Raw genomic sequence first — 136,563 nt, 5'->3', positions numbered from 1 at the left:
CATTGTTGACTCACTTGGGGCTGGCTCGGAAGGAAGGAGCCGGGCCCCAGGGCCCCTCGGGAGCGAGACCCTCGGAAAGGGCGGGCGGGGCGGAACATTTGGCGGGGGGGGAGGCGAGGGGAGGGCGCCTTGTGCCACCCTCTGCTCCACCCCACTCCCACCCCCTGCAGCTCCCTTCCTAGAAATCCCGCTCTGTCCCTCCGGCCAAAAGACACAGATGCCCCTTGTTTCCGCCTCATCCGCCCCTGAGGCTGCTCGGATGAAGCCCCCCCCCCCCCCGTGACCCCGGGCCTCCCCCCTGGGCTCAGCTCTGCCTCTCTCCCGCCAGGCCTCGCCAAGAGAGTCCCGCTCGCGACCCTCCTCCCCGGCTCCCCCGCTTTTCCGAGATGCGAGCCCCGGCCGGAGAACCTCAGACCCCTTTGGCTCAGCCCGCTTCAGCCTGGCACGGTCCATGTTTGGCATGGGGGTGGCCCACGACGGTGACGACGACAGGTAGGACACCCAGCCTCTTGGTGTGTGTGGGGGGGAGTAGCTGCGGAGGAGGGGGGTTGGGGGCACCGAGGGACCCGGGCCCGGGGCAAAAAGGAGGCCGGGCCTGGGTAGGCGGGGGCCGCCCTGCCCTCTGCAGTCACCACGGCTCTGGCCCCACTGCTTGAGGGGCAGCCCCCCACGGGTGGAGTCCCAGCAGCTGCAGCCCAGCGGGTGGGCATGGGGGGCTGGCAGGGCGGTTCAGAGGGCCGGGGGACGCGCCCCGGCTGACCTGCCTCCCCTTTGGACTGAGCGGCCTTTCACTAACGGAGCGCAATCCTCGCGCCTCGAGTTCTAAAATGATAGGTGCTGGGGCCTAAGCCAAGCACGAGGACCTGGAAGCCTTTCCTCTCCGCAGACCATGTGTGCGTGTGCTGCTGTGGTTGCTCCCTGGGCAGGGGGAACTGCACTCCGTACATGCTCGAAGGGTTATGTGACAGGGCTGAGCCTTGTGGCTCGACGTGGCTCCTTGCGAAGCGTTGGTTCAGGGCGAAGGCCCTAGTAAGCGCCTTCTGCTGTGTGTGTGTGGGGGGGGGGGGGAGTTTTCAGACTTGGGTAAGAGGAAGGAAACGGGGGACGGACGGCGGTGTCATTGGGAGGAACGGATGTGTCCAAATGCGGTTTCAAGCGTTGGGGGGAGGCGGAGGGGGAGGGAGCGTTTCCCCAGCCGCCATAGGGCAGAATCGCCCGCCCATCCCGAGGCAGCAGGGGTTAGAATCTGACACTTCCTCGTCTCCCTCCCCACTCCCCTCGCCCCTCCCTCCCTGGAACAATCTGTCCGGAGCAGGCACATCTGTGCGGCCTCACGAGCGCTTGCGCCAGGGCCAGGCCTCCACGGCTCCTTCCTGGCCCAAATGATCTCTGTGTTGGGGGAGGGGACTTATGGGGCACCGCTAGAGGGGCAGCGGCTGGGGCGGGGCGGGGGAGAGGAGCCAAGTTGCTGGGCAGAGCTCCAAAGTCCTGCCCCCCCCCTTCCTTCCCCATCTGTGCTCAAAGGGAGTTTTGCAGCCATGAGGACTGGGAACATACTTGAAAAGCAGAGATTTTGGGGGGCTTCCAAGAAAGCCAGCCCCAGTTTCCACTGAGAAGCCTGGAGAGAGCCCTCACTGATCTGATCCCGCCTCCCTTCCCTCCCCCCCCACCCCTCAAGAGTGCCGCTGCCTCCCAGGTAGGTGAGGCACGCGCTGCTTCTGTGCCACTTGGCTATTTCCGTCTGGGCTCTGGGAATTTGCCAGTCCCCGCCGTGGGGCTGGAGGGATCTATTTCCAGCGTGACCCTCTGTGCCCGCTCTGCCCAAACGCCCTTTGCTGCCAGACCTGCCTCTCGTGTCACCTCTCCGAGCCCAGAGATCATAGAATCATAGAATAGCAGAGTTGGAAGGGGCCTTTAAGGCCATCGAGTCCAACCCCCTGCTCAATGCAGGAATCCACCCTAAAGCATCCCTGACAGAGGGTTGTCCAGCTGCCTCTTGAAGGCCTCTATGGTGGGAGAGCCCACCACCTCCCTAGGTCAGAGGTTCCATTGCTGTACTGCTCTAACAGTCAGGAAGTTTTTCCTGACGGCCAGCCGGAATCTGGCTTCCTGTGACTTGAGCCCATTATTCCATGTCCTGCACTCTGGGAGGATCGAGAAGAGAAGAGATCCTGGCCCTCCTCTGGGTGACAACCTTTTAAGTCCTTGAAGAGTGCTCTCATGTCTCCCCTCCATCTTCTCTTCTCCAGGCTAAACAGGCCCAGTCTTTTCAGTCTCTCTTCATAGGGCTTTGTTTCCAGACCCCTGATCATCTGGCTGAAGGCCTCAGACACAGCCTTTCTCCCCCCCCCCCCATTGCTCAGGCACCGGGCCCTGTGGCCACCAGCACCCCCCAGCACCCCCCGGGCCCAGGTGCCGCAGCTCCCTCAGATAACTGTGCCTGTGCACGCGGATCGGCCGCCCCGGGAAACAGCCCCCTGGCACTGCAGCCCTGGCAGGCGGTCCTCCCCCCCAAACCACTGGGAAGGGCTGTCCCGCCCCCCGGGCCCTCCCCTCCCCTCGGGCATAACCCCAAGCTCCGTTCCTTGCCCGTTCCTGCTCCCCCTCCCAGCCCCGCCACACGCCCGGAGCCAGTCAGCTGCGCACGTGCACAGACGGTGCCTGCACACCCACCCGGCCACACCTCTTCCTTCAGCCCCTTCCTTTGCACGCTTGTCTTCGCACTCCCGCCGCCTTGGGCCTTCCCCAATTTGCGGGAAATAATTAATTACATTTTTAAGCCCGCCCTTCCCGCAAGGTGCGCCGGGCCCGGGCCGAGCCCCCGACAGCCGTGGGGGAGAGAGACTGGCCAGCGGTCAGCCTGGGAGCCCCATGGCCGAGTGGGGATTTGCACCCAGGTCTCTGGCACTCTAGCTGCTGTGCCGCCCCAAACCCTGCTGCTTCCCCCTCTGCACATGCAGGCCCCTGGCCCGGCTGAGCGGCAGCCGTCTTCGCACGTCAGCCCGCCAAAGCTGGCGAGTGTGAAGAGAGGCGCTGAGCACAGGCTCATTGGCACGTTGTCCTCCTCCTCCTCCGCCCCCCGCAAGCCCCCCCCCAGCGCCTGCAGCGGGAGCGCCAGCGAGGCGAAAGGCGCGCGTTGTCCCTCTCTCCCGGGCGGCCAAGCCTGCGGGCGCCTCCGCCTGCGGGCCCCGTGCTATCCCCCACCCACATCCCTCTGAGAGAGGGCCGGGGTGGGGGGGAGCATCACCAAGACCCCCACCCGGTGGGGGGGGGGGACCCAGGCGAGTGTGGGCCAAGCCGCAGTGAGGAGGGGAGGCTGGCTCAAGCCGGCAGCCGCCACATTCCTCCCGGGATTTGACTCCGCTATTCTTAGCCGTGTTTACGCAAGGGCCGCAGCGAGGCCAGGACGGAGTAGCCAGTGGAGACGGGGACGGGGGCGTGGGCAGAGCCCCCCTGGGGTGGCAGGGCGCGTGGCCTCAGCCACGGAGCTCTTTCCCTGGCCAGCCCTGGGTGGGAAACTTGGCAGAGACTGCAGGCCTGGAGAGCCCCAGAAGACGTCCTCTGGTGAGGGGTGGAGGGGTGGAGCAGGAACAAAAGTGTGTGCTGCAGGGGGGGGGGGCTGAGTGGCAGGCGCCTGCGAGCATGTGCCCCTGCGTGGGGGGGGGGGCTTTGCAGCAGCCTCGCTCCTTCCTGCCAGCTGCTCCCACTGAGGTATGCCTTGGGGCAAAGGAGGCACCCGCTCCCTGCCACATCCAACCAGCAGGGCTGGTTCTTATGCTCACACTGTTCATGCCCCACTGACCACCCCCACCCCACCCCACCCCACCCCACACAGTGCCCAGGCTTGGGATTAACCCCTGGGGTGCCGGGCGCCCTGGGACACCTCCGCACGCCAGCCACCTTCAGCCAGGCCGAGAAGCACTGCTGCTGCCAGAAAAGGAGTCCCCGGGGGGGGAGGGGGCATCTAATCCCATCAGATGAGCAAGCTTTGGATTTAAACAGAGTTCTTTGCCAGGAAGGACTGAGGCGGAGAGGCTCGGCTTCCTCAGAGGAGAGGCGTGCGGGGGCCATTTTACCTCTGTCCCTACTGCCTAGCCACAGATTTATGCCTGTGCTTACTCAGTAAGGAGGGATACACACTCTGTGCCTACTCAGAGGCACTTTTCTTCTTTGCATGGCTTAGGGTGGGGGACAGTAGGTGCAGCACGCGTGCGCAGGGCCTCGAGGCGCTGAGCCCTTGCACCAGCCAGGGTGGGAAAGGACCTGGGACCTGCATTTTGTCCCGGGGGATGGGGGAGGAGGCATGCCGGATTGCCGGAAGTCAAGGCCGCTTGGATCGTGTCCCACCAGGAGGGGGAGGGCGCTTCCTCTTTTCACGGGCTTTCGGAAATAATCTGAAAGCGATCCAGGCGCCCAAACCTGTCCTCCTGGCGATTGGGTGGGCTTTGAGCACCGCACCACCACCAGGCCCTGGCTGCCCCACAGACAGTTCCCCCCAACAGGCCTCGTTGCCCTCGCTCTGGGGACCCCAGAGTCCTGGCCCAGGCACACCCACCCACACACCCACACCCACACACCCATCCACACCTTTCCTCCAGGTTGGACCGGATCCCGGGGTTCTCCTCCTCCCCTTCGCGCGCCTGGTCCTGGGTTATGTAACGCCTTTGGGCTCTGTTCCCAGTTCCCGCAGTCACATCCCCACCCCCTGGCATTCCCCCTCCCTGGATGGAACTGGCATAAACAGAGGGTGGCAGGTTTATAAAGGCCCCTTTGTGCCCCCCTCCCTCCCCCCCTCCCTGCTTGCCACATCGCAGCCAAGAACACGGCCGGGGTGAAGGGAAGGTGGAGACAGGAGGCCGAGGCCGGGAACCCCCCTGCGCTCGCCCGGCCCGGCCCCTTCGAGGCGGCTCCAGTTGGAGGGGTCTCTTCAGGGCAAGAGTCCTCGGTGGGCGGTGGGCATGGGGGGGTGGTGGCGGAAGTCAGGCACCGCTTGTGAGCTTTCGGATAGGCAAGTGCAGCTGAGCTCCCTGCTGCTGGGCTGGCTCCGTTCCCATAGTGGTGGCGGAGTCGGGGGGTGGGGGGGGAACGGACATACTCACACAACACACACACACAGACACACGCACACACAACACACAGCTTGGCCAATGGGAGTGAATGAGAGGGGGCCGAGAGCCAGGCACAGAGATGGCTATTTATGCTCAGCCAGGCAGCGCCGCCGGCCATCTCCGCACACAGCGCCCATCCTTCTCCCCTGTCCGGCGGCCGGGACTGCCTGCGGGAGCAGCCCTTCCGGGGGATTCCTGTCTCCATCGCGCACCTGGGAGGAGGACCCCCCCCCCGTAGGGAAGCAGCACCGGAGCAGGACCATGTAGGACCTCGGAGCAGAAGGGGACCGAGCCTTCTGGCCTGGGGGGACGAGATCAAGGACCAGAGCAGGGGAGGCTCTCACCGGCAGACTGCAGGGCGCCCGCTGCACGCCTGGGATTGAGGCCGTTTGTGCGCCAGGAGGTCAAGAGACTGAGGAGAGAGCAGGGGCGGCGGCTGCGGCGGCGGAGGAGCAGCGGCGCAGGGCCCCAGAAGGTCAGGGCCCCAGGAAAGGGGCCTCCGTGGGGTCTGGGCGGAGCGGCCATGTCGCTGGAGCGGGCGGGGCTGTCCGTCAAGTCCATGGTGAATGCGTTCGAGTCCCAGTGGGAGCCTCCGGGCTGCGGCTGCTGCTCGCTCCCTGCCTCGGGGGACCCGCATCGCTCCCGGCAGCGGGGCTGCACCTCCCCAGCCCTCTCCAGAGACGCGTCCCCTGCCCGGACCAGGCCCAGGGAGACCCCAAAAGGCCACAGGAAGTTGACTGGCCGAAAGAAAGAGGTGGACAAGACCCTTGTCTCCCTGCTGCTGGTCCTGCACAGGTAGTGGGGGCCGGGGGGGGGGGGCGGGGAGACGTCTGGGCAGGGGCGGGGGGGTGCGTTTGAGCAAGTGCGTGCATGAGAGGCGATGGAGGCGGTGGGAATTAATGGGAAAAGGGGGCACTGAGAGCAAGTGGGGGTCAGGTGCATAAGAATATTGGACCTGGACCTGAGGAAGCCGGGGTTCAAAGCCCACTGAGCCGCAAAGTTCGTTGGGTGCTCTCTCTCTCTCTCTCTCTCTCTCTCAGCCCGACCAACTCCACAGGTTGCTATGAAGACAGTGGGCAGGGGTGGGTGGACGGAGGGGCCCGTGCAGGATGCCTCTTTGTGCTCTTTGGAGGAAGGGTAAACGTCAGAGCGGTGACGGGCCAGGGGTAGTTCAAAGGGAGGATGAGGTCCAAGCGTGAGATTGGAACGGAGGGGTCCGGAACTGGCCACGGGTGCAGCTGGGGCGCTGGGCTGGGTGGACCTTTGGCCTAGCCCAGCAGGGCCACCCTGGAGTTCCCATGACTGGGGGAGCATTTCAGCGTTTGGGGCTGCCTGGGGAGGGGGCATAGAAACCAGGATGATCAGGGGTCTGGAAACAAAGCCCGATGAAGAGAGACTGAAAGAACTGGGCAGGTTTAGCCTGGAGAAGAGAAGACTGAGGGGAGACATGAGAGCACTCTTCAAATACTTGAAAGGTTGTCACACAGAGGAGGGCCAGGATCTCTTCTCCATCCTCCCAGAGTGCAGGACACGGAATAACGGGCTCAAGTTAAAGGAAGCCAGATTCCAGCTGGACATCAGGAAAAACTTCCTGACTGTTAGAGCAGTACAACAATGGAACCAGTGACCTAGGGAGGTTGTGGGCTCTCTCACACTAAAGGCCTTCAAGAGGCAGCTGGACAACCATCTGTCAGGGATGCTTTAGGGTGGATTCCTGCATTGAGCAGGGGGTTGGACTGGATGGCCTCAAAGGCCCCTTCCAACTCTGCTATTCTATGATTCTATGATTCTATGAAATGCTTGAGATAAGCGTCTGTGGGCTCGGGTCCCAAGAGGCATGTGGCTGGTGCCGGGCCCTGCAGGGTCTTTGCGTACGCGGCCCTGAAGGAGCGGCTCTACGGGCCACGTGGCAGCTAGCGGGTGAAACTGGGATTCTCACAATACGGCAATGGGAGATGGTGTACTGTGTGCTTGTTGGTTTAAGCGCTATACCACCTAACCGCCGAAGTTGTCTGGGGGAGGAGCCCTGCGCCCACACGGATGGGGCCAAGCTTGCGGTGCTAGTTTTGCATGATGCTCCATGCGCTAACTGGAGGCAGGGGGAGGGGGGCTGGGGTTCAGGCACCCCTGGAGCTGCACACCCTGAGCGGTGGAGGCCTTTCTTTGCTGGTCTCCTCAGGCGCAGATGCCTCAGGGGCAGGTGGAAGGCACACGGCACCTGTTCAGAGCCACTCGCATTGCGTTTTCAGGGTGGGGCCTGCAGTCATGGTTTTCTTTGGGGGGGGGCTGTGCAAGCACCTGCAGGAAGGTGTGGGAGTTGTTCAGGGCCATGATGCCCAACACGGTCCTATTTTGGGTAGTCGGGGTAACTCCGAAGGGGCCGAACTGGGCGCAGGGAGGCCTCGGGGGAAGCAGGCGTGGGGTGGTGGCAGCGGTGGTGATGGGGGGCGGGCGTGGCAGCTGCCCAGGGCTGGTGGCTCCTGCTTTGTCTCCTGATCGGCCTGTCCGTCTCTTTCCCACAGCGGAACCAACAGCAGCATGATCGCCATAGACAACAAGATTGAACAGGCCATGGTGAGTCCAGGGAGGGGGCCCCCGCCGGGCCACGCACCTTGCACACAGGGGCGGTGGCGGCACTGCTGGGGTAGCAGCCTCCGCGGTGCTCCTGGCGCGAGGGTGGGCAGGTGGCAACCCGGGCCCTCTTTGAGCCCTGTCGGCTGCTGCCGTTGCCTTGGGGCCCCTGCGTGACAGTGTTAATCCCCTTCGCGGCCCCTTTCCCCCCTTAAGTTTGTGGCCATTGTTGGTTCTGATTTGCATCCCTGCGTGGATCCCAAAATCCAGTCCCCTGGCAATCAAGGGATCCCAGCAGTGGCAGCTGAAATCAGTCCCTTTGTACATGCTCAGAGATACCCCTCTCATTCACATCTTTCAGGGCTCCACCCTGGCCCTTAGAATAGATCCTAGGGTTTATCTGCCTTTTCCCGGGGAAGAGGCCAGAGAGGTCGCCTGCTTGTCCGTCTCGGCTGCAGGATGCCAGGAAAGGCGGGCTGGAAGGTGTTGGGCAGCGGCTGAGCGACCGGCAGCTGGGCCTCAGAGCTGGAGATCCGGGGCCAAACAGCGGCACGTGGAGGTCACAAGCCCAGAGGAGAACAAGGAACGAGCCGGGCTCCTGGCTGCCTCGGGCCTCACGGCGTGCCTTCCGCCTGCCCCCCTGCCCCCCGCCCCCCGCCCCTCTAGGACCTGGTCAAGAGCCACCTGATGTTCGCCGTGCGGGAGGAGGTGGACCTGCTGAGGGAGCAGATCAAGGAGCTGTCGGAGCGCAACGCCTTGCTGGAGCAGGAGAACGCGCTGCTGCGCTCCCTCGCCAACACGGAGCAGCTGTCCCGGTTCCAGGCCCAGCTCCTCGCTGCCCGGGCCCCCTCCAGCGGCACCGCGTGACCCCCGGCTGCCAGGAGGGGGCGAGACTGGCACAAAGGGAGGCGCGTCGGGCAGGGGGCGCGGACTGATGGATTCCCGCAGATGTGAACGGGGTGGGCGGCTCGGCACCAGCACAGCTGGAGGGTGGGGGTGCGTGGGGGGGGGGTGCGCGTGTGAAACCGGCCTGGTGGGGTGGGGTGGGGCGGGGGGGAGGGGAGGGGAGGGGGAAAGAAGGGGGTCTACTAACCACAGCATGTGCCTTCAGTGGGTAGAATCAAAACTTGGTTTTACCCCCCAGCTCTGGGTGGGGATTGGGAGCTTTTATGGAAGACACGATTCCCAGCAGTGGAGGGGAGCTGCCAGGTTTGAGGTCTGCGCAAAGACTGGGGTGATCCCCTGCACCCCCAGACTGGCCAAGCTCCCCTCCCCCTGCCGATCTACTGGGATAGTTCTGCGATTGTCCCATAGGAATGGGGTGGGGAGAGTGGGGGTGTTTCAAGGGGCCACAGAGACGATTGGAAAGGAGGTCGAGGAGTGCAGGCCAGGGCAGGGGGGGACGGAGCTGGCCATAATTTTATATTCAGGACACTTTTGCAGTATTTCAGGTTATTATTAAAGTACAAAACTGCTAATGTCACTCTGTGTGGCGTGTGGTGATCTGGGCATTTTACAAGCAGCTCCTGGCAGGGTGTGAAAGCATCACGTCCAACTCTCCCCCCCCCCCATAATGCAAGGCTGGAGAGGCCACGTTGTCGTCCCCCCGCCCCCAAGACAGGCCTCTCGGTCCATGCGGGAGCTCCCCATAAGCAAGAGCAGGTCAAGCAGTGGGGGAAGTGTTTTTCGAGTACCGCAGCTGACTCCAGCGAGCGAGTCAAGCCAGATGCTACACCAGGAGAGACCCCACTTGCTGCACCCTGACCACAACCGCCAGCCGGCTTTGGAGCATGAGAATCCCCCCGCCCCCCAGCCCAATCCTTTGCCGCATGAATGTCAGAGCAGCAGCAGCAGCAGCAGCAGGGCCTCCGCCTCCTCAGCCGCTGCCCCGCCCCGCCCCAGGGGGGCCTGCATCTCCACACTGGGCGACGGAGGGCAGGGAGCAGTGGGGCGTGGGGACCGAAGCCGCGCAGAGCAGAGGTAGGGTGAGAAGGGCTATTGTTCGGCAGCTCCCGCCTCCCTCTTCCTCCCCAGGACCGCCGTGTTCCCACAGGGCTGGCACAAACAGTGCTGCAGGACAACAACACCCCCCCGCCCCGCCCCCACTTGCTGGAATGAAGAGCACCACGTCCAGGATGTGTTGCGGGGCAGCCCAGTCAAGGGATTGGCAGAGACTTGCCAGGGAAGCGCGCCGTGCTGGCTCCTTGCAAGACATAGTCCCAAAAGCCGGTCTGTGGCCTGGCACCAGGCCTGCCCGAAATGACCACCACCGCCCCTCCCCAGGTAGCGCACAGCAAATGGCAGCATCACCACCTCTGAGAGGAAGAAAAGGACGTACAGCGGAACCCTGCCCCATATGGGCCGGGGGCATTTGCTGACCAGCTGCCTCCTCTGTCCCTGCACACCACCCACTTTGGGTAGCGGAATCCTAGAATCGCAGAGTTGGAAGGGGCCTATAAGGCCATCGAGTCCAACCCCCTGCTCAGTGCAGGAATCCATCCTAACGTGAGTGGCCAGGCAGCCACGTTTGTCTGGGGAGGGAGCCAGGCCACGTATGCTGCTGTCGGGGAAGGCAGCGCCACCCAGGGTCACTGTCCAATCTGGCTTGCAGTTGGGGGGATCGAACAAGTCAGCAACCTGATCTTCAGGAAATGTCACTCGCACAGAGGTCCGCCTGGGCCAATATCTCTAGAGACAGACTGACTGCAAGCAGCCGGGAGGCACAGGGGCAAGAGGCCGAGGGGGGGTGTCAAAGGCCGAGCCCCCCCTCCTCAGGACGAAACGGGCAACCGCTGGATCGCACATCCCCGCCTCGGCTTTGTTCCTTGACCATACTGGTCCATGGAAGCTTCAAGCGGCGGTGTCCGTGGCAACCGCTCCCTAGCAACCACCTATCTCCCATCAGCATCCTTGTGTGAACATCATGGAGCTGTGGGGCTTCCCCCTGCTCTTACTGGCCTGGTGCTCGGTGAGCCACGTTCAGCTGAAGCGGGTGAGGGTCAGCGAACTGGGCCCGGTGCAGGCAGACAGGCCGGAGCCGACCTGCTCCCTTGGGACTGGAGACCAGGCGCCCGGCGAGCCGGACTGTCCGTTCCCACTGCTGCCCTGGGCCTTGTTTCTGGCCCTCTCCGGCTCTGTGGCCTTGTACCTCCTGTTCTCCAAGGGGCAAGAGGTGAGTCTAGGAGCGCAAAAGCGCCCACCGTGCCAGGTCAGAGCAGCCACACACACCCGCCCCCCCCCCTCTCTCGCTGTGGAGCCTTGCAGCCTTGTCTGCCATGTGTTTGTTTAGCTCTGCTCAGAAACTCTTTCTGCTGGCCACCATCACAACAGCCGGCGGCAACGAATCCCCGGGGGTAAATTACACACTGTCTGGAGAAGTCCTCCTTTTTGTTTGCCTTTAACCTGCTGCCTATCAATTTTAGCAGATGACCAAGTGTGCGTGTGGTTGGAGAGGCAGGGCGCACGCATTCCTCTGGGCCTCAGCCAGCCTTCCTGTTGGCCACCAGATGTGTTGGACTACAATGCCCCCTGGCAGGGGGATTCTGGGAGTTGTAATCCAACACCTCGGGAGGGCAACAGGTTGGAGAAGGCTGGTTTAAACCTTTGTTCATGGGGTCCTTAATCTGGATAATTTTTCATTGGCCTTTCTGCACTTCCCCCTGCTTTTGGCAGGCAGGGATTTCAAGATACGTCCCCTGCCTGCTCATTTCCTCCTCTAAGGCAGCCTTCGGGAAGTTATTTGGGGCAGTCAGTGTGGTGGTGAACTGGAGAAGGGGGGAACCAGTGGGATGGAATTGATGGGTGGGCTGCGCAGAGGGGTGCAGCTGGCACTTTGCTGCTGAAGGCAGGAGTTGAGGCTCAATCCTGCCTGGAAGGGGCACGTGGAAACCCTTCCTCCTAATCCCAACAACGGGAAGGGGGGGGTCTGTTTGGGGTTACTCCGTGGTGAGAAGTTACTCTGCACATGCTCAGAACAAAAACTTCCTTTTTATCTCACATGTTGCAGGAGTGGGCTCTGGCACTGAAAAATAGGCTTGGGCCCTGGCTCAAGATTACACCTTGGTTGAAAGACAGGTGCATTCTGCACATGTTCAGTGGCAAACCAGAGGTACTCTCCGTGTTATTAATTATTCCTCATGGACCAGAGCTGAGCCCTTGGGTTTCTCCTGGGTTATACTTTGGTGAAGCTGGGACTGACACTGACTGGGCTCTGGACCCAAAGGACATCTCTGCCCATCAATCAATCAATCAATCAATCCATCCCAGAATGCGCCGTATCACTGCTGTCACAGGTCCCTTGGTGTGTGGGTGTGTGCGGCAACGTCTGTGGTTCCACACACAGGGTGCAGGAGCTGGCTTGGACCCGGATGCCGTGTTGGAGGAGGAGGCCTTGCTGCACGAAGTCTCCGTAGTCCTCCACATCATCCGTCACTGGCTGTGGCAGATTGCGCAGGCCAGGAGGAAACACAAGCGCCTCCTGTGAGAGCCGCCCGAAGGGGCCACCGAGAAGCAGGCGCCCAAGCGCTGGATCAGAGCAGAGCAAGATCTACTGTGTGGGATGAGGAGGGGATAGATCTGTTCTGGGAGAGAACTTATGCTGATGAGGAATAAAGGAGGAGTGGAGGAAAACACCCACTTTTTGCGTGGCGTGTTTGCAGCTTGAGCCCCCAGTGGTGGTGGTTCTTCTTCCTCCTCCTCCTCCTCCTCCTCCTCCTCTTCCTCTTCTTCATCATCATCATCACCTTATTATTGTTATTATTAACAACAACCTAACAACAACAACAAATAATAAAATTTACATGTCACTTTCCACTGCAAAAGCAGTCTGGAAGCAATTTACACACACAAATTTCATTTATTTATTTATTTATTTATTTATTTATTACATTTTTATACCGCCCAATAGCCGAAGCTCTCTGGGTGGTTCACAAAAATTAAAACCATAGTAAAACAACCAACAGGTTAAAAGCACAAATACAAAATACAGTATAAAAAGCACAACCAGGATAAAAACCACGCAGCAAAATTGATATAAAATTAAAATACAGCTAAAAAGTTAAAACAGCAAAATTCAAATTCAAGTTAAAATTAAGTGTTAAAATACTGAGAATAAAAAGGTCTTCAGCTGGCGACGAAAGGAGTACAGTGTAGGCGCCAGGCGGACCTCTCTGGGGAGCTCATTCCATAACCGGGGTGCCACAGCGGATAAGGCCCTGCTCCTAGTAGCCACCTGCCTCGCTTCCTTTGGCAGGGGCTCACGGAGAAGGACCCCTGTAGATGATCTTAAGGTCCGGGCAGGTACATATGGGAGGAGGCGTTCCTTCAAAGAACCTGGCCCCAAACCGTTTAGGGCTTTAAATGTCAACACCAGCACAAATACAGAAATTCATAACTAATTTGTCAGAAAAACAGAAAATCAATATAAACCGTAACCACCATAAAAACATAATCTATAAACAATACAAGAAGTGTTAATCCACACATCTGTCTCTCTCCCCTCCCACCCCGCCACACCCCCAGCCTAGAATGAACATCACAAAACGGTTTGCAACAATTGGGCCATAACTAATGTCCGAAATGCTGGGAAAATGAGTACCTCTTTGCCTGATGTTGAAAAGATGACACTGTTGGCACCGGGCAAACTTCCTTGGACTGAATGTTCCATAAATGGGGGCCATCGCAGAAAAGGCACTTTCCAGAACTGATGCCCACCCCACCCCCAAGTTCCTTTTAGTGGGGACACATGGAGAATGGGTCTCTGAAGCCAACCTCAGGGACTGGGTAGGTTCATATTGGGAGAGGTGGTCCCAATATGAACCTACATTGAATTTCGCCCGGAAACAAATTGGCAACCAGTGCAGGTCAGCCAGGACCAGACTTACATGTTCACTTTGCCCTAGTCCTTGTCAACAACCTGCCAGCCGAATTTTGCACTAGCTGCAGTTTCTGAACCACCTTTGAAGGCAGCCCAAAATCTACCATCCATTGCAGTAATCTAACCTAGAGGTTATCAGAGCATAGACCAATCCGGATAGGAGTGCATCTGGGTCCCCAGCGGAAGCTGGTAGAAGGCACTCCGGACTCCGCGTCACGGAGGCCACCTGAGCCCCCAGGGACAGTGATGGATCCAGGAGCACCTCCAAGCGGCCCACCGGCTCCTTCAGGGGGAGTTTGACCCCCTATCCAGAGCGGGTTGCACTTTCCCCATCTCATGATCTCTAACAATTGGTAGATGAAAACAGGGCCCTTTTGGAGCACAACCCACGGTCCCCCTGATTGCAGGTTGCTGAAGGCTCTACTTTGTCTGAAGCATGTATTCATTTACTCTGCGAAGGCCTGTCCTCCTCTTCTGATTTAAAAACAAACAGAATTGTCTTCTTTGGTTTAAAGACATATATCATGGTTCTGCAATCTGACGTATACTGGCTGCTGCACTCTACCTGGCACAAGCATGCAGACCATACATGCCAGGTAGGCCTGGGGCGCTGGAAATGGTCTCCCCCTTTTCTCTGAAAGGCCTCCAAAGGGATTATATTGTTGCAGAATGAACACCGAGTAGGTCCCCATCCCAACCCATCCTGACACCTCTCCAGGACAAGATATCTGCGCACGGAGTTGCCCATTTGGCTCCCGTTCCCTGGCAAAGATGTCTGACTCAGCCACTTGGGCACCTGGGCCAGCCTGGCTTCTGCTGCCTTTGCAGCCTGTGGCCCACTGGCATTCTTCTCGGGAAGGACATGGGCGCTGCCTCTCCTGCCTCCATCTTGCCTCATCTTCCTTCTTTTCCCTGTGTGGAATTAAATGCTCAATGGTCCCAAATCAGGCCAAGGTGGCAGCTGGAAGTAGGACGAGGGGAGGCAAATTGTTGCCCAAGCAAAGGACTGTTTGGTTTAGGCATTATTTCCTGGCAAAAGCCTTTAAAAATGGAAGCTACCTAGTGTGGGGTGACCATATGACAACGAGGACAGGGCTCCTGTATCTTTAATAGTTCTATTGAAAAGAGAATTTCAGCAGGTGTCATTTGTATATACGGGGAGCCTGGTGAAATTTCCTCTTCATCACAACAGTGAAAGCTGCAGATGCCCTGCCCTCTTTTAAATCTGGTCCCTCTAGTATAGCTCCTGCAGCTTTAACTGTTGTGATGAAGAGGGAATTTCACCAGGTTCTCCGTATATACAAATGACTCCTGCTGAAATTCCCTTTTCTATGCAACTGTTAAAGTTACAGGAGCCCTGTCCTCCTTTTCATAGGGTCACCCTAACCTAGTGGATATCTCTTCTACCTTTGGGGGTATTTATTATTTTTATTGGATTTAATTAGTCTTACGTATTTTAAATGTCCATTTGTTCTTTTTAACAAAAAGCAGCATAAAATTAATGAACAAGGAAGGTTGCAATCTTATGTACGTTTAGACAGAGAAATGTGCTACAACTCCAGCAATTCTCCAGCCAGCCGTGTCCAATCATGCACAGGAAATCAGTTAATATCTCCTTATGGTGCAATGCTATGCATGTCTGTGCAGACGTAAGCCCCATTGAGCTCAATGGAACTTACTCCCAGGTAATTGCGCATAGGCTTGCAGCCCCACGGCACAATCCCACAGCGACGCTGCACCGGCTGAGGAACAGTGAGATGTGTCAGAAGCCCTGCTCAGCTGGCACGGCAGTGGGCACACTGGTGGTGCATCACCCCAGGCGCACCGCATCTCCCCCACCCGCAGGATTGGGGCCCATGGGTGGGGAGGCCGCTCTGCCTGGGCTTCCCAAATGATACGTTCAATGCAAGGCAGGGGCTGATTCGCTCAGTACTTGGAAAGTGAATCATTTATTAATGTTATTAAATGGACGTCTTGCCCTTTCACAAAAACGTGCCCAAAGGCACCTGTATGTAGTAAAGGCACATTATTAGAATGAGGAGGAGGAGGAGAAAGTGAGGCAGAAGTCAACGGTTCTGGTTCTGCCAATGGCCAAAGATCTGATGGGAGAGGCATCGTCATTATTATTTACAATATTTATATACCGCTCAATTATCTAACACAGGTTCCGGAGCAGTGGACAAAGGTGTAAGCAGTGGAAGAAAGAAGATTGAAAAAGAAAATTTAAATTGTTCAATTTAAAAACAAAGGAAGCAGAAAAACAGCGGCTAGTCCGTTGAGGAAGGCTGTTGCCAGAAGCAGCCTCCAGGGGCAGAGAGTTCCACAGGGAAGGCAGGGGCCACCACACGGAAGGCTCTTCTCCGGGTGGATCCCAATGGGCCCAGCGGCCCACCTGCAGCCACCAAGAGCAGGCCCTCCGGGGCCCCAGGGGCCGGGCAGGACAGGGAAGGGGGAAGGCGCGCTCTCAGGGATCCTGCTCCCAAGTTGTTTAGGGCTTGGGGCCAAAGTGCTGGATTTCTAGCACTGCTGGCCTATTTTTACGTGTGTGTGTGTGTGTGTGTATGTGTATGTATGTATATGTATATATATATATATATATATATATATATATATATATATATATATTAAGGTGTCCATATGAAAAGCAGGACAGGGCTCCTGTATCTTTAACAGGTGTATTGAAAAGGGAATTTCAGTAGGAGTTATTTGTATACCTGCAGCACCTGGTGAAACTCCCCCTTCATCGCAACAGTTAAAGCTGCAGGAGCTATACTAGAGTGACCAAAGAGGGCAGGGCTCCTGCAGCTTTAATTGTGGTGATGAAGAGGGAATTTCACCACGTTCTCCCTATATACAAATGACACCTGCTGGAATTCCCTTTTCAATACAGCTGTTAAAGATACAGGAGCCCTGTCCTCCTTTTCCTATGGACACCCGTGTGTGTGTGTATATATAAAAAACTGGTTTTCTCCCTTCAATTCCAAGGTTTAGCACTGTGAGGGGACGGACTACATTTCCCATGATGCCTAGCGGTGGGTGGCGAGCAGGCATGGATAAGGAGGAAAACGTCCGAGGCGTCTGCGCTTGCGCCAGACTCAAGGGAAGGGGGGGCTTTTCGGAGCGGCGCATGCGCCTGAAGCACTCCCTTCCCGGCGGCCCTTGGGAGGTCCTGTCTGGGTCGGCCGTTCCGCGCTCTCGCTCTTTCTCTCAACGGCCGCCGCCGCCGCCGCCGCCGCGCGGGCACGAGCACGGGCACGCGCTTCTCTGCCGCCGCGACCCCAGCCCCCCTGGCCCCGCCCCTTTCCGCGACCCCCTCCCCCCCGGCGCCGGGAGATGTGATGAGGAGCCCGGAGCGGGTGAGTCACGTGGGGCGGGGCGAGCCCGGAGCGGTCACGTGGGCTGGAGGGGGCGGGGCGAGACGAGGGCGAAAGGAGGAGCCGGGCTCGGTTGCGTGTCCGCGCGTGTCACGTGGGAATAGGTTACTTGCAGGGTGGCGAGAAGGGCCTGGCCTTGGACGTGCCCCTTGGAGGACGGTGGAACTCACTGCCACAGGATGCGCTGATGGCCACCCGTTTAGATGGCTTCAAAAGGGGGTCGGATAAATTCCTGGGGGAGGGGAAGGCCCTGGTGGTTGTGTGCTGCCACCAGTGTCAGAGGCAGTAAGCCTGTGTGCACCAGTTGCTGGGGCACATGGGTGGGAGGGTGCTGTTGCACCGTGTCCTGCTTTGTGGGTCCCTGGCCGATGGCTGGTCGGCCACTGTGTGAACAGAGCGCTGGGCTAGGTGGCCCCTTGGTCTGATCCAGCCTCAGGGCTCTCCTGACGTCTTAAGGTCCTGAGCTGGCGGGGAGGGGACAGCTAGTCCATGCCGCACCTTTAAATGCGCCGCTCTATGGTTAAAACGCAGCTCCCTGCCACGAGAAAGCTAGCCCCTCAGGGAGCAAGGTTCGAGCCTCGCCCTGGCTACGTGCCTCTCTCTTTTCCACTTGTGGTGGTAGGTCCTTTGACCCCTTACTCTGTGGCACGTGTGGCTTAGGCTACGTTAAAGGTTGCACTGGGGTCTCTCTGAGCGCAGGGTGGAGGGGGCAGGATCCAGTGGCAATGTTTGGCAGGGATTGCCCCACTTTAGGAGCAGGGCTGGTGAGGGAGCATTAAAGCCCGGGAGGCGCTCAGTGAGGTAGACCACATCCTTTGCATGCAGGAGGTCCCGGGTCCGATCCTCTGCAGCCTAACCCCAAACCCTGGAGAGCCGTTGCTGCCAGTCAGTGTCGACAAGCCTGGTCTGACTCGGCATAAGATAGCATCCGAAGTTCCTAAGTGGGAAAAGAGCGTCTTAGGGCAAATGCTGCGCTAGCTTCTCCCAGACATATTGGACTACAGCTCCCATAATCCCCCAGCTAGCATAGGTGGAGGACACCAGATTGGGAAAAGAGCTGGCTGGGGCATTGTGGGAGTTGAGATTGCTGGATGAGACAGATCACCAGCCCGGTCTCCCAGGGGTCTTCTTCGGAGCGCTTCTGCCTTAGGCGCCAACTTCCCTGTGCTTCCAGTGCAACAGGAGCCTCTGAACGTGCAAGGCCCCCCCTCTACCGGCCCCCCGAAGCGGTGGTACAATCCAGGAGAGGCTATACTGCTTGGTTCTACGGAATGTAAAAACTGTCAAGCGGGGGGGGGGGGGGGAGAGGAGCTCCAATCTGGATGGAAAGGGTGCTTTGGAGGAGGAGGAGAGGGCGATCGTTCTGGGGCAGGCAGTATCAGGGGATCGTGTCCGGTAGAGGGCTGCTACTTGGAGGAACAGGAGTTCTTAACGGGGGGGGGGGGGGAGGAGAATTTGCTTGTTCTGTAGGTTTATATCCCCTGCTGCTCCTACAGTTGCATTAAAGCAGGGGGGGGAAACCTCCCCAACTTTTTGGGGTCATTTGGACTTTTGAGAGAGTGTCTGGGGCGCCCTCACAAAATGGCTGCCATGGGGTGGGGGCTTGCCCATTCATAAATTGGCTGCCATGGTGGACAAGACCAGTCACAAAACAGTCGTTGCCCGGAAGCCAAATCGGTGGGTCTGTAGAGAAACTATCTTCCTATGTATAAGACAGAGGTGGGATCTGAGCCCCAAAATATAAAACAGACATTTTGAACCCAAATAACAATGGTGTGGAAGGGCAGCTCTTTGCTTTGCGGTGTATCGTTTTAAAAAATTATCATCTCCAAAAATGTAAGAAATAAAATTTAAACCAGGGGGGTGGGCGAGCACCAGAGAGGTCTCCGAGCAGCCTATTGGTGCCCACGGGTGCCACGTCGGAGTCCCCTGCATTAAGATATTGTAATTAATATAGGCCCAGTAAGTGATAAGTTATAAAATCTGAGCACTGCATGCGTGTTGTGATGCTTCTGGTTGGGCTTTTAGTCTTAACCAAGTAAATACAGCAAGCCAGAATAAATAAAAGCTGACAAACTGCAAACATTTCCAGACACTCCCCCCCACCCCCCCACCCACCCCAAGCTATTCTTGGACACCGAAAGCTATCCAGTTGTTAAAAAGAAACTCCTACGCCCCTTCCGGAAGACAGACTCTGTGCTGCGGAGGCAGCTGGGCTTCAGCGTGGGGTGTCCGGTTTCTCTCTCCGCTGCTGCTGCGTAGCCCTGGGCAAGCTGCTCTCAGCCTCTGCTCCCTCACAGGGTTGGCAATGAGCGTGGAAACAGCCCCTGAGCGCCTTGCACCAAACAGTACAGAGTCCTGCAAGTGGGGGTTACAACACACCCACACCCACAGCGCCACTGAATTCCACACGTGAGGAGCAGCCCCCGAGGACCCACGGCTCCATTCTTGCAGCCCCACTCCGCCGGTCACGTCTGCGCCAGCAGATGGAAGCTTTAGAAAGCGGCAGGGAGCTAAAGGAACACCAGGCGTGTCAGGGTGTGTGTGGCCGCCAGGGCGGTTCGGGCAACTGAACACCAAGATCAGGGCAGGATCTACACAACTGCTTTATAACAGTATTGACAACTGTTCAGACCCAGGACGCTTTCCACATACGTCTTCAAACCGGTTTCAAAGTGTTATATCCTGCTTAGTAGTGTAGATCTGGCCCTGAGGTCTGCAAACAAAGTCCTATGAAGAGAGACTGAAAGAACTGGGCAGGTTGAGCCTGGAGAAGATTGAGGGAAGACATAAAAGCACTCTGCAAGGACTTGAAAGGTTGTCACACAGAGGAGGGCCAGGATCTCTTCTCCATCCTCCCAGAGTGCAGGACACGGAATAACGGGCTCAAGTTACAGGAAGCCACATTTTGGCTGGACATCAGGAAAAACGTTCTGACTGTTAGAGCAGTACAACGGAAGCAGTGACCTAGGGAGGTGGTGGGCTCTCCCACACTAGAGGCCTTCAAGAGGCAGCTGGACAACCATCTGTCAGGGATGCTTTAGGGTGGATTCCTGCACTGAGCAGGGGGTTGGACTGGATGGCCTTGTAGGCCCCTTCCAACTCGACTATTCTATGATTCTAAGAAGGGTGTGTGGAGCTTTTAAGAGTGGCTTGGAGGGTGGGTGTCTCTTGGAGGACAAGGGCACTTTTGGCTGTAGGGCAATGTGATGTGGGGCTATTGCAGTGGGGCACGGTTGCAGACAGGGTTTCCCACTGCTGCCGGTGCGGAGGAGAAAGGGGTCAATTCTGGAAGCTGAAGGGAATGAGCGTCCCTTCCTGCCCACCCAGGCCCAGCCTTGCTCAGCAGAGGGGGGATTTTCCTCCCACCACCTATGGGGGAATTGCTCCTTCACTGGGTGAATGCTTGTATTTCAGGGCCCGAGGAACTCTCTGTGAACCCTTTTCCGCTGCCACCATTTCTCTTAGAATTCTTCCGAGCCTCCTGGTAGCTGATACAAGAGGCTGAGGCGCAGGATGGGCCCCAGGGCCTGAGCGAAAAGATAAACTATTAAACAAGTTGTGTTCTTCAAGGGATTTGGGACACCTAAAGGAATGCTAATATGTACTCTGGGGCTTTCAAATGCCTGCCTAGAGACAGGTTTTAAGGACTCCAGAGACCCTGTTGCTGCTCCCAGCCTCTTAATGACTTCTGTGACTCCTCCGCCCCAGCGGAACACACTCCCAACCAGGTGTGCGTGTGGGGTGTCCAGGTCCATCTTCCTCTGACTCCCAAGCTCTTCCTGTTGTATTCCTGGCTGCTGGGACAGTTTCCCTGGCTTTTTACTGTCTGCTTGTGTATGCTCCTCCTGCCCCTCACGGCCACCGGCTCCCTCCTCCTGATCTTCTCCAGGCACCTCTGGTTCCCCCGTGGAGAAGGGACTGTCGAATATTGAGGCCTTAGCCATGCATGGCCTCCTTAGCCGTTCCTGGGAGTTGTAGTCCCACACCTCTGGAAGGCTCCAGGTCGGGGAAGGCTAGGGAACGGGCGACGTTTGGCGCGTGCCCTCAGGGCTGAAGAGAGCCGAGACGTCTCCCTGCCTGGTCCTGAATTAGGGACTCGTGGAGGTTGCTCCAAGGCCTAACCGAGACCTGAACAACGTGCCAGGAAGCTCCTCACCCGTTCCTTTCAGGTCCAGGCAGCTTCAGTCAAACAAACAAGTAAATAAATCAGGCTTTAACGGCTGGGCTGGGTCTCCCGAAATGGCATCCGCGGCCCTGGGGCGGGGAGGAACAGCTTGCTTGGCAAAACATCAGCTTAACTCTTAGGGTCAGACCGCACAGCTGGGCGTGCTGCAGAGGCCGCACCCTCTGCACGGCCCAGACCTGCAAGGGGGTGAGAATTCTGCCCTCTCTCACAGAATAGGTGCATTTACAGCACGCCAGACTTCCCTGCAGGGAGCAAATGAGGTGTCAAGGGGAGACAGCAGTCCCTGCATGTTCTTGGGCCGGTGCCATGAGCGGGGCTCCCTGGAACAGGCCTGTGGGGTGTACGGAGGTGCGCGGCTCCCCACAGTGTGCTTGGGTTTCCTTGGTGTAAATGTAGCACACTTTCCTGCTGTCAAAAAGTCAGAATTGGCCTCCTGGACTTTCCTGTTACTCTCGGGAGGCCTCTGCCCAGGGCAGGGATCTCTCTCTCTCTCTCTCTCTCTGAGGTCCCAGACCTTTGAGGAGCAGGTAAGGCCTTAGGCTGAGGCCCCTCTTGTGCAGGGGTCTCAGAAGAGGTTCAGCACAGAGAAAAGGGTGCATTTCTTCACAGCGCAAACCTATGGAAGTTGCTTCCACAAGACGTGGCGATGGCTTTCAAAGGGGCTTGTCCTTGTCCTCCATGAATTTGTCTGATGGCGATGTGCTCCCGCCAGTATCAGAGGCAGGGTGCCTTTGCACACCTGCTGCAGGGGAACATGGGTGGGAGGATGCCGTTGGGCTTCCAGCGATGCCTCTGGCTGGCCCACTGTGTGAGCAGAAAGCTGGGCGAGGTGGACCCGGGGTCTGCTCCAGCAGCAGGGAGCCCAAATCCAGGCCCGTGGGGCTCCTGCGTCTCCTGCCCTAATGTACGCCCCCCACCCCCCCTTCAAACGCACCCAGGAATCTCAGGCCTCGGCGCACCCTTCTCCAACCTGCAAGGGCCTCCCTGGAAGACCCAGGTGTCCTGGCACCAGAACGGAGGGCGGTTAACGCTCCTCCCGGGGCTGTCAACGGGCTTCCGTCATCCAGCCCCAGCTAACCGCCGAATCTTTTCCCCCGAGGAAAAGCCGTTGTGGTGCAGCTGCTGGAGCGAGGCGGACCGAGTTGGCTGCTCTCGCCTCTCCCGCGAAGCAGCTTCGCCCCCTCCGCCATGAAGCGGTTCCTCTCAAGGGGTGGGTGGGGGGCCTTCCTTTCCTCCGCAGCGCCTGTCCCAACTGGGATCTTGGGGTTTCTGCTGCTCCTGCCTGCCTGGCTGGGGACGCAGGGTGGCGGATTCCTCGGTCGGGACTGGAGGTCTCGGCTGCCTCTCCCTCCCTGAGAAGAACCCCGGAGTTCTGGAGGGGCTTTTGCTGAGGCTTTGCCTTCACGCCTTCCCCCCCATGACCCTCCCCAGCGTAACGCTAGGGCAAAACCGAGCACAGCCAGTTGGGCCGGTCCCTGTTCGCCCTCAGCATTGGGAATTTCCTGAGCCGGAGGGGTGGAGCCACGTGGCCTCGTGGCAGGCCTTAGGAGAGGAGGGTAGGATACCCCCAGCCCTCTCGCGAGAGGGGAGCCGCCTCCGTTGACGGCCAGCTGGGGCACTGGCACGGGAGGAGGGCTCCAAGCGCAGGGAGGGCGGGAGGGCGCTGTTTGCGTGGGTTTCGTGGGCCAAAGGACGGCAGCCCCTCCTGGAGCCCGGGGCTTGGCCTGGGCCTCTTGGAGAGCCTTGCCGTCCCTGCCCAGAGAGCACCTCCCGGCCAGTCTCGCCCCTGGGAGCCTGCGCAGGGTCTTTCTTCCAGGGCCAAACAAAACACAGCTGGGATCTTGAGCTGGGAAAAGTGTCTGCTCCGGAGACCAGATCCCCACCGCCGGGGCCTTTCGTGCCCCCGGGGCCCTGCTCCTTCGTGGGGCTGCCTTCTCCGTGGGCTCCTCTCCTGCTGGCCCAGAGTTCGTGGGTTTGGACCCGGTCAGTGAAACTGGTGGGGAAAACTGGAGACGCGACTGACTGGGATCTCTGTGATTTCAAAGGGGTGAAAGTGCAGCTGCCTTGGTTTGGATCCGACCCGGGGACGCCCTCTTGCCCTGCCTGGGATCTCCCCCCCCCCCATCAGGATTGTTGCAAGACACAGAAGATGTACAGTTCACCTGTGCTGCTCTTCTCTCTCTCTCTCTCTCTCTCTCTCTCACTCACTCTCTCTCTCTCTCTCACACACACACGCACACACACAGCCCGGCCCCCCAACCCCTCCGTGCACTCTTGTGCACATACCTCGTTCCCACAACACCAGGAAGCTTGAAACTGGATTGCAGGTTTTGTTTGTCCAACAAAGAAGCTGCTCTGCTCAAACCCGCCTGTCCGGAAATATCGGTGTAGTTTTGCCTCCTGCTTCCTTCCCCCCCCACCCCCGCCGGTCATTTCAAATGCATGCGCGTGAAATCTCCTGTCCCTCTCGGATTCAGGTGTATGCCCAGGTAGGGAGCAGAGTGGAGCGTGTGAGGGCCGGGCGGTAATTTATTTACATTTTCATTTGAAACGAATTTTAGGCCACCTTTAAGGTTAGACGCCTCTCGAGGCGGTGTACGAGATGAAAACTATGCAAACTGTATAACACAAAGAGAAACGCGACGTATTAAACATTTAATACCACTGTGAAAACATAAGCGCCAATAAAACCCTTGGCGTTACGCCAATTATGGAAAGGCCAGCGAAGGCCGGTGGGTTTTGGGAGCTTTCCTGGAGATCAGCAAAGAAGGGGCCTGATGAATCCCCAAGGAGAGCCCATTTATTCCAGAAGTGCGGGGCCATCGCTGAAAAGGCCCGCTCCCTCGGACTCACCAGCCTAACCGCCCTTGGTGGTGGGCAAGGCAGAAGGGCCTCTGCTGATGTCCGTGGCATGCGGGCAGGCTGGGGCAGGAGAAGGCTGGTCCACCCAGGAGCTTGGGCCCCAAACCACGCAGGGCTTAAAGGACAAAGCCAGCCCTTAACCTTGGGTGTGGTGGAGTCGGGTCCCCTTCCTTTCACGCCCAGACGGCGAGGAGTGAGCTTGCAAGGTCTCCGGACACGATGAGCGGAGCCCTGCCAGGTGTGCTTTGCCCAGTGGCCCACCAGAAACCTCCGGGGAGCCCAGAGCCTTTGCTGTTCGCCTCTCCGGCTGCTGGGCTCCCAAGGTAGACGGCCGCTACGTGTGGCGGTTTGTTTCCCTCTGGCTGGTTCCGGCAGCTGGGAATCGGTGGGGCTGGAGCACGGAAGGCAGCAGGGGCCGAGGAGGGAACGGACAAGGCGGGGGGTTGGGGTGGGGAGAGTGGGGTGGACGTGGAGTCGGCCGGTTGAGAAGGGGCGGCTCCGTTCCCGGGCAGATGGAGCCCAGGTTGGGCATCTCTGTGGGGCAGCGGTGGGGAGCTGAGGAGTTCCATTTTGGAGAAGCCGGGAGGGGGGGTGCATTCCAGTGGGGGTGGGCAAGGCCAAAGGAGGGTGTGGCCATCTGCCGTCCCCCGGCCCCCCGCGGGCCAGAGACGGCCTGAGCGCTCCCACCCCTGGGCCATCTTTTGCTGCCCGCGAAGTGAGGCCTTGCTTGCTGCGCCCCCTCCTTTGAGCCCCCTCTGTTGGCGTTCTGTGCCGGCAGGCGGCACGTGACCCGGAGCCACACAATGGCTCAGTGCCCACTCCGGAAAGAGCCCCCGGCCCCCTTCGTCGCGTGAACCGGGGGTGGGGTGGCGTCGCTTCTGAAACGCTGCTTGGTGCGGAGGGAGGGAGGGAGGCTGTTCTCCCTGTGGCAAGAGGGCGTCCTCCTCCACAGGGGACCCGGCTCAGGCGTGCCTCTGGCCTCCTCGGATCTCCTCCTGCCTGGGCGTGTCTTTGCTCTGAGAGGGCCGGGCACGGATCCCGCGTGGAGGAGCCAGAGGCGGCGAAGGGCGGGCCATCAAGGGGGAGCCGCTGTGCCCCGGAAGAGCTGCCGGGAGCTGTCCGGGGCCCCTGGAGCTCCGCCACGCCGTGTGGTGGAGCCCACCGCCTTCCATTCGACTGCCGGAATCCATGGTGGGGCGTTTGCAAACTAGAAAGACATGCCTTCTCGATCCTCCCAGAGTGCAGGACACGGAATAATGGGCTCAAGTGACAGGAAGCCAGATTCCGGCTGGACATCAGGAAAAACTTCCTGACTGTTAGAGCAGTACGACAATGGAACCAGTGACCTAGGGAGGTTGTGGGCTCTCCCACACTAGAGGCCTTCAAGAGGCAGCTGGACAACCATCTGTCAGGGATGCTTTAGGGTGGATTCCTGCATTGAGCAGGGGGTTGGACTCGATGGCCTTGTAGGCCCCTTCCAGCTCTGCTATTCTATGATTCTATCTCCTGCCTTTTTTCCTCCAAGAAACCCAAGGCGGCATACATAATCCTCCTCCTCCACTCCATTTTTATCCTCACCACAACAACCTTGTGAGGTAGGCTGGTTGAGAGTCTGTGACTGGCCCAAAGTCACCCAGTAGGTCTCCATGGCCGAAGGAGGACCAGAACCTGGATCTCCCGACTCCCAGTCCAAACCTCTTGACATTTTTTTCCAGTCTTTTATAGCTGGAGGGAAACTATTTTGTTTTAAGGTCTCAAGTTTTTAATTGTCTTAAATTATTTTTTAAATTCTTTAATTTTTCCTTTATTAATTTATGTTATTGTTTATATCCTGCTTTTCTGCCAAAAGCGGCATTCAAGGCACCTGACAATGGTAAAATTGGGGCCAGGCTATCTGAAGGAATACCTCCTCCCGTATGTACCTGCCCAGACCCTAAGGTCATCCTCAGGGGTCCTTCTCCGTGAGCCCCTGCCAAAGCAAGTGAGGCAGGTGGCTACCAGGAGGAGCAGGGCCTTCTCTGCTGTGGCACCCCGGCTGTGGAATGAGCTCCCTAAGGAGGTTCGCTTGGCACCTACATTATATGCTTTTAGACGCCAGGTGAAGACCTTTTTATTCTCCCAGCATTTTAACTGTCTATAAATAAATTTTAACTGGTGTTTTAAATGTGTAATTTTGCATTGCTGCTGTTTTTATCTGGTTGAGTTTTTACATTGTATTTTATATTCTGGTTTTATACTGTTGTTTTATACTTTGAAGGTTTTTAATTTTTGTGAACCGCCCAGAGAGCTCCGGCTATTGGGCAGTATAGAAATGTAATAAGTAAATAAATAAATAAATAAATAAAATATATAGATTAAAGCAAAATCTTCACCAAACCATAAAAACAAATCAATTAAACATTAGAAACAAACAAAAATAGCAATAAACCGCGCCTGGCCAGTTAGAAGCTCCTTCAGCAACCGGCCAGTTCGCATGCTAAAGGCCACCCTGAAGAAACCCCCCGGGGCCTGGCGGAAGGGCAACAGAGGCCGGGGTCCTGCCTCGCCTCCCTCAGCCCAGAGCTCCAGAGCCTGGGAGCGGCCCCTGAGACAGAGCTCTGCTGCTCCCTCGTTCCCGGGCTCAACCACTTGCAGAAGGGAATCTTTGCTGATAAAAGCAGCTACTCTGGTGGCACCCAGATGGATTTCAGTGGGGCTTTGCTGATGCCGGATCGGTCGGTTTGGAGCCTCCGGACTGCCTTTCCGCTTTCAAGGACCAGCTGGAGTAGCCACCCACCCGTTGGCCGGCCTGCCCTAGGAGGCCAGTCGGGTCCGTGGGGGCAGGGGCCGGGGCAGTTCCCATCCCATGCTGTGGCAACTCAGCTGCTTCCTCTCTCTCTCTCTCTCCCTCCCTCCTGCAGAGGAGGGCCAGGATCTCTCCTCGATCCTCCCAGAGTGCAGGACACGGAATAATGGGCTCAAGTTAAAGGAAGCCAGATTCCGGCTGGACATCAGGAAAAACTTCCTGACTGTTAGAGCAGTATGACAATGGAACCAGTGACCTAGGGAGGTGGTGGGCTCTCCCACACTAGAGGCCTTCAAGAGGCAGCTGGACAACCATCTGTCAGGGATGCTTTAGGGTGGATTCCTGCATTGAGCAGGGGGTTGGACTGGATGGCCTTGTAGGCCCCTTCCAACTCTGCTATTCTATGATTCTATGATTCCTCCTTTACTTGCATATTTCCCTCCACACTTGTCCCTTAACCTCCGCCGCCCTCCCTATTGGCACCCCTGGAACCTGCTTCGTCAGGGGGCCGCGGCGGCTGCTCTCTCCCATGGGACGATGTTGGGCCTTGCTGAGCCCACCTTCTTCTCTGTCTTCCCCCAGTTCCTGAGCAGGCTGCCAACCTCTCCGTCCTGGATGTGGCCGGTGGATCCGGGACCCTACAGCTGACACAGTGACAAAAGCTGCCGTAAGTTTGCTGGCCGGAGGAGCCCCGGGCCTCTTGCACAGGCTGCAGCAGCCCACAGGCTCGTGGTCGGGAGGCAGAAACCACACGCCGTGTGGGGACGACAGGGGACGGCATTCACGGCTGAGAATAGCCCGCTCTGCGGGAGGCGGCTGAGGCCTCCTGGGTGCTGGAGACGGGCAGATCGCCTGGCTGACGGGGCTGCTTGTCCCCTGGGGGGGCGGGTTTCATGTGCCTGGACGCCGGATGAGTGGAGCAGGCGCCCGTGGCTGTGTTGGGAGGGGGTGAAGAGAGGCCTGTGTGGCGCTGCTGGCGTGGCTTTCTGGCCGGGATGTTTGCTGAGCTGTGAGGGGATCGAGGGCAGGGCGTGTGGCACGTGCCTGTCTAGGAGGAGGAGCAGTGCCTGGGTGTCTCCCCACAGTGACCCCTCGGTGCCAGGGGGGGGGCAGCTGGGGGCCCGTGCCACTTCCCCTGCGGCTCAGCGGGCCCTTGCTCTTTCTCATTGCCTTAGGAGCTTGGAGGTGGGGTAGGCGCGTGACCCACAGGAAGGAGACATGGAGAGAGCGGGCGAGGCCTACGTGAACCGGGACGAGGAAGACGAGATGGTCAGTGGGGCGTGGCTCCGTGGCCTCTTCCGTGAACAGGGGGCTGCACACAGACCCATGAGTTTCCATGTTCCCCCATCTCAGGGACAGGGCCCTTGTTTGGGGGTGGCGCCTCTGCCTTGCAGGAAAGAGGACTCCCCGGTGGAAGGGCTGCTGGGATCTCTGGTCGGGCCGGGGGGGGGGGGGGGGCTGCCTGCCTGAACCCCCGGAGGGAGAGCTGCTGGGGCAGCCAGTCAGGGCAGGCGATGCTGGGCTACATGGCCCAGGACCTCTGCTCCCCCTTCAACAGGAGTAGAAAGGGCAGGAGATGTTCCCCTCAGGAGAGCTGCGGAAGAGGGGTTGGCGGTGGGCGTGGGGCGGTGGGCGTGGGGCAGAGGCCCCAGGGGTGCGTCCCATCAGCACCTCCAGGTGGGACCGGGGCTTCTCTTCTCCTGCCTGAAACGGTGGAGGGAGAGCCACGGCTGCCAGCCAGTGTCGGCAGTCCTGGGCTAGATGGACCCGGGCGGGCCTGCCTCTGCGTACGGCCGGGAAAGCGCCCCTCCGAGGGGACGGGTTTGGGCTCCCCCGCTTGCCCCGATGTATCCCCAGGCGACGGCCTTGGGGCGTTTCCCTTCCGCTGTGGGGCCTGACGCCGTGTGTCCCCCCCCCCCCCCCCGCAGGAAATCTCTGGCTACAGCCCCTGCTGCTGGAAGCTGGCGCTGGTCCTGCTGGGCACCGTCTGCAGCGGAGGCTTCCTCCTCCTCTTCCTCTACTGGCTGCCAGAGCTCAGCGTCAAGTGGACCTGCCGCTCGGTGCCCTTGCGGGATGCCCGGCTGCTGCTGCTCAGGACCACGGTAAGGGGGCCGGCCGGCGTCCCCCCGCTGTTTTTATCCCCTCTCTATATAAGCATTGTAAATAAGTAGTTGAAACGATGGGATCCCCCTCCGCTAGATGTGGTGAGGGCCGCTCATTGGGACAGCTTTAAAAGGGGGGGGGGATTAGACCAATTCATGGAGGAGGAGGAGGAGCAGGAGGCGGGGGCTATGCGTGGCTGCTCGTCCTGACGGCTCCCTTTAGCTGTGGCACTCGTGTCCTTCTCGTGGGCTTCCCGCAGACAGCCTGTCGGCCACTGGAGCAGATGCTGGGCCAGCTGGGCCTTGGCCTGATCCTGCAGGGTTCTTCCTGTGCTCTGACCTGACGTGCCCATGCAGGGCCGGGCCGCAGCTCAGCGGGGGAGCCCCGGTGTTGCATGCTGGAGGCCCCTGACCCCTGCAGAGCCGTTGCTGCCAGTCCGTGTCGGCCATCCTGGGCTGCCTGGGCTGAAGGTCCGTCTCCACATAAGGCGGCTTCCACTCTTCCTTTGTTTTGTGCCCCCGTCCCCCCCCCCCGTGTGTTCTGTTCAGGAACGCCCCCCCCCACGCCCCTTCCTAGCCCTGCCGGGACCTCTTGTTCCCAGCTGGCGTGAGAGGCGCCTGCCGCAGCTATGCGAAGGGGGCACACATCTTGATTCCGTTCTCTTTGCATGTTTTAAAGAGGGGGCGAGAGCTGGGGGGCCCCCTCCGTGGCACGGCTGCTCCTGAGCCCTCCTTGCTTCACCCCTTCTCTCTAAATAGGATTTGGGGCCTTCAGCGTTTGGCCCAGGGGAAGGAAGGGCCCTGGTTGGGTGGGTGAGGGCTGGGCCGGAAGGCGGGTGACCCTGGGCCCATGATGCCCCCCGCCCGGCTTCCCAGGCTGGCTGTGGGAACGGAGAGGCCGTAACTGGGAGCCTCCCCTTGGGCTAAAGGGCGCGGTGAGGATGATGGGCATCGGAGTCCCTCCGAAGACCCCGCCTGGGCTTCAGGGCTGCTGACAGCCGCTAACCCCTCCCCCACCCCCGCTCCTTCCTCCTGCAGGACCAGTTCCGAACGTGGTCCCGGGTCCGGGTCGGTTCTCTCTCTGCCCCTGGATCCGACCCCTTGGGCTCCCCTCAGCTGTCGGAGAGCAAGAGGCCGCTGTGCCAGGCCAGCCAGCTGGAGGACTGGGATTGCGAGGAGGGGCTCCTGTCTCTGCCCACGTGCGGGGAGCAGGCGGAGGTGAGCAGAAGGGGCTCTGCGCCCCTCCGCCATCCCCGCCCTGGTCCAGGCCGCGTCGGGGAAGAGCCCTGCCTCAAAGCCTGGCGGGAGCACCCTCGCTGCCGGCCAGTGTGGGCAACGCCGGGCGAGAGGGGCCGGGCGGGCGGGGCCGGGCGGGGCGGCTGGCTGGGCTCCTGCTCGCAACGGCCCTGCTTCCGCTTCCAGATCCGCTGCTTCGTCCACCACCACGTGCGCTACCTCTGGAGGGCCGAATCCCAGTGTTTCCAGCGGCTGACGGCCCTGGACCTCGGGCAGCCGTGCTCTTCCCTGCACTCCACCCACGGGACGGGCCTCCCGCGCGGCACCCAGGACTACCGGTGAGCAGGGCGAGGCGCACGACCGGGCGGCCAAGAGCAGCTGCAGCGGGGCTGGGAGGAGCTGGCGCTGAGTGGGCGGCCTTTGCTGTTGGGGCCAGAACTTTTCCTTGGGAATTCTGTTTGCGCTCAGAAACACAGCTCACAATGCAGGTCTTACTTAGCAGAGTAAGTTTATCAGCTTCAGACTTCTTTACAGTTCCGTGTCATTGTGCAGAGTGACAAAAGCTATGCACGTGTACATATATACGCGGCTTTTATCTATATTACATACAGCTGTGATTAGGCTAACCCAGCCTCAAGGACCTTTGGTATATTCATACCATTAACACCATGATATCTTAGAGAATCCTGGCAAGGTTCCCACTACAGCTTCTATCTCAAGGTCATTGCTCACAGATAGTCTTCCTCTGCTTAGCCTTGAGATAGCCACACACACAATTTTAATGACTACGCAAGCCTTTTACTTTCTTAAACTTAACATTTTCTGCTTGCCTGCCTGCCTGCCGAGGCCCCAAGGGACTGGGGGGGGGGGCAGCGTTGGAAGAGAGCGTGTCCTGCCTGATTCCGAGCGCCTCTCCCCCCCCCCTCTCTGTCTCCAGGAGGCTTTTCTTTGGAGCCAACCAAATCGACGTGCAAGTGCCTTCCCTCCCCAAACTCCTCATCAAGGAGGTAGGTTTGCGCGGGGGTGGGGTGGGGGTGGGGGTGGGGGGGCAGCCTTAGTCCCAGTGCTGGCTGGCGGCTGCCTCCCCCGGGCACCCGGGGTGTGCGGTGTTCTTCATCGGCTGCTGTTCTCAACCCCCGCCCCGTCCAGGTGTTGAATCCCTTCTACATTTTCCAAGTCTTCAGCATGGTGCTGTGGTCCCTGGACAACTATTACCTGTACGCCTCGGCCATCCTCTTCATGTCGCTCGTCTCGATTGGCTCCTCCCTCTACACCATCCGGAAGGTATCCAGAAGGGGGGGGCCCCTCAGTCCTCGGGGCCAGGCGCCGCCCCCTGAGGGGTGCTTTGCCAGGCGGAAGAGCCGCCCGCCGCCCGTCAGGATGTGTTGGAGGGGGACGGTGATGTCGGAGGGGGGCTCTGGAGCATCTCTTGCTTGGAGGGAACTTCCGGAGACTAAGAACTCACCCACCCCACCCCCCGGTCTCTGTTGGCGCTTTAAGAACTGCACCGGAATGAGCGTGGGACGCCAGGGAGAGATCCGCCGCAAGGAGGCTCCGTGCGGTTCCCTGCTCCTGCTGCTTCTGGGGGATGTGCGTGTGTGTGCGTGTGTGTGTGGGGGGGGAATTGTTTGTTAATGCGCCAGTTAATGCGCTGGGGCAGGGCTCCGGGGTCCTCAGCTCTGTCTCCCGCTTTACCCATTGCTGACGCAGGCTGTGGTGTGGCAAAGCGGTTGATGCCGCTGCCCCAGTGTGTCGTGGACTTGAAACGTTCGTATCGGTGAATTGAATTGTTGCTCATCCCTGTAACGTCCCCCTGTTGCGACGGACGTGTCAGCCCCCGGGTCGCTGCCGTTTTGTGGGAAAGCAGCAGACGGATTGAGCTGATGATGGGATCGGCGGCGTTCGCATCCTGCCTTTTCCCCTCTTGCGAGCAGCTCAAGGGCCGCTTCCGTGGGCCGCCTCTGCGCCGTCTTTATCGCCCGCAACACCCCTGTGCGTTAGACCAGGCGGAGAGCCGGTGGCCGGCCCCAAATCCCCCAGGGAGCTTTGTGGCACGGTGGGGACCAGAACCCAAATCTCCCGCGTCCAAGGCTGAAGCCTCTGCACCGCGCTGGCTTGTGCTCGTGGGACGTGGCCCCTAACGCCCTTCCCTCCCTCCCTCCCTCCCTCCCTCCAGCAATATATCCTGCTGCACGACATGGTCGCTGCCCACAACATCATCCGGGTGACCGTGTACCGGGGGACGTACGGTGAGTGAGCACCAGGCCCCTCTCGGGGAGCCGCCGAGAGCCGTTCCGGCCGGGCCCTGGGCTGGGCGATCCCTTGGGGTGCTCTGGCCCCTCAGGGTGGCCAAGCAGGAGGAGGCGACGAGGCGTCTCCCCGCGCTGGCTGTGGCCTCGTGGCCTCTACTAGCCGGGCGCTTGTTTTCCTCGCAGACACCGAGGAGATCCTCTCCACGGAGCTGGTGCCGGGGGACGTGCTGCAGGTGCCTCCGGAGGGGCTGACGCTGCCGTGCGACGCGGTGCTGCTGAGCGGCACGGCCATCGCCAACGAGAGCCTGCTCACGGGTACGGGCCGGTAGAGGGCTCTGGCCGGGGTGGGGGTGGGGAAACGGGCTCCCCCAGAGAGGCTGATCTCTCTTCCCCCCCCCCCCCCGGCCAGGTGAGAGCGTCCCCGTGACCAAGACGGCCCTGCCTGACCCGGCCCGAAGCGCCAGCGGGCCGCGCCAGGATCCGGCCTACGACCCGGACGAGCATAAACGGCACACGCTCTTCTGCGGCACCTCCGTCATCCAAACGCGGTACTACTCCGGGGAGCCTGTGCGGGCGCTGGTCATCCGGACAGGTAACGGCAGCTGTGGGGCCAGGGTGGAGGGTGGGAGCCCCGCTTCCCGCCCCGCCCCCCTCTGCCTCTCGGGGGGCTCAGGCTCTTCTTCTCTCTGCCAGGTTTCTCCACCTCCAAGGGGCAGCTGGTTTGCTCCATCTTGTTCCCGAAGCCGACCGGCTTCCGCCTCTACAGAGACGCCTTCCGGTTCCTCCTCTGCCTGGTTGGCGTCGCCGGGATCGGCATGCTGTACTCGGTGATTCGCAGCGTGCAGCAGGCGGTGAGTGCCGGGGCGGGGGGCCCTGGCGCTGCTCCAGGTCAGCCGTTGGGTCTAGGGAGAGGGGGGCAGGAGGGCGCAGGCGCCGGGGGGCAGAGACAGGAGCCCCAGCTCGGAAGAGCGGAGGGTTCTGGGAGTCGCAGTCCGGCGCACGTGGAGTCGGCCACCCAGGGGAGGGCTGGCCGAGAGCGGCGTCCCCCGAGGCCTCACGCGGACGCCTGCTTCTGCTCCCCTCGACCTGCCAGGAGCCCGTGGGCCGGATCATCCTGGAGTCACTCGACATCCTGACCATCACGGTGCCTCCGGCGCTGCCGGCCGCCATGACCGCCGGGGTGGTGTACGCCCAGCGGCGCCTGCGCGGGCAGCGCATCTTCTCCATCAGCCCCCAGCGCATCAACATCTGTGGGCAGCTCAACTTGATGTGTTTTGACAAGGTACGGCGTTCCTCCCGTCTGCCAAGCTCCGGGGGGGGGGGGGGCGCGGGGGGGAGGGGAGGGGAGGGGAGGGGGATCTCCTCCTGCTCCTGCTGACGGGGTCCGCTTTCCCTCTGGCAGACAGGAACCTTGACTGAGGATGGGCTCGACTTCTGGGATTTTGTACAAGCCCAGGACGGCTGGTGAGTGGGGGGATGCCTGTCCCTTCCCGCCAGCGGAGGCCACGGAAGGCCACGGGGGCCTCGGAAGCCGGAGCCTGGCTCCACCCAGCCCAGGACTGCTGACACGGACTGGCAGCGGTGGCTCTCCCCTCCCCCCAGGAGCCAGGCGGGGCTTTTCCCCACCCTGCCTGGAGGGGCTGCCGGGGATGGAGCCTGGGTCCCCCTGCCTTTGGCCAGGCGGGGGGGGGGGGGCTCTCTACCACGGAGCCACAGGGCCCCTCCTCTTCCTGCTGGTGCTGCGGCCGGCGCTCCCTCGCTGTGTGGCGCGATCCTATATGCGTTCCATAGAAGCACCTTCCCACTCTGGGATGCAAGTTGGGCTCGTTGCCCGCTGGGAAACGTCTCCTCCACAGTAGAGGCTTTGGGCACTGCATGCTGGGATACGTCCCCACCAGGGCTCCATGAAATAGCGCCACGAGGAGATAGCCGGAGACCCGGGGGAGGGAGAGGGGCGCCCCCTCCCCCACCGCTTGTGCTGCCCAGAGGTTCCCCTGAGCCGTTCGTTCCTCTCCCGCCAGCTTCCTCCCGGCAGGGCGGGACCTTCGTGCCCCCGGCCTGAGCAACTCGCCCTTCGTGGCCGCCATGGCCGCCTGCCACTCGCTCACCACCATCGGGGGACGTCTCTCGGGGGACCCCCTCGACCTCAAGATGTTTGAGGCCACCGGCTGGGTAAGGCACAGGGGCGGGGGGGTGAGAGAGAGAGAGTGCTCTGCCAGGGGTGGGGGGCTCCCTCCTCACGCCCGGCCCCGCAGGCCCAGGCGACTCTGCCGCCCCTCTCCAGGCGGCCCACCCGGCCTCTGGCGCGCACAAGCCCTGCTGGTCTCCGGAACGTTCCCGGTTGCCGCTGTGCCTCCTTCCCGCCCTGCCAGCGCGCCCCCTTGAGCCCGGCCCCAGGAGCCGTGGGGAGCAGGTGGCGTTGGCGTTTGGGGCAGGCTCGGGGTGTTCTGACGGGTGACATCCGCCCTGCTCCGTCCCTCAAACAGGTCTTGGAGGAGCCCACTCAGGAGGAGACAGCTTTGCATGACCAAATCCAGCCCACGGTCGTCCACCCGCCGGACCAGACGCCTCCTGACGTCCCAAAGGGGACTCCCGAAGAGGAGGTGAGCGGAAGCTGCAGCGCCTGGGCCCCCCTCCCCAGCCCGGGGAGTCCTGGAGCTCCGCCCCTGCCTGCTCCCCTTCCAGCCGGTGGCCCTGGGAGGGAGGGAGGGAGGGAGAGGGGGCGGCTAAGAGGCAGCCCGGGCTCTGACGCCTCCCTTTCGCTCTCTGCCTTTCAGGAGCTGATGGAGTTGATGGTGAGTAGGGCCAGGCCCCCCCAGCCCCAGACTTTGCTCTGCCTCCCCGGAGAGCCCCGGTGCGCTGATGCTGCCCTCCCTCCCGCCCCCTCCCCTTGCAGAGAGCCCACCAGGTCGGCCTGCTGGTGCAGTTCCCGTTCTCCTCCAGCCTGCAGCGCATGAGCGTCGTGACGCGGACGCTGGGCGAGAAGCGGCTCGTGGCCTACATGAAGGGAGCCCCGGAGACCGTGGGCAGCCTCTGCCACAAGGAGACGGGTGAGCTGCTGCCGGGGGGCGGAGGGGGCGGGAGAAGGGAGGCCGCCTCGCCTTTGCAGGGGGCGGTTGGGCTCCGGCGGAAAGGCCCCGGCTGGCTGCCAGCACCTGGGAACGACCGCCGGGCGGCGAGGAGACGCCCTTCCTGGGGCCCTGGGTCTGGCCGCGCCTCTGATCTGGGAGAGCTTCGATCAGCCTCCCCCAACCTGGTGCCCTCCAGATGTGTAGGACCGCTCCCACACATCTGGCGGGCACCTGGTTGGGGAAGGCTGATCCAGCCGGCCTCTGCCTGAAGAGTTTCAGCCCCGCGCAGGTGGCGGCTTTGGGTCCGCGGTTCCTCCAGCTCTTGCTCTGGGAGATGAGAGGAGCCGTCAGAGGGGGCAGGCGCAGGCGGATGGGGGCCCCTGGGCCAAAGCGGCGGCCGGTTCCCTCGCCCTGAACCGCGGGTGCGCCTTGCACGTTTCCCCGGAGGGGGCTCTGCTCTGGGCTGGGGGTGGGGGGGGGGAGTCGGCAGCTGTCTGGGTGGGCAAACCCTCCGGGGTCTTCTCGCAGGGGTCTTCTTTGACCCTCGCCTTTGGGACGGAAATTCCTGCGCCTTAAAAGGGTGAGAAGACGGAGCTGGCGGGTCGCTCCGGAGAGCGGCTCGAGTGGGCGCCGCATTGGTTTTGGCAGGTGGGGGTGGGGGAAGCGGGGCAACGGACCCCCGTGCCGCGAGGCCCCGGGGCTCCCTGGCCGTTGCTGCTCCCGCCCTAACGCCCGCTGCCTGCCGGCCCCCTTCAGTTCCAGAGAACTTCTCGGCGGTGCTGGAGTCCTACACGCAGCAGGGACTGCGGGTGATTGCCCTGGCCAGCCGGCGGCTGGAGAGCAGGTACACCTGGCACAAGGTGCAGCACGTCAGCAGGTCAGTCCTGGGGGGCCCTCCCCCCACCCACCCCGCCCTGTCCCCAGGGGCGGCACTGGCACTGGCACGCCTCCCCTGCCCCCCCCCCCGCCTGCCTGCCTGCCTGCCTGCCGCCCCCCCCAGCTGTGCCGTCCTCTCCCGCAGGGACGTCATCGAGTGCAGCATGGACTTCCTGGGCCTCGTCATGCTCCAGAACACGCTGAAGCCCGAGACGGCCCCCGTCCTGGCTGAGCTGCGCAGGGCCTGCATCCGCTCCGTCATGGTGACAGGTGGGCTGGGCTGGGGGGAGGGGTGCCGGCCTTCCCTGCGGTCCTCAGGCGGGGGGACTTCCTGGTCGCCCTCCGCTGCCCTCTGAAAACTCCTGCTCAGGGGGCTGCCCTGGAGAGCAGAGGGGGGCCGTGGTTTCCACGTGTGGCTGCCCTGGTTCTCTGAGGAGGGGGTGACATCTCGAGGCTGAGAGCAGGTGGGGGATTGGGGCCAGGGCGCTGGTGGGGTGGGGGTGGGGGTGGGGGTGGGGGTGAGCCTGCCTGGCAGAAGCTGCGTGGCTGTGATGGTCTTCCTCTCTCCCCGCCTCCCTCCTCCCCCTCCGTGGCCCAGGAGATAACCTGCTGACGGCCATTTCTGTGGGCCGGGAGTGTGGCATGATCCCCGCCAAGGGCAAGGTCATTCTGACGGAGGCCCTGCCCCCCAGGGACGGGCAGCCAGCCACCATCAACTGGCAGTACGCAGATGAACTCCCCGCGCCGGAGATCCCGGACAAGGCGAGCAAAGAGGTGAGCAGCGCTCTGGCCGGCCCCGGCCCCTGGGCGGTCCTTGTGGAGTGGGGGGGGGGGGCTTCCAGGAAGTGGAGCCATTTCCCGTTCTGTCTCCGGGCTCCCAGGAGATCAAGCTGATGTTGGAGGAAGAGGAGCCGGCGCCCGCGTCTCGGCCAGGCATCAGTTACCACTTTGCCATCGGTGGAAAGTCCTTCGCAGTCATCGTAGAACACTTCCCTGACCTGCTGCCCAAGGTGAGCCTCCCTGGGGCTCAAGTGGGAGCCTGGGGCTCTGGCCTGGAAAGGGTGGGGGGCTCACAGGGCAGGGGACGCAGGGCCCCCCAGCTGCTTAGTCCATGCGGAAGCAATGCCTCCTTCCTTGCCCACCCCTCACCTGACATTCTAGCGGTGGCGTCCTGCTCTGAGGCCCACGCCGGCACCTCTGTCTGTCTGTCCGTCTGTCTGTCTGTCGCAGCTGCTGCTCTGTGGCACCATCTACGCCCGCATGGCCCCAGACCAGAAGACGCAGCTGGTGGAATCCCTGCAGAAGATGGAGTGAGTCCCTCCGGCGTCACGGCGAACGGAGCTCTGGCTCCAGGAGGGGGGTGGGATGCTGTTTGGGGGAGGGCCCCTCCCTCCTCCTCCTCCTCCTCCTCCTCCTCCTCCTCCTCCCCAATAACCCGGCTTCTGTCTTCCAGCTACTACGTGGGCATGTGCGGGGATGGAGCCAATGACTGCGGGGTGAGTTGTTGTTCTCTGGTTGACCAAGCGGCCTGGGGCCACACGTGGTGGGCCCGCGTGGGACCCCCCCGAGCGGCGCGGAACCCTGAGAGAGGGGGCGGAGCAAAGCCAGGCTGCTGAGCCTGAAGGGACGCTGGGCTCAGGGAGCATCCTGGCCGGGGGCCTCCAACGCAGGCCTCTGCTCTTTCCTCTCCCCCCGCGACAGGCTCTGAAGCGTGCCCACGGCGGGATCTCCCTCTCGGAGCTGGAGGCCTCCGTGGCTTCGCCGTTCACCTCCAAGACGCCCAACATCTCCTGCGTGCCGGACCTCATCCGGTAGGTGGAGGCCAGGAAGGGCCCCTGGGGGCGTCGGCAGGGGCCTGGAGGGGCCTCCTGCTAGCACGCTTCTCTTCCCTCCCCACACCCCCCAGGGAAGGCCGGGCTGCCCTCATGACCTCCTTCTGCGTCTTCAAGTTCATGGCCCTGTACAGCATCATCCAGTATCTCAGCGTCCTGCTCCTCTACTCGGTGAGCCCTCGGGATGCAGGCAGGTGCCCGTCTTTCGGGTGGGTGGGGGTGGGGTGGGGGGCAGAGGGCGCCTGGGAAAGGGGGCGGGGAGCCCCCGAAGGGGAGTGACGGCTTCTTCTTCCCCCGTCCCCTTCCAGACCCTGGGCAACCTGGGAGACAAGCAGTACCTCTTCATTGACGTGGGCATCATCCTATCCTTGGCCTTCACTAGTAAGTGCCCCCCCCCGCCCCCCACAGTGACTTGGGCCTTCCTCCTCCTCCTCCTCCTCCTCCTGCTGCTGCTGCTGCTGGGGGACTGCCTTGTTTTTAAGCCGGGGCGTGGGTTTCCCCTGGACCTGTCTTGGGGCTCACAGGGCGCCAGCCACGCCAGGTTGCTGAGCGCTGCTCAGCCAGCCCTGTTCCGGGAGCCAGCCTGACGGAGCGCCTGGTGAAGCGGGGGCGGGGGGGACCACACACTTTTGGGGGGGGCAGAAAGCGTACTTTGCCCCCCTCCCGCTCCCCATGGTAATAGGGGCCCTAGCGGCCATCTTGACCCACGGTTTTAAGAGGGCCTTTACAGCCACGTTCGGAAGTGGGGGGGGGAAGTGATTTCCCCAAGAATGGAGAAATTGTGTATTTTCCCCCTCCAATCTCCCCCCCCCATGTTAATAGGGCCTTTGAGGCCCCCGTTGACACAGGGGGGAGGAAAGAGAGAGAAAAGCAGTTCCCCCAAGGCTCCTTCCACTGGCATGGAGGGAGGAGATGCACCCTGGCCCCAGCCTCAGGGGAATCGCGTATCCCCCCCCCCCATTGCGTTCATGGCAGCTGCCCTTATCACAGCGGGGGCGGTGAGAACAAAGGGCGCCGGTCAGGGAGGAAAAGTCCTGCCCTCACCTTGGGGCAGAGATTTCCGCCCCGTTGCTCCCCCTGCCCCTCCTTGCTGATTCCGGCTTGACATCAGGAAAAACTTCCTGACTGTTAGAGCAGTACGACAATGGAATAAGTTATCTAGGGAGGTGGTGGGCTCTCCCACACTCGAGGCCTTCAAGAGGCAGCTGGACAGCCATCTGTCAGGGATGTTTTAGGGTGGATTCCTGCATTGAGCAGGGGGTTGGACTTGATGGCCTTGTGGGCCCCTTCCAACTCTGCTATTCTGTGGGTCACTCGTCCCTTGCAGTGTCGTTTATGTGCGAGTTTGTGACCCACGTATGGATTTGGTGTGGTATTGGAACTGCTCTATTTAGTGTGTGTGTGTGTGTGTGTGTACACACACACACACACACACACACACACACACACATACATGCACACAGTATTTACGTTCCCTCTTGACATGTTTTGCCCTGATCCACGTGCCCCTTCCTGTCTCCTGCTTGGAGGATCAATATGGAAATGGAACACGCTAAAGCATATCGTGCAACAAATTCCGTGTCCGTCTGCTTAGCGTGTGCGTTGTGATGTTCCCCTGTGTGTGTGTGTGTGTGTGCGTGTGTGTGTGGCCGCACACATGTGCCTAGTAAGGACGGGGGCAGGGTGTGAAGATGTTGTGGAGGGGGGGGGACACGCACAGAAGAGTCATAGAATCACAGAATAGCAGAGTTGGAAGGGGCCTACAAGGCCATCAAGTCCAACCCCCTGCTCAATGCAGGAATATCCACCCTACAGCATCCCTGACAGGTGGTTGTCCAGCTGGGCTTGCCAGGTCCAGAACGACGTGGCCACGCTCCAGTCTGCTAGACTCTCCCGAGCTGTGGCTTGCTGGAGTCCCAGGAGGGGGCCCCTGCTTGATTCCCCTCCCTCCCTCCGCCCCACTCTCCTCCTCTCCTCCAGTGAGCCTGAACAGCGCGTGGAAGGAGCTGGCCCCCCAGCGGCCGCCCACCGGCCTGGTTTCTCCACAGCTGCTGCTCTCCGTCCTCACCCAGATCCTGCTGTCGCTGGGCTTCCAGGTGGGGGCCTTCCTCCTCGTCCAGGGACAGCCCTGGTACCACCGCAAGAAGGAGGGGTAAGTGGGGCCAGCGGGGCAGGCGGGCCAGGGGATCCCCAGCCCCGGGTCCGCCAGGAGCTGCCGCTGCCATTGGGCTTCCCTCCCTCCTGCAGGAGCTGCGCTCTGGCCCCCAACGTCACGTCCGACTCCGACGGCGTCGCCCTCGCGAACCTCACGGCCGGGCCGGAGCCCGAGGACAACGGGGGCGAAGAGGAGGAGGAGGGGGCCCACGCCGTGCGCAGCTTCGAGAACACCACCCTCTTCTACGTCTCCTGCTTCCAGTACGTCATCGTGGCTCTGGCCTTCGCCAAGGGGCGGCCCTTCCGGCAGCCCACCCGCACCAACGGTGAGCCGCCCCGCCCTGCCAGAGCCGCCGGTCCTCGCCCCGCCCTGCCGCCTCGCCCTGTGCCCTCCGGGCCGGGTTCGCACGTGGGCCGTTGCCTCACGGATGAGGAGGCGTCGCAAGAACCAGCGGGCCGAAGGGCCCCTGGGCCTGGGAGGGGCCGCTGCTGCCTCCCTCACGGGGCCTTCCCGGGGCCTTGGCAGGCGTGGTTCCGTGTCTCCTCCCCCTGCCAGCCTCTCTCTCCCTCCACTTGCCGGGGGGAGGCTAGAGCAGCCTTCCTGAGCCTGGCCTTCCGGAGGTGTTGGACTACAACTCCCATCATCCCCCAGCCAGGGTGGGGTAGGCTGCTCTAGGAGTTTGCCCGTGCCCCTCTGTACAGCGTTGTTCCTCGATTTGAGCCGTTCTCGGTTGGGAAAGTGAGACGCAATTGCCCAGCGGGCAATTGCCCCGCTCGTGCTCTTCGCTCCTCTGATGCCATGTTTCTCGCCTACCCAAGGGCCTCTACTTCCCTTGCTCGGCTCCATCCATTTTCGTCTGCTGCCCCTTACGCCTGGAACGCTCTTCCAGAACATTTGAGAACTACAAGTTCAACCACAGCTTTTAAAGCTCAACTAAAAACTTTTCTTTTTCCTAAAGCTTTTAAAACTTGATGTTGTGCAGACTTCTACTGTTACTTTCTACTGTTAGTTTTACCCTACCCTGTGCCTGCTTACCCTTCCCTGTACCTGTTGGCATTCTCTTCCCCTCCTTATTGTTTTACTATGATTTTATTAGATTGTAAGCCTATGCGGCAGAGTCTTGCTATTTACTGTTTTACTCTGTACAGCACCATGTACATTGATGGTGCTATATAAATAAATAATAATAATAATAATAATAATTGTGTCTCCCGGTGCCCCCGGGCTGATCCCGGCCTCCCGGGTCCTCCGCAGGTTTCTTCGTGGCCTCCTTCCTCGCCACCTCCGGCTTCCTGCTGTTCCTCCTCCTGTGCCCACTCCCGGCACTGGACGACTTCTTTGAGGTACGGCGCCTGCAGGCCCCTGGCTTCTCCCTGCGGCCAGGCCGGGGGACGTGAGCGACGTGGCCTGCCCGGGTGGGGGACGCCGGGCACTCCCACGTCCAGCGGCCTTATCTCGGGGGGCCTGGGCTTGGCGAGCAGGGGTGGGGCCGCAGATAAAGAGCCCACGGAGGGGCGTGCTCCAATCCCGGCTTGCAGCTGATCTGCACATGGGGGGGGGGGGCAGGGGAAGCGGACTCACTGGCCCCCACCGACTTGGGTGGTCCCAGGCTAAAATAAACGCCGTGGTGCCTCCTCCGGCACAGAGCTCCCCCCACCCCACGCCTCCCTGGCAGGGCTGTGCGTGTGCTCAGGGAACCCGTCCTTGTCCCTCCGTCCCCGTCCCCCCCCCCCCCCCCGCGTGCAAGGAGGGAAAAGGTCCCCCGCCTCCCCTGCTGTCTTTTGTCAGCCCGGCTTCCGCCCTTGCTGCCCTGCTCCGCCTCACAAGAGCCGGGGGCAGGGAGGACACGGTTCCCGCTGTTCCTGGACTTTGGAGAGAGCGCAGTAGCAGTGGGGGCTCCACGCCGTGCCCCCCCTCCCCGAGAAGCCCTGCTGCTGGAGGGTGTTCGGTTGCCCCTCTTGCCTGGAGAGGGGGGAGCGAATAACGCCTCTTTCCTCAGCTGACCTGCGTCCCCTACGAGTGGCGTCTCATCGTCCTGGCCTTGACCGTGGCCAACCTGGGCCTCTCCCTCTCGCTCGAGGTGAGGCTGCGGGGCGGGGGCGAGGCAGGGGGCACCTGGGGGCGGGGAGGCCCTTCCACTCCTCGCCTGGGGCTCCGCCGTGCGTTGGGGTGTGCCAGCCGGCCAGCCAGCCAGCTGCGCCCCGTCCTTGTGCCGCTCCATTCTGCTGCTCTTCCTCCTCCTCAGAACTTTGTCTGTGACTGCGACACCCTGTGGCAGCGCGTTTGCTACACAAGGCGGAAGTACGAGTATCCCAATCAAGCCACCTACCCCCAGGTACGCCCCTGACGCGGCCCTGGAGAGCGGGAGGGGAGGCCGCTGGGGAGGACTCCCCTGCTGCTGCTGCTGCTCTTGAGGAGGCGCAGGAGGGGGTGAGGACGGGTCGTGCGGGGGGTGGGGTGGACGGGCGTCCCATCATTGGATCCCCGGGGGAGTTTCCTGCACCTGCCTTCCGAAGGAACAAGTATCTGACTATCAGTTTCTCTGCTGAACGGCTCCAAGGTCACTGAAAGGCTTTTGTGCCCTTCATAAAAACAACAAAGGGTCTTGTGGTGTCTTGAAGACTGACAGATTTATTCTGGCACAAGTTTCCGAGGACGCTGCTTCTCCGTGTCATCAGAGGCATCTGGTGAATTTAGTTGTGTATTTAATTTATGATTGCACGTCGATCCCACCTTTCCCCCCTCCTGCAAGGAACCCAAGTCGGCTTGCCTGATCCTCCTCTTCCTCCTCTTTTTTTTATCCTCACAACAACAGCCCTGTGAGGTAGGCTAGGCTGAGAGTCTGTGCCTGGCCCAGAGTCACCCAGTGAGCTTCATGGCTGAGGGGGGACTCAAACCCGGATCTCCTGAGTGCCAGTCCAGCGCTCTTAACGGCTGCATTTCACTAGCTCTCATTTCATTTCCCAGTCCAGCGCTCTTAACCGCTGCACCTCGCTGGCTTTAAGGCGGCCTTCCTCAACCTGGAGCTCTCCAGATGTGCCCAGCCTGGCTGGGGCATTCTGGGAGGTGCAGTCCAACACATCTGGAGCGCCCCAGGTTGAGGAAGGCTGCTTTAAGGTGTTGCAAGAATCTTTGTTGGTTTTGCTGCGACAGGCTAACGCAGCTCTCGCCCTCTGGACGGCCTCCGGCCCAGGAGGTGACTTTAGGACAGCCGCCATAGAAATATGTCCCAGGTCACCTCCAAATGGGTGGTTCCCCCCTCCCCAGTGGCTCCAAAGCCAACGGCAGCCGAAGGTCCTGTGACCCCTGGAGCACAGAGCTGGGGGGGGGGGGGCATCTGTCACTCAAGTTCAGCACCCTCCATGACATCACAGCATGTCCGGGCTGCTGGCAGGGAGGTTGGAGAGTAGCCCCGGCCTCTCATGCAACCTTGAGCTGCTTGATCATCCTTGGCTGCAGGAGTGTGGTGGGTGATGAACACGGCACGGTGTGAGGTTTGGGCAAAAGGCAGGGGGAGGGGGTTGGATCAATTCCTGGAGGAGACGGCTATCCATGGCTACTAGCCCTGATGGTTGTGTGCCATCTCCAGTATTCGAAGCAGGAAGCCTTCGTGCACCAGTGGCTGGGGAACATGGGTGGGAGGGTGCTGTTGTTCCGTGTCCTGCCTTGGTGGTCCCTGGCCGACGGCTGCTTGGCCCCTGTGCGAACAGAGAGCTGGACTCGAGGGACCCTGGGTCTGATCCAGCCTCAGGGCCCTTCTGATGTTCTGTTTTGGTGCCACGCCATCCACTGAGGCCACGGGCGTCTTCCCCCCCCCACAGCTAGAGCTGGAAGAGCTGGCCCCCGGATACTCGTGCCGCCGGCAGGCCCCTCCCCGGGCCAAGTACAAGCGTTTGGCTCAAGAGCTGCTCTTCGACCCCGACTGGCCTCCGCAGCCGAAGACGAGCACCAAGGCCCGGGGGCCTCCTCCGGCCGAGAGCAGCGCGTGACGCTGGCCCCGGCATCTGGTGGCGCGTGGCGGAGACGGTACTGTTCATGCGCTGGTGTTCCGCTGCAGCTCCTGGTAGTCGCCGTCCCTGCTGGGAAATCTCTCCCGCCCCCCATCCCAGTATTCCAAAAAAACCCATAACGCCCTTCCCCAACAGTCGGGGCAGAAGAAAACACCCCAGCAACTGTAGCTTATAAGCTTCCAGTTTTTCCACAGTTATAACCACCCCCCCAAAAGCGCCACGTAGCGCATCTGTTACAGCAACGAGCAGCATTTTGGTCTGCTGCCCCCCCCCGCCCCCCTTTCCTCCATCGCGGTTCTCCCCAGCCTCTGACGGTACCAGCCTATTCCTATTAATTCGCTTGGGAGAACAGCCTGCCTGTTCAAGTCCACGCGGGGTGGTGTTCGCTCGTGGGCTGGGCCCCGGAGGCCGTGTGGCTCACAGGGTGCCCGTCCCGTCATCTGTGGAGCGTGTCCGTTTCTGCGTTGAGGAACGGTGGGTGTTGCCTCCAAAGGGAGGCTTTTAAATGTCTTTCAGCCAGGTTTTTTTTTTTTAAGAAATAAAGATGATTGTATGTAAAACTTATAAATTATTGTTGATTGTGGGAGTAAAGACGGCGCTTCTCTTTTCCTCCGTCCCCTTCCAGCGGTCCAGTTGCTCCATTCCCAGAGACATTGGGGGGACCTTTTCTATGCCTGCCCCCTTTCCCTCCCTCCCCCTTCTGTTTTTGCCCAAAGGGGGAAATGGGGTTTGCATTCTTTTCTTTACTGGCTTGGTAATGACCTCGATGCATGCGCCGGATCTGACAGGTGTTACCCCTGATGCCACGGAAGATGATAGAACTTTTGTAGCCTTGCCGATCACAACAACATTAAAGTACCAATCAAAAGGCGTCGCCAAACCCTGGTGTGGATTTTTGGGGTGGGCTTGAGAGCCGTGGAAGTGGGAGGGAGGAGGGAGGGGGCCTCGCGCTTCGGACGCACTCTTTCCAGTGGGGAGGGGGAGGGAGGGAGGGGGAGGGGGGTTCCCACCTGTGCTGAAAGGGAAAGGGTTCAGGGGATGGATGGACCAGTTCCCACACTAGGCAGGCTGGGGGCAGAAGAGGGAGGGAGGGAGGGAGGGAGGGAGGCTGGCCCTATTCATGAGCGCTGTCGATACCTGCCCTCAAAATGATGTCCAAGGATTTGCTTTATGGTGGTGGTGTGGGGGGAACACAGCAGAGAAGAGTAGTGGACGTGCAGCTTGGCTGGATGAGCCTCGGGCCGGCGTGGCGTTGCCTCGGCTGGGCTGTTCCTGGAAGGTTGTCTGGCCTTTGCACAGTGGGCCCCAAGCTGTGCCCTCCGGCTGGGCTGGGCTGGGCTGCCACATCTGTCAGCCACAGCCCGCGTGGGCGCCGTTTGGAGGACGCCAGCGTGGGGAAGGCTCCCCTGGCGTACCGGCAGGGCACATCCAGCAGTGAATGCCAGGTCACTGAACCCGAACCTCAAAGAAGTCGTCTGCAGCGCTTCTGGGCTTTACGACTGGTGGCAAAAACAGAAGGGCTTTTCTCCCAACAGGTCGGGGGGGCACGGGTGGGACGGGATTGTTTCTGTTTCGCTTATAAACATTGGAATGTCAAACCCTCTTAAAGCCCTTAACCTTTAAAACCATCGGCCCGAAAGAGCCACTTCAGCCGTTCCGCCTGTGTGCCTCCTTCGGCCGCTCCACTTCCCGTCCGGCTCCAGGCTGGGCCTGATTTGCAGCCCTTGCGCTTTGCCTGGATTTCCACGGAGCTCAAGTCATCGCAGCGGCCAGGCACCCCCAACCTGGTGCCCCTCCAGAGGTGTTGGACTGCACCTCCCATCATTCCCAGCCAGCATGCCGTTCTGGGAGTTGTAGTCCAACACCTCTGGAGAGCACCAGGTTGGAGGAGGCTGCTTTAGCTCATGCCCACGCCACGTGGCAGCAGTAAAGGCAGCTTTTTTGACAGGACGTGAGACCAGAGGCCTGTGAAAGGCTACAAGCTGGGATGGCGTGATGAGCCCTCTATCTGCAGTAGCAGCCTATCCCCAGGATCTCGTATCAGGGTGGGGCGGGGGGCATTGCTTTCCTTCCCTCCTTTGGGCTTCCTAGAGACTTCGGGCCGGCCAATGAGGGTGGGCAGGAACTCCTCAAAAGTTCAAGCTAAAAGGAAATCCGCCCCCCAAGGGAGGCATTCAGCGTCCACCACAAGTCTTAGGTTGGAGCCAGACAAGAGCAATCTAGGCTGCCTTCCTTTTCGCCTCAAATTACAGCTTCTGGAAGGTCATTTGAATGCTTCCCCCACCCACTCCCTCCTGTTTTTGGGAAGTTGTAATACCAATGTGGGCTTAAACGAAATTCCTTTAGAGCAGCCAAAGGGCAGGAAGACGCATTCCTGCTCTGAGCAGGGGGGTTGGACTCGATGGCCTTATAGGCCCCTTCCAACCTTACTATTCTAGGATTCTAAGGTTTCTTTGGCCTGTGTGGTCCTTCTCGGGGGAGGAATTGTGAATTGCTTAAAAAGAGCCTGACAAATGATTCCAGTGGGCAGTTATTGGCATCTGACGACGTGGTGGCCTGGGACTGGGGTGGTGGTCCTCTGCAGACGGTGACCGGAGGGGCCGAAAAGCGCTCACAGCCAGGGTGCAACTATGGAAGTGGGAGAGTGAACGGAACGTGCAGCTTTTTGCTGGGACAACGCCGGCGGCTGAGCTGATCAGCTGAGTGGCCAAGAGGCTCCATTGAGAAGAAAAGCAAAGTCTTGTGAGTGGCCAGGCCTCCCCACCCGGCTGCAGGCGTTGGACTGCGGCTCCCAGAATCTGGGAGCTGCAGTCCAACACCTCTGGAGGGTCAGCTGGGTGGGGAAAGCTGGCATAAGCGTGCATGGACTATAATGTTCTCTTGCATCAGGTGCATCCAGGTGAGATTTATTTATTTAATTTATTTATTAATGGAGATTGCCCAAGGGAATTAAGGAGGGAAAGCACAGACTGGGTGTGTGTGTTTTTAAAAGAGGGAATGACCAACTTTTGCAATAGGGAGGGGAGATGGAAAAGGTGGGCAGGCTCCCCTCCCCCCGTCCAAGAATTGGGGTTTTGTTGTTGTGATGCACGCAGGCCCCATTTTGTTCCTCCTGAGTCAGACTTAGAATCATAGAATAGCAGAGTTGTAAGGGGCCTACAAGGCCATCGAATCCAACCCCCTGCTCAATGCAGGAATCCACCCTAAAGCATCCCTGACAGAGGGTTGTCCAGCTGCCCCTTGAAGGCCTCTAGCGTGGGAGAGCCCACCACCTCCCTAGGTCACTGGTTCCATTGTCGTACTGCTCTAACAGTCAGGAAGTTTTTCCTGATGTCCAGCTGGAATCTGGCTTCCTTTAACTTGAGCCTGTTATTCCGTGTCCTGCACTGTGGGAGGATGGAGAAGAGATCCTGCCTTATTTGGGTGAAGCCCCCCCCCCCCGGTTGATTCGCAAATGAAAACAAAGCAGGTGACACCCCCAGCAGATGATACCCCGCCCCCAGCCCGCCCCAAATGGCCACGGCACGAGTCTCTGCTCAAAGACACCGCGCGCTGCCCGGGAAAAGGGAGGAATTTCTGGCCGCAGCTATTAGGCGGCGACGGTACTTCGGGCAGAAGGGCAACATGGCGGCCCCCATGGGAGCGTCAGAGGACTGGCGGAGCTGCTGCGCGTGCGCGGGGACCGGGGGGGGGTTCGCCCAGCTCGCCAAAGGCGCCACATCCACAGCTGCAGCTGCTCCAGCGGTGCTGCTCCGGCGCCCCCCCCCCGCCATGTCTGGGGTGCAGCGCATGAAAGTGGCCAACGAGAAGCACAGCAAGAGCATCACGCAAAGGGGGGGCCTCCATCGGGCCCCGGTATGGGGCTTCGGGGAGGGGGGGCGGGAGAAGAGGCTGCAATGGAGGGGGGCACAGCATCCCCTCCCCCAATCCTAGCTCTTTGCAGAGGGGGTGGTGGAGGGGAGTTCCTGGGGCTGGGGCCTTTTGGGGGGTTGGAGAAGAGGGGGGGCCCCTCCTGAGATATATTGGGGTGCAAGGATGGGGGGCGGGGAGGGGTTGAGGAGAGTCCAGAGAGCGCTTCTCACCCCCCCCCCAATAAGAGAGAGGCTGCGATCCCATGCACGCTTACCTGGGAGTCAGCCCCACTGAACCCCCTCACCCCACCCCCGTGGGTCTTTCTCCCGTGTAAACGTGGCAGCCGGAGGAGGATGCGGAGGCAGAAGAACCCAAGTTGCTAACAAATCCTGGCCGCAAACTGGGCTGCCCCCCTCCCCTCCCCAGCCCCCCCTTCCTCCAGGGGTGCCGGACTACAACCCCCACCAGCTCCCAGGTTGTAGTCCAACTTGGCCACTGCTCAAAGGCTGGACCCACGCATAATCCGTGTCTTTCTTCCCTTTTTTTTAAGGACAACCTTCTCTTCTCCTTTTGCCCACAAAGTACTTTCTAGTCCTGTTAACGTCTTTTATTTAATTTTAATTCTGGGATTGGGAGACAGGGAAGCGGCCCTGCAAATCGCCGCCCTGCAAAGACCAGCCCTCACTCACCCCACGCCCTCTGCCTCCTCCTCTTGACGTCCCTTTCATCCCGGCTGCTGGATTCTCTCTTTTCTGCCCCAAATCCCACCCGCGCCCGGCTGCAGAAATGGAGCCCGGGAAGGGAATAGGAAGGCGCCCTGGGATTAAATTGTATAATCGGAAGGGTTGGAGGATATCCGGCCCCTAATCCTGTCTTGGTCTCCTTTTGTGAAGACACCCCAGGAGGACAAAGCCCCCGTCGGCCCCTGGCTCTTGGCCCTTTTCGTCTTTGTGGTCTGTGGATCAGGTACTTTGTTACTCCGTACCTCTTTCTCTGTCCTTCCCTCTGAGCTGCTCAGGGTGCTGTCTGTGCTGCTCCCAGCCTGTATTTTATCCTTACAACAACCCTGCGAGGTAGGAGAGAGCAAGCAATCAACAGCGACTAGCCCATGGCCGCCCAGGGAGCTTTGTTTGAGACCAGAGCTCTCCCACCCGAACCGCGATGCCAGCCATCGTTACGTCATAGTGTGGCTTGTTAAAAGAGAGGACAGTTTAGCGGGGGTGGGGGTGGCGGCTTGCACTGATTCTGCCCCAGGCACCTGGTGCTGGTGATGACGGACCCCCAGTCCTGGACCTCCTATTTCTTGAAATAGTGACGGTTCTGCCCATGGCCCAGATCACAGGAACATTGGAGGCTGCCTTAGAACAAGTCAGACCCTGGGTCCACCCGGGCCAGTATAGCTAACACTGACAGGCAGCAATGCTTCAGGCAGGAGTTTTTCCAGCCCTCCCTGGAGATTGCTGCCGAGGATCGAACCCGTGACCATCTGCAGGCACAGCAGGGGCTCCGGCACTGAGCTCGGGCACCTTCCTTATCCTAAGGGAACAGGGGGTGGGTGGGAGAGAGACCTTGGGGTTCTGGCTGCCTCCTGGAGCTGGGGAGAATTTTGTCTTGAGAGCAAGGAGAAGAACAGAAATGTCATGGAATCGTAGCATTGGAAGGGTCCTCTGAGGCCATCCAGTCCAACACCACCAGCCCCGCTCCATGCAGGAATCCACCTTAAAGCAGCATCCGTGACAGGTGGTTGTCCAGCTGCCTCTTGAAGGCCTCTAGTGTGGGAGAGCCCACAACCTCCTGTCATGACCAGTGTCGTAGGGTCTTGTGATCATGGAGGACTGCAGGTTTTGGGCAGCCACCCCCAATGTGGGACACTTCAGATCCTGGGAATTCTGGGAGTTGTCGTCCAGCCCATCCAGAGGACACCAGGTTGGGGGCGGCTGCTTTAGGATCTCTCTAACCTTCTTCCTCTTTTGCCTTGTAACGTTTCCCTCTTGATCTTCCCTTTTCAGCCATCTTCCAGATAATCCAGAGCATCCGCCTTGGAGGCTAATGGGATGAGGAAGCCGCCGCCACCATTACCAACACTCAGGGAATTGTGGGATATTTTCTGGGCCTCCCAGTGCCCCTCTTTTGAAATGTTTACGGCCATGCAAGTCTTCCTCTGCCTGCCGCCACGAACCAAACCTCTCTCCCCTTGTGCGTCCCTCCCAGCTCCGGTCCCTTGTCTGCATCTTTTGAGCCGTGACCATTTCTGGGAGATGCTGGACCTAACTGGGATGTTGCTTGTCTGTCTGCTATCAGCGTGGGATGGAGAAGCCTGCCCGGCGTCTGCCGTTTCCCCATGGAACTTAAAGAATGTATTGTAACAAGGAGAACAGGGCAGGGGGCGGGTCAGCATTTTGTGACTCTGCACTTGTTTTGCGGCGTTTGGGATTAGGGGGGAGGCGCGTGCGATTGGGGGGGTTTGTTCCAGATCCCTTTTCCTGTCAACATGTTGTAAACCTACAGTTCATTGTCTCAAACCATTCTACAGTCGAGCCGCAGAATAAAGAATTACCACGTTGGAATCTTTGCCACAAACCGAGTACGTCTGAATTTCTGAAAAAACGCTGTCCCCCCGTAGGGTGACCGTGTGTTTTTCTGCTAGGAAAGCCATCAGCCTGTCCCACGTGCCACTCATCAGGAAATCACCTAATCCAGAGCAAATAAATGACCAAGTACTTTGCACCCTAAACAGCCATCCATTTGACAGGCGTAGAATAGTCGGCTGTGGTTTGGTTGGAATCTGAAATATCCACCAGTGGTTAGATAGGAAGGTGGTGGCTTCTGCACCTGTCCAGTGTGCAACTTCGTGCTCTTCCCCCAACCGGGTGCACTCCAGATGTACTGGACTACAACTCCTGTAATTCATAGAATCATAGAATAGCAGAGTTGGAAGGGGCCTTTAAGGCCATCGAGTCCAACCCCCTGCTCAATGCAGGAATCCACCCTAAAGCATCCCTGACAGATGGTTGTCCAGCTGCCTCTCGAAGGCCTCTAGTGTGGGAGAGCCCACAACCTCCCTAGGTAACTGGTCCCATTGTTGTACCGCTCTAACAGTTAGGAAGTTTTTCCTGATGTCCAGCTGGAATGTGGCTTTCTGTATCTTGAGCCCGTTATTCCATGTCTTACACTCTGGGAGGATCGAGAAGAGATCCTGGCCCTCCTCTGGGTGACAACCTTTTAAGTCTTTGAAGTGCTCTCATGTCTCCCCTCCATCTTCTCTTCTCTGGGCTAAACATGCCCAGTTCTTTCCGACTCTCTTCATAGGGCTTTGTTTCCAGACCCCTGATCATCCTGGTTGCCCTCCTCTGAACACGCTCTAGCTTGTCTGCGTCCTTCTTGAATTGTGGAGCCCAGAACTGGACGCAATGAGGCCTAACCAGGGCCAAATAGAGAGGAACCAGGACCTCACGTGATTTGGAAGCTATCCTTCTATTAATGCAGCCCAAAATCCCAATCCACCTGGAGGACACCAGGCTGTGGAAGAGCATGAGGGTGTTTGGAGCAACACGGCTGCTGCCCCTTAGCTGAGGGAGAAAAAAGAATGGGATGGCTGGAAACTACCGCCCAGCGATGGGTGCTTTCCCTGCAGGGCGGCTAGGGGCAGGGGTGGCAGGTGGGGAGCTGCCCTCCAGCACCATCAGCCACCGTTCCTAGAGCGCCCTCCTGTGACCACTGCTGGCCAAGCTCAACTCTCCCCGGCTCTCCTGTCCACCATAGAGCTCTGCCCCAGCTGGGTCATCCATGGAGGGAGGGCAGCTTACGTGCAGACAAGAAAAAGCCTAGAGCCAAAATCAGAAGCCACAGGCAGCTGCTGCTGCCAAAAATGGGAGGCCAGCATTACAGACGTAGAAAAATGACAACAAGGCAGGACTGTGTTGCGGGGGGGGGGGTGGAGGCTGTAGGGTGGCCCTATGAAAAGGAGGACCGGGCTCCTGTATCTTTCACAGTTGCATAGAAAAGGGAATTTCAGCAGGTGTCATTTGTATATATGGGGAACCTGGTGAAATTCCCTCTTCATCACCGCAGTTAAAGCTGCAGGAGCTATACTAGAGTGACCAGATACAAAAGAAGGCAGGGCTCCTGCAGCTTTAAGTGTTGTGATGAAGAGGGGAATTTCACCAGGTGCTGGATGCCTACAAATGACACTTGCTGAAATTCTTTTTTCAATACAACTGTGACTTCGGCTATTGGGCGGTATAAAAATGTAATAAATAAATAAACCCCCCCACACACACCAGCAAAGCAGGAATAATGGGCTGAATTTACATTGGGACCTAAAAAAAAGAAAAGAAAAAGGGGGTTTACACACACTTTTAAAAATTTGCATTTCCTAATAATAATAATAATAATAATAATAATAATAATAAATAAATAAATATTAATAATAATAATAGTTTTATAGCGCCGCCTCACCATTTCTGGCATCGAGGCGCTTTGCAATAACATATAAAAGATTTCCACAGCCTTCCCTCACCTGGGGGGCTGCCTGGACCCCCACCAGTCAGCACAGCTGACCTGTTCGCTGCTACCTTTCGCTGTGGGGCGGGGGGAGGCACAGGCGCGGCTGCCCCATCAGGGCTGCGGCTTTAAAAGACACAGGCAGCCCCCCCACCCACCCCCCACCCCAATGACTTCTATGGGGGGAATTATTATTATTATTGTGCATTTTTACACCGCCCAATAGCTGAAGCTCCCTGGGCGGTTCACAAAACCTAAAACAATTCAAAGTGTAAAACAAACAGTATAAAAACATGATACAAGATACACATTAAAACGAATTAAAAAACATTCGTTATTAAAAAAAATAGCGCCAAAGGCAACCTGAAAACGGCCCCTTGAATGACGTGTGCTACGACTCTACACTTTTTCCTACTTCTACGACTCTCCACCGCCCCGACGCTCCAGTCTCAAGGAGGACCGCGTGGCGCCGTCCTAGGCTTCGGCCTCTCCGTGGTAAAACCCGTGGGCGCTCGCGACTCTCTAGCCTCCCCCTCTCTATGGTTCCCTCCTTTTCTTCAACATCAACCGCCTCCATAGAGTGCCCAACGCCTAGAGCGTCCCTCCAACCCTCGCCTTTTGTTTCCTCCTCCTCCTTTGCAAGCGATTCCATGGGAGAGCCATGTGGGGGCCTTCACAGCCCACCGGGCATATTATGGTCTGTCTCGGCGTAGGGAGGAAGGCGGGAGAGAGGCCGGAAGTCCTCCTTTGCCTGGTCCCTAGCCGGCCTCTACTTCCGGGTCACTCTCCCCGCCGTCTGATTCGCTCCCCCGTAGCCGAGGGGCCGGAAGTGATCCCTGAGGAGGAGGGGAACTTCCGGCGCGGGGAACAAGGGAGAGACAGAGCGCGGGCGCGACGGAGGCAACGCGGCCGCCGCCTCCTCCTCCTCCTGTGCCTGCTGCCCGGTGAGGGCGGGAAGGGCCGGGGCCGCCTTCCTCCTCCTCTTCCTCTTCCTCCCCGCGGGGGCGGCCCTTTGGGGAGGGGGCTCACCCACCCACCCCCACCCCCTCGCCGTTGGGTTTCTCCTCCGGGCGGTGTCGGCGCCTCAGGAAAGTCCGGGCCAGGCTCCCTCCCGGTCCTGGCCAGGCCAACGGAGGGAGGGAGGGCGGACGGGCGGGCGGGAGCAGCGATGCCCTTCATCATGAGCTACCATGGGGTGGGGTTGTTTGTTTGTTTGCTTGCTTATTTTGGGGGGCAACATCAGCCCCCCAAGGCTCCTCCCAGATGGGTTTGCAAAGATTGATAATACGAGGCAGCCCTTGTATTATTCTAAATAATACAATTCTAAAAGACACGGCACAGAAGGAAAAGGGACAGGGAGGGAGGAGGAAAAAAGGAGAAAAGTGGGTGGGAGAAGCGATGCCCTTCATCATTAGCTACCATGGGGGGGTGTTGTTTGTTTGCTTGCTTGTTTATTTACAGCAACATCAGCCCCCCCCCCCCAAAGGCTCCTTGTAAAGATTAATAATTCAAGGCAGCCCTTGCCCTCAAGGTTCACATTCTAAAAGACACAGCACAGAAGGAGAAAGGTGGGTGGGTGGGAGAAGCAATGGCCGTGATCATTATTTATCACAGTGGGGGGGGGGGCAGCAGGAGACGAAAAGAGAGCCACGGTTAAGGTGCTCCATTGAGATCAGTGGAACGAATGGCAGCAAAGTTAGCCTGGCTCCAGCCTATTGCTGCCGCTAAAATTTGCATACTGATGTAAAATAAAACTTACGTCAAACTAATTATAGTTCTACATTTTTATAGATATTTCCTTTGGTTGAATGGGGAGTATTATTATTATTTTATTTGAGATACATTCTCCCCCTGCACAGATATATGCTGATTTACAGCTATACGGGGAAGGGGGCTGCTGGTCATGACAGAGAGGCGTTAGCAGGACCTGTAGAAATTGAGTTCAGGGGAAGAGTAGGAATTGCTCACATAAAGCAGCGGAGACCTGGTGCTGCCACCCAGGAATTAGAAATACGGCACAGCCATGGTTATGTCACCCTCGTTGCCAAGCAAGGCAGCTCACAGGAGGTTGCGCCTTGGTGGTGCAGGGGAGGGGTCCCTTTTCCGGTGGTCCTGGATCTCCCCCCCCCCTTCTTCTCTTTTTCCCATTCTCAGTGCAGGCACACGCCTGTCGTTCCCTCTGCCAGGGAGCCTGGGTCGTGCTGGTCACCCAGAGGACAGCTGTGCTGGATCTCTTGTGTTAACCGGCCCTTGCTTGTCCCATGTTCTGCAGACAGTAATCTCCCCCCACAATGGGAGACAGCGATGATGAATATGACCGCAGGCGCAGAGACAAATTTCGACGCGAGAGGAGCGACTACGATCGTTCTCGAGAACGGGATGATAGGCGCCGAGATGACTGGAGCGACAGGTATGCCCGAATCGTCTGCAAAATGGAACGGGGGTTGTGCTCTAGGAGACCAGCCAGACCCTCTTCATAATAATCATCATAATAAATTTATTTCTTACCCGCCTCTCCATTTTGATCGAGGCGAGGAACAACAATAAATGATAGAATACATAAAACTGAATTAAAACGTAATATACATCGTTGAAAACGTTCTAAAAACATCTTAAAATTCCACTGGACAGGCCTGCCGGAAGAGATCGGTCTTTATAGCTTTCTTGAATGCTAGTATTATTTATTTATTTATTTATTTAGAGTATTTTTATCCCGCACCTCAGCCAAAAGGCTCTCGGAGCGGCTTACAATGTATCAATAAAGAAGACAGTCCCTACCCTCAGGCTTACATTCTAAAAAAAGACGTGACACACAAGGAAAAGTGGATGGGGAGGGAAGAGGGAGAAAATAAAAAGAAATTAAGGAGACTGTTTAGGCTAGTGGGAAGGCCCTGCTCCATCCTCTCATCTCCCAATGGAGGGACAAACCAACAGCTCCTTCTTCCCCACAAGGTGAAGATGTTAGCCCTGGGGGGGGGGGGTCCAACTGAAGCAGGCCCTGATGGTGCCTGCCTGCTCCAGTCTCCCTCGCATCTTCTTCCCCACAAGGTGAAGATGTCAGTTAGCCCGGGGGGGGGGGGGGTCCAACTGAAGCAGGCCCCGATGGTGAACTGTTAAGATGACGAGTCTCCTCCGGAAGGCCGTTCCACAGCCTGGGAACAGCAGAAGAGAAGGTCCTCTGGGTAACAGTTGTTAATCTAGTTCTTGCTAGCTGAACTGGATTCTTCCCAGAGGACCTGAGTGTGCGGGGTGGATTGTACAGGACAAGGCGATCCCGCAGGTAGCCTGGACCCAAACCAGGTAGGGCTTTAAAGGTAATAACCAACACTTTGTACTTTATCTGGAAACTAATCGGCAGCCAGTGAAGAAATTTTAAAACTGGTGTAATGTGGTCACCCCTTGGTGTACCGGTGACCAGCCTGGCTGCCATATTTTGAACTAGTTGAAGTTTCCAGACTAGGCACACAGGTAGCCCCATGTAGAGTGCATTGCAGAAGTCGAGCCTTGAAGTTACCAGCATGTGCACAACCGTCTTTAGGTCTTCTAGCTCTAGGAAGGGGCGCTACTGGCGTATCAGCCGAAGCTGAGAGTAGGCACTCCTGGCTCTTCTTTACGGTGGACTCACTGTGTGGCTCCAGTCTGTCCAACGGGAACAGTCTCTACATCCACTGCTTCACTTGTGGTAAAACATGTAGAATCAGAAGCCTAAATATCTGCCAGGGGCATGGAAGAGCAGACAGGAGCATTCTCCCTCCAGCGTTATAAATGGGCTGGAGCGCTCTCTTGCCAGCTGCAGGACAGGGACAGCGGCGCTTGCGCTCCTTACCAGCTGTGTCCTTCTTTATACGCAGGGAGTGGGATCGGGGCCGGGAACGCCGGAGCAGAGGGGAATACCGCGATTACGATCGGAACCGGCGAGAGCGCTTCTCGCCACCCCGCCACGAGCTGAGCCCTCCGCAGAAACGGATGCGGCGGGACTGGTAGGTCACCCCTGCGTTCTCTCCGTGTTGCTTCTTCCCTTCTTACCCTGCGTTAGATAGTTCTTAAGTTTCCGGTTCCGAACGGGGAATTATGCCGAAACAGCAACTGGTCTAGACCAATTGGCTAGGCTCGCTCGCTGGCTGGCCGGCTGGCAATGACGGGAGTTGTAGTCCAGAGCATCTGGACGGTACCAGCATGGGGCAAGGCTGGTTGAGAACAAAGGTGGTCCGTTTGTATTTCTGAGAGTACCTGGTCTTGGCATGCTTGGAAGCGGTGCATGATGGGAAGATGGATTTACTTGTTTGCCCCAGCACCTACCTGTTGATCAGAAGCGCAGGTAATCCTGCCTGTGAACAAGGGGGTTGCATCGAGGGAGGGGAGTGCATGGGATTTATTGAACACGGTTAGTTTTCGTGAAGGTGTTTCTCGGTAGGGCCGTCATAACATCCTCTAGCAATGCATTTTTCAAGCTGAATTATGCTTTGTAGGAAGGAGGGGCTAGCAAGCGGTTCTTAAATGGCTTTTACCGTCAAAAGTCCCCACTTCATTCAACCACATGTCCTGCTTGAAGAAAAGGGGGGGAAACAAAACTCACCCCACGTGATCAATCCGTGCCCAGGTTTTCTCCCAATCCCCTTGAAGGCTTAATTTTCCCCCCCACTTCTGCAGGGATGAGCACACGGCAGACCCCTACCACACTGGCTATGAGATGCCCTATAGTGGGGTCTCCACTGGCCCAGCCTATGGACCTCCCCAACCTTGGGCTCATCCCGAAATGCACGTGACGCAGCATCACATCTTGCCCATCCAAGCCAGGTAAGCGGATCCCTCGCGGCCTCCTCCACCTTTGCCTCCAGAGGATTCAGGGTGGAGCGTTCACGTTTGCTTTCTTGGGCTCAGGTTTCGTTCTGCCCAGGCTCAAGTGGGTACAAGGACAGACATGTCCTCGTGTTGTTGTTTTTAATGTTGTGAAATAAATAAAACATACGATACAGCCTCAGTCCAGCTACTCCGCAGCTCAACCCAAGCGTCAAAATGCCATTCAAACGGACGGCCTTCTATAAGATTTTGTAGATGGTGGCGCTCAGGCCTGTGGGAGTTCCACAGTTACGATACCTTAAATTGGGTCACAGATGGCCACCCTGAGTATCTTCTAGAAAGGCTAGGTAGAAATTTCATTCATGGATAATAAATGAAGCGGTCATCCTCATTAAAGAAGGTCTTGGATCTCACGTTTATGTATTTTGAAGACTTGTTAAGCTACCTTGAAAAAGAAAAGATTTCCAAGGTGGCACACAAATATAAAACAATAATTTTTGAAAAAGGCATCAATAACAATTAAAACAAAACAGAAATTTATACAAGTTCAGGCTAGCCATCCCATCAAAAGTTTTAAGCCATTGCATACATCCAAGTAAAAGCAGCAAACAGTAACAAAGACATTAACCTACCCTCATGATCTGAAAGCTGACTGAAATAAAAACCTCTTCAAGGCCATCCTGGAAGGAAGTAGGGAAGGAATGAACTATACCTCTTGCAGATGGAAGTGCCGTAAATATGGGACTATCTCCGAAAAAGCCCTCCTACGCTCCCGGCGAATTGACGACACCTACCGATGAGCATAGGAACAAGGCCTCTGTACCTGAACTCCTTATGGTCACATCTGAGTTCTAGTTTTTTCTGAATTAAATTTGTTATTCAGATCCATTTCAGTCTGCTTTTAGGGCTGGATTTGGAACTTAAGAATCATAGAATAGCAGAGCCGGAAGGGGCCTACGAGGCCATCAAGTCCAACCCCCTGCTCAATGCAGGAATCCACCCTAAAGCATCCCTGACAGAGGGTTGTCCAGCTGCCTCTTGAAGGCCTCCAGTGTGGGAGACGTTCCTGGTTTGCCCTAGCAGGTGGCCTGCACTGGGAGCTAGACCAGGGCAGTGTTGCTCCACCACTGGTTCTCTTGGATCTCCCAGTAGCTTTTGACCCTGGTGTGCTCTGGTCCGCCCTGGTGCTGGTATATGTGATGCCTCTCTTCAGTGGGGGCATCTCTGTCCAGAAGGCCAAACCCAGAAGGAGGTGCTCGAAGGCGGCTCTTTGGCCCGTGGAGTAGCACAAGGTTCCCTCCTCCTCTTTCACATGCGTTTTAGTATCTCCCTGAAGTGACTGAGATGGTCAGTGTATAAATGACACACAGCTCTCGTTCCTGCCTACTGTCCAATCCTGGGAAGGCAGTGGAAGTAATGGAACAGGTGCCTGGACTTGGCTTAGGAGCGGATGGGGGTCCATAGGCAGACACTCAGTCTGGTTAAGACTAAGGTACTCTTAGTCAAGGGCACTAGCAGCCTGGGTGTGGTGGTTCAGCCTAGCCAGGGTGGGGCTGTACTCCCTTGAAAGGAGCATTTGCACGGCTCGGGGTTACTCCTCGTCCATCACTGCCCCAGGGTGCTCAGGCGGCAGCGACGCTTGGAGCGCCTTTTCTCAGCTGCAGCCTTTCCTGGAGAAGGCAGGCTTGGCTGCAGTCATCTTCCACGTTTCAGTTGTCTTCAGCCTGGGTTATCGTAACACAGCACCGCATAGACAGTTCGGAAACTTCATTTGACCCCCAAAGCACCAGCCAGGCATTTCTCTTGTTCTCACAGGTCGTCAGATCGTGGAACCTCGTTCTTACGTCAACTCCTTCATTTGGTTTCTTATTTGGTTCTAAGTTTTGCTTCTGGCCTTTTAAAGCCCTTGAAAAGCTTGGGGAGAGGTTAGATGAGGAAGCATTGGCTCCCGCGTAGGCTTGGCCCGGGGATACAGGCCAAGGTTGGAGGCCTTTGCGCAGCGGCCTTTTCACGTGTAACACCTGTTTTAGTTGTAGTAACCTTTTACTCCCGCTGCTGCTGCGTGTGTGTGTCTTCCTTGGAGTGCTGGTTGTGTTCTGTTGCTATTAGGAATGGTTTGTCGTGCTTGTGTCTTATTCATTGCGTTCTTTCACTGTTCACCACTTTGGGGTACTGTTAGGAGAAGAGCGGGTAGTAAATACATTAACAATAAATAGTCGTAATTGCCTTGGCTTTTAGAAGTCATTTTGTGAACCACCCAGAGAGCTTCGGCTATTGGGCGGTATAAAAATGTAATTAATAAATGAATAAATAAATAACAATCCTGTCAGACGTTGGATTTCTTTACTTTAATACTGTTTTGCTTTCTGCCACGTCGTAGTGGTGCATTTTTAATTGTTTTTAATCGTTAGCCACTTCGGAGACTCCTTTGAGAATGAAGAGCAGGTCATAAACGTATGAAATGGAAACTGGAATCAGATCCTTACAGCTAATTGCTGTGCATTTGAAAAGACCCTGCAGAACTTCACTTGATATGTGTAAAGAGGAGCCCCGTTTTAGCCGGCCTTAGAGATGTTGAGCTGCATGAGCCCAGCAATGTTGTCCTTCTTCCAGGCTGGGGAACATTGCAGAGGTGGACCTGGGCATCGCTCCCCCCGTGATGAAGAACTTCAAGGAGTTCCTCCTCTCCTTGGACGATTCCGTGGACGAGACGGAAGCTGTGAAGCGCTACAATGACTACAAGCTGGACTTCCGGCGCCAGCAAATGCAGGACTTCTTCCTCGCCCACAAGGACGAAGAGTGGTACGTCTCTCGTGGGCTGGGCTGTTCTGCCTTGGACTGCCGGGAGGGAGGGAGGGGCTGGATCCACCAAGGGTGCCTCTGCGCTCACGCACGTGGCGGGTAAACTAAAACCGCAGGTTGGTTGGCACGTCTGTCAGATGGTGGTTCCTAGGGGAAGCGGCTCGCTTCCTGGTCTGCCGAGGACAGGGGTCCTTGGTTAGAATTTCCAGATCGTAAGCTGGTGTTTTACTACCAACGCAGAAGGCTAGCAAGGGCCGCAAGGTGTCTCTGGCTCGTTTAATTACAGCAGGAGGACTTTCCACACATACCTCTTGGTGCTCCTTGACAGTTTCGTCACTGGCAGTCCGGGGGTTGTGAAGCCAAAGCCTGCCTCTGTAGGCGCGCAAGCGGAAGAGACCCTCTCCCAAATGCTGGCGTTGTTAAGGCCCTCTGCTTCCCCAAAATGCCACCCTGTGGGACCTTCGGACGAGAGCAGTGATCCACTCTGCCTGACGTACCTGGTTAAAGGCAGCAGCTGAGCAGTTAATGAATCCTGAGAGCTCTGTGGCGGAGTCAAGTGGAATCTAGTGACTGCCGCCACTGGGTCAAAGTCCGGATATTTAGAACAGCCTCCTCCAATTTGGTGCCTTCCAGATGTCTTTGACTGCAACTCCCATAAACCGCAAGCCCCATGGGAGTTGTAATCCAAACATCTGGAGGGCACCAGATTGGAGAAACTGAGTAAAAAGATGGAAGTGGGCTTGTAATTAACGGCAGGGAAAGTAATTGCTGGGAAGGGTGAGGGTCAGGGAAGTGGTGGAGCAGAGCAGGACACGGAGGGCTTCGTGGGGGGGTGGGGGTGAGTGCATGAAGGTGGGGGGGAGGTGAGAGCGACCAGGGCAGGGCTCCCCGGTGGGGTCACGTGACATGCCCAGACAAGCCCAGCTTCCCTTTTCAGAGGTCTGTCTTATTAATTCCTTCTAATCTTCCTGATTTATAAGTCACCGTTGCTCTTTGCTAATTATTGTCCTCTGTATTTGGGGCCTCAACATTAGCTAATTCTGTGACTTGTCGATCAGCTTAGAAAGTCCCACATTATCAGCGAAGTGGGGGGGGGCATCCAGTGTGACACGAGCGCAGGCTCCTGGTCACGCAGTGGCGCTTCCGCTTCCTCTTCCCTGCAGGCCTCTCCGATCTGCCCCCAAGGAAGCTCCAAGGAGCAGGTGGGGGGGCCTGGGAGTATTGCCCCTCCCCATTCTGGTGGCAGCCTGTTTGCTGATAGGGTGAAACGCACAGCGGTGGCCTTCCGAGTGAGTGAGTGGGGAGGGAGGGAGGGAGGCGAGCAGAGCAGCCTTGACCCTCCTTCGCCTGTCTCACTTCGCTTTGCATTTCCTAATTCAGTGGTCTGTGTTGATCCCAATTCCCGCAATTGCTGTACTCCTCATTTCGCGCGACTGAATTCTATATACTTTTAGAATACCAGTTTGGAACCCTGAGATCCCTTTTGTGGAGATTAATGTCCAAGAGATACAAAAGGCCACCTTTCTGGCAGAATCCTTAAAACGGTGTATAAATGAAACGGTTTAAAAGAAACAACAAAAGAATGGGGGGGGGGGAACACAGAGAAAGATGGCCCTGAGGGCAACCGCATTTTAAGTAATGGAAACGCTGCAGTTTATATACTTACAAGCACTATACCAAAAAACCCAGGTGTGGGGGTGGTGATCTCTCAAGAAGTCCTTCATTTTGCAGAACTGAACATTCTTCATTTGGAAACACGGCTGCCGTGCCCCCCACCACCACCACCACCTGCTGTCTGAAATTGTGCAGTAGAGGGTGGAGATGAAGAAGCCATGGAAAGGGGTGTGGGGGGGCGGGGAGGTTGGCAGCTGGGGCTTCGGGTGCCACTCGGCAGCTTCTTGTCTCCTTTCTGTTGTGGGGGCTGTTTCTGTGCCCCCACCCCACCCCTCACACTCTGTCCCTGGCCAATTTTGCAATGAGAATAAATTGTGAGTCAACTAACTGCCCCTTTGCACAGGCGCTTTAGGGCCAGGAAAAGGCGTTGTGGTTTTTATAGAGGACAGGGACGAAGCTTTGCACATCCAATTGCGGGGGCGGGGGTGCAGAGTTCTTAGAACATCGTATTATGTAGCTCAGCCTTCCTCAACCTGGGGCGCTCCAGATGTGTTGGACTACAACTCCCAGAATGCCCCAGCCAGGCTGGGGCATTCTGGGAGTTGTAGTCCAACACATCTGGAGCGCCCCAGGTTGAGGAAGGCTGATAGCTGTTGATAGTAGACAGGAATCATTCACCAGGTCTGGCTGGAACAGCTCACAGTCGGCATCTTGAGTCCGGGGGTGGGAGACGATAAGGATGAGAGAGCGCCTTGCCCCACGCTCTCCCTGGAAATGTAGCCCCCTGGCTTGCTACCCTTGAGTAAATTGAGAGTTGACCACTTGGCGCAAAGTGGCTTGTTTATTGATTTATTGCGTTTCTATACCGCCCAATAGCCGAAGCTCTCTGGGCGGTTCACAAGAATTAAAAGCATAAAATACAACTGAAGTACAACCAGAATAAAACCAAGCAGCAGTGCAGAGATTTAAAACAGCAGAGTTAAAAGACTAGGATGGTAAAACGTTAAAAAACTGGGGAAATAGAAAGGTCTTCACCTGGCGTCGGAAAGAATATAACGTAGGTGCCAGGCGAACCTCTCTTGGGAGCTCATCCCACAGCCGGGGTGCCACAGCAGAGAAGGCCCTCCTTTTCTGGTGAGTTGTGCTCAGGAGAGTTAACCTTTGAGTTCAGAGGTTGCCAGCAATAGAGCAGCCGGTGTGGCAGCGTTTAGGGTCCCCCAAATCCTTCGGCAAGGTTTGACGCTGGTGCTCGGGGGTCTCAGGACATTTTCTCAGCTCAAATAAGGATAAGACAGACACTGGTTATTCATAGCTGAGCCAGAGATTATTTTTGTGTGGCGCAGAGCGGTAAAGCAGCAGTTTCTGCAGCTGAAACTCTCCCCACGGCCTGAGTTCGATCCCAGCAGAAGCTGGTTTCAGGCGGCCGGCTCGGGTCGACTCAGCCTTCCATCCTCCCGAGGTCGGTAAAATGAGTACCCAGCTAGCTGGGGGAAAGGTAATCACGGCCGGGGAAGGCAACGGCAAACCACCCCGCTATAAGGCCTGCCAAGAAAACGTCAGCGAAAGCTGGCGTCCCTCCAAGAGTCAGTAATGACTCAGTGCTTGCACAAGAGGTTCCTTTCCTTCCTTCCAAGATGCTGCATACTTCAGTGTACGATGGAACACACCAAATGGGCAACTTATCTTCAAGTAAAAATCCAGAGAAAATGCATTCTTGTGCCAGTAACCTGGGCGTGACGCCCTCTCATTTGAGAAAGGTGCTTTAAGCAAAGAGCAGTGGGGGATAAACAGTGTGTGACAGGAGCTGCTGTGAGAGATTTGCCGGTCCAGCCAGGCTCGAGGAGGGGCGCTAAGGCTGCAGCATCAGGGGAGTACTCTGGGCTGGAACAACGATGGCTCAGGATGTCTGAATCAGCTGTCTAACGCACTTCCCATCCTAGCTTAAAAACGTGCTTTCAGCACCTGGGAACATGGATTATTTTTCCAGTCCTGGGACAGGGGGCTTGGATTCCCCCTCCCTCTCAGAACAGGATTCTGCCCTACCCCCACCCTGGGGTGGGGTGGGGGGAACCCACATTTGGACACAGAGGTCAATCTTCCAGGCCAAAGAAGCGAGAAGGCAGGCAGAGGTGGGTGATCTGTAGAGATGGGGGAGGCCTGTTTGCAGCCAGAATGCAGGAGGGCTCCTTTGCCACGGGGCTGGGCGAGGGGGCCCACGGGGGCAGGGGTAGGGGGGCCGCTGTGTGTGTGCGGCAGCGATCCATAGTCTATTGGGGGTATTTAACACAGCTGTTTCTCTCTTCGGTTTTAACCATTTTGATTTCCTTTAAATTCTTTTTTTTTCTTTTTTTGGTTTTGTTTCTGTTTTCTGGATGTTCACTATAATAACGTGGCCTTTTCTCCCCCTCCTCCCAAGAACCTCTCACAGGAGACTCCAAAAATCATCCGTCCTCAACCTGGAGAACCCATAAATAAACCAAACAAACCAAAGAGCCTTGAATATTTTTGTTTTCCTTCCTCTCTCGGCTGCTGGTGATGCTTTTCGTTTTTCGTCTTCTTTTTCCTCCGTAGCGCAGACAGTCAGGGAGTTCACTGTGCACAATGCAGTGATTAGCTGAATGTGAGTTGGCAGGATGTAGGCAGCGCAGGGCCTCCTCGCAGGCGCCGCTCCTTCTGTTTTTGGAGTCCTGCGGCCCAGCGAGAGAGAGAGAGAGAGAGAGAGAGAGAGCGGCCAGTCTTGGCTAAAACCGGTGCGTGGTTTTTTTCTTAAAATCCGCCGAAGAAAACTCTCTTCGCTTGGAAGGCTCGGAGTGTGACTCCCCTCAGTGTATGTATGACGTGTTCTGTCTTCTTAAATCAGAGCTGGGAGGAAAAAACTAAAAACTAAACGCATATCTTGTATTTGCAAGGTGAAACTGTAGCAGGCGTGTTTTGGATTTGGTTGTATTCATTTCCGTCCCCCTTTTAACTGCCTTCCCCCCACCCCTGACCCCCTTCAAAGCTGCGTTTCCAACCCTCCTGCCCTGGAGAGCTTCATGTGTTCTCCACTAAATGATGGCATCGCAGGAAGGATGGGTACCCAGGCACGGACCTTCCAGAGCTCCCAGCAGAGTTTGAGCTCTGTTGAATCATCAGAAACCCCCCCCCCCCGTGAAGTTAGTCCCCCCCCCACGCACACCCCTGGGAAAGGGGGCAGGCTTTGTACCTTAAGACATCCCTCCGTGATTCAGTAGTGCCAGCAGGATGCATTCCCAGCCCTGAGGGCTCACGGTTTCTGCTAGGCAGGGGAGACTCCGACAAGCCAGGCCCGAATCAGCAAGGGCCAGGCGACAGCGGCGAGGGATCAGGGAAGACTGCCCAGACATGGTGGGATTTGGAGCAGGGAGGGTTAGTGAGGGGGGAGCCGCAGCCTGGCCGGCACGGCACGCCACAGAGCAGCTGAGCTTGTGCGGAACAGAAATCCAGGGATCCCTGAAGAGGTGGGGGTGGGCGGAGCCCGAGAAACCTGCAAGGGTGGGCTGGAGCCTGGGCCTGGAAGTGGAGAGAGACGGGAGCCAGTCGGAGAGATGCCCTGACGAAAGGCGCCCAAGATGAATTTTGCAGAGGTGTTCTGAGGAATTCATAGAATCATAGAATGCTGCTTCCCTCCTCCCCCCCCCCCCCGCGTGGGGCCCTTTCTTAGATGACATCAGCCCCCCCCCCCTCGCCCCACCAGCTCAGTGGAAAAGGCTCCTGAGTGGGGAGAGGATGCTCAAGGCCACCCCCAAAGTTGTGCCGCTTAAACCTTTGTGAACCGCCCAGAGAGCTTCGGCTATTGGGCGGTATAAAAATGTAATAAATAAATAAATAAACCAACCTCCTGTCCCTCTGGGCTTAGCAGGCAGGCCGTGAGCGGCACCCTTTCCCAGGAGAGGGGCTTCCGCCAGACCCCAAAGCAAGGGCTCGGAGCCCGGGCTTGTTGCAGAGGCTTTTCCGTCCCCCGGCGCCTCCACCTGCCCTCCTAGCGATCAGCTTCTTTGGCGAGACGTTCCTCAGGCTGCCCCCGACCGGCCCGCTCCCCCCCCCCCCCCGCCCTGCCATCTCCACAGAGGAGGCTCAGCTGGAGTTCCTGCCCTCCTCCCTGGCTTTGCATGTGTGCATTGTTGACCGAGGGGCGTCGCTCCCTGAGTTCCTCTTGCGCTCACATGCCGCCTTCTCCCCTTCCTTTTCTGTGTGTTTCTTCGTCTCCCCCTCCCCCCCCCCTGCTAATTTGGACCCTATTCAGGTTCCGGTCCAAATATCACCCGGATGAAGCCGGCAGGCGGAAACAGGAATCCCACAGCGCCCTCCAGAACCGCCTCAACGTCTTCCTGTACCTCATGGACAATGGCTGGGTCGAGGCCTTGCAGCTGGACATTGACAAAGCCACCGCCATCATCAAAGTCCTGGATGCCGGTAGGCTGGGCAGGGGCGTGGGGGGGGGCGGGGGCGCTCGTTTTGAATGGCCCAGGAGGCTGGAGCGTGCTGCAGGGCCTGCCTTTGCCACAGACTCTGGGTGGGCTGGGCGAGGGAGCGGCTGCGGAGTTCTCTGAAGCCTTCAAGGCGAAGGCTGGCGTTGCAGGCCTTGGGCCCCCGCCGGAGAGAGCCCTGCTCTTTCTTCCGTGCCCTGGGCGTCCGCTCTTGGTACCAGTGGAGCGAGAGGAGCTAGTCAGGACCTGAGCAGCAGGGCCTCAGGCGCGTGCCAGTTTGTAAGGCTGAGAAAAACCGGTGGATAGAAATAGTCCCCCGCTGGATGGGGGCTTTAGGGTTCCCCTGGAACTCCGGACTGGGGTGGGGAGGGGGAGGGGGAGGCTGCCCCTGGCCTGCACCCTAAAGCGGCGGGGGGGGGGGCGGTCCGCTGGGACGGCGTCTCCTGTTGTTCTTGGCAGCTGTCATTAAGATGGAAGGCGGGACGGAGAACGACTTGAAAATCCTGGATCAGGAGGAAGAGGAGGAGCGGCAGGAGAAGGCCGAGCCAGGGAAGAAGGAGGAGAACCGGCTGTCGGAGCTGGACCGCAAAGGCTCCTCAGAGAAAGAGGACAAGAAAGAGGAGGCCAAGAAGGTGGAGGAGGCCGGGGGGGGGGGGCTGCGGGGGGGGGGGATGGACGAGGCGGCGCAGTTCCAGGAACTCGCTTGCGCTGTTCCCTGACCGCTCTCTCCCCCCCCCCCCCCCCCCGCTCTGAGCTGAGCAGTGCGGGAGGCCGGCTGCCGTTGCGACCTCTTCCTGCTGCCTGACGTGTGTCCTGCTCTGTCCCAGGCGAGCGACGAGGAGGCCGCGGAGGACAAAGCTAAGAAGGCCGCGGAGGACGAGGAGAAAAGGCCAGAGAAGAAAGAGGAGGCCGACAAGGAAGCGAAGAAGGTGCGGTTTGGGGCCTCCCGGCGCCCCGGTCCCTTCTGGCTTGGCCCTTGCTGTGCCTGTCTGGCTGTAACTGGGCCAAGGGGGGCGGAGCGGCACACGTCAGCAGAGGGACGCCGCCCCGCCTCTCTGGGCTTGCAGCTGCAAGGAGGTGCAAGTCCCTGTTCCAGGACCAGATTGTGACAAAGGAGAGCGTCAGGAGAGCTGGGCCACGCGGGATGCCCACCCTCGCCCAGCATCCGGCTTCCCACACTGGCCGACCCGATGCCACAAGCGGGGGACACTCACACCCCTCAAGCAGGGCAGGGCTGGGCTGGGCTGGGCGGCAGGAGCGCCGGCTCTCTTCGCCCCCCGCAGACGGGTGTGCGTCTCTTGCAGTGTGGCTGGAGGGGTCTTTGGGCACGCTCCAGCCTGCCTCTGTTAGGTTCAGGTGCCAAAGAGCCAGGCGGAGCACCACAGCGTTCTGTTCTGCGCCTGTCAGCCAACGGTAGGAATGTTGGGCGTAGGGTGACCATATGAAAAGGAGGACAGGGCTCCTGTAGCTTTAACAGTTGTATTGAAAAGGGAATTTCAGCAGGTGTCAATTGAAGTGGGTGAAATTCCCTCTTCATCACAACAGTTAAAGCTACACTAGCTATAGTAGAGTGGCCAGATACAAAAGAGAGCAGGGCTTCTGCAGCTTTAACTGTTGTGATGAGGATAGAATTTCACCCTCTTCAATTGACACCTGCTGAAATTCCCTTTTCTGCATTACTGTTAAAGCTACAGGAGCCCTGTCCTCCTTTTCATATGGTCACCCTAGTTGGGCGTTATAGTCCAAAACATTTGGAGAATGCCCAGTTGGGGAAAGTTGCGTTAAACGGTGTTGCTGCTCTACGCCACGCAACCAGGCTAAGCCCCCGTAGGGTTTCTTTCGCGCTGCCCGCGATGCAATAGGCGGGGTGGGGCAGAGGGTGTTGGCTGATGCTGCCATTTCCACTCCAGGGTGGCCAGGTGCATCCCGCGTTTTGAGGCGGGGTGGGGAGCAATGGGGGCTTTAATTGGGGGCGCATGTGAGATCCCTGGGTGGGGAACGCCTCTGGGGCGGATGGGCCAGAAGCGCGGCACTGGGAGTGCGCTTGGCTGACACCGCGGCTCCTGGGGTTCATAGACCAGCCACAAACGCAAACGGAAGCGCAGCGGAGACGACAGCTACGACGAAGGCAGCGTGTCCGAGTCGGAGACGGAGTCGGAGAGTGGGCGGCCTGAAGAGGACGACAAGGAAGGTGCGTGGTGGGGCTCTAAGGGGGAGCCGGGGGGGGGGGGGAGGTGTGTCACGACCCAGCCCGTGCAAGGTGGAGGGGCAGGCGCGGCGCGGAAGAGCCCTCGCTCTGAGCGCCTCTTTGCCTTCCCTCTCGGGCCTGCAGATGAAAAGCCCAAGGAGGAGAAGGCGGCGGCAGCGGCAAAAGAGGGGGAGGAGTCTCCCAAAGCCAAGGAGAAGGATGGGGAGCCCAAGCCCCGCCCCCTGCACAAGACCTGCTCTCTCTTCGTGCGCAACATCGCCCCCAACATCTCCCAGGCAGAAATCGTGGCGGTGAGTGTGGGGGCGGTTTGTGCAGGGTGGGCACAGTGGGGGGGGGAGTCTGGCGGGGCACAGGGGGGGGGCTGCCGGCCCTCGTGGTGCCCCCCAGAGGGAGTGGAGGGGGTCTGGAATGGCCTCTGGCGCACCTAATTGCCCGTGGAAAGTCTCTGTGCATCTTTTCGGCTGTCAGCAGCCCTGGCTCACCTAGCGGTTCAGAGTTTGCGGCACACCCTGGTTTGGCAGCCGAGATGGGGCAGGTTCCCCTGTGACCACAGGGCTCGCTTGCTGAGCGCCTCCTTCGAATACGGAACACGGAGGGATCGCCTGGCTTCATTCCCCCTCTGGAGCCCAGCTTGCCAACTCTAACGCTCCGTTCTTTCTCCCCCTCAGCTTTGCAAAAGATACCCTGGTTTTATGAGGGTGGCGCTTTCAGATCCCCAGCCAGAAAGGAGGTAACTTTCATTTTGACACCCCCTTTTCCTGCCGTGGTTGTAGTAGCAGTTAGTGCTGAAAAGCCACCCCACGTGCCATGGCGCTGGAGACCAGTGTTCAAATCTCTAACGAACCAGAGTCTTTACAAAGTGACCTTGGGCGAAGGTCGCTTTGTAAAGACTTCCACTACTTCTAGGACCCTCCCCTGGCTGCCTACTCCGAGGGAGGCTTGGAGGAAGGCAACAAGGGAGAGGGCCTTTTCAGCGGTGGCCCCCCCAATTACGGAATGATCTCCCCAACGAGGCCTGCCTGGCGCCAACATTGTTACCTTTTTGGCACCAGGTCAAGACTTTTCTCCCAGGCATTTAACAGCACATGTTGAGTTTTAACTGACCCCAGATCTGTCTTCGGTCTGGCTGAGAGTTCAAAGTTGTTTTCACATGGATATTGTCGTTGTATGTTGGCTGTTTTTATGGTTTTAAATTTTGTATATCGATTTTTAATGTTTAATGTTCTGATATTCTGTAAACCACGCAGAGAGTTTCGGCAATGGGGCACTATAGAAATAATAATAATAATAATAATAATAATAATAATAATAATAATAATAATAATAGTAATCCTCTTCTGCCCCGTGAGCCATTTTCAGCATAACAATCCTAACACTTTCCCTAGAATACATGTAAAAAACACACATTTTAAAAATCAGCAGCACGAAGCCTTTTTCAACATCAGGCTGCAGGAGCCATCGCAGCTTTTGCCGGTCATTTGGGCAACTTGTTCATTTCTTACAATTTTTCTAACTATTCAGAAGAGAAACGGGAAATTCCTGTGCCTTAACCTAACCTACCCTGCGAGATGGTTGCGTGGGTGAAATGAAAGAGCTCCAGTATGAGCTTCCTTTGAGGAGAGGCCAGATGCATGTTCTAACTGTAACGAGCTGGTGGATAGTAGCCTGGCTATCTCAGAGTGGAGGGTGGGGGGGCTGTGTTTCAGAGGCCTGGTAGCTGAAATCCGTTTCCAATTTTCAGGTTTTTCCGAAGAGGTTGGGTTACGTTTGATCGCAGCGTCAACATCAAGGACATTTGCTGGAACCTTCAGAACATCCGGGTAAAGCCAAGAGGGGGGTGAGGGGGGCTGTGAGGCGAGCGCGGCCCCTCTTCCTTCTGCCCAGCCCCAGAGTCTCCGCAGCTCCCCCCGAGTCTGCTTTTTCCTGGACTGGAGAGGAGAAGTGGCGCCTGGCATGTGTGCTTCAGAAGCGCCACACCTCAGACTCCGCTGTCCGCCAGGGGAAGTGGGGGGGGCCCTCTCTGGGGCGGAGGGGCTTCGGCCGGGGGCTAAATCCACGCTGCATCCTTCCCAGCTGCGGGAGTGTGAGCTGAGCCCCGGGGTGAACCGCGACCTGACCCGGCGGGTCCGGAACGTCAACGGCATCACGCAGCACAAGCAGATCCTGCGCAACGACATCAAGCTGGCGGCCAAACTGATCCACACGATGGACGACCGCACCCAGCTGTGGGGGGCTGGGGAGGCCCGCCCCCCCGCCGAAGTCTCGGTCAGTGGGGGAAACATTTGGGGGAGGAGGGCGGCTGTCCGGGGAGGGGGGAGAGGGGAGGGCGTGGAGTTCAGCCCTGGGTTTCTGGATACTTCTTCCAAGGGCGGGGCGGGGGCTGGCAGCTATCGATCCCGGAATAAATTCTAGCGAGGACTAGCCCGGAGTTCTTACCACTGGTGGGCAAAACTCCCTGTCCCAGAGGAAAACACGCCTTACGCGTCAGGACCGAGTCAAGAAAACAAGCCGATACGGCCTCCCCTAACCTGGGGCCCTCCGGATGCGTCAGACTACAACTCCCAGAATCCCACTGCCAGCCATGGTAGTCCAACACATCTGGAGGGTGATTGGCTCCTGTTTCATTTGTGTTGAGCAGCGCTGGGCTGGGCTGCAGCCACCGCCGCCTCTTGCTGCCTGCCGCCTTTGGGGAGAGCGCTGCCCTGACCGGCCCCGCGCGGCTCTTGCTCTCTCCCCAGAGCTTGCCTTCCCAGAATCCCATCCTAAAGAACATCACCGACTACCTGATAGAAGAGGTGAGTGCGGAGGAAGAGGAGCTGCTGGGCAAAAGCGGAGAGCCCTCCGAAGAGCCCCCCAAGGAAGGGAATCCAGCGGAGATCACGGTGGAGAGAGACGAGAAGTTGGTCAAGGTGATGGTTGCAGGAAGGTTGCCGCCGGGGGGGGGGGTGAGCCTTCGTCTAAAGGGGGAGTGGGGGGGGCTAATCTCAGACCCAACCACGGGTGGGGAGATGTGCTGGGCTCCTTTACCTGGGGACCCACCTTCCTTCCTTCCTTCCTTCCTTCTTCCTGGCACAGGTGCTGGACAAGCTGCTGTTATACCTGCGCATCGTCCACTCGGTGGATTATTACAATACCTCGGAGTACCTCAATGAGGATGAAATGCCCAATCGCTGTGGGATCATCCACGTGCGGGGGCCCATCCCCCCCAACCGCGTCACCCACAGGGAAGGTGCGTTCAGCAGGGTGCGGGAGACCGGGCCAGACTCCGTCCCAAGGAGGGTCCGGTGGCGGCAGCTGTGTGGCTCTGGGGTCTGGATGGCCGGCGCTCCCTCGCTCACCCGTGGCCCCACCACAGCCAAGGCCTAGGGGCAGCAGGGGGCGGGGGGCGATGACCCCATTGAGCTGTGGGATGTGTAATCCCACTTATTCATCCCTTGAGGGTCTTGTACATCTACCGGATTAAAAGCCCAAGCAAAGGTTTATAGGTTCAAGCATCACCTTGCTACAAAACCTTGAGATACTTTTCTCGTCTCTGCGCGTCTTTGACCTCTCAGGAGTGGCCAGTCCCTGATCCAGAGACTCCAGGAATAACCCCATACTGCCTTGAAATTGCAGGCTACCGAAGGCCTTTGAAGCTGAAGCGTAGCTCATGTTCTGCTTTGGTGCACGATGCTAATATCCAAGGCCGATTGTCCGAATGTTCTGGGATTCATCTGGACATCCTGGGTGGACAGAAATGCCCCCTGTTGTGATCACACACACACACACACACACACACACACACCCATGTTACTTAACTAGTAGCTTCATGGGGACAATAATCCTAAAACTGCACCGTTGTCTAGCTGAGTTTACTTGCTGGAATCGTTGAGGTGCCCTTTCTGCTCCGTGGTGGTGGGCTTTCTCTCCACTTTGGGCCACAGGGATGTCTGGGAAGGGAATTGGGTTCAGGACCTTCTCAAACTGGGGAGAGGCAACGAGTGGGGTGCCGCAGGGCTTAGTCCTGGGCCCAGTGCTCTTCAACATTTTTATTAATGATTTGGACGAGGGGGTGCAGGGAACGCTGATCAGATTTGCAGATGACACAAAATTGGGTGGGATAGCTAATACCCTGGAAGACAGAAACAAACTTCAAAGTGATCTTGATAGGCTGGAGTGCTGGGCTGAAAACAACAGAATGAAATATAATAGGGATAAATGCCAAGTTCTACATCTAGGAAATAGAAACCAAATGCACAGTTACAAGGTGCAATACTGCAAGCGAGAAGGATCTTGGAATTGTTGTAGATCGCAAGCTGAATAGGAGCCAACAGTGCGATATGGCTGCAAGAAAGGCAAATGCTATTTTGGGCTGCAGTAATAGAAGTATAGCTTCCAAATCGCGTGAGGTACTGGTTCCTCTCTATTCTGGGCTCCACAATTCAAGAAGGATGCAGACAAGCTGGAGCGTGTTCAGAGGAGGGCAACCAGGATGATCGGGGGTCTGGAAACAAAGCCCTATGGAGAGAGACTGAAAGAACTGGGCATGTGTAGCCTGGAGAAGAGAAGAGGGAGGGGAGACATGATAGAACTCTTCAAATACTTAAAAGGTTGTCACCCAGAGGAGGGCCAGGATCTCTTCTCGATCCTCCCAGAGTGCAGGACACGGAATAACGGGCTCAAGTTAAAGGAAGCCAGATTCCAGCTGGACATCAGGAAAAACTTCCTGACTGTTAGAGCAGTACGACAATGGAACCAGTTCCCTAGGGCGGTTGTGGGCTCTCCCACACTAGAGGCCTTCAAGAGGCAGCTGGACAACCACCTGTCAGGGATGCTTTAGGGTGGATTCCTGCATTGAGCAGGGGGTTGGACTCGATGGCCTTGTAGGCCCCTTCCACTCTGCTATTCTATGATTCCCTGACTCCTGGCTCCTCTGCTCACTCTGACTCCCCTCCCTTCCCTTCCCTTCCCTTCCCTCAGTGGCTGAGTGGCAGAAGACCTTTGAGGATAAACTGACGCCTTTGTTCAGCGTCCGCGAGTCCCTGTCCGAGGAAGAGGCCCAGAAGATGGGCAAGAAGGACCCGGAGCAGGAGGTGGAGAAATTTGTCACAGCCAACACCCAGGAGCTGGGCAAGGACAAGTGGCTGTGCCCCCTCAGTGGGAAGAAGTTCAAGGTACGGCCAGGGCCGGCTCGGCCCAGAGCGTGGTGCGTGTATGGCCGGGGGTTGTGGGGGGGGGGATAGCAAGCAAGGGCCCTAACCCCCCGCCTCTCCCCTTCTGCCAGGGCCCGGAGTTTGTGCGCAAGCACATCTTCAACAAGCACGCCGAGAAGATCGAGGAGGTGAAGAAGGAGGTCTCCTTCTTCAACAACTTCCTCATGGACGCCAAGAGGCCTGCCTTGCCGGAGCTCAAGCTCAACCAGCCGCCTGTACCGGGACAAGGTGAGCGGAGTGAGAGGGCCAAGCGAGGGAGGGTGGAGTTGCTCGTGGTCGGTGCCAAGACCTGCCTTGCTGGGTCAGGGAGGGGGCTCAGCTCCAGCCCTCCAGCTGGAGCAGGAAGGCAGTGGGGGGGGGCATCCCGTGAGTCGCCAGCGTGCGGCTGGCAGAAATATCTACTCCGTGAATGTGGAAGTGGCAGGAGGCCATCTTACACTGGTGGCCATTGCAGGAGGCACCCCGTGGGCTTCCGCAGGGTGAGGTTGTCTTGTGTGGGAAAGCGTTCCTCGCTTGCCTTAAACCGGCTAAACGCTTGTCCTGTGGCAACAGCGAGGAGGGGGCCTGAGCAGGTTTCCTGAAGCCCTTTCCTCTCCTCCTCCCCCCCCCGGCCCCGTTCTCCTTTCCTTCCCGGCCTGAAGGGTAGGCTGCTGGCTGCTCACGAGGAGGCTTCCATGCATTGGTTCCTCTTTCTTTCTTTCTCTTCCCTTTGCAGGCCTGGCACCAGGGCTGCCGTACCCCCCACAGGGCCCCCAGGGACTGATGCCCTATGGACAGCCCCGGCCCCCCATCCTGGGATACGGAGGTATGGAGATGCTGTCACCTCTGGCTTGGAACAACCAGTTCGTAATGAGTCTTTCACACACACACATGTTACCTACTAACTGACGTACTGCTTTATTAATCAACAAGAACGGAAACAAACCGTCGGCCGCATCCAAAGGCAAGCCGGCGTTAAGGAGGGCGGGTTCTGATGTGTGCGTGACTTCTCCCTTTTGCTTTTTCCTAGCTGGCCCTCCTTACCCCCCTGCCCCATATGCGGCTGGAAGAGGGAACTACGACACCTTCAGAGGACAGGGCGGATATCTGAACAAACCACGAAACAGGTGTGTGGGTGCGGGTGGGTGAGTGTGTCTGCGGGCACATCTGATTCAAGGAAGATCGAAGCATGAGAGCTGGGCTGCTGGAAGTGCTGGGGAGGGTCCACTGGGGAGGGGGGGAGGGCAGACCCAGGCCTCCGCTTCTCCCGCTCACCTGCCCGCCCGCCCGCCTCCCTCCCTCTCCACAGGATGGTCCGAGGGGACCCCCGTGCAATCGTCGAGTACAGAGACCTGGATGCGCCTGAAGACGTTGACTTTTTTTGAGTGGAGAAGTCCTGCCGAGTTGGATTTCAGCGCTTTTCCTCTAGCTTTTTTTTAAATAAAGAAATAATGCTCTTATCCTGCTTGCCCCTCCCAATGTGTTAGCCTTCTCTTCTCCCCTCAATTTTGAGTCTGTCGATGGTGTGTATTTCATGTTTTGGTTCCAATTGGATTTCAATAAACTTCCACTTCAAACCCCATTTTGCAGTTGTGTCCCCGTGCGTATTGGGAGAGGATGAAGGGCAAGAGAGTTTCTGGGCGGAGTGCAGGCATCCTGACCCTCCTCTGTCTCCCTCCCTCTCTCTTAACTCCCCCCACCCCTTGGGATGTAAGTTTGATGTAACCACATAGAGTGTCTTTCTTAACTATAAGCAGGTAGCTGGAGTCTTGTGTTCCTGTCTGGTGCCTCCCAGAGATCTCCCTAATTTTTGGAACCAGGGCCTGGACATTGACACCATCCAGGGTGTTGTACTGCTCGTCTCTCTCTGGAACAGCTTTAATGTTCAGGTGTATTCCCTCCCCAATACACACACACACACATACACATGCGTGCGCCCACACAGATACACACTCACGCAGGGAACATTTTGTTCGAGAGCGTTTGTGCGGGGTCGCTCTTTCGACGAGAGGCCAGCGAAGGGATTGAACCCTGCAAGGCCCTTCTGCGTCTTGATAGCAACACCATCAACATAAACGGAGACTTTTTCAAAAAAGAGAGATTCAGGATCTCGGAAGAAAAGGCTGCTAAATCAGCCGGTCCCTCTCTGGGTTGAGGGGAGGTCGTCAGTTGGAGAAGCGTATCCCAGGATGGGGAAAGACCTAACGCCCAAGCCGGCTTTGCGGAGGGGGTGGTGGTTCACATTTTGCTCAGGCCTTCCCTCCGTGGGCCCTGCAGGGGCTCCTCTCACTTGCCCGACCTTCTCCACTGGGGGCCCAAGACCAGTCAAGGACTACCTGTGAGCTCAGTGTTCGCAGGCCCCCACAGCTGGACGTGCCCGAAGTGCCGATGGGGAAGTCCAGCTGCCAAAGCCAAGAACCCCAAATACACGTCATCGAGGGGGAAGACAGGGAGCTGCAGGGACGCATTGTAGAGGGCCGCGATGAATTTGCCAGGCAGGATGACCCCTCCAGCGGCAAAGTTGGGGTAGTGCTGGAAAGGGTAGAGGGTCTGAGGCACCATGTACTTCCCAACTCTCTGTACGACTGAATGGTACAGGATGGTGCCGTGGATGAAGCGGGAGGCGTTGGGGGTCTGGGCGAGGTATTCGGTCAGCCCCTTCAGGTTCACAAAAATGCTGTCATCCCCTGCGGAGGCAACACAGGCTGACTGAGTGGGTGGTTCTTTCTACGAATTCTGCTTTTGGATTTATGAAGCAGTAATGTACAGAGATACATGCTTTAGGGTGGATTCCTGCATTGAGCAGGGGGTTGGGCTCGATGGCCTTGTAGGCCCCTTCCGGCTCTGCGATTCTATGATTCTATGTGTGCTGTATTTCTCTCTTGTGTGCGTGTCTGTGCAGCGCTTAAGAGATGTTTTATTTATTTATTTATTTATTCCGTTTATATAACGGCCCATAACCGAAGCTCTCTGGGTGGTTTTCTTTTCACGTGGTAAGCATCATAGACATTATCCACGCACACAGAGAGCCTTTGCCTCCGTGACACAATTTTGCCTTGAGGCTGGGGTGCTTCAATAGCCAGATAACATTGGCCGCATCTTACAATAAGGCTGTGGTGGGGACTGCAAAGAAAAACCTAGTTGCCCGTGCATGAATTACGCCGTTTAGACGGCACGTTCTTGGAAATTTCAAAGGCCTTTCATGCAAAATGCTTTTTGTTGTTCTACACAAAAATAAATGCCTTCACAGGCTCCTTAAATTGCACCAGCTTAGTTTTACACATGTGTGACCCCCCCCCCCCCCGCGTAGTAAAACTCTTTTCTCAAAGGATATCCATTGACGTAAATTGGTATTGCATGCGCAGGCCTCCAACTGTAGTATCTGTTTTCATTCATTCAATTTATGAGTCGCACTATGGCTAAAGCTATCAGAGCAACATCCATAATAAAAATAATAAAACATTTAAAAGGGTCTTTTTAAAAGCAGCAACAAACATTCAGCATTTAAATGTTTGTAAACCGCCCAGAGAACTTTGGCTATTGGGCGGTATAGAAATGCAATAAATAAATGGGAAATTCTGAGAGTGCCGTGGACTGCAAGAAGATCAAACCAGTCCATACTCCAGGAAATAAAGCCAGACTGCTCACTTGAGGGAATGACACTAAAGGCAAAACTGAAGTACTTTGGCCACATAATGAGAAGACAGGATACCCTGGAGAAGAGGCTGATGCTAGGGAAAGTGGAAGGCAAAAGGAAGAGGGGCCGACCAAGGGCAAGATGGATGGATGATATTCTGGAGGTGACAGACTTGACCTTGGGGGAGCTAGGGGTGGCGACAGCCGACAGAAAGCTCTGGCGTGGGCTGGTCCATGAAGTCACGAAGAGTCGGAAACGACTGAACGAATAAACAACAACAAACAAGAATATTCTAAAATGCAGCATTACACATACTAAAAAATAAAGTAAGAAGCCATTAAAAATACTTGCATAAGGCCTGGGGAAATAGAAAGGTCATACCTGGCACCAAGAAATCAAACGAGGCAGCAGGTAGCCCTCGAGGGAGGGGCAGGCCACGGTTTGGGAGCTGCCACAGTAAAGGCCCCCTTGTAAACCAGTGTGAGGGCTCCCGCAGGGCACGAGCAGGGGACACCTGGGAAGCGGCTAGCTAACCTTTGGACAGAGGAGTCCTTTAGGGAACTCCGGCCGCTCCTAGACCCACCACGGCCCTTAAGACCTCAGCCTATGAGCGGGCGTCCTTGTTTTACCTTTGAAGACGTAGGCCGCTTGCGGGCAGCGTCCGTGGAGCCACTGGAGGAAGCAGCGGTCCTTGAGGGACAGGTTGTGAGGGGACTCCACGAAGTCCCACATCAGGACGTCCCCGAAGGTGTCGCTCTCCAGCTGCACCAGCCTGGCGTGTCTGTGGTCGGAGGCCGTGGCCATCAGGAAGATGGGCCGCAGCTGAAAGCCCCCCATTTCTCTGGGCCGGGCCCAGGTGCGGCGCAGGGCGGCCCTCCTGCCGCCTGAGGCCGGGTGGGACTTGACCGCCAGGAGCAGCAGCGGTGCGCCGGCGGGGCCCTGGCACAAGCCCTCCGGGGCGATCTCTTCTCGGCAGGTGTAGCGCTGCAGGTGGGGGAAGGCGGCATCGTAGGCGCTCCGGTCGAGGCGGAAGGTGAAGGTGCCGTCGGTCAGGGTGGCGGGGACGAGGCGGGGCTCCTGGCTACTCTGCCATTTCCTGAGGCTGCTATACAGGGCGATGGAGAGGAGTAGCCCCACCGTTACCCAACGCTGGCGGGCCTGTTGCGGCGTGGATGGGCAAAGCCTGGGCAGAGGTAAAAGGCAGTTGCTTTGGCTTGGGGAATCATAGAATCATAGAACAGCAGAGTTGGAAGGGGCCTACAAGGCCATCGAGTCCAACCCCCTGCTCAATGCAGGAATCCACCCTAAAGCATCCCTGACAGGTGGTGGTCCAGCTGGGAAGAGCAGAGCATCACATCGGGCCCCTCTGCGCAGGGGGCTGCACGCCTGGCCCCACACTCCCACTCTCACTGACTTAAGCCCCCCCCCATGCATCTCCCCTCCACCCAGAGAGTCCTTGATCTCTTCTTGCCCTTGCTTCTATTATTATTATTATTATTTATTTATATAGCACCATCAATGTACATGGTGCTGTACAGAGTAAAACAGTAAATAGCAAGACTCTGCCGCATAGGCTTACAATCTAATAAAATCATAGTAAAACAATAAGGAGGGGAAGAGAATGCCAACAGGTACAGGGAAGGGTAAGCAGGCACAGGGTAGGGAAAAACTAACAGTAGAAAGTAACAGTAGAAGTCTGCACAACATCAAGTTTTAAAAGCTTTAGGAAAAAGAAAAGTTTTTAGTTGAGCTTTAAAAGCTGTGGTTGAACTTGTAGTTCTCAAATGTTCTGGAAGAGCGTTCCAGGCGTAAGGGGCAGCAGACGAAAATGGACGAAGCCGAGCAAGGGCTTCTAGCCCTTTCCCCCGTTCTCCTACCTCCCTAAGGTGGCCTTTGGCTTTGCCTGGGCTCCCCAGCCCGGCCAGCTCCCAGGCCCCGCCGTGTGCCCTTTTCTCCCCTCTCGCTACTGCCTCTCCCACGCCCCAAGTCGCACACAGGAGAGGCTGCTGGGAGCTCTCCGTCCCAGAGCTCCTCTGGGAAGACTTTTGGGTCAGGCCGCGTCTTCTAGGGAGAGGGAGAGGCCCTTTCCTTTCCTGATCCTTTGAGAGAGGTGTGAGGGAAGGCAGAACGTTGCTTCTCTCTTTGCCACCGTGAAATTTGTGGGTTCCCATGACCAAGCTGCTGTTAAAAAGACCGTCTCTTCCAGCAAGATTCCCAATTTCCAGGAATGCACTGGTGGAATGGAAGGGTGGACGTCTTGTCTTTTAACAATTGCCTACCGAGAGGATAGTGCATTTCATGGCAGGAGAAGAGCAGTGAGGGGGAAGCTTTGCCTGTTGAATTTCTGTCTACCATGTATCTGTTGAAAGGCACAAGGGCGCTGACGCCCATTCCAGATACCGAAGGCAGGGCACACCAAGTGGAATCGGGGATGATACGCGCTTCTGTCCAGACTGTGCTGCAAATTCTGAAGTCTATTATTCCAAATGTATCCCTAATTTTAGAATGAAGTTATCAAATTAAAACTTCCATTTTATGAATTCCCAGAGGGGCAGCCGTGTTAAGCCTGTTGCAGCAAAAACAACCAATACAAGACTCTTGCATCCCCTTAAAGACTAACACATTTATTCTGCCACAAACGTTTGCAGACCGTGTCCACGAAAGCTTGTGCCAGAATAACTGCGTTAGTCTTTAAGGCAGCCTTCCTCAACCTGGGGCGCTCCAGATGTGTTGGACTGCACCTCCCAGAATGCCCCAGCCTGCTGGGGCATTCTGGGAGATGCAGTCCAACATATCTGGAGCGCCCCAGGTTGAGGAAGGCTGCTTTAAGGTCTTGCAAGAGCGTTGAGCTGAGTTCACGCTCTTACACCTTTACTCCTCTCCTCCCAACGGTAAAAGAGGATTAAAGTGCGGAGCGACCAAGAGAAAGTGTCCCTGGGAAGCAGAGCACTGGGGGGGGGGGCATTGCAGGGGGGGGGCTTTCCTGCTTGCATAACGTGGCTGCCTTAATTTACAAACTCACGGGGCCAAAACAGCATAGAAATTGTAAGTGCTTTCACTTTTCTCTTAAGCCAAAGGTATCTTTTCATTAGATAGCTAGATAAGGACGTCCTTGTTTTTCTCAAGGCAACACACAGAATTACATGAGCCCTTGGGGCGGGGGGGGGGGGGCAGACCTGTGCAAAATTTAACTATATTGGGCGGGTTCACACGATCAGAGTGGCTTAAAGCCACGGTTCAAGGTGTCTTCCGGACACAGCCTGGCTTTCTGGCTTAACCACCGTGGTTAAAGCTGTGGTTTAAGGTGTCTTCTGAACGGGGCCTGTGAAAATAAGCCATGGTCAGCCCCCTAATTATCATGATGACCCACACGGGATTACCCTCCCTCCCCACCATGTTGAATGGCAGATTGTAAGCGCCTCCAGGCTGAGGCCTATTCAGCCATGCTGGCTGGTGGACGCTGGGAGTTGTAGTCTAAGCCACCTGGCGGGCGCCAGGTGGGCCTCAGCCCTCTCGGGCAATCCCACAATCCCTTTGTCTTGCGCCAGGTGCGCGGACCCCCCTCCCTCCTCCCTTTGCAACCTACTTTCTAGTGATACATTTCCTGCACCACCTGGCAGCAGACATCTTTGTTGAGGGCACAGCCTGCACAGTGCTGGATTTGGCTCTCTTGGCCGGAGCCTCTGCCCTCAACCAAGATGGCCTCCACCAGGTGGCATAGAAAGCGTCTCTCTGGCAAATGTGGTCCCGGGGCGGCTGTGCGCACATGCGCGTGGGAAGGGAGCGATGGGCTTGCAAGGGATGATTTATGGACGCTTCTACGTTTATAGCCAGCCTTTTATGTGCTTGCAAGGGGGGCATTGTGGATTCTCCTCCCCATTTTCTCCTCTCAACAACCTTGCAAGGCAGATAAAGCTGAGAGTTTATGTAGGGTGACCACATGAAAAGGAGGACAGGGCTCCTGTATCTTTAACAGTTGCATAGAAAAGGGAATTTCAGCCGGTGTCATTTGTATATATGGAGAACCTGGTGAAATCACAACAGTTAAAGGTGGAGGAGCTATACTAGAGTGACCAGACTTAAAAGGGGGCAGGGGACCTGCAGTTTTAACTGGTGTGATGCAAAGGGAATTTCACCAGGTTCCCCATATATACAAATGACACCTGCTGAAATGCCCTTTTCTATGCAACTGTTAAAGATGCAGGAGCCCTGTCCTCCTTTTCATATGGTCACCCTAGTTTATGAATGAGCCAAAGTCACGCAGTGAGGTTCCTCAAGTAATGGCATTTGCTACCACAAGATGTGGTGATGGCTACCAATGCGGAGGGCTTGTAAATTCCTGGAGGAGGAGGAGCCTAGCAATGGCGACTAACAGCTCCAGGCTACCTCCAGGCAGGGGCAGAGGCAGGTGTTGCAAAAACAGCTGGTTCCCTGGTGTACCAAGTCCAATTCAGCACAGTATCGGCCAAACAATGTCTATTCTGCAGAATAAAGAGGCATAGAATCATAGAACAGCAGAGTTGGAAGGGGCCTACAAGGCCATCGAGTCCAACCCCCTGCTCAATGCAGGAATCCACCCTAAAGCATCCCTGACAGAGGGTTGTCCAGCTGCCTCTTGAAGGCCTCTAGTGTGGGAGAGCCCAAAGCCTCCCTAGGTCACTGATTCCATGTTGTACCAGATAAGACCCCCATGCAAGGGCAGGCAAAGCTAACAAGCACAAGTGTACCCGGGTGTCTGAGTAAAAGACAACTTGGGTCCAGGGTCCAAGCCTCAGAAGCTGGGGTGTCGTAAGTTGCCACATTTGTCCAGGCAGATTAGGCCTTTGCTTGTGTTCTTGAGAAGTACAGGGCAACCTTGGGCAACTTGCTGGCTGCGTTTCTGATGACTCTTGGAAAGGGGAAGAGGGAGGGTTGGGCATGGAGTGCTTGATTTACACTTTTCCCCAGAAAGGGGGTCTTTGGTGGGGGTCTTTTGGCCCATCCTAACATAGGGTGACCCTATGAAAAGGAGGACAGGGCTACTGTATCTTTAAGAGTTGCATTGAAAAGGGAATTTCAGCAGGTGTCCTTTGTATATATGGAGAACCTGGTGAAATTCCCTCTTCATCACAACAGTTAAAGCTGCAGGAGCTATGCTAGAGTGACCAGATTTAAAAGAGGGCAGGGCACCTGCAGCTTTAACTATTGTGATGAAGAGGAAATTTCACCAGTTGCTCCATATATACAAAGGACACCTGCTTTTCAGTGCAACTGTTAAAGGTACAGGAGCCCTGGCCTCCTTTTCATAGGGTCAACCTAGCTAACAGCTCTAATAGGCAGCAGCTGAGTCTGGGTGTGGCTCAGCAACCTTTATTAGGAAAAGCCCAGCAGTCAGCCTTTGCTGGCTGCTGGAAACCATCTCTCCCCAACTTCTCCTGGTTTCTTCGCCCATCTTGAACCCATGTGCTATGAACTTGGACTACGGCTTGACCCTGCTACTGGATTGTGTATGTATTGGGCTGCCTAACTCTGTTTGACCACTTCTGCTTTGCCAGACTCTTATGGCCCTGTGCAGAAGATACCTTAAACCACAGGCTTAAGCACCGTGGTTAAAGCCATGGTCTAACGTGTCTTCTGAACAGGGCCATTATCTTGGCTTGCTTGCCTGTGTCTTGACCCTGGGCCTGTTGTCTGGATCCCTCCTGCATTTGCCAGAGCTTCTGAAACTTGTCTTCTGGGACATTGGCCTGGGTTATAACTTGTCCCTTCTGTCAGCCCTGTAACTAAGACTGCTACCAACACAGGACTGCTAAAATCAAATGTTAAAGTGTGAGATACTGTGTGTCTCTGGCCTGGTTCAGACAACACGCTAAACCATGCTGCTTAACCACAAAACGGTTAAGGGAATGCATGCATTTTGTGGTCAAGCAGCATGGTTTAGCATGTGGTCTGAGCCAGGCCAGTGAAGGGGAAGGAAAACGTCTCTCTGTGTGTGTGGCCTGACTAGAAGAGGCGAGACACCCACTAATGGCACTTTGCTTTGGCAAGCAAGAAGCCTAGTGCTTTCAGCAGGAGCCTTTCCTCTGGGAAGAGAGTCTCAGTGACTTCAGCAGCAGTGTTGCACTTTGCCCTGGGGAGTGGGGGGGGGGGTAAGGCACGCTGTCTTGTTTTCATTTGATTTTACTGTTTTAAAATTTCATATTGGTTTTAACATGTCAATGTTTTAATTTGTTTTAGGATTGTATATTTATTCTATTTTATATGTATGGTTTTATCTGTACGCCACCCTGAGATCCTTATGGTATAGGGTGGGATGTAAATGTTTGAATAAATAAATAAAATGCCTCTGGGAAGAAGGGGAGTCTGGACTCTCCCAAATGCGAGGGTACTTTCATAGTTCAGAGAAGTGCAGTGCCATGGGTCCTAAGCCCTGGAAAAGATGCTACTTGATATGGGAGAAAGACTGGGCTGCCTTTCCATCCCAAAAAGATGGCTTTACGTGCTAATGGCTGCCTTAAAAGACAGGTGTGCAGACTGACCAGGTGTGTCACTAAAGATTACTCTGGCTATCCAGTATTTCACATTCTGCTCAGGTTTAAAATAAAACAACACCCTTTTGCCTTTGGAGAATACATTTTTAAGAGGTCTGTTAGGGACTGAATTGCTTGGTCCAGCCTTTGCTGATTCCTCTCAGCCCTGTTCCCTGGCCTTTTCTCCCAAGGGGGGATGGCGAGGCCTTGGCTTTTGGGCTGCCTCAAAACGGAGTTGCTACTTCTCACTCGCAAAAGAGCTGCTTTGGAACAAGAGAGCTCCTTAAGCCCTGAAATAAGAGTAGGGTGACCATAGGAAAAGGAGGACAGGACTCCTGTAGCTTTAGCAGTTGTATTGAAAAGGAAATTTCAGCAGGTGTCATTTGTATATATGGAGAACCTGGTGAAATTCCCCTCTTCATCACCACAGTGAAAGCTGCAGGAGCCCAGCCCTCTTTTAAATCTGGTCACTCTAGTATAGCTCCTGCAGCTTTCACTGTGGTGATGAAGAGGGAATTCCACCAGGTTCTCCATATATACAACTGACCCCTGCTGAAACTCCCTTTTCTATGTCACTGTTAAAGATGCAGGAGCCCTGTCCTCCTTTTCATAGGGTCACCCTAAATAAGAGGCATTTGCCACGGATAAGAAACCCCAGCGCTGAGGAGAGAAAAAATCCCCTCAGAAGGAGCAACTCCCAGCAGGGCAGTTTGGAAATAGCGCAGGATGCCATTAAGAACAGCTGGCTGCAGTCTCACAAAGGCTGGGAGCCAGAGGGAGACGAGATGGACCTGCGGGAGGGTGAAGGTTGAGGGAATATGGCCTGAGGTAAAAACAGAAAGAAAGGAAGAAAGAAGCATTTATTAAGAGGCTTGTAGGGTGGATTTGATTTAAATTATGATTTAAATCACTACTCAGAAAGACTTTGAGGTGACCTGCCCCCCCCCAAAAGTGCATTCTTCCTTGCTAAATTTTACACAACTCAGCGTTACCAAAGACTCATTCTTGCTGGTATGAGCTTAATATTTGCAACCAGATGAAGGTTTCAGTTTTAGAATAGCAACTTTTCAGATTAGTTTTAGTTCTATAAAAAATAATAATAATACTGATTTGGTTATACTATTAGAAACACATCATAGATAATTATGAAATTATTGTGAGGTGAACTATCTCCAGTTTAATAAGTTAATCATTCATATTTGGACAGTGGTGTACTTTATTGGAAGGAGAAAAATAATCTTACAGAAACCACTGGAGGAGCATGACATTGTGAATGGATTAATGGAATTTATTTACCCAAAAAATTAAACAGCCTCATGCTACATAGTTAAAAACTAATCCTTATTTCATGATGAATAACTTTTGGGAATAGCCTTTGGGCTTTAATGTATCTTAAATAGAAAACTATCTTTAGAAAGATTTTTCCTCAAAAAGCATTTTATCCAAAAAAAAATCCAATTTAAAAAATCAATTTTTTTAATTTTTTTTTTTTTTAAAAATCATTGATTTTTATCCACCCTGTTTGAAAACCCCAAAGTAAATGTTAGGGTCCCCTCAGGTCTGGAGGCCTTGCTGTCTCCCTCCCACTCCACTCTTCAGTCCTTAATCTCGCTCAGGGACCCCCAAAACTTCCATGTCCCCCTTTAAGACAAATCACCCATTCAAAATCACACACTCCAGAGTAAAGGTGTTGTTGTTGTTGTTGTTCTTAAACTTTTGGTGGTTTTAAATTTTGTATCTCTGTTTTTAATGTTCATTGTGCTTAACTTTTGTAAGCCACCCAGAGAGCTTTGGCTATGGGGCAGTATAGAAATGAAATGAAATAATAAAGTTAACAGAAAAGAAGCACAAGTCCTGGGTTCCCTCAGTCTAAAGCCTTCAGCTACAGAAGGGGCCCAATTCCCCCCCCCCCCTTCCCAAACACAGAAGTAGAGGGGTTTAAGGACCAGGGGCATCGCTTCAGTAGTAAAAGCACCTAGTTTGTGTGAGAAAATCAGCTTTGGAAGAACCAGTTCCAAATATATATATATATGCCACTTTGTAGCATTACAGACCACACAAAGACTCAAGGCTGAACATTTCTACTCAGGAGCAAACACCTGCTCATGAGGAGAAAGAACCAGTCCTTGTAAAGTTTCTTTTCCCCTTCTTTTTTTAATAGCTGCTTTCAGTGCTGCAAAGCATCGAACGGGAGGAGACTGGAGGGGTCTACTCAAGAGAAGGAAGGACCAGCTGTGAATGCGAACGAGCCAGGCTCCGTTCAGCTGCAGCAACAGAGCCAGAGCGCGCATAATCTCTCCGTCTTCCCCAGGACCTCAGTTAGGTGGAGGGTTTGCGCAGGGGAGAGACTCAGACGAAGAACCAGCCCTTCCGTGGCTTGCCTTCCCAGGAGCAGCGCAAAGGCCCAGCTGGCCCTGTGGGGCTGACTGGGCCACAGGAAACACCCAGCCCTGGGCCTCACCTGCATTTTACCTGCCTTCTCGCTCAGCCTGCCTGCTGACCTGGACTGTTTCAATCTGCAACTTTGCAGGTAAAGGTTTTCTGTTAGGGACTGTGTGGTGGCTGGATTGGGCCAGAGCCTCACCTGGGAGTGGCACATTTTTAAAAAAAAAAAACACAAAACCTATCCCTGTGTTGTGAGCAGAGCTGCCTCGTGGGGCACAGCTGGGCATAGCCGCCTTGTGGGGGGGGCATAGCCGCCTTGTGGGGGGGCATAGCCGCCACGAAGGGGCACAGCCACCACGAGGGAGCACAGTCGCCACGAGGGGGCATAGCCGGGCACAGCCACCACATGGGGGCATAGCGCCTTCTCGCTTGGCCTGCCTGCTTACCAGGACTGTTTCAACCTGCAGCTGGCCGCGAAGGGTTTGCTGTTGGGGACTCCCTCTTCTTCAACTGCATTTTACCTGCTAGCAAGAGTGCCTTCTCGCTTGGCCTGCCTGCTGATCTGCAGCTTTGCTGGTAAGGGTTTGCCTCTGGGGACTGTGTGGTGGGGGGATTGGGCCGGAGCCTCACCTGGAAGAGGCTCATTCAAAAAAAAAAACCCAACTCGCCTTGCCTTGGGGCAAGCTGCCACTTGGGGGCAAGCCTCAACACACAGGCGACATTTACGATCATCAGAGGAGGCCCCTGCTTGTCCTTCCAAGATGAACAAACTGTCGTCACAAAGATCCTTGACGGCGGGGCCTTCTGCGTAGCAGCACCCACCCTCTGGAAAACTCTCCCTTGTGCTGTTTGGGAGGTGGAAAATGTAACATCCTTCAAACGCCTCCTGAAGACATACCTGTTTTAGACAAGCTTTCCCTGGACTATGACTTACTTTGGTTTTATATGACATTTTAAAATTGTTATTCTTGATTTTTGTGTATTATGATTTTAATTGTGAGCTTCCCAGAGAGCCTTGGGGTTTGGGTAGTATAAATATATAATAAATGAATAAAATAGGGTTCTGCTCTCTTGGCTAGTCTGCTGTAGTTATGGCTGGGGTGGTCAAGGAGTTACTTGAGCCACTGGCTTTGCTTCCCTTCTCCTCCTGGCTGTACTGAACAGCAAAGGAGCCAACAAGCCCTATTGAAATGCAGCTTCTGTTTGAGGGACATCTGAAAACTAAAGGTGTCTCTTTGGATATTGCAATTAGTAAGTTTAGTTTGTATTAGTCTTAAGTGTTTTATTTGTTCTTGTGTGTAATTGTACGTTTTCACTTCTCTTCTCAGCTTGTCTGTCTGCTTGATCTACGTGCGTCAAAGAAAGTTAAGTGCCTGGGATTTCATTTTATAATGTTTCTTGTGTTTTGCATTGTTGTGGGTTGCATTTTATTTTTTCTGATGCATTTGGGGTTGGAATTGTGGGTTGTATTTTATTTTCTGATGCATTTGGGGTTGGAATTGTTGTGGGTTGCATTTTTATTTTCTGATGCATTTGGGGTTGGTTATTATTGTGAGAGTTGGGTTGTGTAACTTTCTTAGCATTTATCACACAATCCTATGTGTGTTTAATCAGAAGTAAACCCCAATGACCCTGTTCAGGAGGCGCCTTAAACTACGGTGGTTCAGGCTTTTTTGTTAACAGAAAAGGTTGAACCACTGTGGTTTAAGGAGCCTTCTGAACAGGGCCAAGGTCTGTGAAATGAAGGGCACCAGGTTGGGGAAGGGTGGTTTAGAGGAAGACTGATTGGTAGTAATAGGGTTAAACTTCAACCCCTTACCAAGATTTCTTCCTGGCTTCCTAACCGTGCTTTCACATTTTATATTGTATTTTATTTGATGATGTGTCCTGTGGTTTGAATGGTTGTGTATTTCATTTTATTTAATGATGCATTTTGTGATTTGAATTGTTGTGAATTGCCCACAGAGCTCAACTGTAAGAGCTGGTTAGTGCCATTTTTAGGATTTATCACACAATCCTACGTGTGTTTAATTGGAAGTAAATCCCAATGTGTTTAACACAGGAGGGCACCAGGTTGGGGAAGGGTGGTTTAGAGGAGCAATGGTTGGCAGTGATAGGGTTAAACACCCCTTACCAAGATTCCTTCCTAACTTCCTAATTACAATATAAAATGTAAAAGCACATTTTATTTCTTAAAGCATTTTGTGGTTTGTATTGTTGCATTTTTTGTTATGGCTTTTGTGGTTTTAACTGTGTATTGCGTGTTATTTGATCATGCATTTTGGAGGTTCAATTGTTGTGTGGTTTTGATTGTTGTGAATTCCTCAAAGGGCTTCCTTGGCAGTGACAGGGCTGGACACCGCTTACCAAGATTGGTTCCTAATTGCAATATAAAATGTAAACTCAAGATTCCTTCCTTGCTTCCTAATTGCAATACAATATGTAAAAGCGCACTTTATTACATATTTTGTGGTTTTAATTGTTGTGTATTGCGGTTTTTTAATGCATTTTGGTGGTTAAATTGTTGTGTACTGTGTTTGATTTTACTATGCAATTTGAGGGGTTGTTGTGTATTGTGTTTGATTTTACTATGCAATTTGGGGTGGGTGGGTTAATTTTTGTGTGTTGCATTTTATTGTATTTTATTTCATTTCTGAAATTTCAATACTGTCCCACAGCCGGGGCTCTCTGGGCGGTTCACAGGCTCTATTCAATAATAATAATAATAATAATAATAATAATAATAATAATAATAATGATGATAATAATGATAATTTTATTAACCGCCTCTCCCTCTGGATCGAGGCAGGAAACAACATACAACAATACAGATAGTGTATAATTGTAAACAGTGAGGTCAAAATAAAATAAACTGCAAAAAGCTGCAACTGCATTTTTATCAGTGATCAGTAAACAAGGTAAATGATAACACCATGGCCCTGACACCAGGATACAATCAGACAGCTGGTGTTAATTGGCTTAATTGCCAGAGGTGTCAATGTATTTGACATAATTATGCATGGGGTTAATTGTTGTGAATTGCCCAAAGAGCCTGGTTGTAAGAGTTTGTGCCCACAGGTTTTCTGCAAGGTAAGTATGCATAGGAATGATGCATCTCATCAGGATCATTAACATCAGTTGAAGACTTTGAGGACTTCTGACAAGGTGAGTGCAAGATTTGTACATGTGTGAGAGCAGAATTATAAAAACTCAGCTTAGCTTAGTCCTATGTACATCTTTTCTCAGAGACAGTGTTAGTCCTGTTGCTTCTTTACTAGTAATTGCTTAAATATCTAGTCACGTTTTATTGGGTTGTGTGGGGTGGCACAGTTTTTGGGATTGCTTCAGGCAGCAAAATACCTTGGGCCAGACCTGGACTTAGGACTGTGTTACGCACAGGTAGTGTCCCCTTTATGGGGATGTCTCAGGTTAGCAATGGTCGCTTGCAAACATGTCTGGCCCTCCTCCGTGGAGAACGTTATGCGCTAAGTGCAGGGACTTAGCAGACTGCTTGCCTCCTGTTCATGGGTTGGCTGACTAAGTGCTGTGTTACACACAGGTAGTGTCCCCTTTATGGGGATGTCCCAGGTTAGCAATGGTCTTCATGGATTTTGGAGGTTTTAATTGTTGTGTATTGCATTTACTGTACACATTTAACATTAGTCATTAGGCAGATTTAAAATATATTAAATTAGAGGATATTAAATCAAAAGAAATGTGTTTATTATGAATTTTAATTTTTTTTCTCCTGAGAAATTAATGTAACCATAACCTAATAAAGGCATCTGAAACCTGAGTTGGTGTATTTATTTTGTCTGTGTGCATTCATTTTGCTTATGTGTATGTAATAAAAGCATTCTGTTGCAAAAGTGTCATTTTTCTTTTGTTGTCTTAATACTCTAAAAAGTTTATTAAGTTTCTCCGAAAGTGTCATTTCTCATGCTATAATGTATCTTATGTTGAAATGTTTTGCATCCTTCCAAAATTTGTTTATGTGCATTTGGCTATCTGCATTTTATTTTACAAAGTATTTTGTGGTTTTAATTGTTGTGTACTGCCCAAAGAGATTAGTTGTAAGAGTTGATTTGTGTCATTTTTTTAGGGTTTATCGTGAAGTCCTATTTGTGTTTATTCAGAGGTAAATCCCCATGCATTTAACTGTGAAATGTGAGGACTCCAGATTGGTGAAGGTTGGTTTAGAGGTTGAATGGTTGTCAGTGATAGGGTTACACACCCCTTACCAGGACTTCTTCCTTGCTTCCTAACTGCGCTTTTACATTTTATATTGCAAAACATTTTGTGGGTTTAATTCTGGTGTATTGCATTTTATTTTGCAATGTATTTTGAGGGTTTTAATTGTTGTGAATTGCCCAAAGAACATTGTTGTAAGAGTTAGTTTGTCATTTTTTTTTAGGGTTTCTTGCAAAGTCAACAGAAGTAAATCTTAATGTGTTTAACTGTGAAATGGGGGGGAACAGCTTGGGGAAAGGTGGTTTAGAGGAAGAACTGTTGGCAGTGATTGGGTTAAATATACCTTACCAAGATTACTTCCTTGTTTCCTAACTGCATGTTTATTATTTTATTATAAACTTAAATATCACCATAATACAGAAATCTTAAAAGCAAGGAATAAGTAATAAATTGCTATATATATTTAAAAGAAAGAGTCAAACTATAAATACACACTAGGAATTTAACATTAGTTATTAGGCAGGTTTAAAATAAGATGAATTCCTGGGAGGATAGGTATCAAATAGAAAGGAAAGACTGTTTTTTATTATTATGTACTTTTATTTTTCTCTCCTGAGAAACTATTGAAACCATAACCTAATAAAGGCATCTGAAACCTGTGTTGGTACTTTTATTTTGTTTGTGTGTATGTAATAAAACACCGGCATTCTGTTGCAAAAGCGTCTCCTCCTTTTGCTTTCTTAATAGTCTAAAATGTTGAGTATGTTTCTCTGTAAGTGCTATTTCCCATACTGTATTGTACCGTCGTCTTAGGTTTAAACCCTTTTGCATCATTCCAACAGTTGGCAAATGCTATTTCTCATACTGTTTTGTACCGTCGTCCTTAGTTTAAACCTTTTGCGCCCTTCCAACATTTGGCTATCTGCATTTTATTTCAAAATGCATTTTGTGCTTTTAATTGTTGTCAGTAGACCAAAGAGCTTGATTGTAAAGAGTTTGTGCCCACTTTGTGATAAATCCTAACAGTGTTCAGTTCCTAATCAGGCTTTCTGCAAGTTAAGTATGCAGTGGAATGACACATCCCATTACTTCTGTCAAGGTAAGTGTATAATTTGTACATGTGTGAGAGCAGAATTACAAAAACTCAACTTTGTTTTGTTGCTTCATTACTCATAATAGTTATATTGCCTAGTCATGTTTAATTGGATTGCTTCAGGCAGCAAAATACTTTGGGCCAGACCTGGACTTAGAACTGTGTTACACACAGCCTGCATCCCCTACACGGGGATATCCCAGGTCAGTGAAGGTGCCCTAGGAAGCAGAGCAAGACCCTCCTTTGTGTGTTTTGAGGGTTTTAGTTGTGTATTGCGTTTTATTTCATGGCTCACTGAGGAATACTAAGAGTGGTGGTATTGCGTGAAACTACATGTGAGCACAGTTGTGATCTTGATCACGCTTGATTCCTGTACTGAGGATGTGCTCAGGGATGCCCTATTCCTAAATTCTTAGTGTATGTCCAGGATTCCTATTGTAAATCCCACGAGCCCTTAAAGGACTGGATTTCATGATAACGCACATCCCTAGCCAAGAAGCGTACCTCTAACGAGAGGATGTACAGCTGGGTCCAGGTGTTCAGAAATTCCTGTTTGAGAGAAGAGTGGGTTACTCTTGGGTTGACCTGTGCCAGGAGAAGGACAGAGGACCTGCAACCCTGTGGACTCCCTTGGAACTCTCATGCCATCCTTCTGGGGAGGCTGTCTTGAGTTGGGATGTGAAGTCATTATTGTGATGGTCCCGCTCCTGCCAAGAATTTTGAAAGTGGTGGTAGGGGATGGTGGATCTGTCCTACGGCAGTCTTACTACGGAGTGTCTCAGGGCTTTATTTGACCCCCAAGATTTTCAACACCTACACGAAACCGCCGGGAGACGTTTACCAGGGGTGTGGGCTGAGGCATCACCCATGACACCCAGCTTCACCTCCCCTTCTCAGCTAACAGAGGTGGGGCAGTTGGAGTCCTGAACCAGCGCACAGCCAGGAGAATGGACTGGATGAGGGCCAATAAACTGAGATTCAATCCAGCCAAGACAGACATACTGTTTGCGGGTGGTTCATCATTCCAGTTTAGTGACATTCACCCTGTTCTGGCGGGGGGTTACAGACTTCCCATTCGGTGACGTCTGTAGTTTGGGGATGGTCATGGATCCGTCGTTGCCCATAGAGGCACAGGCTCCCTCCGTGGCTCAGAGTAGCTTTCCATCAGCTTAGGCCAGGGAGGAACAGCTGCAGTTGTTTTGGCCTAAAACTTCCATAATCCCCTGCCATCAGTGACGCTGGCTGGAGCTGATGGGGGTTGTAGTCCAAAACAACTGAGGTCACCGTTTTTTTAATTTCCATTTGTGTTTTAGTTGTGTTTTGTTTTGCTTTAGTTCATTTTTTTCTTTATTGCACCCAATCCCAAAGTTCTTCAAGCATTTAAAATAATAAAAAATTAAAACAGAATAAAACTAGCCGAGATTCAAACCATAGAAATAATTATACTAAACTTAAAACCAGCGGGATAGAAAAGTACTAAAATTACTGTCTAATAATATTTAAAATAACTAAAAAGAACTAAAAACATCCCTTTAAACAGGAGGTGCTCTCAGCCCCTGAGGGAGCCTGAGTCTCTACGGACGATGATGGATCTGTCATCGTCCCCAACCTGCAGACCTCACCCTTTAGGAAGTCTGTAACCCCCTTCCAGAACAGGGTGACTGACACTTAACCAGATAGATGAGCCACCCACAAACAGTATTTCTGTCTTGTCTCGATTGAATCTCAGTTTATTGGGCCCTCATCCAGCCCACTCCTCTGCCCCTGCGCTGGTTCAGAGCTTCAACTGCCCCACCTCTGTTTAGCTGAGAAGGAGAGGTGGAGCTAGGTGCCATGGGTCATGCCTCAGCCCGTGCTCCTGGTTAACATCTCTCGGCGGTTTCATGCAGATGTTGAGAAGCTTGGGGGTCAACTACAGCCCTGAGGCACCCTGTAGCAAGACCGCCATAGGACAGACCCATTATCCCCTGCCACCACCTTCTCTAAGGGGCATTCTAGGCCGGAGCGGGACGGTTGCAATACGCGACTTCACATCCCAACCCAAGGCAGCCTTCCCAAAAGGATAGCCTAAGAGGTCCAAGAGAGTCCACGGGGTTGCAGGTCCTTCTCCCAGCAAAGGACGCAAGCAACAAGCAGACTTGCACGTCCCTCACCTGGCACAGGTCAACCTAATTGTTTCATAGCCTAGTCATGTTTTATTGGGTTGTGCCAGGTGGCACAATTTTGGGGATTGCTTCTGGCAGCAAAATACCTCGGGCCAGACCTGGACTTAGAACTGTGTTACACACAGCCAGGATTCCCTTCATGGGATGTCTGAGGTTAGCCATGGTGCCCTTCCAAGTGCAAGGACTTAGCTGACTGTTTGCCTCCCTTTCATGGGGTTGTCTGACTTAGAGGGCTGTGTTTCACACAGCCAGCATCCCGTTTATGGGAATGCGTCAGGTCATCGAAGTTGCCCTAGAAAGCATGGCCAGCTCCGCCTTCATGCATTTTGTGGTTTTAACTGTTAAGAATTGCCCAAAGTGCTTCCCTGTAAAGAGTTGGTTTGTGCCCTTTTTTAGGGTTTATCACACAACCCTACGTGTGTTTAATTAGAAGTAAATCCCAGTGTGTTTAATGGTGAAATGGAAGGGCACCAGGTTGGGGAAGGGTGGTTTAGAGGAGCAACGGTTGGCAGTGATAGGGTTAACCACTGCTTAACAAGATTCCTTCCTAGCTTCCTGGCTTGCAGATTTTGAGGACCAGGCCCACTCCTATCATTCTTGACCAGGTAAGACATGGTTAGTTCTCTTGCTTCTTTACTAGTAATTATTTCAATATCTAGTCATGCTTTATTGGGTTGTGTGGGGTGGCACAGGTCAGCCCGGTGCCCTTCCAAGCCCGGCCAGCCCCTCCTTTACGGAGAACGTTGCGCTCTAAGTGGAGGAAGTTAGCGGACGTCTTTGCCCCCTCTTCATGAGGATGGCTGACTTAGAGGGCTGTGTTACACAGAGCCAGCGTCCCCTTTATGGGAATGCCTCAGGTCAGTGAAGGTGCCCTAGCAAACATGGCCAGCTCTTCCTTCATGCATTATGAGGGTTTTAAATGACGGCTCACTGTGAAGAATACTAAGAATGGTATTCTTGCGTAAAACTACATGTGAGCACAGTTGTGGTCTTGATCACTCTTGATTCCTCTACTGAGGATGTGCTCAGGGGTGCCCGATTCCTAAATTCTTAGTGTAACTCTACTGGCGTCCTATTGGAAGTCCCACAAGCCCTTAAAGGACTGGATTTCCTGATAACCCACATCCCTAGCCAGGAAGCGTACATCTAACAAGGGGATGTACGGCTGGGTCCAGGCGTTTGAAAATGCCTGAGAGAAGGGTGGGTCACACTTGGGTTGACCTGTGCCAGGAGGAGGACAGAGGACCTGCAACCCCATGGGCTCCCTTGGTCCTCTCATGCCACCCTTCTGGGAAGGCTGCCTTGAGTCAGGATGTGAAGCCATTATTGCGATGGTCCTGCTCCTGCCAAGAATCCTGAAGGTGGTGGTGTTCGGGGATGATGGGTCTGTCCTACAGCAGTCTTACTATGGAGTGTCTCAGGGCTTGATTTGACCCCCAAGCTTTTCAACATCTACATGAAACCGCTGGGAGACGTTTACCAGGGGTGCGGGCTGAGGCATCACCCATGACACCCAGCTTCACCTCACCTTCTCAGCTAACAGAGGTGGGGCAGTTGGAGCTCTGAACCAGCGTGCGGGCAGGAGAATGGACTGGATGAGGACCCAATAAACTGAGATTCAATCCAGCCAAGACAGACATACTGTTTGCGGGTGGTTCATCATTCCAGTTTAGTGACATTCACCCTGTTCTGGCGGGGGGTTACAGACTTCCCATTCGGTGACGTTTGTAGTTTGGGGATGGTCATGGATCCGTCGTTGCCCGTAAAGGCACAGGCTCCCTCCGTGGCTCAGAGTAGCTTTCCATCAGCTTAGGCCAGGGAGGAACAGCTGCAGTTGTTTTGGCCTAAAACTTCCATGATCCCCTGCCATCAGCGACGCTGGCTGGAGCTGATGGGGGTTGTAGTCCAAAACAACTGAAGTCACCATTTTTTTAATTTCCATTTGTATTTTAGTTGTGTTTTATTTTGCTTTAGTTCATTTTTTTCTTTATTGCACCCAATCCCAAAGTTCTTCAAGCATTTAAAATAATAAAAAATTAAAACAGAATAAAACTAGCCAAGATTCAAACCATAGAAATAATTATACTAAACTTAAAACCAGCGGGATAGAAAAGTACTAAAATTACTGTCTAATAATATTTAAAATAACTAAAAAGAACTAAAAATATCCCTTTAAACTGGAGGTGCTCTCAGCCCCTGAGGGAGCCTGAGTCTCTATGGACAATGACGGATCTGTCATCGTCCCCAACCTGCAGACCTCACCCTTTAGGAAGTCTGTAACCCCCTTCCAGAACAGGGTGACTGACACTTAACCGGATAGATGTGCCACCCACAAACAGTATTTCTGTCTTGTCTCGATTGAATCTCAGTTTATTGGGCCCTCATCCAGCCCACTCCTCTGCCCCTGCGCTGGTTCAGAGCTTCAACTGCCCCACCTCTGTTTAGCTGAGAACAAGAGGTGGAGCTAGGTGCCATGGATCATGCCTCAGCCCGTGCTCCTGGTTAACATCTCTCGGCGGTTTCATGCAGATGTTGAGAAGTTTGGGGGTCAACTACAGCCCTGAGGCACCCTGTAGCAAGACCGCCATAGGACAGACCCATTATCCCCTGCCACCACCTTCTCTAAGGGGCATTCTAGGCCGGAGCGGGACGGTTGCAATACGCGACTTCACATCCCAACCCAAGGCAGCCTTCCCAGAAGGATAGCCTAAGAGGTCCAAGAGAGTCCACAGGGTTGCAGGTCCTTCTGCCAGCAAAGGATGCAAGCACGTCCCTCACCTGGCACAGGTCAACCTATTTGTTTCATAGCCTAGTCATGTTTTATTGGGTTGTGCCAGGTGGCACAATTTTGGGGATTGCTTCTGGCAGCAAAATACCTCGGGCCAGACCTGGACTTAGAACTGTGTTACACACAGCCAGGATTCCCTTCATGGGATGTCTGAGGTTAGCCATGGTGCCCTTCCAAGTGCAAGGACTTAGCTGACTGTTTGCCTCCCTTTCATGGGGTTGTCTGACTTAGAGGGCTGTGTTTCACACAGCCAGCGTCCCCTTTATGGGAATGCGTCAGGTCATCGAAGTTGCCCTAGAAAGCATGGCCAGCTCCGCCTTCATGCATTTTGTGGTTTTAACTGTTAAGAATTGCCCAAAGTGCTTCCCTGTAAAGAGTTGGTTTGTGCCCTTTTTTAGGGTTTATCACACAACCCTACGTGTGTTTAATTAGAAGTAAATCCCAGTGTGTTTAATGGTGAAATGGAAGGGCACCAGGTTGGGGAAGGGTGGTTTAGAGGAGCAATTGTTGGCAGTGATAGGGTTAACCACTGCTTAACAAGATTCCTTCCTAGCTTCCTGGCTTGCAGATTTTGAGGACCAGGCCCACTCCCATCACTCCTGACCAGGTAAGACATGGTTAGTACTCTTGCTTCTTTACTAGTAATTGTTTCAATATCTAGTCATGCTTTATTGGGTTGTGTGGGGTGGCACAGGTCAGCCCGGTGCCCTTCCAAGCCCGGCCAGCCCCTCCTTTATGGAGAACGTTGCGCTCTAAGTGGAGGAAGTTAGCGGACGTCTTTGCCCCCTCTTCATGAGGATGGCTGACTTAGAGGGCTGTGTTACACAGAGCCAGCGTCCCCTTTATGGGAATGCCTCAGGTCAGTGAAGGTGCCCTAGCAAACATGGCCAGCTCTTCTTTCATGCATTATGAGGGTTTTAAATGACGGCTCACTGTGAAGAATACTAAGAATGATATTCTTGCGTAAAACTACATGTGAGCACAGTTGTGGTCTTGATCACTCTTGATTCCTCTACTGAGGATGTGCTCAGGGGTGCCCGATTCCTAAATTCTTAGTGTAACTCTACTGGCGTCCTATTGGAAGTCCCACAAGCCCTTAAAGGACTGGATTTCCTGATAACCCACATCCCTAGCCAGGAAGCGTACATCTAACAAGGGGATGTACGGCTGGGTCCAGGCGTTTGAAAATGCCTGAGAGAAGGGTGGGTCACACTTGGGTTGACCTGTGCCAGGAGGAGGACAGAGGACCTGCAACCCCATGGGCTCCCTTGGACCTCTCATGCCACCCTTCTGGGAAGGCTGCCTTGAGTGAAGCCATTATTGCGATGGTCCCGCTCCTGCCAAGAATCCTGAAGGTGGTGGTGTTCGGGGATGATGGGTCTGTCCTACAGCAGTCTTACTATGGAGTGTCTCAGGGCTTGATTTGACCCCCAAGCTTTTCAACATCTACATGAAACCGCTGGGAGACGTTTACCAGGGGTGTGGGCTGAGGCATCACCCATGACACCCAGCTTCACCTCCCCTTCTCAGCTAACAGAGGTGGGGCAGTTGGAGCTCTGAACCAGCGTGCGGGCAGGAGAATGGACTGGATGAGGACACAATAAACTGAAATTCAATCCAGCCAAGACAGAAATACTATTTGTGGGTGGTTTATCATTCCAGTTTAGTGACATTCACCCTGTTCTGGCGGGGGGTTACAGACTTCCCATTCGGTGACATTTGTAGTTTGGGGATGGTCATGGATCCGTCGTTGCCCATAGAGGCACAGGCTCCCTCCGTGGCTCAGAGTAGCTTTCCATCAGCTTAGGCCAGGGAGGAACAGCTGCAGTTGTTTTGGCTTAAAACTCCCATGATCCCCTGCCATCAGTGACGCTGGCTGGAACTGATGGGTGTTGTAGTCCAAAACAACTGAGGTCAATGTTTTTTTAATTTCCATTTGTATTTTAGTTGTGTTTTATTTTACTTTAGTTCATTTTTTTCTTTACTGCACCCAATCCCAGAGTTCTTCAAGCATTTAAAATAATAAAAAAATTAAACTTAATAAAACTAGCTGAGATTCAAACCATAGAAATAAATATACTAAACTTAAAACCAGCAGGATAGAAAATCACTAAAATCACTGAGTGTCTAATAATAATTAAAGTAACTAAAAAGAAGAACTAAAACATCCCTTTAAGAGGAGGTGCTCTGAGCCCCCGAGGGAGCCTGTGCCTCTGTGGACGATGACAGATCCATCATTGTCCCCAACCTGCAGACCTCACCCTTTAGGAAGTCTGTAACCCCCTTCCAGAACAGGGTGACTGACACTTAACCGGATAGATGAGCCACCCACAAACAGTATTTCTGTCTTGTCTCGATTGAATCTCAGTTTATTGGGCCCTCATCCAGCCCACTCCTCTGCCCCTGCGCTGGTTCAGAGCTTCAACTGCCCCACCTCTGTTTAGCTGAGAAGGAGAGGTGGAGCTACGTGTCATTGGTGATGCCTCAGCCCACACCCCTGGTTAACGTCTCCCGGCAGTTTCATGTAGAAGTTGGAAAGCATGGGGGTCAACTACAGCCCTGAGGCACCCTGTAGCAAGACCGCCATAGGACAGACCCATTATCCCCTTGCCACCATCTTCTCTAAGGGACATTCTAGGCAGGAATGGAACGGTTGCAATATGTGACTTCACATCCCAACCCAGGACAGCCTTCCCAGAAGGATAGCCTAAGAGGTCCAAGGGAGTCCACAGGGTTGCAGGTCCTTCTCCTGGCAAAGGACACAAGCAGGCTTGCACATCCCTCACCTGGCTCAGGTCGACCTAATTGTTTCATGACGTAGTCGTGTTTATTGGGTTGTGTGGGGTAGCACAGTTTTGGGGATTGCTTCAAGCAGCAAAACACCTTGGGCCAGACCTGGACTTAGAACTGTGTTAGACACAGCCTGCATCCCCTTTATGGGATACCTCAGGTTAGCCATGGTGCCCTTCCAAGCACGGGCGGTCCCTCCTTTATGGAGAACGTTATGGTCTAAGTGCTGTAACTTAGCGGACTTCTTTGCCTCCTCTTCACGAGGACCGCTGACTTGGGACTGTGTTACACACAGGCAGCGTTCCCTTCATGGGAATGTCTCAGGTTAGTGAAGATGCCCTAGGAAGCATGGCAGCTCCTCTATGGAGAATGCTGCACTTGAAGTTCAGGGATTTAGCTGTCTGGCCTACCTCTTCATGGGGATGGCTGACTTAACTGACAGGCACGTTCACGAACATGTTATTTGGAATTAACAGGACACAGGCTTCTAATATGAAAGGCTGAGTTCAGAATGTATTTAAATAGTTCTCACAGAAAAGAGACATTTGCACTGAGATTGTTTACTTGGCGGTATAAAAAGGCTGCGGTAACTGTTCTCTGGGCGTTCCCTCTCCTGTTGGGGTCCAGCCCACTGCTGTGCTAACTCTCTTTTGCTGTGGGAAATAATTCTGTTGCTAGTGTCTCACTGGTCTCTTTGTTCATGTCTTTCAAATCCATAATACCCGGGGGAGCCTTGTCTGGGATTTGACAGCGCTCGTCAGAACCACACCGGCAGAAGCTCTCTGGGGACCACCTTTCCAGCGTGCACCCAAGGTAAGAGACCTTTTGAAATCCCCATTGGCTTAGCCTCCTGTTTCAGGTGACAGCATGGGTCTGGATCACACTGGACTCCCAGCCCAAGACTTCTGTGAGACCCAGCAAAACAGACTTAGAAAAGTGGGCCTGGTCCATTGGAGGGGCAGATGAGGTTTGACATGGCTGGGCCCAGCACAAAAGACAGGTCAGTAAAACAGGTACCTGAGGAAGCAAGTGAGCAGAGCTGTTGCTGACACCCATAGTGTATATGTACAAAACTTATGGGCCAGGACCTGCAAATTCCAGAATGTTTAAAATGTTCAGATTCTGTTTGAGATAACTAGGAAGAAGTTGAATGATTTGTGGCTTAGAGACAGGTAGAAGAAGAGTTTAAATCTGGCACATAGCAAAAGGTGTTGTGGAGCCTAGAGACAAGACCTGCGAAAGAAAGGGGAGGGAGTTTTCTCCTGCCAAAGAAAGAAAGAAAGAATTTTTAGGCTGTTGTATATTTAAGCTTCCAACATGATTATTTTTAATGCATCACTAGTATTGCATTGTAGAAGGAGTAGAAATGTCCGTCTCTGAATAGTTAAATTGCATTTAGAGTTCAAGCAATTAAGAAAGAATCTCATTTTTAAAAAAGCCCACAAAGCAATAACAATGCAGAATCCATGGTAGATTCAAGGGCAGAGGCAATGGATGAGAACATGGTGTGAGCAAAAAGCAAAATCACCCTAGAATATGCCACTATTGTGGTCAAATTGGTCACTAGAAAATGAGTGTCCTAATAAGCCTGGCCAGCTTATGCAGACACCTCATAAAGCTAGCTGATCTACACTAAAGTTTCAAGATGTTCTTACAGCTACACTGTCTGCTAAAAAAAATTACAACTGTTGTAGGCATGTTTCTTAACTAACTGCCTCACTATCCAGACCAACATGCTTTGGTTAAGTCCTTCCTCCTTAAGCAGAAAGCTATTTGTAATAAAGATTTACTCACCACATGAAGCATTTCTTGATGCCCTAAATACGTTGTGACCTTGCTGCAAAGCATGGTGTGTGTGTTCTCCTGATTCCTCTTCATGAAATCCAAACTTCCAGCCTGATCACCTGGGGGTCTTGGAATTTGATGAAATCCCTTTTTTGCAATTAAGAAAAGGGAGTATCAAGGATATCAGGGCACACCATGTTTCCAAGGAAGGGCAAGCTCATACCTTGTGTATGGTCTGAGCTATATGCAGTTGATAATGCATAATTACTCTAGTTGGCAATCTTTATGATGTGTGGCCGGTCTCTGGCACTTATGAACAAGAGTTTAGTCCTTATGGAACCCTCACGGGTAAACCAGTGACTCTCCCCTTAATAAAATTCAGGCCACCAAACTCCAACTAACAGATGATCAAGTGTTAAGACTATGGTCGTGCATTAATGCAGTAGTTTATTTATTATTTATTTATTTATCATATTTATACCCCGCTCCTCAGCCAAAAAAGGCTCTCAGAGCGGCTTACGCTTAGCAAAAAAGACAGTCCCTGCCCGCAGGCTTACAGTCTAATAAAAACATGGCACATAAGGAACAGGAGTTCAGGAGGGGGGGGGAGGAGAGAGAGAGAGAGAGAGAGAGTCCAACAGGAGCAGGCCATGATGTTTCTTCTGCCTGCTCCTGTCCCCTTGCTCTTTCTTCTTCCCCACAGGGCCAAGATGACAGTTTGCCCTGTGGGGGTGGGGGAAGAGTCCAAAAGGAGCAGGCCATGATGTTTCTTCAGTTTAAGGTTCTCATTCACAGATTAAAGACACCCAGACGAGCCCTGCCACGACCACCGGCCAAAGCCTGCATCTGCATCAAGGTTCTTCAGTGGACAAGAGGACCCTGGCGCCCAGGTGGAAAGGTCCCTTCCAGATCTTCCCGGATCCACACATCACGCTGCAAGAGGGCCGTTGACCCAGACTTCGCCGGTCAAGTGCAGACAGCAACCGAGGCGGCGCTCTCAAGGACAACGCAGGCGATTTCTCCCCGACGCGGCCAACAGCAGGTGTTGACTGCTTCTCCCAAGACCCAGCGGATCATGCCCCTCTACAAATATTTAAGGGCCATAATAATGCCCAGCCACTCGCCAGAAACCAAAAAGGTTTCATCCTACTGGTAGAGTTGGCAAAAGTCCAGCAAGAGCCAAATGCCAGCTGCACGAAGACAGACTTAGCCAGGCAGCCAATGATGACTGAGATGGCCGCCCTGTTCCAGTACGGTGGTCTTGTTCTTTTTGAACTGTGCTTTATGGGAAATAGAGGAGGGTATAGTACAACTAAGTTTAACTGTAGCAGAAATAGATAAACTTACCAAACTGTTAGATATGTGCTTTGTTTTAAATGTTAGCTGTTTTTATGCTGCACCCCCAGAACTCACCCCTTGCACCCCCTTTACACCTCTGCAACCCTAACACACACCCATTCCGGCCCCAGAACCTGTTTTCAACCCCAGCAAACATGTGGTGTAGAAGTAATGATGAGAGTGCCTCTGAGCGTCTGCAGAGTGCTTTCAACACCCACCCTGTATACGCTTGGGAAGCGGCATTCTTCGGCGGACTTCACTTCTCAGTGCCTTTGCAGGGGACTGAGCGGCTCCCTTCCTCAACTATAGGCAGCCTTAGCTCAGCTGCAGAGCATAACCTTTGTCCGCACAAGGTCCCAAGTTCGATTCCTGTCTGGTCCAATTCAAAGGGTCTGGTAGCAAGCCAGAGGAAAGATGAGAACTTGCCAGTCAAAACAGATGGCACTGTGCTAAAGTGGATGGACTAAAAAGGCGGTTTCATATGCCTGCATGTTCATTTATTTAGGGTGACCATTTGAAAAGGAGGATAGGGCTCCTGTAGCTTTAACAGCTGTATTGAAAAGAAAATTTCAGCAGGTGTCATTTGTATAAATGGGGAACCTGGAGAAACTCCCTCTTCATCACAACAGTTAAAGCTGCAGGTGCCCTGCCTGCTTTTAAATCTAGTATAGCTCCTGCACCTTTAACTGTGGTGATGAAGAGGGAATCTCACCAGGTCCTCCTTTTCATATGGTCACCCTAAAATAGTACAGAATCATAGAATAGCAGAGTTGGAAGGGGCCTACAAGGCCATCGAGTCCAACCCCCCCTGCTCAATGCAGGAATCCACCCTAAAGCATCCCTGACAGATGGTTGTCCAGCTGGTCATTTTAGGGTGACCATATGCTACGGGGTTTGGCAGTGCTAAATGATATTACCCCCATATCCCTGGGTTAAACCAGGAAATGGGTCACTTTAGGAATCCTAAACAAGGCACTATTAAAAGAAAACCTTTTACATTATTATGGACAACAGAACAGTGGAAAAAATTGGGTTCACTTTGAATACAACAGCAATGGTTGAGTTAGTTGGTTGTAGGGTTATACTGCTGGTTGATAACTTATATTTTTACATTATTGTAATTATTAGTTTACCTTTATTGTTACATTGTCAGTGTTTTATTTATTGAGATGTCAAGATGTATTCTATTCAAATAGTGTGACCAGGCCCCAGTGAAAACTGTTCTAATCTCACCACTAAGGCCATATTGTGGGTGCTCTCCAAATAGTGTACACATAAAAATCTGCAAACGGCTATGCCCGGAGTAAGACCTTCAATAGAAATTGACTTGTGAAAATCTAGTTTTATTTATTTATTTATTTATTGCATTTCTATACCGCCCAATAGCCGAAGCTCTCTGGGCGGTTTACAAATTTGAGGCAATTCAAAACAAAACAATAGTATTAAACCATAATATAAAATACGATATAAAAACACAACCAAGATAAAAACAGCAGCAATGCAAAAATACAAATTTAAAAGAGCAAAGTTAAAATTAATTTATAGACTGTTAAAATACCTGTATTTATTTATTTATATTTATTTATTTATTTATTTATTTATTACATTTTTATACCGCCCAAGAGCCAAAGCTCTCTGGGCGGTCTTCACCTGGCACCTAAAAGCATATAATGTAGGTGCCAAGCGAACTTCCTTAGGGAGCTCATTCCACAGCCGGGGTGCCACACCAGAGAAGGCCCTGCTCCTGGTAGCCACCTTATATTACATCTCAAGTGTTACAATGTTTTAAAGAGAGCTGCATTTTCTTGCTTAATATTAAATCACACTGAATAGGCTTGAGAAAAGATTGCTTCAGTAACCCAATCATTTCTCTCTTCTTTCTCCACCCTTACCTGGGAGTAACTCCTATTATTAAAAGATGCCTTTTTTAATGGTCCCTCCTCCTCCCTCCCAATCCCCTTTCCTTTTGTGTCGTGTCTTTTAGATTGTAAGCCTGTGGGCAGGGACTGTCACGAAATACTTCTGTAAGCCGCCATGAGAGCCTTTTTTGGCTGAATGGCGGCATAAAAATGCTTAAATAAATAAATAATGGTGTGCTGCTTTTAATGATGTACTAGTTTTAAATGTTTGAATTAGTTGCATGTATTTTAATGGTGTTTTTATTTGTGTGGTGCCCCGCCTCGATCCAGAAGGAGAGGCGGGTAAATAATAATAAGTGAGGCTTGCTTCTGGTTAGGGCACGATCCTATGCTGGCAGTTGTAGGACTTTTTTCTGGCTAGAGAATTGCACCTTTTGCCTCCCTGTCTAATCTTTCTGTACTGCATATTTCCCATTTTCTGTTTAGTCTAGCACTAAACATTTGGATAGGAGCATTTCCCCTCCTATCTACAGTGTTCTTTAGCCATTTGTTTTTAACTGTGTATATTTATTGTTTTAAACTGTATGTTTTTATCTGTACGCCGCCCTGACATCTTAGTGATATAGAGCGGGATGTGTAAATATTTTAAATAAATAGATAAATAATAAAATATTTATTTTTCTAATCCAGGACCTTTTCCTTTTAAAACAATGGAAAATAATGATTGTCTTTTCTACTGGTCTTGTATGAGGACAGCAAAAAGAACTACCATAAAAAAAATTGTACAGCAACTAAAAATACATGTTGATTTCAGATACATTGAATGTCTCACTTGTTCTTTATTTCAGCGATTTTAACATTAATGTATTTTGTAGAACAGGTTGGTGTTACTTGTGAGCTGTAGAGCTTTTAAAACTTGATTTTGATCTGACTTTTATACTGTTAGTTTTACTCTACCCTGTGCCTGTTTGGTGCATTCTCTTCCCCTTCTTATTGTTTTATTATGATTTTATTAGAATGTAAGCCTATGCGGCAGGGTTTTGCTACTTTATTGTTTTACTCTGTACAGCACCATGTACATTGATGGTGCTATATAAATAAATAAATAATAATAATAATAATAGAACCAGACATGTGGCCAAGGCCACTCCCCCTTGGGGGGCTGGCATGATGTTGGGGTGGGCATGTCTCCTTGAGAGCAGCCGTATCGTCCTCCTTTTTGGTTTCCAAAATATGGTCAGCCTAGTACTGCTCTAACAGTCAGGAAGTTTTTCCTGATGTCCGGCTGGAATCTGGCTTCCTTTAACTTGAGCCCGTTATTCCATGTCCTGCACTCTGGGAGGATCGAGAAGAGATCCTGGCCCTCCTCTGTGTGACAACCTTTTAAGTATTTGAACAGTGCTATCATGTCTCCCCTCCATCTTCTCCTCTCCAGGCTAAACATGCCCAGTTCTTTCAGTCTCTCGTCATAGGGCTTTGTTTCTAGACCTCTGATCATCCTGGTTGCCCTCCTCTGAACACGCTCCAGCTTGTCTGCGTCCTTCTTGAATTGTGGAGCCCAGAACTGGAATCTGGAATCTGGCACAAGAGCTAATTGCTCCCAAAGTATGTGCTTACCTCGCAAGGGAGGTAGCTAGGTTTTATACACTATCTTCTCTGGTGCTGCATACGTAGACACCATCTAACAGGAAATTTCTAGCTGAAAAAGGGAATACATGGCCTGTTCTTTTGGCAAGCATCAACACAAAGAGATAGGTTCTCTCTGTTCTTTAAGAGAACATTCACTTGATTTTGCTTATCTAGGAATTTCTTGGCTTCTTAGCAACTCTGGTCCAGAGTTGGGCACTTTTCCAACACAGGAATCCCAGGTACTCCGGTTGCTGGGGAACATGGGCCAGAGGGTGCTGCTGCGCTCATGTCCTGCTCGTGGGTTTCCCGTTAGGGCAGCTGAATAGGCTGCTGGACTTTGGTCTGATCCAGCACGGTTCTTCTAATGTGCTTAGGGAAGAAGGGAAATCCCTAAGCACACTGGAAACAAAGCCTATGAAGAGAGACTGAAAGAACTGGGCCTGTTTAGCCTGGAAAAGAGAAGATGGAGGGGAGACATGAGAGCACTCTTCAAATACTTAAAAGGTTGTCACACAGAGGAGGGCCAGGATCTCTTCTCGATCCTCCCAGAGTGCAGGACACGGAATAACGGGCTCAAGTTACAGGAAGCCAGATTCCAGCTGGACATCAGGAAAAACATCCTGACTGTTAGAGCAGTACGACAATGGAAGCAGTTCCCCAGTGAGGTTGTGGGCTCTCCCACACTAGAGGCCTTCAAGAGGCAGCTGGACAACCCTCTATCAGGGATGCTTTAGGGCGGATTCCTGCATTGAGCAGGGGGTTGGACTCAATGGCCTTGTAGGCCCCTTCCAACTCTGCTATTCTATGAAATGCTTCTCCGGGGTCACTCTTAGGCGCAACGAAGAGGGGTCGGTGGAGAAAGGGCAGCTATTGCGCCACGCGTGGGTCACTCTTCCCTCTCGGCCCACGTGTCTCCCTGGTGGCACTTCCTATCGGTGGGCGTAACGGATCCCCCTGGCACACTGTCCCCCCGTCCCCCCACTTTTCTTCTTTGCCCGAAATGGGCAGGAAGGACGGGCAGAGGCAAAGGCTAAATGACATCCCCGGTGTGTTCGCTGAGTTACTCTGAGCAGGGCTCAAAATGGGAGTGCAGGCAGCCTCCTTCAGCGCAGGATTGGGCCCTCTGCCCTCAACAAAGATGGCTCCCTCCCTGCCTCCCAGGCTGAGGGAGAGGCGGTCCTGTGCCTGCTTTGAGCCTTCGCCCTCAACAAAGATGGCCTCCCACGGGCTGAGCAGGAGGCCGGTGGCTGCCAGGTGGGCCGAGAAGCCGTTCCCTGGCATGAACGGAGGGCCTGAGTGTGGAGGGCGGCCTCCAGTTGTGTTGGAGTGCAACTCCCATCATCCCCAGCAAGGGGTTGGGGGTGGGGGGAAGTTAGGATGGGCTGTGTAGCGTCTCCCCAACCAGCTCTCAAGATGTGGCGGAGTACTGCTCCCAGCATTCGTGACCGCTGCCTGGGGCTGATGGGCCTTGAGGTCCAAAATGTTGGGGAAGCGTGTGTGTGTTGGCTCTGGCCAGGCAGGAGCAGGAGAGGCAGCCGGGGGCCTGCAAGCGCCGCCTGTCCGCCCCCCCTTCTCCAAAGCCGAGGAGACCGTTTTTCTCCCTCTCTCAAAATGGGTGGTGGGAAATTCAAGGCAGATAAAAGAAAGTCCGTTCTTTACCCAGTGCCTCATTCACACACACACACACACACACCACAAGATCATAGAATAGCAGAGTTGGAAGGGGCCTACAAGGCCATCAAGTCCAACCCCCTGCTCAATGCAGGAATCCACCCTAAAGCATCCCTGACAGATGGCTGTCCAGCTGCCTCTTGAACGCCTCCAGTGTGGGAGAGCCCACGGCCTCCCTAGGGAACTGGTTCCATTGTCACACTGCTCTAACAGTCAGGAAGTTTTTCCTGATGTCCAGCTGGAATCTGGCTTCCTTTAACTTGAGCCCGTTATTCCGTGTCCTGCACTCTGGGAGGATCGAGAAGAGATCCTGGCCCGCCTCTGGGTGACAACCCTTCAAGCATTTGAAGAGTGCTCTCATGTCTCCCCTCAGCCTTCTCTTCTCCAGGCTAAACAGGCCCAGTTCTTTCAGTCTCTCTTCATAGGGCTTTGTTTCCAGACCCCTGATCATCCTGGCTGCCCTCCTCTGAACACGCTCCAGCTTGTCTGCGTCCTTCTTGAATTGTGGAGCCCAGAACTGGACGCAATACTCTAGATGAGGCCTAACCACGGCTGAACAGAGAGGAACCAGTACCTCACATGATTTGGAAGCTAGACTTCTATTAATGCAGCCCAAAATAGCATTTGCTTTTTTTGCAGCGACATCACACTGTTGGGTCATATTCAGCTTGCGATCTACAACAATTCCAAGATCCTTCTCGTTTGTAGTATTGCTGAGCCAAGTATCCCCCATCCTGTAACTGTGCATTTGGTTCCTATTTCCTAAATGTAGAACTTGGCATTTATCCCTATTAAATTTCATTCTGTTGTTTTCAGCCCAGCACTCCAGCCTATCAAGATCACTTTGAAGTTTGTTTCTGTTTTCTATCCCACCCAATTTTGTGTCCTCTGCAAATTTGATAAGCGTTCCCTGCACCCCCTCGTCCAAATCATTCATAAAAATGTTGAAGAGCACTGGGCCCAGGACTGAGCCCTGCGGCACCCCACTCGTTGCCTCTCCCCAGTTTGAGAAGGTCCCATTGAAAAGTACTCTTTGAGTCCGATTATCCAGCCAAGGGGGCGGGGGGGGGGTGCGTGCGAAGGAGCAGGCAAGCCAGGTGTTGTGCGGTAGTCCTAATATTACCGTTTAGCTATAAGCCATGGCAAAAACAGAAAGGCCGTTCAGAGTTGAGTAACAAATCGAGCTCTGAATTTGCTGGCCACCAGCACAAATAAGGAAACACACGAGGTTAATGTGACTGTCATTTTCAGACAACAGAAAAACATGCCAATTCACGAGGTGTAACAAAATTCTTCCTGAGCCTGAACTCGTATGTTTTTCACGTGGCTCTTTGTGAAGGGGACTTTGGGTAAGATAATGGAACTTGTCCTCAATAACAGTTTTGCAAAATGCTCAAGAACGCTGTTCCAATGGTAATTTCTTATAAATGTGATCCTGTTTATCTCGTAAGCGTTTCGAAACAGCTTTCTCTTGTATCCGTCCGTACTCAAAACAGAAGGTGTGACTCTTTTGTCCTTAGGTTCCTATGTGTGCCTTGGAATGCCGTTCCCAGTCATGTTTGCCAAGGGCACGCGGGTACGGCTACGTGCCCGGGTCTGTGCGTGGGTACAGGGACACGTGCCATTCTACATTTCCTACAATGCTATGCAGTGATGCTACATCAGGCACTCCTGCGCAGTGTGGGAAATTTGCCGCTAACATCAGGCCCCCAGCGGGGCGGGGGTGTTGCAAAAGGCACTCCTGTACCTGTTTAGTTGTAATTGAGGGGGGGGCTTGTCTCTCTTGCTGACTTGTACGGCAGGCCCCCACCCCCAGCTAACATCGACCTTGAACAGGTTAGGAAATGTAAGTTGGCCATCTGGTATCCTAAGTTCAAGCAGGACCACAAAATGGCTTCATATCTCAAGGAATTAACCTTTTCCCCTGTCAGGCGAGTGTTCACGCAATTAAGATTTCAACAGATGCCTACGGAACTCCTGAAGGGGAGAGATGGTAACTGTCCCGTAAGTGAGCGTTTCTGCATACGCGGAGCAGGCCAAGTTGAGGACTTGGCTCATTATGTTCTTCACTGCCACTTTTATGAATCACCCCGGACCAAATTCATCCTCCCCTTTCTAAACTTCCTTGAAGGCCACACGGAAGAGTTCAAAACCAGGTGGTTGCTGGCAGACACAGACAACTTTGTGAGCTACAGGGTGGCCCTCTTTGCCCTAGCAGCGTTAAAGTTAAGGAGAGCTTTTGTGGCAGGTCTGGATTCTGACCTTGGGTAAGGTACACAATAACACAAAGAGGATGGCATTGATTCACGATAACGTGTCTTATTGCTGCTCTATTTTGCTTAATGTGTTAACTTGTCCTACCGTTTCAACGGTTTTAACCAGATTAATGTTTTAATGTTTTATGATGTTGTGATGGCCATTGGCTACAAACAATAAAGAAATGAAACGAAACACACTCGCAGCTAACCAGCCGCCTTTTGCTCCTGCTCAGGCTCTCCCACCTCCTAACGCAAAGGCCGCCTCAGTGTCGCATCGCGGCCACGTTCCTGGTTCTGGGTTCCGTCTTACTGCTGCTCTGCGCCGCCTTCAGCCGCCGGTGGCCCTTTTACCCCAAGCGCCAATCCGCCACCCTGACCGACGGCATCTTCACCTTCCACCTCGACCTGGACGTCTACAAATCCCTATTCCCCCACTTGCAGCATCACCAATGCCAAGAGGTGATTTCGGAAGACGCGCTGTGCCGGGGCCACTCCAGGACCCGGCTGCTGCTCCTGGCCATCAACTCCCACCCGGCGTCAAGCGACCGGAGGGCCGCCCTGCGCCGCACCTGGGCCCGGCCGAGGGAGGTGGGAGGCTTCACGCTGCGGCCCGTCTTCCTGATGGCCACGACCGCCAACGTCAAACACGCCAGGCTGGTGCGGCTGGAGAGCGCCGTGTTTGGGGACGTCCTGATGTGGGGTTTCGTGGAGTCGCTTCACAACCGGTCCCTCAAGCAACGCTGTTTGCTCCAGTGGCTCCAGGGACGCTGCCGGCACGCGGCCTACGTCTTCAAAGGTAACCCCACCCCATGGGCTGAGGTTCCAAGGCAGAGGTTTGTGACGCTCCAGATGTTTCTGAACTACAAGGCCCATCCCCCAGACCAATGGCCATGCTGGCTGGGGCTGATGGGAGTTGGAGTACAGCAACATCTGGAGGGTCACAGGTCCGCCCCCCCCCCTGGCTGTAGGACCAGGCACTGCCGCAGCCAAAGGCAGTTTGTGCCAGTATGCGCGTGCGCAGGGCTGCTCCTTGAGCTCAATGGCTAGAGAGCCAATCAGGGGGTTGAGCCACACGGTGACTCATGAATGTACTAGGGAAATTAAGTTGTTGCCATTTTGGTGAACGCAATGCGTAAAAAAAACGTTGGAAAGGTTTTGCTTAAAACGCCGTGCGAACGTCAAACCGTTCTCATTTAACCTGCGTATTACGGGTGCCTCTGCCCACGTTTGCTCTTTACTGCTTGCGAGGCACAGCAGTACAATAAACTGAAGGCTGTGGTTGTGATAACAGAACACAATTGGGGTGCTTGGCACTCAACCACAAAAACTCACATTTGAAGTGAAAGATAAACGTAGGGTGACCCTGTGAAAAGGAGGACCGGGGGCTCCTGTATCTTCAACAGTTGCATAGAAAAGGGGATTTCAGCAGGGGGCATTTGTATATATGGAGAACCTGGTGAAATTCCCTCTGCATCACAACAATTAAAGCTGCAGGAGCCCTGCCCTCTTTTAAATCTGGCCACTCTAGTATAGCTCGTTTGGAGCCCAACGCCTTGATGGAGATCTTTCGCGCGTGTTTCATTATTGGACTTTGGTGCACTCGAAGCAGGCATGTTTTCTGCAACACCACCAGTCATGTCATTTCACAGCTCGATGTGGCTGCAGCCAGGGCTTGGCTTCTCTGCTTTCCCTGCCTTGCTGGCTTCCTTCCCCCCTGAAGGCCTCCCCAAGGCCTGCCTCTCCATGCTGGCCCCAGGGAGCTGCAGCCTTCGGTACAGGGAGGCTTTAGGGTGGATATTCCTGCATTGAGCAGGGGGTTGGGCTCGATGGCCTTGTAGGCCCCTTCCAACTCAACTATTCTATGATTCTAGAAAAAAAATTCTAATCCATGTCGGTGGCCATTGCTACATCATGTGGCAGCAAATTCCGTGGTTAAACTTTGCACAGTTTAACTTCTTTTTCTCTGTCCTGAGTCTTCATGGGAAGATGCCCCCACTGGGTTCGAGTATTATGGGAGAGGGAGAAGTTGTCTGCTTTCACTGCACCATGCAGAATTTTGTGCCTGTCTGGCCCCTGTCGCCCTTTTTTCTAAGCTAAACAACCTCAGATGTTGTAACCTTTGCCCTCCGGCACCCCGATTGTTTTAGTTGCCCCTTTTCTGCACTTTTCGCAATCCTAAAGTGTCCCTTTTCAGGTGTGGTGACCAGAACTGTACACAGGATTCCAAATGCTGTTGCCGCACCACGGAGTCGTCCGAGGGCTGGATGACCTTGGCCGTTTTATTCTCACCTCCTTCCCTAGCCATTCGCAGCTGTGGCCACAGCTCTGCCTGGCAGCCTTTCTCTTCCGGGGGCCGCAGCAGTGGAGTGGCCCACGCCGTGGCTGAAACAGACTGGCACAAAATCGTGTGTGTGTGTGTGTTTTATGGGTGACTAAGTAACTGCGTATTCAAAAGTAGAAATCGTGAAACCAAATGCACTTCTATAGCTGTGTTGCTTTGCAGGGGACGACAACCTCTTTGTGAACCTCAAGGCCCTGACGGGATACCTCAGCATCCTTCCCCGGGTGCCCCGATTCATCCACGGCAACGTTCGGTTCCACGCGGCTGTCGTGAGGGAAGGGGAGTACGGCGTGTCCCGCACCCTCTACCCGATGCAGTGCTATCCCGACTTTGCCTCCGGAGGGGCGCTGGTCGTGCCGGGGCCCTCCATCCCGGCCCTCTACCGGGCCTCGTTGCGGCTCCCCGTCTTCCCCCTCGACGACGTGGATTTGGGGTTCTTGGCTTTGGCGGCCAGGCTCCCTCATCAGCACAACGGGCGCTTCCGAGTGTGGCGACCTGGCGAGGATGAGCTTGCGGTATACCAAGAGGCCCTGAGCGTCCACGGGGCCTCAGCGGAGAGGGTGGAGCACGTGTGGTGGCAGCTCTGGGGCCTCAGTGGAGGGACGGCCTGAGCAAGCGGGCAGCCCTTTCGGCAGCTGAGGGCCAGCTCCCCCCCCTGCAAGGCTTTCTGCCCCCGCTGGCCCCCTGCCTCTGCCCGGAGAGGGCCTCACGCATCCAGAGCCCCCCTTCCTGAATCTTCCATCCCTGGGAAGACTTCTCCCTGTTGCATGTTCATCGGGCTGCCAAGCTGTTCCTTGGCTCCTCAGAAGGACCTTCTGCGAGGACGGTAGAGCAGCGTTCCCCAATCTGGCCCCCTCCAGATGTGTCAGGATACCACACTGGCTGTGGGGTTATGGGGCTTGTAGTCTGACACATCTGGAAGGAGCCAGATTGGGAACAGCTGCTTTAGAAATGGGTTGGCCCCAGGCGCAAACAGGGGAGGCCACAACCTTTCCTCCGTCTGTTTACCTTTCCTGACTAGTCCCTTTGCAGTAGCCTGTATGTGTAGGTGTGTGAATGTGTGTGTGTGGGGGGGGGGGAAGCGTTGCACCCTGCACGTAAGTCAACTTGCTTGTGAGTGGTAGATGAACGCATGCGTGCGAGATGGAGCGCACATGCGAACCTCACGTGCAGAGTTTTCTTCCACGCCTCTGGAACTCACCGCCACATGCCATATGGTGTGAGGCCCAGCGGCACAAGCCTGAGTTTCCAGCACAAGAGAAGGAGAGAACTCCAAGCGGCCTGCCTCCACGGAGAGCGCTCTCGCTTCCAGAATGCCACCCTCCAGGGTACCAAGGAAAGGAGCCCGCTGGCCAGGACTCCCTGGTCCTGGAAAGCGGCCGTGGGGAGGTTGGAGGGAGTTGCCGCAGGGAGTGGGGGTGCTGAGAAACAGCTTGGAAGTCCACCGGGAGGGTCCTCAGCATCTCCTCCCCCCATTCACCCAAACGTGGGTGATGGCAAAGGCACCCCGATGCCCCAAAATGGTGATCGGCCTGGCCAGACTGCTCACCCAAAGGAAGAAGCGAAAGGCAGCAGCTCCAGGGGCGCCCAGGTCTCTGCACTCTACCAGCACCGCCCGTCCCATGCAGATGCGGCAGGGGAAGCGGCCCAGGCCTGATTCTGCCTTCTCCCCGCTGGTGTGGCAGAAGGCTGATCTCCAGATGCTTTGGACTCCCAACTCCCAGAAGCCCCAGCCAGGAATGCTGGGAGTTGAAGTCCCCCAAATCCAGAGCCCCCCTTTCTGCCCACCCCTGGGTCAGCGGACCCTGTGTGAGGTGCCGTGAAGTAACGCAGCTCTCCCGTCTGGCTTCCAGTGGGCAGCGAGCCCAGTCCCACGCCGGCCTGGAAGTCGATCAACGCACACCTGCCGCCTCTTCGCTCTTTGTGCAGGTAGTAACCACACTGCCCCTACGAAAGTGTCACGCTTCCTCACTCTCTGCTGCAGGGGAAGACCTCGGAAGGAACGCACGCCACACGTTATCAGCGCGGGGGCTGCTACCATTTTGTTCCATGTTGTTGTTGTTGATTAATAAATTACTTTAGCTGTTAGTAGATCCGAAACCAGAATAGAAATGTCTTTGTCTGCCAGCGGAAGGACAACAGGGATGGGGCCGACCTAGCCTCCCTTGGCAGGGACCCCCAGAGCCTGGGAGCAGCCACCAAGGAGGCCCTGTCCCACCTCCCCAACAAATGTGCCTTTGAGGGCAAGAAAAGGGCTCCCTTGAAGGTCTCAAGGCACAGCCAGGCTCCACGTAGGGAGATGGTCCCAGGAGTTCCCCATCATGCCACGCGTTTCCCCCTTCCCCATGTACAGGCACAGTTGTTGGCATGGAGTCCGGTGGTGGACGTCTTCCTCTTCGGGAACGCCTTCGACATTTACACTAGATGTTCATATTTCTATGTCAAAGTCCTCTCTTTTTGGCAGTTTAGATCACCCACATGATGCTCAATAGCTACTTCTTGAGTTGTCACAGAACTAGCTTTCTTTTTCACCAGTGATTTCTCTGTGCTATCAGGCCACTTCTTCAGTGGCCTGATAGCACAGCTCGTTAAAAACTTCAGTTCAGGTACGTTTTTTGGAAAAAGGAAATATACGCGGGCTGACTCAGTTGATCCCAAATCCAGGAAATGTATAAAGTTGTCACTCCCTATGGCACGGCGAGTGGCGCCTCGTGAATCCAAAGGACCGGGCTCCTGTATCTTTAACAGTTGCATAGAAAAGGGAATTTCAGCAGGAGTCATTTGTATATACGGAGAACCTGGTGAAATTCCCTCTTCATCACAACAGTCAAAGCTGCAGGAGCTATACTAGAGTGACCAGATTTAAAAGAGGGCAGGGCTCCTGCAGCTTTAACTGGTGTGATGAAGAGGGAGTTTCACCAGGTTCTCCATACATACAAATGACACCTGCAGAAATTCCCTTTTCAATACAACTGTTAAAGATACAGGAGCCCTGTCCTCCTTTCCATAGGGTCACCCTATGTTGTCCCATCTCCTTTCACCTTTTCACAACGATACGGACTCAGGTCCATGTAGCCAGAAAGTGTTTAACCAGAGGGAGACCCCGACTTCTGACGTCTCAAGTTATAACGATGTTCACCTATCCTTATTTTTAATGGTCTAGATGTTTTCCCTATGTAGCTTCTGTTGCAGGGACAGGTCACAATGCAAATAACCCCTGCGGTGCTGCAACTAAGAAAATCTACAATTTGAATTTCCATTGTTAGGATGAGCAAATGAATGAATGTTTTTTGGGTAAAATTTGCAATACAAGCTTTGGCCACGTGAGGGTAGCAAGAGAGGCCCACGTGCCCCTGACCCCTCTCCCTTCCGTCACTGCTGCCACCAGGGCCCGGAGTTTGTGCAGGAGCACATGTGCCACAAGCAGGCCGAGAAGAGCGAGGAGGAGGTGAAGGAGGAGGTCTCCTTCTTCAACAGCTTCCTTGTGGGCGGCAGGAGGCCTGCCTTGCCGGAGCTCAAGCTCAACCAGCCTCCTGTACTGGGACAAGGGGAGGGGAGAGCGAGGGCCAAGCGAGGGGCGGAGGGAGGGAGGGAGGGTGGACTTGCTCCTGGTCGGTGCGAAGAATTCCCTTGCTGGGTCAGGGAGCTATTTTGGCTACAAACAGCCGCCAGCCCCTCATTCCTCGTTTGCCTTAAGAGCCACGAACCGACAGAGGGTCACCCAGACGCTTGCTAAGTGCCACGTGGCTAGCGGACTCTGTCAGGTTGTGTTGGTTGCCAGGGCTGTGAATCCCATCTTGTCTAGACAGGTATGTTGATGGAGATCCCTTAATCGGCGGGTGGCTGCTGTCAAGCCTCTTCCCCAATGGCCTCGTCACTAGTGGGGTTCAGCCAACTTGACTTCCACCCCAGGGTGTGTGTGTGTGTGTGTGTGTGTGTGTGTGTGTGTGTGTGTGTCTCCTCCTCTGTACAGGAGCAGTGTGGCGTTACACGCCCGGATATACAGAATGCGTAAGGATAGCAATGTGTTCCCGTCACAAGTCTATGGCGGCATATTCCTGTTAGGTCATATAATGCCTCTACTGCAGATGATTTGGGACCGAGTTACGTGAAGGCCTGGCCTGCCTTCACCCGTGTCAGCCTGCCCACAGGTGATCCTGCTCACTGTCCGTGGGCAGCTCCAACACACACACCCCGCTCTCCCTGCCTGGGGTCCTTTATCTTCACCCTGGACGTGGACCGGGCAGCCCTTCCAGCAGGGAACTGCTTCAAAGAGGGGGTCGGTCCTGCGACAGCCCTCCAAAGGATGGACGGTCCTCTGTCAAGCCAAACACATGGCCACGCTATGTTGGCCCGCTCCTTGGGCTGTGGCCAGGTGGTGGGGTGTCTCCAGGCCAGCTTGCCCTCCGCCCGCAGAGGGCTCACGTTCTGCTCAGGTGTGGCCCTGGGGGTGGAGGCCTCACAACGCCTGCCACACTTGCTCCATCCTCTCCATGGAGACCCCGTGGACAGTCAAGGACCCTCGGTACACCTGGAGTTTGTCTTCAGGAATCCCCCAGACGCGGAAGCGGCTGTCGTGCTGATGGGGGAGCCCAGCCGCCAGAGTCAGGAACCCCAAATACACGTCGTCAAGGGGGAAGACGGGGAGCCGCAGGGACGCTGCGTAGAGGGCCGCGACGGAGGCACCGGGCATGATGAAGCCCCCTCCGGAGGCGAAGTTGGGGTAGTGCCCCATAGAGTAGAGGGTCTGAGGGACGGCGTACTTCCCCCTCCTCATCACGGTGGAATGGTTCTGGATGTTGCCATGGATGAAGCAGGAGGCGTTGGGCGTCTGGCTCAGGTACACGGTCAAGGCCTTCAGGTTCACAAAGAGGTCGTCGTCTCCTGCGAGGGAACACAGCTGTATTGTACTGGTATACGCAGAGATCATAGAACCATAGAATCATAGAATAGCAGAGTTGGAAGGGGCCTACAAGGCCATCCAGTCCAACCCCCTGCTCAGTGCAGGAATCCACCATAAAGCATCCCTGACAGATGGTTGTCCAGCTGCCTCTTGAAGGCCTCTAGTGTGGGAGAGCCCAAAGCCTCCCTAGGTCACTGGTTCCATTGTTGTACTGCTCTAACAGTCAGGAAGTTTTTCCTGATGTCCAGCCGGAATCTGGCTTCCTTTAACTTGAGCCCGTTCTTCCGTGTCCTGCACTCTGGGAGGATCGAGAAGAGATCCTGGCCCTCCTCTGTGTGACAACCTTTTAAGTATTTGAAGAGTGCCATCATGTCTCCCCTCAATCTTCTCTTCTCCAGGGTAAACATGCCCACCAGAGATGTACATCTCTGCTGGAATACGGGGTTATTCATCATCCATGAAACATCTGCATTGCTGTGTTAGTCGGTGGACCCCTCCCGTGGTGCGCAAGACTCGGGTGCCTGGCTTCCCGGGCAGAATTGGCCACAGAGGCCCTCACCCAAAACACTCGGCATCTGTGACATACTTGAACTGTATGGCAAATGCCGTACTTAAACTGGGTCCTGTTTCGAAATGCAGTGAACTGATAGCGCACATTTCTCTGTGGCACCAGGAAGCTTCCACCTCTCTTTTCCTGCATGGAACTATGGGGCCAAGGTAGTCTAGCGATGTTTGCTCAGTTGTCACAGGCAGGAGGATGGATGCCATTTGAATGACAAATGTTTGATGTTTCCAAGGATCTCGTGAGAAATATTTCTAATCATCTTTGTTTAAACACACAAAGTTCAACGAACTGACATTTAGCAATCCTAGACGTTTGTGACCCAACTTGTGGAAACCCCCCTCTGAAATTCCACTGAGGGAACGCATGTGTGCAATCATGCACGCACGCACCACACCCCCAGACCTGCCTGGCTGCCTGCCCGCCCTTGCAGCACCTCCGGCCGGTTCCCCAGCTGCCCTGAGCGCCCCCATGCTCCCCGCCTCTGGCTTTACCTTTGAAGACATAGGCCGCTTGCGGGCAGTGTCTGTGGAGCCACTGGAGGAAGCAGCGTTCCTTGAGGGAAAGGTTGTGATGGGACTCCACGAAGTCCCACATCAGGACGTCCCCGAAGGTGTCGCTCTCCAGCTGCACCAGCCTGGCGTGTCTGTGGTCGGAGGCCGTGGCCATCAGGAAGACGGGCCGCAGCCGAAAGCCCCCCATTTCTCTGGGCCGGGCCCAGGTGCGGCGCAGGGCGGCCCTCCTGCCGCCTGAGGCCGGGTGGGACTTGACCGCCAGGAGGAGCAGCGGTGCGCCGGCGGGGCCCTGGCACAAGCCCTCCGGGGCGATCTCTTCTCGGCAGGTGTAGCGCTGCAGGTGGGGGAAGGCGGCATCGTAGGCGCTCCGGTCGAGGCGGAAGGTGAAGGTGCCGTCGGTCAGGGTGGTGATGTTGCTGTCAAGGGGCCGGAGGTAGCGGTCGGAGGTCCAGATGCCCGGCTGCTGGGTCAGCCGACTGGTGAGGCTGGTGAACAGGCTGAGGACAATGATGCCCCCCAGCACTACCCAGATCTGCTGGCCCCTTCGCATGGTGGGTGCGGCGCCCTAGGCGAAAGCAACGGGGTCAGCTGCGGGAATAGCAGAAGAGCAGAGTTCTTGCAAGGTGCTGCTCCCCCACTGCAGCCCGTGTGACGAGAAGCCCTTTTCCCTCCCAGGCCAAGTTGAACTTACCTGTCAAATTGTGTTGCTGAGGAGAAGGCTTGAGGAGGAGTCTTTTTCTTCTATTGGCCCATTTTTCAGTTAAAAGAAAGGAAAGAAAAGAATGAGGTTGAGGGAAGCCAGGCAGCCTTGAAGGCGATCACTCAGCCTCCGGACAGCTCTGCCGCTCTTGCAGCCTGACTCATTTTGCACTGCAGGAAGCGTCTCCCTGAGGGTAGGGGAGCAAAGGGCCCGGAGAGGTGCCGGGACGTCCCAGCCAATCGCTCCCAGGCGGGATGGAGACGGCCGCGACGTCCCAGCCAATCGCTCCCAAGCGGGATGGAGACGGCCGCAGCAGAGGCACCAAAGCCTTTAGGCTAAGCTGCTCCAAGTTCATAGAATGTCTCCCCTCCATCTTCTCTTCTCCAGGCTAAACAGGCCCAGTTCTTTCAGTCTCTCTTCATAGGGCTTTGTTTCCAGGCCCCTGATCATCCTGGTCGCCCTCCTCTGAACACGCTCCAGCTTGTCTGCGTCCTTCTTGAATTGTGGAGCCCAGAACTGGACGCAATACTCTAGATGAGGCGGAGTATTGACTGTAATTGGGTGTGTAGACACCATCTCCCGATAAGGAGAGCTTTCAGCTGCTGTTTATGGGGGCTCAAATCGCCCTTGTGAGTTTCTGGAGAGGTTCCAGGAACTCCGCCCTGGGTTCTGGCCTGGCACTCCCTTGCCAGAGAGGAGGCTTCTCAACGGCCCAAGATAACTGGTGGAAGCTAAGGCTGGGAGGCCCCACAGTCAGATTTGCAGGGCCGCTCTGAGGGCTTATGGGCGGCTCCCCCCCTCCATGCACAGGTGTACACACCTGAGGATTCTCGCCTGCACCCCTGCCTTGCCCAGGGATCAGGCAGAATGAGCAGTGTTCTTTTGTTACATGGGGATAAGGGAAGAGGCGCCAGGCTGTGCTTCTCTTGAGTAACTCCTCCAACCCCTTCCTGCCACGGCTTCTTTCTGCCTCCCGGGGCTCAGTTTTCGAGGTCTTCTGGTCATTGCCTGCTGCTGGCCTTCTCCATGGCTCACTCATTGTGGCTTCCTGCCGGAAGGCCTGGCCTCACACCCGTCCTACGCCACAGAAAATGACTCTCCAGCGGCCTGGAAACATCCCTCCCTCCCCTAATTCTTTCCCGGGTGGGCCTGGAGTTCTTTCTGCGATGAGAATGGGCTGCCTGCGCTGCCCCAGCGCCCCTCCCGAACCTGTCCCGACTCTCCTTATGACAAACTCTGGCCTTGGCCGCTGACCTCTTACAGTGTGCGGCTTCATTTTATGGTTATTGACAGAGGGCTTATCGCGCCTACAGTATCTGAGGTGTGAAGTGCTCGGTAGCGTTGGCTCAAAGTGGAGCCAGGTGCGCCAGGAATTTTATCGAGTGCAGATGACATCAGAGCCGGAAAGTGAGAAAGAAGCTTGCTTTAAAGCTAACTGAAGGGCGTCCATTCCTGTGGCAAGCACCCAAACAGCCTGCAGGACCTTGAAGAGCAAGTCGCAGGCGCTCGCCTTCTTGCCAGCCTGGCTCACCGCAGACGGTGCCTTCAAAAACCGCAGCCGCTGAGCCTTAGGCTGCTGGTGCCATGGCCAGTAGGGCTCCTTTCAGAAGATGCAGTTGAGTCCCTGGTTAGGCCTCATCTAGAGTATTGCGTCCAGTTCTGGGCTCCACAATTCAAGAAGGACGCAGACAAGCTGGAGCGTGTTCAGAAGAGGGCAGCCAGGATGATCAGGGGTCTGGAAACAAAGCCCTTTGAAGAGAGACTGAAAGAACTGGGCCTGTTTAGCCTGGAGAAGAGAAGATGGAGGGGAGACATGAGAGCACTCTTCAAATACTTAAAAGGTTGTCACACAGAGGAGGGCCAGGATCTTTTCTCGATCGTCCCAGAGTGCAGGACACGGAATAACGGGCTCAAGTTACAGGAAGCCAGATTCCAGCTGGACATCAGGAAAAACTTCCTGACTGTTAGAGCAGTGCGACAGTGAAATCAGTTGCCTGGTGAGGTTGTGGGCTCTCCCACACTAGAGGCCTTCAAGAGGCAGCTGGACAACCATCTGTCAGGGATGCTTTAGGGTGGATTCCTGCATTGAGCAGGGGGTTGGACTCGATGGCCTTGTAGGCCCCTTCCAACCCTGCTATTCTATGATTCTATGATTCTACCAAAGAGGACTTCTCAGGAAGAAGGGATTCCTCAGGAGCAAGGCCTGTACCGTGATGCAGCTGAGCCCTGGGGAGGACACCACAAGCTCCATCCAAGGAGTGTTTCATTGCACGCTCGTTTCTGGGCCCTCACGGAGTTTGCTCAGGGCCCTCCCGTGACGGCGTCTGCCCCCCACCCGCCTTCCGTCCCCTCTGGCCTTCCTCGCGCCACCAAAAAAACACTCCTCATTAAGTTCAATGTATTTTTAAACTCGGAATTGCTGCTCTCTCCTGCTGTGTGCAGGAGAAGCAGCGCCATTAGAGCAGTGGATTCAACGGCCTTGGGCTCTTTCTGTACTTCCTCTTTTGAAAGAGGAAGGAACTGAGGAACGTGTGTTCCGTTCCCCCCCCCCCCCCCCGCCCCATGTGATGGAGTTTTACATCAGCTCTCACGTAGCACTTGTGGGCTGCTGGAAACAAGGCTTGATCTTCAGTTTTAGTCTCTGTTTCCTTCCTGGCCTCGCTGCCTCATAGAATTACAGAAAAGCAGAGTTGGAAGGGGCCTACAAGGCCATCCAGTCCAACCCCCTGCTTAATGCAGGAATCCACCCTAAAGCATCCCTGACAGGTGGTTGTCCAGCTGCCTCTTGAAGGCCTCTAGGGTGGGAGAGACCACAACCTCCCTAGGGAACTGATTCCATTGTCGTACTGCTCTAACAGTCAGGAAGTTTTTCCTGATGTCCAGCTGGAATCTGGCTTCCTTTAACTTGAGCCCGTTTTTCTGTGTCCTGCACTCTGGGAGGATCAAGAAGAGATCCCAGCCCTCCTCTGTGTGACAACCTTTCAAGTATTTGAAGAGTGCTCTTATGTCTCCCCTCCATCTTCTCTTCTCCAGGCTAAACATGCCCAGTTCTTCCAGTCTCTCCTCATAGGGCTTTGTTTCCAGACCCCTGATCATCCTGGTTGCCCTCCTCTGAACACGCCTCCATGACTGCTACCTGGCTCTGCTTTCCAACTGTGGTTGGACTTGATCGGTCTCCTGGCTTTTGACCTTGGCTGTGCCTCAGACCTCGGTCTGTAGAGATCTCTCTGTGCCTGGTAAAACCGTGCTTGGCCATTTGCCTGCTGAATCTGCCCCTCTGCAGTCTACTGTATTTGCTTTGCAAAGAGCCAGGAGTCGGTTTAGAGCAGGACTCTCTTGTCTTTCGGTCTGGCACCTGAGTCCTCTCTCTTGGCTGCTCTCTGGAGCTGGACGATCTCCACCTCACGTCCTTCTGGTATCTGGGACAGCTTCCGTGCTCTTTCCATTTCCCCCTGAAGCTCAGGCACACTCTTTCCCCGTTCTGGCTCCCTAGAATGAGAGGGAAACCATGGGACCCACCCCGGCCTAATAGGGCGGCATAGGAAAGGCCACCAAATTCTGCTGTGTGGGTGGGTGGGGGCTTTGCGCACCCCCGGTTCTCATGTTTGCTGACCCTCCGATTGCCCCCTTTCACATCCTGTTCATGCTGACCAAGAATGTGGCGGCGGCAGTTTAAATAAAGATCTGAGTGGGCAATCAAAGGATTCAGACAAACACCAGAGCAGTAACAAAGTTCCTTTGGATTTCAAATGAGTAACAATAAATAGAAATAAATCCCCCTCCCCTCCTTGTACAATGGAATCAGTCCTCTCTTGCCTTAACTCAAATCCCGTCGCTCTGTGCGCGCACCGGGGGTCTTCGCTTTTTCTACTCCGGGGTCTCCTCCGGTGTCGCCTCTTACTTCCTCCTGCCCCTCACAGCCATTCTGTCCCCAGATGTTCCGGCTGGTGCCTCATCTTGGCTGCCTGCTCAGACCGCCACCCAAAACTGCCAACTTCCTTCTGTTCGCCTCCCCTCTGTTCCGGCAACCAACCACCTGTTGAACCGCTCAACTGGCTTTTCCGCATTCTCCCGGCCTCACTGACTTAGCCCAGGCCACAAAATGTCACCACCTGACAGGAGCAGACAAGGGGACGCGGTTTCTGCCAAGAAAATCAACAGCCAGCTTTGAAAAAGCTTAACGGATGTCGAAATTCAATTCATGCTGCGGTCTGGGCCCCACAATGGGAACCTGTGGCCGTGCGTCCTACACGGCTGATGGCGGAAAGGCCTGATGCTGCCCCGGCAGGCAGAGAGGAAGACAGCAGCGCCCCCTCAACTGCGCACGCGGTGGCCGCGGGTGGGACTGCGGAGGTGTCCCAGAGGTTGCCGTTCGGTCTTCCGCAGCTGCCTCAATGCACGGCTCTGGCCATCCGGCAACACACTTGATTATTTTGGGAGGGGAGTGGCTGGACGGGAAGGACTTGGAAGCGACGGCTTGTGTGCGAGGAAGGTGCGGCCTAAGCCGGAGCATTCCCGTGGCCATTCTCCGTCATCCCTTTTAGAGCCACTCATGATCACCTAAGGCGAACCCTGTACCTGGGAGTGGGTATCTTTAGCGCCAACGCGGCTTACATCTGAATAGACATGCATACAGCTGCACCCTTAAGGCCTGGCTTTTGACGTAAGACCTTCCTTCCCCACCCATCCAGCAGTCTGGTGACCTGAGCGGTGCGTCTGCCGGTGGGTCTCCCCCGGAGGCACATACCTGGGTGGGTCTCGGCTGGAGCGCTTTGCTACGAAGGCAGGTTTTTCTGGCTGCGCACCTGCGAGACGCACTGGGTGGGTTGGCCCCGGGGTGTGTGTGTGTGGTCTTTCCTTTGACGAGGATCCCGGCTTCCCCTCCTCACAACCCTCACATCATAGGAAGCTGCCTTATACTGAATCAGGCCCCATCGGGCCATCTATTGTCGACACAGACCGGCAGCAGCCGGGCTCCCCAGGGCTTCAGGCAGGGGTCTTCCCTCACCCTGCCTGGAGAGGCTGCCGGGGACCGAACCATAGACCTTCTAACGGCAAAGCAGGGTGGTCTCCCCCCCTTGAGCTCTGCCCCCTCCCAGGCCAGCCTTTCCCCTGCAGGGCCAAGGGCTCATGTTGGAGAAAAGAGGCCTCCACGACTCTTTTACTGGAGGGGGAAAGGGTGGTCTGGGAGGGGCCAGAGCTCAGGGTAGGGGGGGACCTTGCTTTGCCGGCAGGAGGGGCCAGGGTTGACCCCCCCGCATCTCCCTCCTCCGTACAGCCCCTGGCACACGGTTTATGGCAACGCACAGTTGAGAAATAGGAGTGAACTGGGCGGAGGGGCTGACAGCTGGCCTCAAGATCTGGTGGAGCGTCTGAATGCCTTTGGCAGAGCAAAGCCTCCGCTTCAGAAATGAACGACTTTGTTGATGCCCAGTGGGTCTCTCTATGGCTTGAGAAGGACTTGGAGGGCTGTTGGTGTTTTTATTATCATCATAGTTATTTCTTACCTTTCTGTACCGCTCCATAGCCAAGCGAAATGTACAAGTAGGGTTCATGTCGGGAGAGGAGCTCCATCAGGCGTGGTCCCAAGCCGTGTAAGGGTTTATAGGTCAAAACCAGCATCTGGAATCGGGCTCAGAAACATACAGGCAGCCGATGCAAGCGGGCCGGAGTCGGGTCTTATATGTTAGGACGTCCTGGTCCCCATTATCAATCTGTCCACCACATTTTGCACAAGCTGCAGCTTCTGAACCGTCTTCAAAGGCAGGCCCACATAGAGCGCATTGCAGTAATCTAACTTGGAGGTTACCAGAGCATGGACAACTGAAGCCAGGTTATCCCTGTCCAGATAGGGGCATAGCTGAGCCACCATCCACAGCTGGTAGAAGACACTCCATGCCACCAGACCACCTGCGCCTCAAGGGACAGAGATGGTTCTAGGGTGATGGTTCTAGGGTGAGCCTGCTCCTTCAGGGTGGGTGCAGCCCCATCCAAAACAGATTGAACACCCCTCACCTGGTCAGAAGAACCACCCACCAGCAGCATCTCAGTCTTGTCTGGATTGAGTTTCAGTTTATTAGCCTTCATCCAGTCCATTGTCACAGCCAGGCACCGGTTCAACACATCCACAGCATCTCCTGCTGAAGATGAGGAGAAATAGAGCTGCGTGCCATCAGCGTACTGATGGCAACGCACTCCGAAACTCCGGATGACTGCACCCAACAGTTTCATGTGGATATTGAACAACCTGGGGGACAAGACTGACCCCTGCGGGACCCCGTACTGGAGAATCCACGGGGCCGAGCAATGTCCCCCAAGCACTACCTTCCGGAGCCGACCAGCCAGGTAGGAGCAGCACCTCTGCAATGCAGTGCCTCGCACTCCCAACTCAGCCAGACGTCCCAGAAGGAATTCACTAAGACGGCACATGGTTTTAACTGTTTTTACTGCTTTTAAATTATATATTGTTTTAACTTGTTCATGGTTTAATTTGTTTTTAGCTGTGTATATTTATCGTTTTATACTGTATGCTTTTATCTGTATGCCGTCCTGAGATCCTAATGATATAGGGCGGGATACAAATGTTTTTAATAAATAAATAAATACCATGGTCGATGGTATCGAAAGCCGCTGAGAGATCCAGGAGAACCAACGGAGTCACACTCCCCCTGTCTTCGTCCTGACATAGGTCTTCATACAGGGCGACCAAGGCGATTTCTGTGCCACATCTTGGCCTGGACCGTGACTGAAATGGACCCAATGGGTCCCATCCCAGAGTGTCTGGAGATGGTTTGCAACCCATCCGCTCATGGACCTTCCCCAGGAACGGAACATTTGCCACCGGCCTATAATTACGAAGGGTTTCTGAGTCCAGGGAAGCTTTCTTCAGGAGTGGCCTCACTACCGCCTCTTTCAGACGGCCCGGGACCACTCCCTTTGGCAGAGAGGCAGTAATTAATCCCTTCCCTGGCCCAGCGGGCCCGTTCCTTCCCTGCTAGTTTTTATTAGCCAAGAGGAGCAAGGATCCAGTACGGAGGTGGTTGCACGAAGCTGTCCAAGCACCTTGACAATGTTCTCGACCTGCACCAACTGAAACTCATTCAAGAAAGCTAGATGAGGCTGGCGCTCCAGATACCTCACCAGTTTTACCTACTCTAAATCCCGGCATATGCAAGAGATTTTATTCTGGAAGTGCCTACAGTGGACCTCAGGTACAGCTACAGTGTCCTTGGGGCCAGCATGCAACACCCCCTGGACAACTCTGAAAATCTCCACTGGGCAGCAGATAGAGGATTCAAGAGTGGCAGCAAGAGGTTGTTTTGTTTCTGCCCTCCCCCACCCCCAAATATGCCTTGCCAGAGGCCCACTGGGAGTTCTTCTCCACCTGCACGCGAGCCATGCCCTATTTGGTTTCATCATTCAATTTGACCGGTGACGGATGTTTGAGATTTGGACTCTTCCAGTCTTTAACATTGTGCTGGTTTGCAACACAGCACCACAACCTGTCCAAACCTCCGACAATCAACCGAAAGCCCGTTGACTCTGCTTCGTGAAGCCACTTTCTCAAGTTCACTGGAATAAGAGGCTCCAGGAATGTTAGCATTGGTTTGCTCTCCGCCTGGGCTGTGCAGGTTCACCTGTGGGTGGGGCCCATTTTGCACCTCGACCAGGACTTGAGTGACCGTCTGGGGTTCTTGGCCGCCCCATGAGAGGCACTGGGACCAAAGCTGCAGCCCCACAAGGTTAGGGCTTGTAGGAGGAGGATTCCGGCTGGACATCAGGAAAAACTTCCTGACTGTTAGAGCAGTACAACAATGGAATCAGTTACCTAGGGAGGTTGTGGGCTCTCCCACACTAGAGGCATCCAAGAGGCAGCTGGACAACCATCTGTCAGGGATGCTTTAGGGTGGATTCCTGCACTGAGCAGGGGGTTGGACTGGATGGCCTTTTGGGTCCCTTCCAACTCTTACTATTCTATGATTCTATGAAGTTTAGGGGAGCCTTCCCCAACCTGGTGCCCTCCAGTTTTCTTGGAGTTCAACCCCCATCATTCCCAGCCAGCCTGGCCAACGTATTGGGATGGGTGGGTTACAGTTTGGGGAAGGATCTCCTAAGAACTGATTTTCAGAACCAGCTCCACGAAGGCCTTCGCTTATGGGCTGCTGCAGAGGAACTGGGGGCAAAACCAGCCCCCCTTTGCACAAGCCCCTTAAAGAGGCCTCCTGAAAACAAAGCCCAGCCCCACCCCCTCCTCTGGACACCTCGAATGGACCCAGGCAGGAAACACACTCCCCAGGCTCAGTAACCTGACTTTTATGAGCCTTTTATGAGGCTTTTACGAGCCACCTTTTCTCCCGTTGGGGCATGGCAGAAGCCGGCTTAGAACTGGTCATTCTCTGCCCCAGGGTGCTCTACTGGGTCGCAGGCAGGGAAGGGTGTGGCGTTACACCCAACAAGTCAATTCCCTAATATATGTCTAGATTTGTAAGTCTATTGTGTTTATGACATTCTGATTAACAAACTAGCTAAAAGTGGGCTAGATGGAACAACTATTACGTGGATCCACAGTTGGCTACAGAATCGGACTCAAAGAGTACTTATCAATGGAACCTTCTCAAACTGGGGAGAGGCAACGAGTGGGGTGCCGCAGGGCTCAGTCCTGGGCCCAGTGCTCTTCAACATTTTTATTAATGATTTGGACGAGGAGGTGCAGGGAACGCTGATCAAATTTGCAGATGACACAAAATTGGGTGGGATAGCTAATACCCTGGAAGACAGAAACAAACTTCAAAGTGATCTTGATAGGCTGGAGTGCTGGGCTGAAAACAACAGAATGAAATTTAATAGGGATAAATGCCAAGTTCTACATCTAGGAAATAGAAACCAAATGCACAGTTACAAGATGGGGGATTCTTGGCTCAGCAGTACTACAAACGAGAAGGATCTTGGAATTGTCGTAGATCACAAGCTGAATAGGAGCCAACAGTGCAATATGGCTGCAAGAAAGGCCAATGCTATTTTGGGCTGCATTAATAGAAGTATAGCTTCCAAATCGCGTGAGGTCCTGGTTCCTCTCTATTCGGCCCTGGTTAGGCCTCATCTAGAGTATTGCGTCCAGTTCTGGGCTCCACAATTCAAGAAGGACGCAGACAAGCCGGAGCGTGTTCAGAGGAGGGCAACCAGGATGATCAGGGGTCTGGAAACAAAGCCCTATGAAGAGAGACTGAAAGATCTGGGCATGTTTAGCCTGGAGCAGAGAAGATGGAGGGGAGACATGAGAGCACTCTTCAAATACTTAAAAGGCTGTCACACAGAGGAGGGCCAGGATCTCTTCTCGATCCTCCCAGAGTGCAGGACACGGAATAACGGGCTCAAGTTAAAGGAAGCCAGATTCCAGCTGGACATCAGGAAAAACTTCCTGACTGTTAGAGCAGAATGTTGACCTGAGTGGGTGGAGATTGAATATCTTAGGAGGGGGTAATAGGATATATAAGGGAATGACTGAGGAGATGGGGGGGTGTTTTTAAAGTACTTGGGGTTCGAGGGAGAATTAGAGCATCAGGGTAAAGGGGGTTGTCATTTGAGTGTAGGGTACAGATAGTCAGTTGGTGTATATTAAACAATCCAAGAAAGTTCAAGAATGAAGGTGTGAGAGAAAGGAAAGCGTGTATGAGAAGAGGGAAAGGGTTGGATGAGAGATTTTAACAAGGGTCTGAAAAGTTTTATTATGAAACAAAGTTTGTGAACATTGAAATTAATTTTTATTCGGTTTGCTTTACTACCACAAAAATCCCACGTGTCTCCTTGGCATTTCATCTGCAGTTATCTACATATAACACCTGTTCTGACATTAATTCACCATCAGCACATATAATTCACAGCGCATTGTTTTATTCCTGAAATCATTCCTGTTTAACCCCGTTCTCCACAGAGTTCGTAGAAAGGTGGTGTTTGTCCTTCACCTCAGGCTCATAAAGTGGTGGCGCTTAGCTTGAGCAGGGAGTGTCCGCAGACAGGCCTGTGGTCAAGAACCTGTGTTGTGGCACAAAGGGCTTCTCCCACAATCTGCTACCTGCGACGGAGTCCCTCCCCATGGCTCCCAAACAAGCCAGCTGTGTGACACAAGTCCTCTCTTCGCTCCCCTTTCATGGATCAGACCCGGCTCCGTAGCTTTCAGCTCCTTCCGCGAAGACCCCCTTTCCCTGGGTCATGCTCCTGTCTTGAACTGAGGCAAGCAGAGGTTGTAGAAGGATCCCCTTTCAAAGGTGCCAAGTTCCCTCCAACAGACCCACCCCTCCGCTTGCAATTCCTCCTTCGCCAGAGAGCCTGCTCCCCCGTGATAGTGTGGGTCAAGAACCAGGAGGTGATGCCCGTCTGGCCCAGAGCAGACTCCCAGCAGTCCCTTGGAGGAGTTGTCCCGGTCTCCTCCCATCATGACGGGGGGGCCGCCCCCCAGGAAATGGGCGTACAAGGTCTCCAGCTCCTTCTCCAGGCTCTGGCCACGGGGAACGTGGACCAGCCTGCCCGGCACAGCGTAGAAGTGGTCCAGGCAAAGGGCTGCTTCCACTGTGCCGATCCAGTCTCGGGAGCCAGCAAACGAAGGGGGCTTGTCCCCCATCTCTACCAGGGCGTTCTGGATCTCCTTCAGGGACGGGGCGGGGCGGGAAACGGCCTCTCCCGGCCCAGCCGCCCCCAGCCACGAGCACACCGTCTGCAGGGTACGGTAGCCACAGCCCCAACCACGGTCGTCCACTCCGTCGCAGCCGTAGTGGTAATAGCAGTAGGAGCCGGAGACGAGAGCCACGCGCTGCAGCGCAGCTGGGAAGGGGAGGCCCAGGTGGACGCCGGAGAGCAATGACATCCTCAGGACGACAGTGGAGGCGCAAGCCTGCAGGCCGAGGATGAGGGAAGGGTGAGCAGGGGGCGGCGGAGGAGGAGGATTTGCCCCCACCCCCACCCCATCTGTGCCTTCCCCAACCTGATGCCCTCCACCAGCTGGGGAAGGCTGGGAGTTGCAGGTGGGGAAGACTGGCGTCTTCTTATTATAGATTTTATGATGCCGCCTTGAGGCCCAGCATTGGGCAAAAGGCAGGATAATGATGATGATAATGATAATAATCCCATATTTCTTCGATTCTAAGACACACTCCCCCCCCCATATAAACATCTCTAAAAACAGGGTGCGTCTTAGAATCGCGGGTGTGTTTATTATTTCTTAGAATCAAAGCTTTTTTTTTCTGTTGGTGGTACTGAAATTAGCGTGCGTCTTACAATCGATGGCGTCTTAGAATCCAAGAAATACGGTAATATCCCACCTTTTGCCCAATGCTGGGCCTCAAGGCGGCATTACAAAATTTAAAACATGAAACCTGTAGATGGAAATATACGAAAGTTAAAAATATATTAAATATGTTCCAATATTAAAACATTTTAAATGACCATTTTAGAAGTCTCTATGGCACAGACGTGATGTAAAATCTAGAATGTCCATTTCCCCAGACACACATTCAGACACGCGTGTACACGCCCGCCCGCACACGTGTACACGCAAGCACCCACTTGCACGCACCCACACCCAGGACACTCTACTGAGAGTTACATCCATCCCCCCTTGATATTTTCCCTTTGTGTCTGCATCCTCTTTCCCTCCTTATTGTTTACTACAACTTTATTAGATTGTAAGCCTATGCGGCAGGGTCTTGCTGTTTACTGTGTAATCTGTACAGCACCATGTACATTGATGGTGCTATATAAATAAATAAATAAATAAATAAATAAATAAATAAATAAATAATAATGCTCCCTGGAAACAAAGCCCTGTGAAGAGAGACTGAAAGAACTGGGCATGTTGAGCCTGGAGAAGAGAAGATGGAGGGGAGACATGATAGCACTCTTCAAATACTTGAACAGTTGCCACACAGAGGAGGGCCAGGATCTCTTCTCGATCCTCCCAGAGTGCAGGGCACGGAATAACGGGCTCAAGTTAAAGGAAGCCAGATTCCGGCTGGACATCAGGAAAAACCTCCTGACTGTTAGAGCAGTACGACAATGGAACCAGTGACCTAGGGAGGTTGTGGGCTCTCCCACACTAGAGGCCTTCAAGAGGCAGCTGGACAACCATCTGTCAGGGATGCTGTAGGGTGGATTCCTGCATTGAGAAGGGGGTTGGACTAGATGGCCTTATAGGCCCCTTCCAACTCTGCTATTCTATGATTCAACTTCCCATTTGTGGTTTTGGCAGTCTGCCAACAATAACACAGCTGCTACAATGTAACTGCTGCCACACACATATTATCCGCTGTTTAGGAACAGCACCATGGTTAATTAATCGTGAAATGTAAACAAAGTCACACATGGCTGAAAATCACCCAGCTAGCGTTCCAGGGAGGAGCCGATCTACCGTCATTGGAAACCTATGCAGGAGAGCAAATGAGGACACCTGGAGAAGGTGAATGGGCGCACGAGGCACGGAAGGGGAGTGGCCAGGTGCCCCCCATGAGAACTCCATTTATCCCCATGCAAGCGGCACATAAGCACCTTTCCAGACCCCTAGCCTTGTCAGCTCCAGAGGACACTGATTAAGTTAATCCTGCTGAATCCACTTCACTGACTAACTGCCCAGACATCACCAATAGGGGAGGGGCTACAGGCGCAAAGCACACCTGGGAGCAAGGAAGTAAAGCACATGGCAATGGCGGCCGAGTGATTTCAGCGGCAATTCTCCTTCTGACCACTGCATGGAAGTATATAAGCTATTGTCTTGCCTCAGCGCCGTGTGATCCTGTCTTTGCTGTGTGAGTGTCAGGACATCACCCTATTCTCGAGAATAAATGTTTGGAGACCAACGCCTTGCCTGTGATCTTTCGCGAGTGTTTCAATATTGGACTTAGATACACTTGGGTTAGGCATAATTTATGCAACAGACGGAGGCCCAGATCATTCACCAAAGGCCTGCTGGAACAAAAACGTTTTTGCCTGCCTCCGAAAGCACATCAAGGAGGGAGCAGGTCTAACTTCCCTGGGAAGAGAGTTCCAGAGCACTGGAGCAGCCACTGAGAAGGCCCTCTCCCACGTTCCCACCAGGCACACCTGTGATGGTGGTGGGACTGAGAGAAGGGCTTCCCCTGAAGATCTCAAAGCACGGGCAGGCTCATAAGGGAGAAGACGGTCTTTCAGATAACCTGGACCTGAGCCATGGAGGGCTTTATAGGTCATAACTAGCACTTTGAATTGTGCCCAGAAACAAACTGGAAGCCAGTGGAGAATCATGGGCCATGAAAGCCAGAAATTGATGGAGGGGGAGGCTTCTCTTTTTAGCAGAGGTTCAAGCTCGGCTGCCCTCTCATCCGTCTCGGTCTGCACTTTCTGTACCCTGGAAGGTCACAGCAAGGTCTCTCTGCGCCAGGTTTAGGGCAGCTTTTCCTGCCCATCACCCAGGCAGAACACACCGTATTTGAAGAAGGATTAGGGTTGCACAGGCATGCGGTTTGGGTCGTGTGACAAGCTGAACACACATCTTTTGTCAGCCAACACCTCGGGAACCCTGACATGCACCTTGACACTCTGAGAGATGCCATTATTTGTTGGTGTGTTTGATGTGGGTTGTCAGGGTGAGAAGGGAGTAGTAGTTGCAAAGAGGAGTGGGGAGGAAGGAGGATGAAAAAGGAAGAGAAGGCGTGACGTGTGACAGAATAGCTGCAAGGAGTTGGGCAGGCCAGCCACGGAGAGCAGCATTCCGGGAGCGGCATCAAGGAGTTCACCCGGGCAGCGCGCAGAGCCCGGCAGGGGCGGCTGGACAGCTGTTTAGGAGCTGAGCTACCTCAGGGACTCATAGTGTGTTAATGGTTAAGTTATTACTAATAAATTCTAAAGTTTTGTAAAAAGAAGCGCTTCCGTGTTTGGCTAAGTCCTGCTGTCTCATCCAGATTCCTTTGGAGGGAGTTTGTTGTCCACCCGAAAGTCAATTTTGAGATGGACAAGCGGGATAGATCCCAAAAATGCATTTATTTTGATGCAATTGCTTCCGGCCCATACAAGCGAGGGAGTATGAGCCCCCTTCTATAGTTACAGCCGGTATTTTATACAGATTTGTTATTTCAAGGCTTAATCGTGTTGCCTCACCCTTGTTGCTATTCTTTCAAGGCAGGGCGATGCGCCCAGTTTCCACAGTGGAAAATGAGACCTTCTAGCTTTTGCTTAGGACTGGAAGATTCCGCTCCAACCCCCAACTTTTGGGTGGCTGCATCTCTTCCTTCCTACACACGATGTACTTCTTGTATCTAATGTTAAAGCAAGAGTTGTTTTCCCATTGGTTATAGCTGACTGACATCTATGTAGCTCAAGGGCTTAGTACATTTCTCCATAATCTCCGGTTACATGTGTGTTTTGTAGAAAACCACAGTTGATCAAATTGTAGCTTCTCATGGGCAATTGTGCAGGAATTAGGATCGAGGCCAAAACAGGTGAACCAAACAGATATACGTTATGACAACACCGTATTATTATTATTATTATTTGCATTTTTATACCGCCCAACAGCCGAAGCTCCCTGGGCGGTTCACAAAAACTAAAACCATTCAAAGTATAAAACAAACAGTATAAAAACATGATATAAAATAAAATATCATGCGTTAAGCATATTAGTAAAGGGATTGAGAAGAAAAGTGCTAATATCATCCCACCCTTAAGGAAAACTATGGTGCGACGATACTTAAAATAATGTGTAGTTTCATAGATTTCATAGAATCATAGAGTTGGAAGGGGCCTAACAAGGCCATCGAGTCCAACCCCCTGCTCAATGCAGGGATCAATGTACATGGGGTTCCCTGGTAGTTGCCCTTCCAGAAACTGACCAGGCCTAGACTTGCTTAGCTACATCAAGTTTGCAGCATCCCATGCCATCACACCAAATAAGCTGGTCAGTTCTGATCACTTAACCCACCCCACCCCAACCCCCAAATATTGTGAAGTCGGGAAAAGGGCAGAAAAGGGCAACTAAGATGGTCAAGAGGCTGGAGCAACTCCCCGAGGAGGGAAAGATAAAAAATTATTTATTTATTTATTTAGAATATTTTAAAAAGCTGGGATTGTTTAGCTTGGGAAAAGGCAAATAAGGGGAGACATGATGGAGTTGTACAAAATTAGCCATGGTGTGGAGAAAGTGGAGAGGGAGGCCTTTTTCTTCCTCTGGGTGGGTCCTTGTCCCATAGAGCAGTACGACAGTGGAACCAGTGACCAAGGGAGGTTGCGGGCTCTCCCACCCTAGAGGCCTTCAAGAGGCAGCTGGACAACCACCTGTCCGGGATGCTTTAGGGTGGATATTCCTGCATTGAGCAGGGGGTTGGACTGGATGGCCTTGTGGGCCCCTTCCAACTCTGCTATTCTATTACTCTACGATTCTATAAGCTGGGCTGGTGGGAGGCTTAAGACAGATAAAAGGACGGAGGACTGTCTTCTTCACACAGCGCAGCAGAGTCGAACAGTGAAATTCACTACCAGCAACTCGGGATGGCTTTAAAAGTGGGCTGGATATATCCCTGGAGGAGGCGAAGGCTATCCATGGCTACTAGCCCCGATGGCTGTGTGCTGCCTCCAGTATCAGAGGCCGTAAGCCTGTGTGCCCCAGCTGCTGCACCATGTCCTGCTTTGTTGGGCTGTTGGGCCCCTGTGTGAACAGAGTGCTGGACTGGATGGACCCTGGGTCTGATCCAGCATCAGGACTCTTCTGATGTTCTTATGACTACAACTCCCAGGCACGCTGGGGCTTATGGGAGTTGTAGTCCAGCACATCTGGGGGGCGCCAGGTTGGAGCAGTCTGGTTTAACAGCTGCTTGATTGTCCCACAAGGCGCTGGAGCCCCTGTTGGGGAGGGGGAGAGGCGCCAGTCCTCCACCACCATAAAAACCTGGGCTAGAGAGTCCATCCCATTTCCTCCCCCCTCCCCCCCGAACGAAGTCTGATCTCCTCACCGCAGACCGTGCAACCGGACGTGTGGCGTCACTTCCTTTTCCCGACTCTACGGAGATTTCTCGCCCAGCGCTCGGCAACCCCAGCCCGGACCCTCCTGACCACGGAGAGCGGGTGACTCCCCCTCTGTTAGCACGGTCCTAGAGCGTCCCTCTGCCGCTCTTTCCGTCCTTGGAGCCTTAAAAGGGGACGCCGCAACTCTGTTAAAACCTATCACTAGTAAGTGACGCTTCCGGAAGTGCCGTCGTAGCCTGACGCTGTGGCGGCCATCTTAAGTATGGTCACGGAGACTCCGACGCTCCTTCCCCTTAAGATGGCGTCGTTCAGTTTCCCGCCGGAAGTGATGCTATGACCAGCTGCGTCTCTTTTAAATAATGACGAGCGACTCTTTATCTCTCAGCCTAAGACACGATTGGCTGCAGGGACGGAAGTAATGGCCGTCCGCCATTGCCCAGGCGTTGTCCATGGGCGCAGAGTGCCACCGCTCTAGGCGGTTCCATCTCTATGGTGAAAGGCTCAGCGAGATAGGAAAGTGTAGAGTGACGATCCGCCTGCCTAGAGAAGCGGCTCCCGAGTTCCTTCCGACGCCTCCTTTGTTGGAGAAAAGCCCAAGATTTCGGGGTACCTGTTCCTTGAGGGGGAAAGGTGACCGCTCCCCCCGCCAAGAAACGACCTGGTGCCCTTCAGATGTGTCAGACTACAAGTCCCATCAGCTCTCTGTGGGGGATGATGGGAGTTGTAGTCCAGAACATCTGGAGGAGCCCTGATTACCACCGCTTCACCTGCAGGGGGCGCTTCCCACCACGTGTTCACGTGTAAATCAGGCCTGGGCAGCCCAGACCCAACCCGGGTTTCAGGGTACATCCAGCTCACACCAAGGAAGGTCTCTGTCCAAACATATCACAGTGGTGTGGGTGTGGGTGTGACTTCCTTCCTTCATGGTATATAATATGTATACCTTAACAGCGAATCTGAAAGAACTGGGCATGTTTAGCCTGGAGAAGAGAAGACGGAGGGGAGACACGAGAGCACTCTTCAAATACTTGAAAGGTTGTCACACGGAGGAGGGCCAGGATCTCTTCTCGATCCCCCCAGAGTGCAGGACACGGAATAACGGGCTCAAGTTAAAGGAAGCCAGATTCCGGCTGGACATCAGGAAAAACTTCCTGACTGTTAGAGCAGTACGACAATGGAATCAGTTACCTAGGGAAGTGGTGGGCTCTCCCACACTAGAGGCCTTCAAGAGGCAGCTGGACAACCATCTGTCAGGGATGCTTTAGGGTGGATTCCTGCATTGAGCAGGGGGTTGGACTCGATGGCCTTGTAGGCCCCTTCCAACTCTGCTATTCTAGGATTCTATGAATCGTTCCCGTCGCTTCTCCACCCGTGCATTTGTCCCTCATCACGTCAAACAACGTGGCCATGGCCCATTTTGATCCCGCTGCTTCTCCTGCACACAGGACATCGCAGCAATTCCGTCTTTAGCAATTTAACTTACTGGGATGATTTTTTTTGTCACACGAAGGCGGCTAGAAGGGGCGGGAGGCGGATGGTGTCGTGAGCTGGACCCACCGAAATCCATGAGCGCCCAGCAAGGAGCGTGCAATGAAGCGCTCGTCTGATGGAGCCCATCGCTGTCCAGTTGTCATTACTACTGGAGAAGGTGATGCCCTTCCCCAACCTGGTGCTTTGGATTTCAGCTCCCATCAGCCTCAGCTAGCATGGCCAATGGTCAGGGAAGTCTGGCTTAGAGGGGACATGGGACATGTGGCCGAACACGC

At 54.5% G+C, this 136,563-nt stretch overlaps 8 protein-coding genes across 10 annotated transcripts in view; 5 read left to right on the top strand and 3 right to left on the bottom strand.

The window, feature by feature from the left end:
* The window catches only part of TSC22D4 (TSC22 domain family member 4), a 10,519-nt gene extending 1,843 nt beyond the window's left edge, over nucleotides 1–8,676 (top strand). The window contains exons 2-4 of the mRNA XM_063137641.1: nucleotides 329–492; nucleotides 7,631–7,682; nucleotides 8,346–8,676. Coding sequence (XP_062993711.1) covers nucleotides 329–492; nucleotides 7,631–7,682; nucleotides 8,346–8,546 — 417 coding nt within the window. The 3' untranslated portion in view covers nucleotides 8,547–8,676. The remainder of the gene's footprint in view (nucleotides 1–328; nucleotides 493–7,630; nucleotides 7,683–8,345) is intronic.
* Nucleotides 8,677–16,822: 8,146 nt separating this feature from the next.
* On the top strand, nucleotides 16,823–45,178 carry LOC134407039 (polyamine-transporting ATPase 13A3-like). Of its 2 annotated transcripts, XM_063138778.1 has the most exons (33): nucleotides 16,823–16,910; nucleotides 27,347–27,431; nucleotides 27,940–28,033; nucleotides 28,693–28,866; nucleotides 29,905–30,084; nucleotides 30,289–30,440; nucleotides 31,040–31,109; nucleotides 31,252–31,386; nucleotides 32,279–32,351; nucleotides 32,538–32,669; nucleotides 32,764–32,946; nucleotides 33,048–33,205; nucleotides 33,448–33,636; nucleotides 33,757–33,818; nucleotides 34,376–34,526; nucleotides 34,841–34,957; nucleotides 35,132–35,149; nucleotides 35,251–35,404; nucleotides 36,182–36,302; nucleotides 36,447–36,571; nucleotides 36,900–37,075; nucleotides 37,183–37,311; nucleotides 37,532–37,611; nucleotides 37,755–37,797; nucleotides 38,003–38,112; nucleotides 38,208–38,304; nucleotides 38,442–38,514; nucleotides 40,114–40,285; nucleotides 40,381–40,613; nucleotides 41,543–41,631; nucleotides 42,288–42,368; nucleotides 42,534–42,623; nucleotides 44,110–45,178. In XM_063138778.1, the coding sequence occupies exons 3-33, from the start codon at nucleotides 27,983–27,985 to the stop codon at nucleotides 44,275–44,277; spliced, it is 3,786 nt and encodes a 1,261-aa protein (XP_062994848.1). In that variant the 5' UTR covers nucleotides 16,823–16,910; nucleotides 27,347–27,431; nucleotides 27,940–27,982; the 3' UTR covers nucleotides 44,278–45,178. The 2 variants fall into 2 exon arrangements, with proteins under 2 accessions (XP_062994848.1, XP_062994849.1); XM_063138779.1 differs by lacking the exons at nucleotides 37,532–37,611; nucleotides 37,755–37,797.
* Nucleotides 45,179–47,997: 2,819 nt separating this feature from the next.
* On the top strand, nucleotides 47,998–50,730 carry LOC134406208 (stress-associated endoplasmic reticulum protein 2-like). Its single transcript, XM_063137520.1, has 3 exons — nucleotides 47,998–48,153; nucleotides 49,044–49,116; nucleotides 50,160–50,730. Exons 1-3 carry the CDS (start codon nucleotides 48,070–48,072, stop codon nucleotides 50,198–50,200), a joined length of 198 nt encoding a protein of 65 aa, XP_062993590.1. The 5' UTR covers nucleotides 47,998–48,069; the 3' UTR covers nucleotides 50,201–50,730.
* Nucleotides 50,731–53,505: 2,775 nt separating this feature from the next.
* Nucleotides 53,506–75,279, top strand: SRRT (serrate, RNA effector molecule). 2 transcript variants are annotated; one of them, XM_063138632.1, is made up of 20 exons: nucleotides 53,506–53,597; nucleotides 54,926–55,063; nucleotides 56,505–56,633; nucleotides 57,304–57,450; nucleotides 60,067–60,255; nucleotides 66,134–66,303; nucleotides 66,777–66,949; nucleotides 67,145–67,246; nucleotides 68,394–68,508; nucleotides 68,650–68,816; nucleotides 69,195–69,256; nucleotides 70,268–70,346; nucleotides 70,600–70,791; nucleotides 71,265–71,435; nucleotides 71,602–71,755; nucleotides 73,486–73,679; nucleotides 73,790–73,946; nucleotides 74,434–74,523; nucleotides 74,728–74,824; nucleotides 75,007–75,279. In XM_063138632.1, exons 2-20 carry the CDS (start codon nucleotides 54,945–54,947, stop codon nucleotides 75,080–75,082), a joined length of 2,583 nt encoding a protein of 860 aa, XP_062994702.1. In that variant the 5' UTR covers nucleotides 53,506–53,597; nucleotides 54,926–54,944; the 3' UTR covers nucleotides 75,083–75,279. The 2 variants fall into 2 exon arrangements, with proteins under 2 accessions (XP_062994702.1, XP_062994703.1); XM_063138633.1 differs by lacking the exons at nucleotides 53,506–53,597; nucleotides 54,926–55,063; nucleotides 56,505–56,633; nucleotides 57,304–57,450; nucleotides 60,067–60,255 and having other exon boundaries at nucleotides 65,920–66,303; nucleotides 67,145–67,260; nucleotides 68,396–68,508.
* A 743-nt stretch (nucleotides 75,280–76,022) lies between these two features.
* On the bottom strand, nucleotides 76,023–79,725 carry LOC134406010 (N-acetyllactosaminide beta-1,3-N-acetylglucosaminyltransferase 3-like). The gene is made up of 3 exons (XM_063137237.1): nucleotides 79,687–79,725; nucleotides 77,964–78,492; nucleotides 76,023–76,384 (listed from the first exon to the last, which is right to left on the bottom strand). Exons 1-3 carry the CDS (start codon nucleotides 79,723–79,725, stop codon nucleotides 76,023–76,025), a joined length of 930 nt encoding a protein of 309 aa, XP_062993307.1.
* A 27,354-nt stretch (nucleotides 79,726–107,079) lies between these two features.
* On the top strand, nucleotides 107,080–112,747 carry LOC134406009 (acetylgalactosaminyl-O-glycosyl-glycoprotein beta-1,3-N-acetylglucosaminyltransferase-like). The gene is made up of 3 exons (XM_063137236.1): nucleotides 107,080–107,120; nucleotides 110,029–110,591; nucleotides 112,299–112,747. Exons 1-3 carry the CDS (start codon nucleotides 107,080–107,082, stop codon nucleotides 112,745–112,747), a joined length of 1,053 nt encoding a protein of 350 aa, XP_062993306.1.
* A 3,633-nt stretch (nucleotides 112,748–116,380) lies between these two features.
* LOC134406008 (N-acetyllactosaminide beta-1,3-N-acetylglucosaminyltransferase 3-like) lies at nucleotides 116,381–118,666 on the bottom strand. The gene is made up of 2 exons (XM_063137235.1): nucleotides 118,096–118,666; nucleotides 116,381–117,020 (listed from the first exon to the last, which is right to left on the bottom strand). Exons 1-2 carry the CDS (start codon nucleotides 118,664–118,666, stop codon nucleotides 116,596–116,598), a joined length of 996 nt encoding a protein of 331 aa, XP_062993305.1. The 3' UTR covers nucleotides 116,381–116,595.
* A 9,948-nt stretch (nucleotides 118,667–128,614) lies between these two features.
* Nucleotides 128,615–134,889, bottom strand: UFSP1 (UFM1 specific peptidase 1 (inactive)). Its single transcript, XM_063137622.1, has 2 exons — nucleotides 134,785–134,889; nucleotides 128,615–129,704 (listed from the first exon to the last, which is right to left on the bottom strand). Exon 2 carries the CDS (start codon nucleotides 129,675–129,677, stop codon nucleotides 129,024–129,026), a length of 654 nt encoding a protein of 217 aa, XP_062993692.1. The 5' UTR covers nucleotides 129,678–129,704; nucleotides 134,785–134,889; the 3' UTR covers nucleotides 128,615–129,023.
* Nucleotides 134,890–136,563: the final 1,674 nt, after the last annotated feature.

The sequence above is a fragment of the Elgaria multicarinata genome, chromosome 11 (assembly GCF_023053635.1).
Source record: "Elgaria multicarinata webbii isolate HBS135686 ecotype San Diego chromosome 11, rElgMul1.1.pri, whole genome shotgun sequence".
In the NCBI taxonomy this organism is placed as follows: domain Eukaryota; kingdom Metazoa; phylum Chordata; class Lepidosauria; order Squamata; family Anguidae; genus Elgaria; species Elgaria multicarinata.
The sequence above is the reverse complement of the archived record's forward strand: the minus strand, read 5'-3'. Positions and strand labels throughout refer to the sequence as shown.

Bases quoted from the DNA above. Each gene is read 5' to 3' on its own strand.
- LOC134407039 (XM_063138778.1), top strand. From the start codon at position 27,983: ATGGAGAGAGCGGGCGAGGCCTACGTGAACCGGGACGAGGAAGACGAG. The intron at 31,387-32,278 runs GTATCCAGAAGG...CCCTCCCTCCAG, and splicing joins CCCTCTACACCATCCGGAAG to CAATATATCCTGCTGCACGA. The intron at 36,303-36,446 runs GTCAGTCCTGGG...CCTCTCCCGCAG, and splicing joins AAGGTGCAGCACGTCAGCAG to GGACGTCATCGAGTGCAGCA.
- LOC134406208 (XM_063137520.1), top strand. From the start codon at position 48,070: ATGTCTGGGGTGCAGCGCATGAAAGTGGCCAACGAGAAGCACAGCAAG. The intron at 48,154-49,043 runs GTATGGGGCTTC...CCTTTTGTGAAG, and splicing joins GGGGCCTCCATCGGGCCCCG to ACACCCCAGGAGGACAAAGC. The intron at 49,117-50,159 runs GTACTTTGTTAC...TTCCCTTTTCAG, and splicing joins CTTTGTGGTCTGTGGATCAG to CCATCTTCCAGATAATCCAG.
- SRRT (XM_063138632.1), top strand. From the start codon at position 54,945: ATGGGAGACAGCGATGATGAATATGACCGCAGGCGCAGAGACAAATTT. The intron at 56,634-57,303 runs GTAGGTCACCCC...CCACTTCTGCAG, and splicing joins AAACGGATGCGGCGGGACTG to GGATGAGCACACGGCAGACC. The intron at 74,524-74,727 runs GTATGGAGATGC...GCTTTTTCCTAG, and splicing joins CCCCATCCTGGGATACGGAG to CTGGCCCTCCTTACCCCCCT.
- LOC134406010 (XM_063137237.1), bottom strand. From the start codon at position 79,725: ATGGGCGTCAGCGCCCTTGTGCCTTTCAACAGATACATG. The intron at 78,493-79,686 runs GTAGACAGAAAT...ACGCCGCAACAG, and splicing joins TGCCTTTCAACAGATACATG to GCCCGCCAGCGTTGGGTAAC. The intron at 76,385-77,963 runs GTAAAACAAGGA...TTGCCTCCGCAG, and splicing joins AGCGGCCTACGTCTTCAAAG to GGGATGACAGCATTTTTGTG.
- LOC134406009 (XM_063137236.1), top strand. From the start codon at position 107,080: ATGGCCTCCCACGGGCTGAGCAGGAGGCCGGTGGCTGCCAG. The intron at 107,121-110,028 runs GTGGGCCGAGAA...GCTCCTGCTCAG, and splicing joins AGGAGGCCGGTGGCTGCCAG to GCTCTCCCACCTCCTAACGC. The intron at 110,592-112,298 runs GTAACCCCACCC...GTTGCTTTGCAG, and splicing joins CGCGGCCTACGTCTTCAAAG to GGGACGACAACCTCTTTGTG.
- LOC134406008 (XM_063137235.1), bottom strand. From the start codon at position 118,666: ATGCGAAGGGGCCAGCAGATCTGGGTAGTGCTGGGGGGCATCATTGTC. The intron at 117,021-118,095 runs GTAAAGCCAGAG...GTTCCCTCGCAG, and splicing joins AGCGGCCTATGTCTTCAAAG to GAGACGACGACCTCTTTGTG.
- UFSP1 (XM_063137622.1), bottom strand. From the start codon at position 129,677: ATGTCATTGCTCTCCGGCGTCCACCTGGGCCTCCCCTTCCCAGCTGCG.